This window comes from Xenopus tropicalis, chromosome 3, assembly GCF_000004195.4.
Source record: "Xenopus tropicalis strain Nigerian chromosome 3, UCB_Xtro_10.0, whole genome shotgun sequence".
NCBI lineage: Eukaryota > Metazoa > Chordata > Amphibia > Anura > Pipidae > Xenopus > Xenopus tropicalis.
In genome coordinates, this window is record NC_030679.2 from 122,201,714 (window position 1) to 122,345,892 (window position 144,179).

General features: G+C 40.8%; 1 protein-coding gene across 1 annotated transcript; it reads left to right on the forward strand.

The window, feature by feature from the left end:
* Positions 1-32,708: 32,708 nt before the first annotated feature.
* On the forward strand, positions 32,709-108,463 carry qrfprl2.2 (pyroglutamylated RFamide peptide receptor-like 2 gene 2[provisional]). Its single transcript, XM_002935306.5, has 6 exons — positions 32,709-33,640; positions 95,633-95,791; positions 105,704-105,765; positions 106,107-106,342; positions 106,694-106,791; positions 107,864-108,463. Exons 1-6 carry the CDS (start codon positions 33,298-33,300, stop codon positions 108,259-108,261), a joined length of 1,296 nt encoding a protein of 431 aa, XP_002935352.5. The 5' UTR covers positions 32,709-33,297; the 3' UTR covers positions 108,262-108,463.
* The last annotated feature ends 35,716 nt before the right edge of the window (positions 108,464-144,179 follow it).

The window sequence follows — 144,179 nt, forward strand, 5'->3', positions numbered from 1 at the left end:
ATATCTTTATTTATAAAGTGCTACTTATGTACGCAGCACTGTACAGTAGAATACATTAATACAAACAGGGGGTTAAAGATAATGGATAAATACAAAGTACAACAATAAATACAAATAAATACAAGGTACAGTTGCAATAAGAGTCAGAAACACAAGATGAAGGAGGTCCCTGCCCCGTAGAGCTTACAATCTTATCCCCATAGGTACTGATGAACAAAGCACTTTAGGCTTCATTTGCCTACATTGATGGCATGTGCTACATTTGTGGATACAACTTAGTTAGCAGGGCCCTTTCCCCAGGGGGCCCCAATAGGCCCTCAGACACTTGGCCCCTCTGAGTGTTGGGGCCTTGATAACAGCTACAATGGGGCCCTAATGCCCTGGCACACAGTCACACGCTTGATTTTCCCCAGCTACATCCCATTATGGCAAAGCCCTCAACTCTTCCAAACCCTGGCCAAGCCCCATCACCTTCACCTTGCATCTCTTTGGGCCACCCTTAGTCATGAAACCCTTGACTGGAGTAAGCCCTGAACACTACTGACAGTGTTCTGTCTGGCATTTCTCAATGATTTCAATTATGTGGTCATTTTTGTGCATACTACTATCCTTAGCAACTGTAAATGAGCCATACTGGTTCTTCTGCTTCAAGGCTGCGGCCTAAACATACCTGCTATTAAGTATACACTTCTTTTCCCTGCATTTATTGAAACGTTTATTTTGCCAGCTAACCAGAAAACTGATCTTTTCTCAGTGTAGGTACCCATGTGCACCTGCCCAAATGGTCCCATATATTGGATTTGAAATCCAATATCTGTCAGCGTATAGTTGTGCATACCAATAAATAGCAATTATATTGTTGCATTCAGCTGCATTATTATCCTTAGGGTTGCCACCTGTTCAGTATTTTACTGGCCTAGCCACTAGAAATGCGGCTTGATGCCAATGTTATTAATAGGGCAGAAGATACAAATATAGGAAGGCTGGTATATTTTTCCATAAGTGTGGCAACCCAAATTATCCTATATATTCTGATACAGTGGTAGATATTCATAGTTACCCAAGGCACACCAATAAAAGGGGGCCCAGCTACAGGAAGTGAGGCTAAGGTAGAAGGGAGCATGGGTGCTCAGGGCAGAGCTGAGCCATCTCCAGGGAGTGGATGTGTACAACATAGTGGATGTCACCAATATATTATGTGGCAAATTACAAGTCACACTACTGCCCACTATAGATACAACTAAATTCCTATTGTTTAATATAAAATAAAGAATTTTCATAGATTTTTGTAACAACTTTACAGTAGCCACAACACAAATACAACTTAATGCATAATATACATAATCACATCATTTCACTGGGCATGGCATGACATTTCACCCACCCCCATACCCTGCCTGCACCTATTTCATCCGGCTGCATTCTTCCTTCCCTCCATGCCCAAGAGCCAGGTTCTGACTGGCACCCAGGGATACTGGAAAAAATCCTTCTGTGTCCCAGAGTAACGCTACATGTGTGTGCATCGCCAGTCTCCTTTCCCCTGCTTGCTTGAGCACTTCCATTCCTGCCTGTGACAGATGGGCACTGGCCCCTACCAATTCAAACTGTGTCCACCTTTACATGCTAGAAGCTGTTTATGAGGAAACACTGGTAGAATCAATCCAGACTAGTAGATGCTGATTATGGGGGTCTTTAACATCCTATTCACTGGAACACCCCATGTATCACCATGCCTGGGGAGTGCTGGGGGGATTCTTAGGCAATTACTTATACACCCCACTACACACAAGCAAACATTCGCTATACAGCTATGTAACTATGTGTGATAGTTTACTCACACCTTTATTAATATACCCCTTAGTCATTTTTATTACTTATTTTTTTATTACTGTCATTATACTCAGGCAGCAGGTTTTCTTGAGGCTAGTGAATGACGTGTAATATGTACGTATGGAGGCGAAGGCTGGCGTAGGCCCTGCTCAGATGAGCTCTTTTCCGTGGAATGTCAGTTCACTTTTCCTGTTTCAGCTGGCTGGGGCAACAATAGTGCTCTCTGTATTGCTATTTATCACTCCTTAACCTTTTCAGCTGCATCGCTCAAGGCACCATCAAAGTGCTCTCCCTTCATGGTCCGGGCAGCCATACTGGGGGACAATGAGCATAATAGGGGTTATATACTTACCACAAATACAATTTCAGGCACAGTTGCCATGTTTTTTTTTTTACTCACAATGCAGTATTTCCCCCCCATAATTCCAGATAATTCCAAATAATTTTGGTCACTGGGAGAGGCGCCTGATGCAATTGCGGTCAATGAATTTGCACATCGATGCAGGGGAAATTTTTTGTTCTCATCAAAATGACATCTGTGCGCAATTCTTTAAGTGCAAGTGTTACGCGTTCATTGATGCACATTTGAGTTTGCAGCCATATTTTGCACCCAAAAATTGTTTCTCTCACCAGAGGTGTGAGTTAATAGATTGCACACCCTGGCTGGGACAAACAATTGTTTTTTTCTTTTTCTGCCTGCCCCCCCCCCAAGTGCTAGGCCGCTTGCATTGGGAAGGAGCTCCTGGTGAGGGCAGCCATGTTCAAAATAGTGCCACAGCTTTCACATTTATGCATGTGTATAACAAGCGTGTTGGAATATGCACATGTGTGCCACTAAAGATGGGACCCATACCCGGAGCACATAGTAGCATAGTGCTTGCAGAGCATCTTAAAAAAAAACTTGTGTTTCCCTCAACCAGAGTATGGGCTCCTCTCTGTACCTCCAGTGGAAAAAAACTATTTTTTGGTGACAGGTGCCCTTTAACATTAACTTTTACTATGATAAAGGACAGTCTGTAATTTGTCTCCTTTTAATTGTAATGCTTTTTAATTGAGCTTCTACAAATTAATAAAACCATAAGCCTTATTTACAAAAATGGGTCAAGGTTCAAAGTGCCATATTTTTGCTCTACCTTGCTCTTCTTGGTGAATTTGCTCAGGCACTAAAATGAGTCCACAATGGGGCACAGGTTGACTCCATTAAGAAAAGGATGCCAATGTGCTCCTATCATTGTAGGGAGGGCCAGTGCACCAATCCTGCCTGCTCTGATGAATAATGTGCTTATTGATGAAAGGGAACCCTGGAATTACCGCCAGGCCAAGGTTCCACTAACGGTTTGACTTTATAGCTTTTGTTGACTTTCACACTAATGGCATTATTAACACAGTTTGAAGGAAGTAACATCATGCCCGCTTTCAAAATGTTTGCCACAAAACTGCATTATGGTGAAAAATGCCCATTTGCATCTGAAAATTGCACTTTGCACCATTTTTTTTAAAATGTTTTAATAATAGATAGTTAGCAACCAACACAGCACAGTCCATATATATGTCTATATACCACAGTCTGTCTCTTTCCTCATCATATATGTATGTATACAATATATAAATATATATATATATATATATATATATATATATACACACACAGGTATAGGATCCCTTATCCAGAAATTTCCGAATTACGGAGAGGCCATCTCCCATAGACTCCATTATAAGCAAATAATTCTTATTCATGATTTCCTTTTTCTCTTTAATAATAAAACAACCTTGTACTTGATCACAACAAAGATATAATTAATCCTTATTGGAGGCATAACAATCCTGTTGGGTTTAAATGATGTTTAAATGATTTTTTAGTAGACTTAAAGTATGGAGATCCAAATTACAGAAAGATCCCTTATCCGGAAAGCCCCAGGTCCTATACCTGTGTGTGTGTGTATAATATATTTGTATGTATGTATATTTAGTAAAATCAGTTCTTTACCTATGAGAACATGGCCCTGAAGACAAAAGGTTGCCTGAATGAAACTGTATCAATGCTTCTATGCTGCCCCCTCTTGGATATTCATATTTATAACAGAAGCAAATATTGAGAAAGTGTCACAAATAAAGAGTAAAACAGTTTATAATTATACTGCTAAAACTGCTAAAAATACAGTGCTTCTGGGCAGGAGGTTGGCAAATGCAAAGTGAATATGTTATCTTATCTTAAAGTGATATCTTATGTTCCAAGTGTGGGTGCCAGTGTGGAGTTAAGCTGGCCATACACGTGGCGATCTGACGATGTTTCGTACTACCATCGGTCGCACGAAACATCGTAAGATCCGCCACACACAATTTAGGGCTGAATCGGCAGGTAAGGAGGTAGAAACAATAGGATTTCTACCTCCTTCTGCCGATTCAGCTCTGAAGGGAGAATTTTGGTCAGGCGCCTTCTATGGCGCCCGATCAAAATTTTCAAACTGGTCCGATTGGCGAGTCGTCCGATATCAGCAGCTTCCTGCGATATCGGTCGACTCGCCGACATGCCATACACGCACCGATTATCGTACGAAACGAGGTTTCGTACGATAATATCGGTGCGTGTATGGCCACCTTTAGTTACTGGCTGACATAAATATTACACTCCCCATCCCAAGCAGCCATACTCTGGACTACATCCTTCGGTATCTAACCAGCATTCAAGCAAGTTAATGGTCAAAGTGTGAGGGATTGTCAAAATTTGACAGCCTTATCTAGTAGAATTAAATCTAAAACAACTGGACTTTTCTGAGTTTTTTCTTGAAACGTTTCACCACTCATCCGAGTGGCTTCTTCAGTTCAAATGACTGGTAGGGAATTCCCCGTTATTTAAACTCTTGATAGTAGTAGAGTCACAGACATCCAATCACAATGGTTCCATTGAACTTGTTCAGTTAGGTGTTAGCTGAAACTGACAGGTGTAAGAAGGTATGATCCAATCACAATGGTATCAAGATTCTTTCTCACTCTCTCCTTCTTACACCTGTCAGTTTCAGCTAACACCTAACTGAACAAGTTCAATGGAACCATTGTGATTGGATGTCTGTGACTCTACTACCATCAAGAGTTTAAATACCGGGGAATTCCCTACCAGTCAATTGAACTGAAGAAGCCACTTGGATGAGTGGAGAAACGTTTTCAAGAAAAAAATCAGAAAAGTCCAGTTGTTTTAGACTTAATTCTACTAGATACTGTATATCATGACCTGGATGAATGAGAATCTTCATAGACATTTTGACAGCCTTCTTGAAATTGAAAGGAATAATGAATAAGAGCCCCAAAAGGCACAAAACACATTAGGCTTAATCCTTGTCCTAATAAATGAGTTTTTAACTTTAGTCTTACTTCTTTTGGCTCCTTACGGAGACCCCATCCGCGCCCAGCAGCAATTGTTTTTTTTCGGTGTCCCGCCGGTCCAGTTTGACCCTGTGGGCAAGGATTAATTGTATCTGTGAGTATATCTTGTTTAAGGAGAGAATTTCAGATCTTCTTGTAACAAAAAAGTCCATGTAAAGCTGCCCAGACGCAAGCCCTATATGGTAAACGCCGCCCTAACTGACAGTCTCTGATGGGCTGTACTTGTAGCTGATGCCCTGTAGTCAGAAATAAGGTTACTAGATTTCCAAAGTGAAATGCTGGGTCAAGAAGGGACTGCGGCAAACTGCCACTTTTTGACCACTCCCCTATTACCATACACCCACTTAATATTACAGCCACAAATTTTAATCTTAATATATTTCCCTGAAAAAGCTCCAAAATACTTCTATACATATTCCTTCCTCCAGAAATGCTGGCATAGAATTCTGGAGCACATGGAAGTCAGGAAGGGGGTCGTTAACAGAAGATCACTCCTTTCTTCTGTCCTGGTATAGCAAAGCTGGGGTGTGGCTCTTTTGCCAGTTTTCAAACACGGGGACACTTGCCGGGGTCAATTTTTCACAAGGAACGGGGTCAGTACCCCTAAAACAGGGACTGATGATAACCTTAATCAAAAACTCAGGTGATATATTGATGGCAGCTCACAAGAGGAGTAAGAGTACATAGTTAACATTTAATAACTATAAGCAGGCCGTTGGTGAAGCATGGGAAAAATAAGTTTCACACTGTTCAGCGTAAACTATAAAAAAGAAATGTTAGGGTTTAGCCAGAAATAGAAGCTGTAATTAGGAGAAAGCTATAATTAATTGCCTTAGGATGTTCCATATAATATAATTCCTGGATTACAATCTGACCATTGCACGTGGGAAGGAAGGAATCATTTATGAGCCTAATTATTTATGTTCTTAAAGGGGCCCTTTTTAATCATTAGTTTTAAGAACAGTGCATGTGCTAAGCATACTTTTTGTCTATTGTTTTAATTGGTAAGTGGCAATGTTTTTTGTTAATTCATGCAGTAAAGTCCAAACAAATTTTGGGTTAGTGGGGGGGGGGGTTCTCAGTGTATTTGTGATTTGTTTAGCAAGAACAGAAATAGGACATGACTTTACTTTTATTTTCAGACTTTGTCCTGTTTAGTGAAAGAGATAACTAAAAAGTACATATTTCTTATTTGAAACAATAGGCATAAAGTATGTTAAGTGAAAGCCCAATTAACTGAAGTAAATGTTAAAAAAAGAGGATGAATGACCAGGCATATTAGAATACCCAATTACTATCCAGGAGCTGACTCCAATTAGCTGTGTAACCCCTTTTTGGCTATGTTAGTTAAAGTGTCCAGCTAGGATAGAGCACAGGGTGCACATGACTCTCTTTCCACAGGTTGAGCCTTCGCAAAGTGTAAGCAGCTAAACAGAGGGTGTTATGCGACTACACCTCCCACTGCAACGTGTATGTGTAAAGTGCAATAATTAAGCAGGTGGATGCCAGGAGCTCTTGGAAACACCGGTTTATCCCTCTCATTCAGAGTATGGGCAGGGAAAAGACAACCAACAGAGTGACAGGAGGTATGTCCACCGGTTTATCCCTCTCTTGTAGAGTATGGGCAGGGTTAAGACTGGCCTAGTCCCTGGCACTACTGTGTCCCTAAGCTAAGGCAAGTAAGCCTGTAGGAGACTACTCATTTACTCTCCTCTCCTGGGTGGAGCAAGAAAGCTGCTCTTTCTAAATATACTCTGTCTCACACAATCTGTTCTTTCTTTACCTCTTTCACGGGGTCCCTGCTCATTGGCTTCGCTAAGGGTATTTGTCCCCTGGCCAGACTTTTTTCGGTTGCGAACGACCGATGACCGGGGAAGGCGGAAGTGCGGCGTGAATGCATATGTACGCATTTATGCAGCACTTCCGCATGCCCAGCTTGATCGCAGTCCACCAGGAATCCACAGGGGATCGACTGGTGGACCGTGATCAACATATGGCCACCCCTGCCTTAGGGCCTAACCCTCTGGGCCTTGTGGATCCCAGGCTTCCTGGAGACATCCACTTAGGTCAGATGCTGCAGGCCAAGAAGAAAGAACCACCCCTTTCCTAACATTATATTAAAGTGTGGTGGGGTGTGGTCTAGCCTTGGGCCAATGACAAGATATATGTTAATACCAAATAGATACATTCAGCCTTGCCTAGTGGCAAGGAGAAAGGAAAGGTAGGGTTTAAAGCCATAGGGCCACATTAACCTTATGGGTCCCTAGAGCTGTTTTGTCGCTGTAATTGCAATATAATTCCCAGCATCCCCTGGCAACCTCTGGCTGTAGTTCAGACACAGTTGTTGGCTGCGTGTTGGAGAGCCCTACTACAATACTGACACAGTCTTAGACTCATTTTCTCTACCAGTGGAGAAATGCCCAGACTTGGATGGCCTCCTGTTATTGACTATAATAGATATCTGCCTGACAGCACTAATACATGTGAATTTCAGCCAGTTCCCATACTGTTGTGGGAGTAGTAGGGCCCAGGATCGAGAGCCTTGTTTTCATTTTTTGAGGGACAGGTGGAAAATACAATAAGTCAAAAGTCATGCAATAGGTCAATACATCCAAACTATTTTCTTATATCATTTAAGCAGGACAGTTGCCACTCCCTAGCTCGCTTAAATGGAAAAATACATCTACACCATTATAATAAGCTATGCATTATACTTTTTAGTTCATTTATGCTGTTAATTTTGGACCATAATTAAAATGTAACCTATTTACCCCCATGTTTAGCCACTTTTACAAGCAGTTACACTTTGGGATATTTTGCGTTGTTAATGTGTGAGGTGGTTGGTGGAATTATACCTAGTTACAAACCTTCATACTTTTCAGAGTTGGCTTGGGAACTACATGAGACAGCACTAATCAGAATACAACAGACTCAAACACATGGAATAGGGGGCTCGGACAGTCACAGTCATCGGGGCTGCTGTATGGTTCCAGCAACCCCACCTCTGTGAAAAAGGAGAAAAGGCACAGTTTACATAGAAGATAACAGATTAGAATACAGTGGTGTTTTACAGGGCGTATCAGTTATCTATGTAACCTGTGTCATTTAGCCCTATTTTAATTTGAATAGCTGCCCCCATGGCTAGTAGTCTTTCTGAGGAAAACACACAACTTTTACCAGGGCAACACCACATTATATTTTAAATGTAATGACTTGCAGCTAGAGATGATCAGGAGCGCTGCTGTCATGAGACAATTTAAGGGAAAGCACCCACAAGTTACCAAAGGCAGGAAAATTTGCTCCTGGTAACTTTAAGAGCCGATCAGAATTTCATCTCTTCTAGTGCAGACAGCACAACTGCACTCTCTGTACTAGCAATGCAACCCCCCTGGACCCATACTGAAGCCTGGACAGCAGGCACAGGGGCGAGGGGGGCAGCATTGGAAAGCTTTTCATAGTGATCCTAATGCTGTAAAATTGTGGGGTGAATATAAGTGTAGATTATCCCATCAGTGGAAAATTATATGCAGTGGCTTAAAGGGGATGAAAAAGCTTAATAAAAAATTAATTTGTTGACAGTTGTGTCAACCTTGTCAACACTAACTATTACTGTGGTGGGAACCTCACCAAATATTGGTCATGTTGTAAATAAATCCTGGGGCTTATAACATAAGTCATATATTTATTTAAAAGATGTCATGAAGACTTTGTTTCCTCTCTTTTTAAAAATGTAGTCAACCTATATATATATGGGCTGTTCAAACACCTTGAGCAATGGACTGCATGCGTAGCTTGATATGATCCTTAGCCAAAAGGACTTTCCACCTAGCCCAGTTGCTATGTGAATAAATCACTGCGGGTATCCATGAGATTAACCATTTATTTACTTGTAATATTGGGGGAGATGCCATGCTACCGAGGTCATATGGGAAAAAGACATATTCACCATAGACTCCTTGGGCTATATTTTCATAACTAGAGTTTGTTTTTCTCCAATAAATAAATCTTACTAAAATATCTCTCAGAAATTTTTACCTATAGCATTTTCACTAGTCTAACTAACTAACTAACTAACTAACTAACTATTTCTGTCCATCACCCTGGTTTTAGAAAGGTTATGGTGAACCTCAACTATTGTTTACATTATTATATAAAGTCTATAAATGTAAGTTAGTCCAACCTGTTATGAAACAAAAACCACATGCAGGTATGTGAGAGGTCTGCTATAGCTGCTGAAGGGACTAATATGGTGGCATTGTGTGTATATGTATTAATGACCTTAGTGACCAGCCATCTGGCTCAGTACACTACATATATGTAGAATTACGTCTCTTTATAACACATTAATATACACAGTAGACTTTTTTGGCAAAAAAATAGATATTATACTAGAGAGCTGAAATATGGCAAAAGTGCCATAGGGGCATAGGTACAGGGGTTGCAGGATTTTACTGGGTCCATGGACCTCTATATATATACTTTTAAATCACTTTAATAAGTGGAAGTAAAAATGTAACATTTATTTATATAGACTACAAAAACATCTTGATAATATTGTTTCCACAAAGGACATACAGCTGCAGAGAGGAATTTTTACAGGAAGAACAGGAGAATTGTAGATAACCATCCAAGGAAAAGTTGCACTGGCTGATATAAGAGGAGACAAGACTAAACATACTATGGAACTGTGTTGATCTAGGGATTAGTTTGATTGTCATTTTGGAGAAGGTTTTTTTAACTACAGTTTGGACACTAATCCTCTGGCTCAATAAAAATGAAACAGTAATTATGTAAGTGAAGGGTTGAACTTGACTGACATTTAGTTTTTTATCCCAATGACTATGTTCATTAATGGGTTATACTAATGGCCAGGGCCAGTCAGGGCCAGAACTAGGGGAAGGCAGAAGAGGCACGCGCCTAGGGTGCAAGGTGGGTCGTTGGGGGGCATTAGGACCCTAGGCACATACCTCTGCTGCCTCTCCAGCCCTGTTAATCAGGATCAACAGTCAAGCAGCTGGCAGGGGGGAAGTTGCCAGCTGAAAAGGTGGAAGACTTGGGGAGAAGGGGATAGTTGCAAACAGAGAGGTAGTGAGTAGTGAACGTCAAGTAGGTGGGGGTGGGCACAAGGTGCAGTAAGTAAGTTATACGTAAAGAAGGAAATGTGAAATCACAGGGGTTGCTAAGTTGGGGCAGAGAATCCAAGGATTCTACCCTGGGCTGGTAGGAGCTAATTTTTTTTTTTAATTTAGAGTAACGTAGGCATATAGACAGAGAGCCCCTCTGCACTCATTATCAACATATATAGGGCATTAAGACATTCTGTGCATTAAGATACCAAACAATGTATTGTCCATATATTGCAATATATTCAAGCTGGCCAACTACATCACAGTCATCCATGGTCTGGCCAGTCCTACACTTACTTTTATTTGATTCATTAAGAATTCTACTGCTTCATTACACATTTTACATCAGGGACTGAGTTTTACTTGCAACTTGCTTGCTTTCAAGGTTAAAACTCCCACATGGCTACCCTTGCAGGTAAAATGCAGTCACTGTGTAAAATATTTAATGAAGTAGTAGAATTCTTTATGAATCAGATAAAAGTGAGTGTAGGACTGGCCAGACAGGAGATGACTTTGACATGGTTGGCCAGTTTGAATATATTGCAATATATGGACAAACAACCCCTGTTTTGCTTAAAGGGGAGGGCATTTCTTGGTAGCATAATGCACAGAATAAACCTATTTTCTCTGTGTGTTAATCTAACAATGACCTTACATTTGATTTTACATTTGTAAACCTGTAGAATAATTTATTGTTGTCTCTGAAATGTAAGTTTGCATTCAGGTCTTTGACATTAGTAGACTCTGCAGCTCACTGATACTGCTGTACAGGTTCCATCATGCCAAGGAGCAGCCAGTAATACCTACTTGCAAGAACCCTGCATTGACTTACAATGTTGTTACCTAGGTGCTCCCCAAGTACCAGAGATATGACTGACCAGGGCAGCAAACATCAACTTTAAAAAGTTCTCTGTCATGTTGATGACTGACCGTAATCTTGAATAACTTTTCTAACAAAAGAGAGTACTTCAGTATACCTGCCTGTGTATGTGATCGCCTTGCTCGGGTTTCTATACGGTGAAAGAAAAAAAAAACTCCTATTATCCGGGGAACACCAAAAGGTTGCCCTGTGCTTATTACTAATGTGAGAACCAGGACGAGCAGCTTTTCCAACTAAACAAAGTAATCATTTCTTTTTGTCCCGCCCTTCATAATAAGGCCCCCCTTGAAATAAAATCCTATGAGAACCCTTTTGATGAAGATAATACAGTGCCTTTCCCTATTCAAGTGGGGCTCTCTCAACCACAAGAAAGGCAAGCACCTTCTTTTAACAAACTGCGCCTGGTGTCAAGTTCTCGTCCCATCTTTCTTCTCCGCAACTCGGTTTTCATTAGCGGGGCATCTGATTTCATACCCAGGACCTGGCATAAATAAAGATATCTAAGGTGTATCTCAGTGGCGTCTGTTCTTCATTCCTGCATAGTGCCACTTATGAAAGGTTGACATTTCTTATCATTGTTTATTTCACAAGACCAGCATTCTTTGCAAAGTTGTGTTTCCCACACAAAGCACGCTGTATTTGTAGCATTAGTTCCTGCGTTCTGCGTGCGCAGGGGAAGTGGTGGCCTAACTCTTGTTGGGGTGAAAGTTTTATACAACATTGTGTCCTTATTTCCAGGTTTTATTTTTATTGTAAATGTGTTTTTTTCCTAATTCATGTTCCAAATGCAATTCACGGTGCATTTTTTGACACCATGGCTTTCTTTCTTTTCTTTCTTTCTTTCTTAGGATGACTCTAACCTAGGTCCAGGCTGGGATACAAAATAGGTCATGGCATTTCAAGTACACAGAACCCCAAACAGCCCCTCACCAGCCCAATAAATAGTGACTGTGTATGGCATCTTACAGCAGCCTCTCTGGCATTTGCTAAAAACCACAGATTGCCAGTCCATTCTTGCTCTATGCCAGTCATACCCTGTTTTTGAATGTTTACATTTTCTTTACTAAGGGTGATGTTTGGAGTGAACTTATTTGCTGTAATAGATATGGGATCTGTTATCGGTAAACCCGTTATCAAGAAAACTCATAATTACCATAAGGCCATCTCTAATAGATTTGATTTCAATCAAATAATTAAATATTCTACAAATTATTTCCATATTCTCTGTAATAATAAAATTATTGTTTTGATTGTTTTTTATCCCAGTAAAGATCAAATTAATCCTTAATGGAGGCAAAACAACCAATTTCTAAAGTTGGGAACACACTGAGTTCTGTGTTTCCCATTTACTAGGCCTCTGGATTAAATCAGAATGCTGCTGGCCTGGGAATGTGCCATTATTCTTTTAGCGCTCAGTCTGCAAGTGGAAGATGCCGGTATTCTGTTCCCACCTTCTACCCTTCCCTTGCCACCAGCCCTCAAGTTACTCTAGATTCACACAGCAATTGAAATATACAGGAAATAATGATACCATTTAAGTATAATAGAGTTGACCTCAGTGTTCTGTTACCCAGAGGTGCATCTGTATGCATCTGGCTGAATTCGCTAGGACAGAGAGGGCTATTGTGCTTTCTGACCTAAAATAGACCAATTTCAGATATGAAAAATGATCAGTAAGCACATTAACTGATGACATTACTATATCCCATTTATAAAGATATATTTTATTTATACGTTATGTCTCTTGTGCATTATAAAGGCAAAAAGTAGTTACAGTATCCTACTACATACGCTAAAGAGTTAGAAATACACATTTACATTGGGTCACCAAAGCTAGGCCTGAAAATGTCGGGGGCAGCTTCATAAAAGTGTGAGATTAGAGGTCACTACAGAAAACCTTGCCCACTTTCTATTGATTCATGTGGGATTTTTAAAAGCCTATTTATTAAATGGTGAACTCTAACTTTTACCCATTTATAAATGTACTTCTAAAAATGCCATAGGAATGAATAGAAACTAGTGAGTTTTCTGTGGTGAGCTCTAATTTCACACTGCACCTTAGTGATAAAGTGCAAATAGCATATTATTCCAACCAAGGTAATTATTTTATGAAAAAATTATTTATTTAGTGAATGGATGCAATATGCTATATGCTCACACTGTTCTGTAGCACTAGCTTCTATTGATAGCACTGCTATGTCATAATGTATTTGGGTTTCATGACTTGGACAGCATCAAGGAGACAGCCCTGTGTTCGCCACACATTGTCCACCACACATTGTCCACCACACAAACCCATCTGGGAGAATCAAAATGAGAAACAGGTTTCAGACTAAAGAAAGCTATAGCTTTAATAAATAGATAAAAAATAAGTTTAAAAGAACATAGTCGTAAGTATTAATAACAATATAATTTCTCAATAAGTTTAAAGGACCGCCCAAGGGATGCTTGCTACAGTTACTCAAGTCTGTGTTTTTTGCATGTGACATTTCCTAAATAGCCTTTCTCATAGGCTTGCCCACCTGGTCACACATCGTTTGGTTTATAAAATGGAAACTGTCTTGTTCTGCTGATCCTCTTTTTTTAATGTAAAGTAATGATTTCATTTCAGCCATTTATCAGCACCTTTACCTGACACTTTATGGCACATCATGCCCTTGAAACAGAGCTTTCCTAATGGCAGTCTGAATAAGCATAAAGATAAAAGGCAACAGTCTTCCCTTTTAAAGGAGCTATCATGAGATTACACTGCCACCTAGTGTTCATATAAATAGTTTGGAAATTAGCTAGTGTGAAGGGGGAGTTCAAGTTGTACAGGTCAGACGTTTACTTCATTTTATAGACCTGTGAGCTTAAAAAGTTATATAGATAGAGCTTTGTTATTTACAGAGAAACATTGTATCTTACATTAAATCTCTGCCAAATGGTATATAGGGAAACATTGTAACATTGCTGACATTTAAAAAAAAAAAAGAGTTTTTAAAGTTTCATATCCAATAAAAAGAGTTTTTAAAGTTTCATATCCAATCTGTTTAGACACACTTGTTGTACCCCTGATCTGCCATAAACCCCACCCACTTTGGGATAAGTCCTACCATTAGGCACCTGCTTGCTGGGCCAGTTGGCAAGTTTGCAAGGTTGCATTCCACTTTAAACAAGAATCATTTCCTAGAACATGGCAGGGCATGGAGAGATGGAATTAAGTGCTCATTAAATGAAGTTGGTAATAGAGCAAACGATAAACTGCACCTACCATCTTCCATTTCAATAGTTACACATCACATTTAAAGAGCGGCTGATTTTGCTCAATACTGACAACTTCACCACCACTTTGAATAATTTCCCATGGTAATATCTTGTATGAAGGAATACATTATACTGCAAAATCCAAAAAATATGTCCTGTTTCATTAAGGTAGTGAACTCCACATTGACTCTCCTTTCAGAATCCATAAAGGCCAGAGCCTTCTTCTTTGCCGAGCAATCTGATACACTCCGCCTGGCTCTGTGCTCTGGGTGCCATGATCTTAGCGTGGAAATTATTATAGACAGTTATACAGTGTGCTACTATCTCACTATACAAATCGTTCCAGCCTTTCCATTCTTTCATCTGTTATTCCTAGTATTAAGTTGCACAGATAATTGGCACATAATGTAGCATTCTACAGAGTTTCATATTCTCGTGCCCAAGACATATCATTACAGCAGAATGTCACATATAGTGGCAAGCCTAGAGGGCATAGAAATTATCAGCAACCTCATACGCATGTGGTCAGAGAGTAAGCTAATGAAAAGGCATTATACCCCCAGTGGTGTAACAAGCAAGACAAGACTATTACAAAGCTATATATAGATATAATAACCCATTATTTTAATAACCACTATTCATAGATCATTTGAGTCAGTGTCCTCTAATGCATGGAAACCCAATTTGGATAAATCTAAAATATCAAATATGTAGGTATTTTTGGTCATAATCTCAGACAAAAAATCCTTATATCTGTATTTTTCCCATAAGGGAGCATGCTGATGCTGTGACCCCAGGGTGCATTTCCTTTCTGCCTTGCTGGCTGCATGTTTGAAAGGGGGAAAACACAAGACAACAAAGGATAATACCATGATATGGTAGAACCAGTGGTCATATCTAACTGGTTGCATTGTTTGGAGAGGCTAGCTTGCTTAGGGTGAAGACACACGGAGCTACTAGTAGCAGCTACTTGTCGTGGCTACTAAAATAGACAATGCTGATCATTTACTGATAATTGTCTCTACTTGTGTTTTAGTAGCAGCAATTCTCAGTATTGTCTATGGCAGGGGATTTTCTGGGGTTGAGTAGCTGTGAAAAAGTAGCTGCTACTAGTAGCTCTGTTTGTCTTCATCCTACAGTCTACTTCATTCTTTCCTTTAGGGGCAGGGCCTATCACTGTAGAAAAGTGACAGTTAGTTGACCCTTATGGGTATAGCAAACAAGCGTGGGTTAAAGGACATGGAAACCCCCCCCCCACAAAAAAAAATAAGTCAACAGCCTCTGTGAAAACTTTAAATACATGCCACTCCTGATATTCAATGGTTAATATTAAGGCTGCAGCATCCCCTTAATCATTTGGGATTCCTCCTCTAACTCCCTCAGCCCCCTCCCTTACGAATTGACTTTGGCTTTCTCAGTTAACTCTGCGCATGCTCGGTTCTTCTCAACTCAGGTTTCCATAGAAACACTGCTCTAGCTGTGCACTCTGCTTGAGAAACATGTTTTTTCTCCTAACCTTCTGTCCTGGGTTCTGTTTAAACATTGCAGGGCACAATCCAGCTTTACATAGTAACATAGTAACAAATGTAGAAATCCAAAAAATAGGAAAAAAGCTTCAGCAGATTTGCTGCAAAACATTTATTATGGGTAGTGGTAACACAACATGTTTTGGGTCAATACCCTTTGTGGTACACTTGATAAAGGGTATTGACCCGAAAACATGTTGTGTTACCACTACCCATAATAAATGTTTTGCAGCAAACCTGCTGAAGCTTTTTTCCTATTTTTTGGATTTCTACAATTGTAATTGGTTGCAGCACAGAGCAACAACTGTATTTTATACAAGGTTCACTGACAATTTTTACATTTTTTAACATAGTAACATAGTAAGTTAGGTTGAAAAAAGACGTACGTCCATCAGGTTCAACCATAATGCCTATATATAACCTGCCTAACTTCTAGTTGATCCAGAGGAAGGCAAAAAAACCCATCTGAAGCCTCTCTAATTTGCCACAGAGGGGAAAAAAATCCTTCCTGACTCCAAGATGGCAATCGGACCAGTCCCTGGATCAACTTGTACTAAGAGCTATCTCCCATAACCCTGTATTCCCTCACTTGTACTGAGAGCTATCTCCCATACCCCTGTATTCCCTCACTTGTACTGAGAGCTATCTCCCATACCCCTGTATTCCCTCACTTGTACTGAGAGCTATCTCCCATACCCCTGTATTCCCTCACTTGTACTGAGAGCTATCTCCCCTACCACAGTATTCCCTCACTTGTACTGAGAGCTATCTCCCATACCCCTGTATTCCCTCACTTGTACTGAGAGCTATCTCCCCTACCCCTGTATTCCCTCACTTGTACTGAGAGCTATCCCCCCTACCCCTGTATTCCCTCACTTGTACTGAGAGCTATCTCCCCTACCCCTGTATTCCCTCACTTGTACTGAGAGCTATCCCCCCTACCCCTGTATTCCCTCACTTGTACTGAGAGCTATCTCCCCTACCCCTGTATTCCCTCACTTGTACTGAGAGCTATCCCCCATACCCCTGTATTCCCTCACTTGTACTGAGAGCTATCTCCCATACCCCTGTATTCCCTCACTTGTACTGAGAGCTATCTCCCATACCCCTGTATTCCCTCACTTGTACTGAGAGCTATCTCCCCTACCCCTGTATTCCCTCACTTGTACTGAGAGCTATCTCCCATACCCCTGTATTCCCTCACTTGTACTGAGAGCTATCTCCCATACCCCTGTATTCCCTCACTTGTACTGAGAGCTATCTCCCATAACCCTGTATTCCCTCACTTGTACTGAGAGCTATCTCCCATAACCCTGTATTCTCTCACTTGTACTGAGAGCTATCTCCCATAACCCTGTATTCCCTCACTTGCTAAAAAGCCATCCAGCCCCTTCTTAAAGCTATATAATGTATCAGCCAGCACGACGAATATTTAAATGGAACCTCTCTTCTTCTAAACGGAGTGGGTGCCCTCGTGTCCGTTGGAAGGACCTACTGGTAAATAAAGCATTAGAAAGGTTATTATATGATCCCCTTATATATTTATACATAGTTATAATGTCACCTCTTAAGCGCCTCTTCTCCAGTGTAAACAGACCCAACTTGGCCAGTCTTTCTTCATAATTGAGACTTTCCATACCCTTTACCAGCTTAGTTGCCCTTCTCTGGACCCTCTCTAACTCAATAATGTCCCGTTTGAGCACTGGAGACCAAAACTGAACAGCATATTCTAGATAGGGCCTTACCAGCGCTCTGTAAAGGGGAAGAATAACACCCTAGATTAATCTACTGCTCCCCCCCTTTGTACGCGTGTGGGCGAGGGCAACCACATGCGCAGTGGCACCACACATGGAGCAGGGAGCACAGTTTCAAGCTACACCAGGGGTAAGCAATGCCGGATTAGGGGTAGGCAGAAGAGGTACTTGTCTAGCGCCCCCCCACCACCACTGTTTTGCCCTAGGCAGGTGCCTCTTCTCCCTATCCCTTGTTCTGGCCCTGCTTTGCAGGTTCACTGTACTGTTATTAATTTTCCATTTAGAACCCTCTGTTTTTGTATGCTCAAGTAAAACATAATTACTTGAGAAATGTGTATTCTGTCACAGCAGTAGAAGCTCAGCCAAAATAAGATGGAGCGCTAAATGAATAATTGTAATATCTGGCTGTGTGCGGCACATTAAGCCAACGCAACTCCAGAAGTCAAATGAATATCTCCTGTATCTTTTCTTTTTATACATTCCTGTGACAGCCTTGCAATATCAATTAACGGATAAATGTCACTGTCATTGGTATACTCTTCACCTTTAATCTGTGTCTTACTCCATTGCCACCTCTTCTCGACAGCTTTGAGTAAGATGATCTCTGCTTTTGAGCTCTCGCTGAGACCTTAGACTCGATCGTCAAGAAATAATGAGACAAGATATGGAAGCCATGCTCATTCTCCTGGAAACCACGCACTTTATCATACAGCCGCTAAGCAGTAAGGATATATGTATCAGAATGGGGCACAAAGGGTTAACGAAGAGCAGGATGACTAGCACTCACAGGAGTATAAATAAATAGAAAACAAATTATTGAAGAGATTGACATTTCAGACTTACACCATAGACCTTTATCAAGATGTCTCACACAACATACACCAGACATATAAATACTCCAGTGTGTTTAGGCGCCAAAGCAACGTCACTGTCACATCATAGCCTTCCCAAAAAAAAACAGAGAAAAGGTTAAACACACTGTGCAAGTGCTTAAAGATAAGTGCTAATAAAATGTAGAAATAAATCAGGAACAAAACTGAAACATTTGGTGCATGGTAAGAAATTACAGAAATAAAATTAAAAACCTCAATAACCTGATAGCATCTGGAACAGAACCTGTAGTAGGCAAGATAGAGCTGCAAAATAAGTTAAGCAACAATCCCAGTCATCAAATCGAGCAGCACCAAAGGTTCTTTCCAGTTAGCCGATAGGAAGCACAACAGCCGAAGCTCAGCGTGACTGGTCTGCAGGATGGGTTGCCATAGCAAAATAGCTAAAAACGCTGAAAATGTGTTGGTTGCTGGTATAAAAAGGCCACAAGACACCAGCTTCGCAGCCAGTCCATTTCAATGAGGTGAAGTGCTAACCCAATAATCCTGTACTGAGCCCCACAGCACACACACTCACATTAATATAATCATAGTAAGCACCCACATATTATTAAGCAATGAACCACCAATGTAAGGTAAGGGGAAGATGGCCCAAGAGAAATAAATATCCACATGAAAAAATGGAGCACTCATGGGACTTATGAATGAGTAAAAAAATTATTAGTTTGTCACTTGTCACTTAATTATGTAAATTGGTGTCCTGTGTTCAGTATATACAAGGTCATGACAAATATCACAAACATCACAGTATTGGCCCAAACAAGCTGAGGAGCTCTGGCACAGTATGTAGGGAAAGTATATTATATTTGAAACACCCCCTGGCACAGGCAGGGTAAACACCCTGGCACAATATATGGAGTGACTATACACAAGTTATAGCAGCCATTTAATTTAGTCATTCATTTTAGTCATAATAACCTGGACAAGATTGTGAGGTGTAGTTCAGTAACATCATCAGAATGGGGTCAGAGAAAGAAAAAAGGGGAGGAAAGGAATAAATAGTGAAGGGGGGGATGGGGAAGAGTATGGGGGAAAAAAATGGCCATCCATTTGCATTCTATCTGTAGGATACACTGACCTCTATTGCCCCCCCGGGTGAAGGCAGACATCAGCCAATAATAATACATCTCAGAGCAAATGGTGAGTGTCAGGGCACCCTGAAGACGGCTTGAGTGTAAGCTGAAATTTTGAACTAAACACCATTTTTTTGCTTCATACAAGCCCTGTGAGTGCAGTTTGTTTGTGCTTACTATATATAAATACTGTATATATATGTGTGTGTTCAGTATATGCTGAGAACAGGCTCCCCTGCTGCAGCATTATATACATTAGCTACTCACTTAGGGAATACAGGCATTTTGTTAAATATGTAAATGGCTTGGGAATGAATGGGAATGGACTTATTCTGTACGGTGGCTGTACATTTTATAGCTCACAGCTAATTTTCAGTGATGAGCGAATCTGTCCTGGTTCGCCATAAAATTTGTGAAACGGCAAGAAAATTTGCGAAACAGCGAAAAATTTGCAAAGCGCATTTGTCGTGCAATTTTTTTATCGCCGGCTTTTTTTGTCACCATCTTTTTTTTGTTGCCCACGCTTTTTTTTACGTGCCCGCGCCCTTTTTTGATGTGACCGCACCCTTTTTTACGTGACATGTGGAAGTTCTCGGTAAATCCATGCCTCGCGAAAAAATTCGCTCATCACTACTAATTTTTTCTGCAAGTCCCGGCATCCTATTGACAGTCTTTAACAAAACACAAAAGGAATATATTCCATAGACTTCTAATCTGTTTGTTTAGATGGTTTCCAACACATGTTTCTCTTCTCAACTGGTGGAGCCATTGTACATTACATTTGGATGCTGTATTATAATTACTATAGTGAACTACCTAATTGTTTTTATCTATAAAAGAGGCTTCTTCCCTATGCAGCTATGCCTGTGACATACCATTACTAATCTAGTAAAACAACTGGACTTTTCTGAGTTTTCTTGAAAACTTTTCAACACTCATCCAAGTGTCTTATTCATTTCCAAGGAGTGGTAAGAAATTCCCTGGCATTTGAAGAGAGTGACAGAGAGTAGTACAGTCACAAACATCCAATCACAATAAACTTAATCAGTTAGGTGTTGGCTGATACTCACAGATGGGTAAAAGTGTAATCCAGTTACAATGGTGCCATGATTCTCATTGAGGCAGGTGTTAATCTTTCAATGTACACGACTGGAAGTGTGAATTGTTGTGAAATTGCCGGGGTAAGGAAGCGGCATTGTAAATTGCTGACGAGTTGTTTCACAGGCCCCCTCCTCTGCTCAGGGATGGTTTTTCAGTCTGGCATAAATGGCCTCTTTCATGCCTCTTTCAAGCCATCTGTCTTCTTGGTCTGAGTCTTGTCCTGAGGAGTTAGCCCACCTATGTTGGGCCATTCTCTTACAGAGAGGTTGTTTTTTCTCCCCAATGTATAAGTCAGAGCACTCTTCACTACACTGGACAGCATAGACCACACTACTTTTCATGTGCTTTGGTGTAGGCTTTAGGGTGCACCAACTTCTGTCTCAGGATGTTACTGGGTTTGAAAAACACAGGAATGTGATGTTTGTTAAAAATTCTCCTAAGCTTGTCTGATGTTCCAGCAACATATGGGATGACTATGTTTCTTTACCTACTATATTCCTCCCCCTCTGTGTGTTGGTCTGGTCTTTTTGACTTTGATTTTGTTTTGATAAAAGCCCAGTCTGGGTATCCACAAGTTTTCAGAGCTTCTTTCAGATGTTTGTATTTCTTCTTTTTAGCTTCTGTCAAGAAAATTCAAAAAGTCCAGTTGTTTTAGACTTAATTCTTCTAGATACTGTCTATCATGACCTTGATGAATGAGAATCTTTAAAGACAAACCATTACTAACTGTATTAGCAGACCATGCTTCAAGTAATTGCACACCCTGCCCTCTGATAAATTAAGCCACGCCCAATTGTGACTTCAACACAACAAGAGTTAATTGCAAGGGTTATCGCTCTGCTCCAAATGTGCTACACGCAGGCCAGACGGCCACAACATCAGGAGAAAGATAGAAAAATTGCGGAGCACCAAAAAGAGCTGGATTGAAAAACAATCCTTTTATTAAATCATGTATAAAAATCCCACATGTACATGCATAGGATCTACGCTTAATGCGTTTCGTGACCTCATACCACCTCCTCAGACGCTAGACAGCACATAAATAACAAAGGCTAGGGCAGAACTGAATCCTCAGGTGGAGGCCTTCCCTTTCGAGTATGCCCCTGTGAGAGCAGTTTCCCCTTACAATTTCCATAAATCAATGATGAAAGTGGGATGTTAGCATGGAGCATATGAAGTAGATAATACGGGTCATTTACTTACCACCCCACGGCAGGCTAAGCACAGTTTCAAGCACAATTGCCATTTTTTCCCATGATTCCTTGATGCGATAGCTGGTTATGTGTTAAAAATTGACACAGTTGTGCTTGCACTGTGATGCAAATCTGATTCAAGTGCACTGAAAATTTCCTAAGTCTGGTTGCCATCATTTTCCTGTGTTTAACCTCAGAGTGACATGTGCAACCAATTTGTGCTACGCCCAGCATTAGACTGAGCCGCCGGGGGCCCACTAGGGCTGGGAAAAAACCCAGTGCGCCCCAGCGGCCCAGACCCAAACCTCCTTGGGCGCTCCTGCGATCCTTCAGTCTTCCTTCCCCGAGGCAACCTGGGTAATTTTCATTTAGCGCGCTTGGGGGAGGGGGTCGGAGGGTGTTGGGGGCCCCTGCAGGGGTGGGGTGTGAAGGTGGCGGGGGCCATTGGAGGGTGCAGGGGCCCCTGAGGCAGAATCCCCGGTGGGCCCTGCACCATATCATACTTGCATTTAATTAAATTGGCAATGTTGTGGTACTTTTTCATTTATGACAAAAATTTGTCTCTTTAGTAAATATGCTCCTTACTGAGAAAAAACTAACTGTTTCCAGCAAATTTGAGTTTAAACGGGCTCTTGTTTCCACAAATCCTCTTTAGTTTTCCCAAACAGGAAGTGCTCCAGCAGCCATTTTAGGAGCACTGGCACTCATTCTTGGAAAACAATAATGTGTTTAAGTTTCAATTGAAACTGGGTGAAAATGAAAACAATGATGGGATTAACTTCCCCTTGAAAGGTGTAAAATAGAAAACTATGAGGGAATTAAGTTCCTTCATAAATGTGTCAAGGACAAGCTGTCACTGACTGTTCTATCCCTCTACTATTCTAAGCCTCCATAGGACACTCAAAAGATCAAACGAGTCGAATTTTTTATTTAACATTAATAAATCACAAATTATGGGAGTAATTTTCAAAAACCTTGCGAGTTTTTACAGAAGTCAATTGGCGTTGTCCCAGGCAACGTTAAGCCATATTTTCAATCTGAGATATTTGTAAACTCAAAAATTCAAGATATTTGAGTTGTTTTTATTTAAACAAGTTTTCCTTATTAATAAATCAGTGAACATTCAATATTTAAAATATATTTGAAATGGTAGAGTGAACTATTTGAAATGGAGACGCTGTAATTTGATAATAAACGGTTCTACCGTTAATAAAGCTTTTAGAACTGTTTAAATCCGCTGTCTTGGAGTTCGATGAGTGCTTGCTGAATTGTTTGAGTTTCTGATAATAAAAACTTCACCATAAAAATCACAAGAATCTCTTTAACATTGAATGGAATGAGGGTTCATCTTGCAACACTGGTAATTTTGTTTATAAATGATTCCTTTAAGCAGTGGTATTGCCATCTAAATGCTACACTTATAAGAAGGGTAACTTTTGAAAAACACATGCTGTATAGTACTATAGAAGTAATCATATTGGGATCAAGAGTGCAGTCCAGCCGTTATGTCGTATTTAGGAAGGAAATGTGTTAACCCCTAAGATTTGGACACCAGAGTGGTAAGTGGGGTCACCTGGGCAACTTGCCCTTTACATCCAAGGGATTAGAGAAACTGATTCCTGGAGCTGCAGCAGTTTTGCTGGTTTATCCTTATCCAAGTACTGTATATATAAAATAGCTCTAAAAAACCGAGAAACAATATAAAACAGAAACAGTATGCTGCCTCTCTGCTAAATACCTGCTGAGATCAGATTTCTTCTAGGCTGAATATCTGACAAACATTTTATGCCTGACTGAACCTGACGCTGAAACTGTTGACAGCAATTATCTCTAAATAAACAGAGGAGCTTGTTTAGTCAGATCGCATTTGCTACTGTGGCAGTAATGTACTACAAATAGATGAGATTTATTAATAAGCTATTAATAATGAGATTGTATAAAATCAGCGCAATCTGGACTGGCACTGTGACTTTGCCTCCAACGTGCAAGAGTTTTCTTGTGTTGTGCCCTTCTGTTACATCTGTAATACAGACCTGTGCTGAGTATAAGCTCAATTGTTATTATTCTTCTTATTGTACAGCACTGCGGAATATGTTGGCGCTTTATAAATACATATCAATAATAATAATACAGACCTGTGCTGAGTATAAGCTCAATAAATAGGCCACATCGGTAATAAATAAATGGTCCCAGCTCATTGGTTTTTTAAAGTCATTGTCAAAGTAGGAGAAAGTATTTAAGAATAAGTAAGCCATTTATCATAAAAGACCCAAAAAAGACTCTATACAGCCCCCAGAATAACACACCTTTCTCCCTGCACTCAGTCTCATGCAGATTCTGTATCACAAACAGCTCAACTTCAGCTCTTTCAGCTACTTCCTAGTCTGGTGTGAAACTCTGCCCCTTTCCTTTGAGGAGCTCTCCTCTCTTTGTCTGCGAAGATGGTTGAAGAGGTGCCTACAGTGCATGCTTGCTGCCTCCACTTTGACCATCTTCACAGTCAGACAGTGAAGGAGAGCTCAGCAATAAAAGGGGGTGGAGCTTCATGCTAGACTGGGAAGTAGCTGAGAGAGCTGAACTTGAGCTGCTTATAACACAGAATTTACATGAGACTGAATGCAAGCGGAAAGGTATGTTATTCTGGGCACTATTTAGAGTCATTTTAGAATTTTACTTACTGTATTCTTTAAATCAGATACAGGTAAGGGATCTCTTATCCAGAAACCCGTTATCCAGAAAGCTCCGAATTACAGAAAGCCTGTCTCCCATAGACTCCATTTTAATCAAGTAATTCAGAATTTTAAAACTGATTTCCTTTTTCTTTGTAGAAATAAAACAGAACCTTGTAATTGATCCCAACTAAGATATAAATAATCCTTATTGGATACAAAACAATCCTATTGGGTTTAATTAATGTTTTATTGATTTCTTAGTAGACTTAAGGTATGAAGATCAAAATTACGTAAAGACCCCTTGGTATTACGGATACCCTTGACCTCAAGCATTCTGGATAACGGGTCTCATACCTGTACAATTAACTCTTTCTTAACTATAGGCCTGAGAAAGAGGCAGCAATGAAGAGAAGACATTATACCCCAGTACATGATGTCTCTCCATATAACTCCATGTGATAATTATTAAGATCACATATAAATAAGATCCAGAGCTGCCTGGCATGATCACAAGGGTATATTAATGCATGTCTTTGGATAATAGATTACTGTATTAGATTTATACCTAATATGATAAAGCTCAAATGCAGATTATCAAGGTTTTGTTGATGCATTTACAGTTTTGTAGGCCTCATTTACAGTCTTGGGTTGGGCCACCTAGGGTCAGACTGTACTGAGGGGACATTAGTGGGGTGGGGGACAGTCAAAAATATATTTGTGATATTCCTGAAATAATTTATTCGCAAATACCTGTATTTTTCATACCAGCTTGATAGCAATGACAGTCTTCATTTTTGCTTTTGTCTGCCATTTAAAATAATGAAAATATATTCAATGTGTATTTAGTTTTATATTTTTTTCATTATTCAACAAATAATCCCAAATTTTAATTCTTTGTTTAAGAAAATATTTATTGAACAGGAAAATGGGATTAAAAATACTGCATGTAGGAATGTATTAAAATAAAGAATGCAATTACTAATAGTCTGCCTGGTATCATTACTGCCTGTGTTTTTCTTATGAGAAGGAACTTAAGGACTTGCACCAGGGAAATGTGTTTAATTTAGTATATTTATACTTTGTTAAAGCATTTATATTGCATCCTGTACATGCAAAAAGAAATATAGAAATATGAGCTAGAACGCATGCATAAAGGTGAGTGACCCCACAGCTGTAAAGGGATCATTGTGAAATTGCACTAAAATAACTGCATAAAATCAAGTGCATGAAATATTTATAACATAGGTCTGGAAATAAAGGTTTTAAAGGGAAAATAAACCCCCTTTTAAAATGAGCTCATGCCATCGGGCTTAGGTAGAAAAGGTGCATAAATACTATATATATATGAATTTTAAATTAAATTAAAATCTAAATCCCAACCCCCCTTAGGCTCACAATGTAATGCAGGTGTCCCCAACCTTTTTAACCCGTGAGCCACAGTCAAATGTAAAAAGACTTGGAGAGCAACACAAGCACCATAAACGTTCATGGAGGTGCCAAATAAGGGCTGTGATTGGCTATTAGGGGCCTCTATGCACACTATCAGCTTACAGGGGGCTTTATTTGGTAGGAAATCACATTTTTATTCAACCAAAACTTGCCCCCAAGTCAGGAATTCAAAAATAACTCCCTGGTTTGGGGGCACTGAGAGCAACATCCAAGGGGTTGGTGAGCAACATGTTGCCCCTGAGCCACTGGTTGGGGATCACGGGTGTAATGCCATCCTGCCCTCACCTTGTTCTACTATAAAGGGATGGATTCTGTGAGTTGAAGTCCCTCTGCCTTCCACAGAATCAATGCATTACCTACAATGGAGAGCAGAAGTGCAGAAACTTGGCTTTTCTTGCTGCAGCTAAGTACTCCTAATTATAAGTAATGTAGGCTGTTGGAAATAGTGCATATAGTATCAGCACAATAAGCCCAAATGCACAACCTTACATTTGTCCAACGCGACTCTGACCTGCCATTTAGATGCCCACATCACCATTTGCAGGACTCCTCACAAGGATGATGCCCACTGCATGGAATCTATTGCCCCTCATGCTTCAATGTCATCAACGCAACACACAGACATTGCTTTCAAATCCTAAATCTTTAGTAATAGAAAAACAAGAAATGCCTCTTATTCAGAGACCAGAGCTATGCCACTTATAAATCTAGTGTCGTCAAAGGATGTACAATTGACAACTATTATGTGATACGTTCCTAGCTGCTGGGGGCTTTCAAGGTTATTGATTCACAGAGAAGTGCGATTGCCTTTTCAGGAAATGATTTGGCTCAGTTTAGGTTCAGGTCTATTATTTACCTTCCTCTGGATCAATAAGATCAGTGTAAGGGGGAACTTTATGGATTTGTGTATTTACCCAAGCTGACCTACTGTGTTATCATCAAACCTTTAATACTGCGACCTGCCCTGAAAGGTACAAAAATAAGAACGCGACCTCCCCCCTCCCACTGGGTCTATATTGAAAGGCTTTTTGAAAAGCAACACGAATAGCTGCCTGCGGCAATGCTTGGAAAAGATCAAATGCAGAAAATATGATAATAATTTCATCTTTTCTCCGCTGTTTTGACCAATATAAAAAAATAACTTGAAGCTCAAGTAATAGAAAGGGTTGGCCAAAAGAAAGAAATGATAATGAAGGGGTTGGAGTAAAATAACAATTGGTTTGAACAAAAGTGTTGACATCGAATGTGCAGGACCAATTTACTTTACATATGTCCTGTATTAATTTTTATAGCTTTTTAATTATTTGCCTCATTCTTTCCAACTTACAAATGAGGGTTACTGCCCCTAACAGCCAAAAAACTATTGATCCGTGAGCCTACAGTTTTATTGTTATTGTTACTTTTTGTTATTTTTTTATCTATTCAGATCCTTTCCTATTCATATACCAGTCTCTTATTCAAACCACTCCCTGGTTGCTAAGGTAATTTGGACCCTAGCAACCTGAAGCTGCTGAAGCTCCAAACCGGAGTGCTGCTGAACAAACAGTGAAAAAATTTAAAAATTACAAATAATAAAAAATGATGACCAACTGCAAATTACCACAGAATATTACTTTCTACATCAGACTAACTGTTAATTCAAAGGCGAGCAACCCCTTTGAAGGAGCATTATATTTAATACTTGTACCCTTAAGTAAAATAAAGCTATTCTATTTTTATTCTATTGTCATTGTTGGGTAAAGGTGAGCAATCATTTTTCTGTGTTTGAAAATGTGGCCACTGATGGTGGGGGACAGATTTTATTTGCATGTGTGTATGAGGTTAGCCCAAGGGAGCTCCCAAAGAAGTGAATAAATAGAGAAAGATAAAAACGATATCTGAGACAGAACAGCCATGCTAAAACAGTGACCTGAACATGTATAAGAGAATTACGTATATAAATTTTACTTGGATATAGTATATAGGTAATATAGTTACATTGATCATAGATACATTGGATTGAAAAAAGACCATTAAGTTCAACCCTTCAACTGTAGGTATAGGATCTCTTGATAGATAGTACTTTATAATTGCATAGTATTAGGGATTACTTGACTGAGATTCTAGCTTCTATCTGACATTGATGCCAAATTTTCAGGATACATGCTGAATTTTGAAATTAAATAAATTTCCATTCATAGTGAATTTTCTCAAGCTAAGCACAAAAATGGGTGCATAATTTTATCTATTAGAATGCTGTACGCAAAACGACTTCCTAATTGTGCACAGTCTAATTGCTTAATTGTTTGTATACACGTGAGAGCGTTTTCATATTCCGCTCGCAGCTGCACTCATGGTGCATGAATATTGCCAGAGAAAGGAGGAATACCTACTGGGTAAGGCTATTACGGAAGGCCAAGAAGGGGAAAGTGCTGCACAGTATGTGCTAGGTACAGTATGGGTGCCAAGGCTCACAGCATGCAAATAAGTCACTTTAAGACACTGCATTACAGTACATTTTCTGTTCAACGTTTGCCTCCCTCTGATTGCAATTTTTTAATAGAAAACCTTTAATAGAGATTGCAAAAAACAAAAGACTGACTACAACCATTAAAGTTACTATTTTGAGCTGTAAATTGTGTAAAGCAATCACTGTTGAAGATCCCAAAGGTATATTTATGACCCTGAGAGCAGCAGAAAGCTTTTTGTTCATCAGTTGTTATTGTATAAAATATACATTTATAGCTTAGATACCAGATCTTCTGCAGTTTACCTGCAATGTTCTGAACAGCTTCATCTTGGAATAAAGTGGAATAAAGAAAAGGTAAGATGGTAAGAACCATCTGTATTCTTTCTAATCTTCTTTTGGTGGTACCTAGTGAAAATTTATTAAATCAGTGCTCATATGATAAAGTCATCATCTCAGTATAATAATTACATAGTAATATCAGATGCTCATGTGATGTATTGATGACAAAATGAATGGGTAGAATAAAGCTGTGATTCAAGGTGACTTTTCTCAATTATTCAATAGTTTGAAACTCAGAACAAGTGCGGCATAAGACGTCCTCATCAAGATGGAACCAACAGATACAAGAGTTTCCCTGGTTACAGGATATAATGGGAAAACCTGATAAACAATATTCACTGACCGATAAGCAAGCCAATGTCTAGGTGCAGTAAGTCTGATTAACTGTGTGCATAAAGAACCTGCAGGCTTCCTGGAAGAAAGGAATCACTGGTGCTTTTCCATTATTTCAGTTCTGCAAAGCATTTTGCTTTGTATCTTCCCAAAGGGTTTTAGGAGTAAGTGTTGGGAATTTCTCATTGTCAGGAAAACTGTAATGCCGGAAGTACATTTTATGCAAGTTTCAGGGACAGTTTATTAAGTTTTGAGATTTTAAAAATTTGTTATTGCAAGAAAAAAAATTGCATCACACAATTGCTTGTATATTTCAGGTAAAACTCAAGTGGGTTTACTCATTGTGGTCGGTCAGAAGCTAATTGCACTGTTCCATTGATTTCAGCATTGACTACTATAGCATCTTGCCAGAGTTTAGGTGGAATTATTTGAATTTTTCATTTTTTTTTTTACAAAAAACATTAATTAACTTTGTGACAGTGATTTTGTTGCCTGCAAAGTCAAGAAGCAAATTCATGGTATGTTATTAGACATTGGTGGAACCAATCCTTTTTCTGGGCAGTCACCACTAATTGGTTCACCCAAAGGATAGCTTTGGTGAAATGACAGAACGGTAAGGATACGTCTGTCACATTCAACTTTATAAAGTGAATTGCCTATAGAGGTACACCTTTTTGGGAGTTAGTTTTACCCAGATAAGTAACAAACTGTAAGGCTAATAACCCAGAGAGAGATTAGTCACCCATGATAAATCTATGCTACTGTGAGTGACTTACAGTAGCTCTCAAAAATGCCTTTCTATTGGCAACATTGGAAAGTCATACACATTGCGCAAAGTTCCTCCTGCAGCCGACTTTACGCAACTGTGGAAAGACTAGACCTTTCTACCAGTGATTCCCTTTATTGCCAGTGGAAAGGCTTTTCAGGGAGATTAGTCCTGCAGTAGCAAAGATTTATTGCAGGCGACTTATCTCCCCATGGGAGCGTGTTACTTATCTGAGACCCCCTAAAGGGCTTTTGGGTAAAACTAACACCCCAAAAGGTTGTACCTCTACAGGCGATTCACTTTATAAAGTTGAATGTGACTCTCACCAGTGGCCTAACTACCATTCAGCAGATTCCACGGTCATTGGGGACTAGGGGGGGCCTGGATCATGGGCTCTGCTATATGGTAGTTCACCAACTATGTCCAAATTCCAACATACTGCCCACCTGTTTGCTTGTTTGCAGTGGAAGGTGGCACGTGATGCACAGAAGGGTTGGAGGTTTTGACTCAAGTAAAAAATTTTCCACAAAACAGCTCATTCACCACGTGTATAGCAGATTTAATTAAGTCCCAAACCAAAAAGGTAATAAGTGGCTACAAGCATACGTAACTACTGTACTGTACATACAACTCTTCTGTACAGCACACACACACAAAGGTAATTTTAAAAATCACTGTTTCTAATTTCAATTGAAAATTATGGTATAATAAACTAGACATCTCATTTATAAAATGTAATCTAGAAAGAGGACAGATACACAAGCATGCTGTGCATAAAAATGTAATGACTGTTTTTATCTCTCAAGGAGAGTAATTGGTAGATAAGTGCTATATTATGTAGTACTCTATGTGCCTTTTAATATATTACTCTAAATGTACTTCTGCCTGCATCTGGCTGCTCTAGAAGCGCCTGCAATGTGTAAATCCTGGGCCATTAAAACTAGATTTCTCACTGCACAGCTGATTTTTTTCAAGGTTGTGAAAGGTGTGAAGATCCACAGTCAAAATACTGCTGTAACCCCTGTAACATCTACAGACAGCTGAATATTTAGGATAAGAAAGTCATGTGGCCCCTCTAAATGCCCCACCACCTGTAGGAGGGTTCCCTACATTGGGGCCAATAGGGCCTACATGTGATTTCTATGGGGTTAATGTGCAAATACTGCTGAAGCTTTTGTCATTGACTCTCAGCACATATTGCATGGGATTATGTGGATTTTTGCTATGTCATTGCCCATATCCAATTTATTATTTTATAGTTTTCTGAGCTCAGCATGAGTCTCCCAGACACTGAGATTCCACTGGGGTTTTGAGTGTGCACATTACTAGTTTTCCACTACATGCAGAGATTTTCTATTAACGTACATCATCATCCTGAGAAACAGCTCATCAAGGTTACAATATGTATTTGTGGGCTTCTGGGGGGGGGGGGGATATACAGGGAGAGGTACACCTAGACCTCCTAGGGAGATTAATCACAGCAAAACAGTAACAGGGTCATCACAAGTGGGGAAAACAGAATACAGTTCAATATATGGCCCTTCAGATTTTATTAACATATGCCTTCTTAAACCCTCTGACGGCTTTTGGCAGAACCTGCCTAATTGGTCCAAAATACCCAATATAAAATAGTGAAAGCTCCTGCTAAACAAATGGCAAGCCAAGTTATAGTATATAGTTTACAGAAACATGTACAAAAGGCTGTGTAGGAAAACGCAGATGGACAGAGATCCCATCGTCTTCAGGCTTCAGCACCATGGACAGAAGACTTAACATAACTCTGGACACCCTTAGCCAACTGCTGAAGGACACAACATGACCAGGCTCCAGTTCATTGCTGCCTATGGCCTCAAACCTTTAATCTATATCCCAGAGCTGTCACTCAGTGCCAAGGCCATCTTCCTGGTCTTGTACATCATCACTTTATCATGGCTGTTTGGCACAGTCTGGTGGTTTATATCATTATAGGAAAGAAGACCATGATGACAGTCACCAGGATCTCATTTGCTCAATGGCTTGTGCAGATGGACGGTACATTATACTGTACAGAATCAGGGAAGAATGAAGTACAGTATGCGGTGTATGAACAGGGGCAGAAACAGTCCAGTAGGTGGTAGAGAAACACTGATCAGTACAACTTACAGAGCAATATAGTGGGTACTGTGTAATGAAATGTAAAGTACAGCATGAGAAATATGGGCAGGTACAGTAAAGTAATACTGAGAGATATGGGCAGTGTGTAGGTAATTATTTCATGCCGGTCTTTCTGTTTCCAGTCACATTCTGTTCTTTATTCTATAGAATATAGACCATTACCCTTTAAAATCTTGTGGCTGGGCTACAGTTTTTGGGAATAGCATGCAGTTGTTCTGTATGCATGTTCCAAGACATATTTCCATATTTCCGTGACAAAGCTTGCCTGTTCATCCCATCTGCTTCTCCTCAATTTAGTTTTTTCCCCAAAGCAGAAACATAAATACATAAAAAGAATCTACCAGCTGCTAGTCCTGTTCTGAGTCACTGATACAACTTTCGTTCTCTGACTTCCAAACAGTGGACATGTTGTGCCTAAATTCACAGACCCTATAGAAGCAACATTTTCTTTTACTTAGTCTGCCCTCAAGGAGACAGCTCTAGTTTTCCAGCTTGACGTGTGGTCTCAGTTCTGCAGCTTGGAGAGTAGGTGCATATCTTAAAAATTACCTTTTATCTTCCTCATTACATGCACATGCCGGGCTGCCTCCTGTTGTGAGCACACACAAATCTATAGAACATCTTGGAACTGTGCTCTTAAAAGGCAGAGCCTGCCTGTCATATCGCTGGAATCCACATGCCCTGCCAGCAAATAGCATTCCTTTGTGTCGTCTTGTGTAAGCAGCAGTGCAGCGAGCAGGCAGTTATTCAGGCAGCACTTTTATAGCACAGCTGAGGCTACACTGCCCTCTGTGTTGTTAGCCAGGCAGACAGGGGAGGGAACAGTAGTTTCACAACAAGAGCAGGAGAGATTCTCTTCTTGTTTCTACACAGATGCCTCATTGGAAGAAGAAAAGTAGAACCCTTCAGAATGCAAGGAGAAAGCCAGCAAAGTTTGTGGGGTAAAAGTTTCCTCCTGGAGAACCCTATGGGGGCCATGGGTTATTACAGATTCAATCATTTTTGCAGTGTTTTATTTCAGTACTTAAACTTTCATATGCTTCCAAGTCGTTCTGTCCTCTGGGTCTACTTGTCTAGTCATCCTGGTTGGGGAGCTGCTGTGTGAGAGATCTTATTGTCTTCAAACTTCAGCACCATGGACAGAAGACTCAACATAACTCCGGAAACCCTAAGCCAACTGCTGAAGGAGCACAACATGACCAGGCTCCAGTTCATTGCTGCCTATGGCCTCAAACCTTTAGTCTATATCCCTGAGCTGCCCCTCAGTGCCAAGGCCATCTTCCTGGTCTTGTACATCATCATTTTTATCCTGGCTCTTTTTGGCAACAGTCTGGTGGTTTATATCATTATTAGAAAGAAGGCCATGAGGACAGTCACCAACATCTTCATCTGCTCAATGGCTTGCAGTGACTTGCTTGTAACTTTCTTCTGTATCCCTTTCACTCTGCTGCAGAACATCTCTTCGGAGTGGCTGGGAGGTAAGCAGACTTTATGCATACATTTACAGAGTACATCTGCCTGTCTATGTAACTGATTTCCTTGCAATGGCAGTCCCATTGTTGTCCTTCATCCTATGGGCATGTTAAAAACCATAACTGGTTTTTAAACTCCTCTTCATGGCCACTTACTGTAAGTGCTAATACAAAGGCAGCTCCTGCTTCTTTTATGCAAATGATAACTTCTGAAACAACCATACATTACTTTTAAATGTATATTATGTCCTCACATTATTTGGTGTGTTGCTGCCCCTATTATTATGTGTGTTTGTATATGTAATGCTAGAAGTATTGGGTTGTAATCACCAAAATAAAAGGTATCTGTTTCCTTAACAATTGTGGTTTAGAGCAGAATCTAGACATTTCACAGATGTTATTGTGTGTAAGTGAGCAGACGCCCACACTGCCCTTGGTTGCAACTCTTTATATGTATGATGCCAGACAGGCAAGTCTAGGAGTATTGTGTCTGCCTGGCCATGTGTGAGCCATGCTGCTGGAAAAGCACATTGAATAATACATGCAGTACTGAAAGTTACCCTTAATGAGTACACTTAGTACAACCTGCCTTCCACTGGTAACCTGTTTATATAGTAATATTTACATCTATAATGTACAAAGAACTGACTGGCTGCCCTGACATCTACTAGTTCATCGTCTCCACTTGCTTACACTGAGCTCTTCTGCAGCTCTCGCTTAGTAACCCCCGAGATTTCCTGGGCACATTTATTATTTGTTAGACACCATTGTTTCTTAAGCTTGGGTCCCTAGATGTTTCTGAACTGCAACTCCCAGAATCATCCAACATATTATTAAGGTAAAAAAGAAACTGGTCTCTACTAACACTCCATAGCCTGTCTGACCCTGAAATCTACTTTGCACCATATAGTGAATGTTTACATACATATAATGAACTGAATATGCGATAGAGACCTGATCTATGCTGTAAGCTCCACTGGGGCAAGGAGTGATTCAACGTGTGAATGATGAATTTTCTGTGCTGCAGAAATGTGTCAGTGCTATATATATATATATATATATATATATATATATATATATATATATATAAATGATAAAGACTATAAGTATATATAATGTGGGGAGGGGATGATACATAATGATAGATACAGAACAATAACTCTTTAGGGTAAATCTTGTTACCTCCAGTGTCCCCTCTGTCTCTGCAATGACAGGAAGGCTTACGTAGGGAAAGATAGCTCTATATTACTTAGAAATTCTTCACCAGCGTAAAGGATAACTATATGCCCCTCTGCTAGGTGCATTTAAGTTAGGAATTAGGTTTGGATATATGTATAATAACTGTGCAAATTGAGCATGTAAGGTATGCTTCTAAATGTGTGGGCTTAATAGGAAACAATTGCTCCTAATTGGTTATTTTTCTAGGCTGGTGAACTTTCCCTTTCAGACAAGACAACTCACACTTGTACTGGCATTTGGACAGCTTTGCCCAGGGACCCACAGGTGTTATGTATTCAGGGATTGTACAGTTATAGATGATGAATAGTGATACGCACAAACAGGGCTAACCCAAACAATTTTGTGAGCATGTTATATGCCTCTGCTCATCTCATTTATACCTCTTTGTATCAGTAAAGTGCAACTAAATGTGTGTCCTGTTGCTTTGTAGTGTTGGGGACCAGAGTTCGATTCTGACCCGGAGTTTGCATGTTCGGCCCATGTTTGTGTGGGTTTTTTCTGGTCCTCACCCACACTCCAAACACATACCTGTAGGTTAATGGCTACTCATGAAATTGACCCTGGTATGCTAAAATGTAATAAGGAACTTAGATTGTATGCTCCATTGGGACAGTGATAATATTGATAATGGATAATCTCTGTAAAGCTCTGGCACATAATGAAATGATAGTAAGTACTTATTTACCTCTAGAGTTTGCTTGTTTCTTGGGGCTGATGTGTTTCCCCACCATTGGTCTCAGTGAAACATGTGCATATTTCCCCCCCGGGGTACAATAGCTGGCACTTGGCTACAAACACCAGTGTGTGAAGGGGTGGGGGCACTATGGCAATAAATAGCACTCAGTAGGATATGCTTTCAGCAGTGGAGATAGAATTAACACATTAATAGGCAACTGCAGACACTCATGGTCCTTTGGCTGTAACTGAGATGCTCAGTTAATATATCAAAGATTTATTGAGTAGCGATTTGAAGTCATTAAAACATTAAATTTGCAGACATATGTTTGGCCAATACAAAGCTATAGGATTATATATGTCTGTAGCCTTCTAGTAACAGATATTGGGTCCATTCTGTTTGTACCTTTGGGTTGGCTCACTTCCTGCATATGAAGTGTCATAGACAACTGGGTCTGGGGAAGCCAGAAGAAAGAATGGTCTAATATTTCCTAATAATAAATGACCAATTATGCTAAACACACTCATAGCTAATTTAAAAATTCATGGAGTGTTACTAATTGGACCAAACGGTAAAAAACATGCACTAGAAATGATCAGATTAAGTCCATACCCCATGCATCATAAAGAACTAAAATCTATTCTAGGTATAAATGTGTTCTAAACATTTTATGTTATATATGTTTATTGCAGTTTGTGTTCTGACTGTATTACCCCATGGTTCCATAATTGCGCCCTTCAGTTTTACTGTACAATCTCGTGGGGCATGTAACCAAGAATGAAAGGGAACATCTCTCCTCCCGTGCTTATACTTATATTAAGCCAGCCAGCCAGGCACTTTACAGTCCCAGATAAGGTGCTACTCCTGTGGTGGCCACTTATGTCTGTGCATGAATCGGGTCCTCGCTCATTCAGTCCGTCTTCTGAACAGTTCCATTCAATTACGGTTGTGTAAGGGATCCTTCAGAAATAATTAGGCACATAGAGTCTATCCTGGCTGCCTGACAGTATATAAAACAATGTCATATCTCTGGTCACCGCAGGTATTGAAGCTATGCCAACAAAATGACATTGCCATTATCTCCCAATCAGAGATCTGCCCCTTTGCATACTACCTACTGCTGAATTTCTATTAACCTTTCTTCTACCAGCGACAGTGACAATCCTTCCCTCTTAATGCTGAGTCTCCTGACCGGCTTATTCTATTGAATCTAATTATATTCCTCATTTACCCACTGACCTGCTTTTCTCTTCTTTCTATCCCTCATGCACTCAGATATACATTCCTCATTATGCAGATACATGGAATGCACACATTATGTACAGAGAGCTGCTAAATAGATAGATGTAAACTGGCACTCTTAAGTATGGGTAGGAGAATTAGTATATAATCAGCATTCAGTAAGCCTCTTAGATGAGCCACATTACTTAAATTTGGTTTCATGGGCAACAGCCAAAATATGACAAGCCAGGATCAGCTGGTCCATTCGCTCTTTTTTTTGCTTCGCGCAGCTGAGTTTTGAAAGCTCAGAGCTGGGATTGGTTCTTCAGTGTAAATTTAAACCATTTACAGTGCTTCTTCAGGGAGATATTAGGCTAATCACACAAATCATTAAATTGTCCTGGAACACGGGCCTCTGGGAGGAGAGCGGCTGCATGCTGAGTTTCCATCATTTAATGGCCTTGTTTATTTTTTACTACTGTCTGAATTTCTAATAGAGTTGAGTAGTGCTTGGAACTGAGCAATTACTTCTGGTACTTGGGATTGGTCAGACTCTTTGCAGATAATTCATGGAAATCTTTACCAACCAGCAATGTTATTCCTAAAATTAAAGGGGGACATTTTAGCAGCCTGGGCGGCATTTGCCAGAATCCACAGATTTCCAGTGTGGGCCTGGGTGTGCATTATGTTTATCCACAGAATAGAGTGCATTGTGCCTATTGATCCTGGGGAAGCCTGGAGTGGGAGTAGGTTGAGAGATCCCAAAGCAGGTTGCATCAACGGGTGAATGAATGGTATTCAGTGCATATTCCAGAAGTGACACAACCTTTACTCTGAAAATGCTGGACACAATTTGCACCTGGTTTGCATCAAAGTGCAAGCAGTAGCTGCAACTTTGTGCTCGGCCTTAATAACACTGGAGTTCTGGGGAAAAAAGCTGCTTTGTGGGTAAAAATGGTGAATTGCATCCAAAATTACACTTTGCACATAGCACTTGCAGTCATACAGTACATTTTTGTAACCTTTTTGTAATGGTGCCTATAGTAGCAGTGAGTTTGCGGTGTAAATTGGTCATGCTGGGCCCCCCTCCAGAAAAAGCTTTTGAAAGTGTACGACACAGAAAGGGGGAGGCTAAGGTATAGCAGGCCACGTGGTTTGGGCACCCTGCTGCCTGGGCCCCCCGTGACTGTGGGGTCATATAGATATATATATATATAGACTGTCTGGGTGCTAGGAGCTGCATTCAAGTTGGACATGCCTGTTATTTAAATAGCTATTTTTGTGGCCAGGGTTCCAGACTTTCCTTATAGTCACAGTCTAACCTCACTTATAATTCTTTCCTGTACTCTGTGATATAAAGTACAGAATAACTGAAAGGGTGGGGAATAATTGCATGGCCCCTGTGCATATAACCATAACAGTAATGTCAACTAACCCCAAGTTATCAGGGAGATAATGATCCAGCCCTGGAATTTCTACTCCAAAATCCTTTGTAGCTCAAAATGGTATCATAAAACAAGGACTCAAAATTGCCTGGATCATTATCACCCTCATGACTAGGGGTTAGTCACATTCTCTGCCATTATAATAAACAAATGGGATAACATGATGCATTAACTGCTTGGCCTGAAGTCATATTCAGCCAATTAGCATCTTTTGTTCCTTTAGATGGAGCCACATCCCATAAGTTTAATAGCTAAAGATAGACGCTTGCCTAATTGCCAGCCAGTGAGTGGCTCACATGTCAGTCACAGCTGTGATATTGCTAGCCATGGCTTGGCGCCACAGATACTGAGAGCCTTGTATGCAAGATCTTGAGTGCCAAGAATGTAAATCCTTTGTATAAATCTTTTCTTTCAGTTGTGGAATGCTGCATCAATTCAGAAACAACAACTGTGCTTAGCAAATAAATGAGCTTGCACTCCTTTCTGAAAATACCTCTATTTCATAACAATTTAGATGCAGTTTATCTTTGCTATTTGAATACAGGGATGGGACCTGTTATCCAGAATGCTCGGTATAGTCATAACAATCATATCTTTCACATAACAGTATATACATTAATGGCATATAAGTAAGATGCTGCTTTCCATTTCTTACTTAATACAGGTATAGGATCTACTATCTGGAATACTTGGTAACTGGGGTTTTCTGGATAAAGGATCTTTCTATAATTTGTATCTCCATTCTTTAAAGGGATGTCTTTAAAGGGATGATTTTTTTGCTATACCTTAAATAACTCACTCTAGTATTTAAACATTTATTCTTGAACCAATAAATGTATTTTTAGCTGTAATATTGGTGTGTAGGTGCCATCTCAGTGCATTGTGCCTGAGTCTGAGCTTTCAGAAGGAGCCAGTGCTACACATTAGAACTGCTTTCAGGTAACCTATTGTTTCTCCTACTCCCATGTAACTGGAGGAGTCCCAAGCCGGACTTGGATTTCTTACTATTGAGTACTATACTGATACCTACTGGGAGCTGCTATCTTGCTCCCTTCTCATTGTTCTGCTGATTGGCTGCTGGGAGGGGGCAATATTTGCAGCTCAGCAGTAAATTGTGACTGAAGTTTATCCAACAGTATTCCTTTAAGTCTATTAAGAATACATTTAAACATTAATTAATCTCAATCAGATTGTTTTGCCTTCAGTTAGGGTTAATTATATCTTAGTTGGGATCAAGTACAAGGTACTGATTTATTATTACAGAGAAAAAATAAATCATTTTTAAAAATTTGAATTATTTGGTTAAATTTGGAGCTTCACGGATAACAGGTTTCCAAATAATCAAACCCATACCTGTAATAGGTCTGAGGACAGCAGATACATATTCCCCCCAAATCTCACTGTACTTGACCTTTAGTCAGGACTTGTATGTAGTACAGCAAATTGCCTCAGGCTGAGCCCCCCTGCCACTGCTCCAAGACCGCAGCCCCACCTTTTGTTCTAAAGCGTTACAATTTCATACATTAGTTGCAGGTACCCGAAACCCATTAACTAATCAATAATTGTAACAATTACTGTCTAACAGACTTTATTTAAGCTTTACAGGGGGGAGTGTTATGAAAAATGAAATTAATTGTGCTACAGACTGTGCACTATGTAAGGGTTTTAATTATGGGCAGAAAAGCTACTGCTACTGCTAAAAATACAACGCGCAGCACGGGGTGGGAGTACGGCTGTTTCATAATATGATGTGGCCAGCAGCCCGTGCTAGAGAGCATCGTAAATCCTCCTGACGCAGCACTGAAACTGAAAATCAGTGCCAAGTTTTAAAATGAAAATGCCTATGAGAAAATGAAAAAAAACCCCAACAATTGTGATCATAACTGCACCCTACCACCAAAGCACCCCAAACGGTAGCTTTGGACAAAATAAAACATAACTTGTATTGATAGGCAAGATAGAATGTCTGAAAATGGGAAACCACATCAGTTAATAGAGCTTCTCCAGTAGAATCCTGCATTGAAGTCTATTTCTCAAAAACACAGACAGATTTCTTTATATTTAATTTTTAAATTTCACATGGCGATATTTTTCATTTCCCAGGGTGCCACAGCTATGTGACTGATAAACTTCAGTCACACTTTACTGATGCGCTGCAAGTTGAAGTGATATCCCTCCCCAGAAGCCAATCAGCAGAACAATGGAAAGGCAGCAAGATAGCATCCCAGTAGGTATCAGAATAGCACTAGTAATCACAATAGTAAGAAATCCAAGTCAGGCTTGGGACTCCTCCAGTTACATGGGAGTAGGAGAAATAATAGGTTACATGAAAGCAGTTCTGATGTGTAGCGCTGGCTCCTTCTGAAAGCTCAGACTCACACATTTAGACTTTATGGGACATTGATGCTAGATTAGAGCTACAGTAACTGTAGCAAGAATCATGACAACACATTAATTGTTTCAGGCTTCCTTGTCTAGGGGGATGGAACAAAAACACATTTTTTTTTTTAGAACTTTGATGCATATTGGCCTCCATATGGGTCTACAGTCTTTCATACAACTTTATACCACTTAGTGCTCATTTACTAGTCTTTAGAGCACACCCATTAATGCTCATTTAATAGCACTTTCACCCCCTGGGGTTGTAGCACTCTGTATGGATCACTAGATTGGAAACTGGTTCTCTATGGAGAGAGCAGAGTCAGGAGCCCAGTGTCAGGGCCCCAATGCATGCTGCGCCTCCTTCCATTCCCTAACTTGCATATCCAAATGAAGCACAAGCAGTTTGGGGTAGGTAGGGGGAGAGAGGTTAGGACGCCTACATGCCTCCCCCCCACCCATTTTAAATTTAGTGTGGCCTAACGCAGGTCACACTAATTTCACACAGCAGTCTGCAGGTCTCTGTGCTCTGAAATGGAGTGCAGAAGCCTGTGGCTATTCACCCAAGTGGGGACTACAGAGTAGCTCAATTGTGGCCTTTTTGGCACTTTACACACCACTTGGGGCATTTTAAATGGCCCTTAATAATTTATTAAATATATGGGAACCCCCTGGTAACCCCCAGGAACCAGCTGGTACAACTATGTCTCGCTCTAGCATGTGTCAACTCCTTGAAGGTCCCTCATTAGACAAAGTTATAGGTCACCCATATTAATTATCGTTGTACAATGTCTAATTATTCCCTCCCCCTGTTCCTCTGTTAGCTATTCTCAGTAGAAAAACTGCCCGGGTTTGACTTTCCTTTTGGATCAGGGACCACATGGGCTTATTGATGTGGTCCTTACGACAAGGGCTCCTATTCCCGTAGTTTGGTGACCTTGCCAAAGTAGCGGATCTTATAGTGTATAGCCACCCTACCACATACACATATATATCCTTCAGACATGAAAAAAACCTCAGTACCCCCCGGGCACATATAAAGTGCTCATAAATGCATTTTATTTATCTACTGTTTGAAGCTACAGTGATGGCTAAGGGTAATTGGAGCTGCATGTCCTAGTTGCTTAGGGGCAGAAGCTTGATGCCCTTGATTTTGCTGCTTTACCACGCTATTCTTACTGCTTTCTTTATTCAGTAATACAACTTGGTGTCCTCACGTGCCTCTCAGCTATAACAATGAGCTGTCTATAATGCAATGAGGTGATTTATTTGTTTAGGGCACATGATTCATCTATTGAAGCTAAGGTCAAATGAGTTTTCCTCTAGAAAATAAATAGGGAATGTGTTACTCTGTAAGACTTGTATCCAATATCATTATGTGCATGCTAGCAGGGTGAAGGGAAGCCATTTACTTTGCGTGTGTTTGTTGCACCTCACTTCTTTTTTCCATTTAACTTCATTAAAGGGGTAGAAAAGGGGGTTGTAATCCCAAATAGATCATTTTTCATAATAAAAAAATGTAAGCAAATGTAATTTAAAGCCCCTTTTCAATATACATTAATTTCAAAAGTGCAGAGCTTTTACAATAAATATAAACCATCAAAAGAAATGAACGTGGGATTGCTCAGAGCACTTTCCTAACCATTAAACTGCTAATATTATGAATTCCGAACCACACCGCCACCACCAGCCAGCCGGCTATAAATTAATTCACTGAAGAAAGGAATGTCTTTTAAAATAAAATAAAATAATGAAACAAAATTAATCTAAATTGCAAAAGTGCTTAGAAGAAGGCGGTGAGCAATTTTACATTAAGTTTTGAGGTTTTACATTGCTATTGAAAGTAGCATCCCTCTGTCCTTTGATCACTGCTGGTTCTTACTACATGTACAATTATAGAGATAGTTTTCCTCTAGCCAAGACTCCATACCCCACAATGCCTTGCACGCTTCTATAATGCTCCTATTCGGGTCTCTAGTAAGGATATTGCTCTTATTCTTCATAGCCAAAAATAATATACATATTTGAATGGGAGCTGGCTACTGTAAATATGTTTCATAGCTAAGTTAATCATTTTTTTCCATAACTTTTTAAACTCTTTAAAGGAGAAGGAAAGGTAAAAACTAAGTAAGCTTTATCAGAAAGGTCTATGTAAATACAGCCATAAGCACTCACAGAAACGCTGCACTGACTCTCTGTCAAAAGAAACAGGATTTGTTGTCTCTTTGTTTTCCTGTGCCAGAGACACACAGCTCTCTCCTCTCTCCAGGCAGATTTTGCTCAGGCGCCTTCTATGGTGTCCGATCGAAATCTTTTAACCGGCCCAATCGGCGAGTCGACTGCAGCCTCCTGCGATATCGGTCGACTCACCGACTTGCCATACACGCACCGAATATCGTACGAAATGAGGTTTCGTACGATATTATCGGTGCGTGTATGGCCAGCTTTAGTTCAGCAGCTCTCCAGTCTGGAATTTCAGCAGCTATCTGGTTGCTAGGGTCTTGTTTATCTTAGCAATCAGGCAGCGGTTTGAATAAGAGACTGGACTATAAATAGGAGAGGAACTGAATAGAAAGATAAGGGATAAAAAGGAACAATAGTCATAAAGTTGTAAGCTCACAGTAATAGCTTTTTGGCTGCCGGAGTCCGTGACCCCCATTTGAACGCTGTAAAGATGTAGAAGAGGAAAGAAAATAATTCAAAAACTACAACAAATAATGAATCAAGATCAATTGCAGAGTAGGACATTTTATTACACACTAAAAGTTGCCTGAAAGGTGAACCACCCCTTTAAAGCATCAATTTGCCCTTAGTAGAACTAGTTTAACTTGCAGTAAATCTGGAACTCACATATGCCGCAGGAGAAAACAGTACAGAAAAATATCAACTAGTAATTGTTAGATAGATGTATTATTGCAATAATAGTTGCCCTTAAACATTTAATATACAGTATACTTGTACAACAGCATCTTGTCAACCGAAGAATATGATTTCTATACCTATTAATTATTGCACCCGATAACAGATCCTATAGGGGAAAGGGTCAGTTTGCTGCCTCCCATAAGGAGCATATCCAGTTCAGTCATGTCCTACTTTCTATGGCATTTAAGCCACTTTTATAGGACACATTCTCCTGGGCATCATGGTAAATGACTTTAGTAAATCTCTTCTAACATGGTTGCAATTCGCCTATGTCGTACCTTCCAGCAAATTTTATATTTTTGTGACATTATCATGAATGATGCATTGTGTGCTTAATAGTTTAGTCCTTATGGGCATGGTTAAACTGCTTTTAAACATTTTTTTTCACATATTATTGCAATTGACATAAAATCAGTAGATGGTGGCGCATTGATGTGTTTGTATAGAGCTGCAGAGACTTCATTCGTGTCAGTTTATCTGCATGTTCCTTATAGTATTCATCTTTAGAGACAGTTTCCTCTCTGCAGAAATAGCTTTGTTGTGCCTGACAGTGCAGATACTGAGGGTCACTGAGTAGGGCACAGCCCGAGGCTCGGAGCTCCAGGGTCCTGATGATGAGTTGGTGCCTCAAGCGCCTCAACTGATCTATCTATATCTACATCTGTAAATCTATAGATACACATTTATCAATTCATTAAAAATTAATTGGAAAAAAAATAAATATCTGGAGCTTCTCATAATCCCCTGTTGTAGTGTGACCAAGGGCTACTGGATGACCTGAATGTAGGGACTTTTTACCTTGCTTCTTGCCCTGTGTTCATCTCTGCTCATCTCATGTAAAGGACACCTATGTAATGATACTTTATTCCTCGTTTTAGATTAAAAAAAAAAAATTAAGGCCATGTTTTTAATATGCCCAAGCCATCCCCAGTTATAACTGGCCATACCCTGAATTCACTAGAAGCTACCATATAGAAACTAGCTCTACTTAATTCAAATGTACTTTTCAGGACTGTACAACCAAAACAAGATCTGTTGAGAGGTGGGCACAGTCTAAAGCTGGGTATAAACTATTAGATCCACCAGTCTGGGGAGGTTGCCAAAAGTGGATCTTTGCCTGATTTGGCCACCAACACTCTGGGTCTTTGCTTAATAGATATCTGTCTCTGGGTATCCTGTTCAATAGATTCTAAATAGGCAGGCCATAAGGAGGGCCCCATATAAGAGCCAATAATTAGTTTAGAGTCATCAACTCGTGGCACGTGAGCTTACATATTTTGGCCAAACTGTGGTACTAACACCTCATTTTTTGTAAAAATTATTTTTAAAGGCAAACTAAGCGCTGACAAACTTTCTTTCTCTTTGTGTATATTTAATGGCTTTTTATCGTTTATAGCAGCTTGTCAACTCCAGATTGTGGGTTAGACCGAGCGCTGGCACAATAGTGTGTTTCTAGCAGCTGGTCAACACTACAGCGTGGGTTAGACCGAGCGCTGGCGATTTCTTTCTGTGTTTTGTGTACAAATTGTAGCCAAATTTTGCTTCTAGCTGCTATGTAGCCTTTAAACCAATGAATCACTTTCATGTGTGTGTTAATGAGCTGGGGCTTAAAAGCTCCCTGCTTTCCCACTAGAGCCTTTTTGAGCTAAAGGTAGGTGCAATAGGTGTTACTACTCAGTCACATTGTTTTCTGGGGGACTTTATTTTAATTGCATCACAGACTCAAAGTCATTAGACAGTGTAGGACTCACGTACAGTGAGGGGCCTTGACGTGGCACGTGAGCTTACATATTTTGGCCAAAGTGTGGTACTAACACCTCATTTTTTGTAAAAATTATTTTTAAAGGCAAACTAAGCGCTGGCAAACTTTCTTTCTCTTTGTGTATATTTAATGGCTTTTTATCGTTTATAGCAGCTGGTCAACTCCAGATTGTGGGTTGGACCGAGCGCTGGCACAATAGTGTGTTTCTAGCAGCTGGTCAACACTACAGCGTGGGTTAGACCGAGCGCTGGCGATTTCTTTCTGTGTTTTATCAACTTTTATAAGCCCACCTTAAGCCAGTAGTCAGCAGGGACCTCTATACCACATAACATAGTTACAGTGATTGTTATTTTTCAGTTATCCAACTATGGTTCAATTAATACCTAATGCCTAATACCTAATACCTAATAATGGCATCAAACAAGTATGTACCCCAAATCTAATTCCACAGAGAAAGTTATCCATTCCCAATTATAACTGGCCTGACTCAATAAAAATAAGCTCTATCTAACTTAAAGTTACTTTTTAGGACTATCCCAACAAAACAGGATCTAATGCTGGGTATAAACTGTAAGATCTGCTAGTCTGGCAACATTGCTTAACCAGAGGATCTTTACCTGATTTGGTCACCAACACTCTTGGCCTTTTTTCAATAAATATCTCTCTCTAATTATCCTGCTAAATAGATTCTGGACAGGCCATCAGGAGGCCCCCGTATACCAATCAGTATTCTGCCTACTTAGGCTTGAGTCATCAACTTTTATCAGGGATACCGCATAGCAAATTTATAGATATTATAAAAAAATAACTTATGAGTCATCCTACCATGGTTCCAAAAATACCTAGGGCATCAAACAAGAATGTACCCCAAATCTCACCCCGGCTGGCATTCAGAGTGGTATTGCCAATTAGTCCTGGGATTTTAACTACAGTGACTGACCTGATTTCAAGTCTATTACCTGTACTTTTCCTGGACAAAACAAATAACTGGTTGCTTTCTAAGGGGAATTTCTATATTTGTGTATTGAACATGTATGCTTTTATCTGCTTTGAAAAATAATTATATTGTGGCTTCTGAAACATCAGCAATTAGAGATTTAAACACTTTTAAGGCCACTGACACATGGGGAGATTAGTTGCCCCGCGATTAATCTCTTCTAACGGTGGCAACTAACCTCCGAATTCGGACAAAGTTTCCTCTCAAGGTGACTTTGGGCGACTTTAGAAAGTGAAGTAAAACGAAGCGACATATACCGTACGTCTTCCTACCGGTAGGAAAGCAGTAATAGCAGTAGCCACTGCTAGAGAAGATTAGTCGTGGGGTGACTAATCTCCGCGTGTGTTACTGGCCTAAAGCTGGTGGTCAATTTGACCTTAATTTACAAAATGACCTTTCCATGGTGTAGAAAAAAATATGCTTTTAACTTGGCATCACCCAAACAGACCCAACTTTTTAATGATCAAATGATGCTATTTATGCATAATATTAACAAGAGGGAAATTAATTTATTATGATGAATTAATTTTAAATAGGTGCGATGAGATGGGTGTGCTATATGCATGAAAATGGGAATTCATTGAGTACTGTACTAGCTGCTTCAAGACAACAACATTTCTTCTAGAGCTGGAAAAGAAAAAGTGGGAACAAATTACAGCTTGTTTGGATACTGTATTTGCTTAGAAATCATTAGAATCTGTCTGCCCATTGTGTTTGCTCTGTGTGCATTTCAGCTGCAATCCCATATTGGTCTGTAGGGCAATACACACAGATAGAGTATTTAGCAGGCATCTGGATTGGATGTTGCACCTGCTGTACTGGAAATGTCTCCAAACACAGCTGCCAAGTTACTAAAGGCTTTTCTGTTGCATATGAATGCAGCATAGCAAACCTGTCTTCATTATGAGTGTAATAAAGGAGAACAAAGCTTTGGCGCAAGTACGCCTACAACTGCAGAGAGATGCCGTGCCATTCCCTTTGTACAGCAGCCAAGCATCCATATGGAACCAACTGATACCCCCTTCTAGATCCAGCTATAATCAGCCCCATCTTCATTGCTGGCAAAGTTCCTGCTCAGTGTGGTGCCTTAAGGCACGAGTGCTAAACAGAACCTTTGTCTGATGTCAAGCGAGCATCGTAGGTGGATCAAAGAAATCAAATAATCATACAAAGATGCTTGCAGAAAATAATTTATAATAATTCATTCTAATAATTAATTAATTTGATCCATGTCAGATTGTCCAGACCCAATAGTGCAGATGAGTCAGTAAACATAGTAAGGATGTATTAATGCTTTAAAGAGAACAACTGAGCTAAAATCTGGTAGTGGAGCAGCAGGATCACTGGGGAAAGGGGGAATGTGCAATACGGGGAGCGCTTAGATTGCATTACGGTTATTACTTATAGTAAAGAATTATGCTCTCCTGAACGCACAAGAAAAATTGGCACACACACACAAAACCTTCAATCACAGCTTATTGTGCACTATAATAAGGAACTGAATGAGAGAAAGCAGAATCTTTATGCCCAAAGATGAGTCCTCTCTTAGAAGATGACTTGTGCATACCGCCCAACTTGTATTTTAACAGCTCAGCCCACAGTCCCAGATTCTCATTTTACTTTGATCTTCTGCACTGAATGCCAAAAAGATACAAAGTTTCCCATACTTAACTAGATCAGTAGCTTTTGGCAAAGAGCCCAGAATACTCAACACCTCCACTTAGATACAATTGTAACTAATAAACTTAAAGGGCAGTTTCAGCTTTTTTAACAAAACTGTAATAACACATAAAACAAGACCCCGAAACCCCCAGAAATGTGTTCAAACATTAAATAACCTGCCAAATGTTGTAAAATGGGGGTGTGGTAACAAAATGATTATATATATATATATATATATATATATATATATATATATATATATATATATATATATTTTAATACCATGGTCCCTAAATTTTGCAGAGTTAGTCACTGTGTAACTGCAGTTTATGTTTATAAGAAGTGGGCGGAGCTACCAACTGTCAATCAGATGTCACTCATTGACTTTTTATTATTATTATTATTATTAGTAGTAGTAGTAGTAGTAGTAGTATTAATAATACTACTAATACAAATTATACTACTACTACTAATAAAAATTATAATAATAAAAACATTGCACTAAGAGGTCACCTGACTCACACATAACATGGGGCAGTTCCCGCTCTCTTGTGCTTCTATTCCAGGTAAATGCTTCAACATCCCATACTCTCTATGTAGTAGAAGGGGCACATCCAATTTTTGGGTTTATAACCAAATTTATTCTTACAACACTAGAACATAAGGTGTTGACATAATATAGAAGAATTCTTGGGTCTGGATTAGTAATGAGCGATTTGTTTCGCCAGGCATGGATTTGCAGCGAATTTCCGCATTTTGGAAAATTTGCAATCCAAAAATGTGTTGCGTTTCAAAAAAAGTTGCAGCCACGTCAAATTGGGCATGGTCGCGTCAAAAAAGACACACGCAACAAAAAAGTTGCATAACAAACAAATTTTCCTGTAGTTCGTGATTTTTTTGGCAAATCGAAACGGGGCAGATTTGTTTATCACGATACGGATCGAAGGTTAAAAGGCAACAGTGGATAATGTTATATTACACATTCTGCCATGAAGACAATGCGGGCAATTCGCAAAAATGTTGGTAAAAGAAAATGTTATAAAAAATTATTCACAGACCAATTTTCCATCATTGTTCTGCCTCTACTGACTGTTTTCAAAAAAATGTCGCTTAAAAGTGGGTGTGACTATTGTGTATGACCTTTTTAAAAATTAGTCGTATCCATGCCATTTTTACTGACAATTTTTATTCCAAAATGTCTCTGCCATAACAAAAAAAAAATTGTTGATAGATTAATCTGTATAAAAATACATTTTTTGGCGCACAAACGACATTTTCACAGCACAATAACGACTATTTTTTGCAGTACATTCGTCAATTTTTAAAATTTGACGACATTAGGACGAAGCCGTAAAAATATAAGATACCGTCTGTGAATTTGTCATGTCTATGACATTTTTACTATTTACCGACTGACACTTTGAGAACTGTGACTTACTGACACTTTTGTGAATTCCCCAAATGTGTATAACAGAGAGGTTTTCTGACATCTATAACTGTAAATCTGCGGTTCTGTTCTGTAGTCATGTTCAGCTGGTATGGCCCTGGTGACAGGAGAAATATAGGATACCTGCGCAACAAGATTTCCAATGAATTCATATTAGGGCTTTGTGAGTCATTAGTTATACACTGCAGTTTTTATGAAGAGGAGTAAGTGTGGTGATTGGCTACATTCATTACATAGGTGTGTTCTCAAACAGGCTCATCCAATTATTCATCATTCTGTTTCACTAAACATGATGTTCCAGTGTCTGACTTCCTCTCTCAGAAAAAGCCTTAATTCCCAGGCCAGGCCAGAGTCTGCACATTTCTCTTCTCTCTCCCCTCTCCTGCTCCCCCTTCTACTAGAATGCTAAAAACTCCTCCTTCCTCTCCGCTCCCTTAGGAATGTGTGATCTAAGCTATAACGGCTAGAGCTGCAGGAAGGAAGCTACTTAAAATGGCAGCTTCTAAAGCTGTTTATTCAGGTATGGTAATGATTTCTGCAGGATAAATATATTGTTCTAGGTGACACTAATGTTACATAGTTACATAGTTACATAGTTACATAGGGTTGAAAAAAGACCAGTGTCCATCAAGTTCAACCCATCCAAGTAAACCCAGCACACTTAACCCACACCTACCAATCTATACACTCACATACATACACTATATATACAACCACTAGTACTAACTGTAGATATTAGTATCACAATAGCCTTGGATATTCTGATTGATCAAGAACTCATCCAGGCCCCTCTTAAAGGCATTAACAGAATCTGCCATTACCACATCACTAGGAAGCGCATTCCATAACCTCACTGCCCTCACCGTGAAAAACCACCTACGCTGCTTCAAATGGAAGCTCCTTTCCTCTAATCTAAAGGGGTGACCTCTGGTGCGCTGATTGTGGCAAATCTTCTGGCAGTAAAATGCCAAAATGACTTTCCTTCTCCTTTAAAAGCTATCCACGCTTATTATATATAGGCGCCATTATTAGGCTGTGTAAGAGCTTGTACTGATAAATGTTTTTTCTGTGCTTCCCTGGCGTGGCGTCCTCCTGCGTTCCACCTGTGTTCGGCACTTACATGCACCTGTGTTAGTATAGCCCCATAAGTAAGAATGGGGTGCATTTCCTCCTGTTCAGTGGAACGCAAGGGAACCCCACTGCAGGGGAGCAAAGGAAAAATGATCAGTACGAACCATTAGCCTGGCTTGCCTTTTTTTAAATAAGACAAGAATTCACTAATTACCCCCCATGGCTAAGATGTAAGAGGCACAATAATGAAAAGGTATATGATCCCCAAGCAGTATTTTGAGCTCACTAATAATAGCAACAGCCTACTGCACAAATCTAGGCTTGTTACCAATAAGCTTTAGACTATTGCTAAATTCCCCTGTTAGACCCAGCAGCTGACTTTCAGACATGAAAAACCCTGCATTGATCCCCTGCTAAGTGCTTTTAAGTTTAATGAGGCAGCTACAATACATGGCTAATAATTATACAGTATAGCCAGGGTTGTCAAGCTCACGCACCTTCTGCTGCTGTGAACTCCAATATCTAACACCCCCCTAGCAGCTTGTGAATATTAAGGGATGCTGTGGCTTTCAGTTGCCAATTCCACAAGGCAAATACTCTGGCATCTTCTCATCATTTTCTCCATACTGTGAGCTGTTTGACTGATTTTCTGGTTCTGTGGCCCAGAGCACCAATTTTACCCAGGGCGCCTCCACATCTGGTTATCTAAAGCTCAGATAGCTTTGTTTCTTACAGAACAACACTAAACAATGCATTTTAGGCTGCCCAGTTTATATTTCTGTATAAGCAGAGATAAATTCCTTTGCAGCTGTTTTTGATTTTCATAGCTATGGGGAAAAATAAGGGAAAATATTATCTGTTTGCAACACAGACATGGCCATACAGTGTTGCCACACAGACATATCCATACAGTGTTGCCACACAGACATATCCATACAGTGTTGCCACACTGACATGGCCATACAGTGTTGCCACACAGACATATCCATACAGTGTTGCCACACAGACATATCCATACAGTGTTGCCACACAGACATGGCCATACAGTGTTGCCACACAGACATATCCATACAGTGTTGCCACACAGACATATCCATACAGTGTTGCCACACAGACATATCCATACAGTGTTGCCACACAGACATATCCATACAGTGTTGCCACACAGACATATCCATGCAGTGTTGCCACACAGACATGGCCATACAGTGTTGCCACACAGACATGGCCACACAGTGTTGCCACACAGACATATCCATACAGTGTTGCCACACAGACATGGCCATACAGTGTTGCCACACAGACATGGCCATACAGTGGATGATACTCTGCACTGAATTATCCATATGGTCAGGCAGTAAGGTTGAAATAGGCTACATTGCTGGACTAGATCTGGGCATGTATGGGCAGCTTTAAACAGGGAAACACACAGCCGGAGGAAGTATTATGGATTCTGATTTTATAAAAAATGATGGAAAAATCAACTAACAGTCCCATATTTGGACTTTAGCAGAGTGCCAGTGCTCTCATTGCCAAGCTGTTGTTCTGTTGGTGCCCAAGGCCCAGTGCCCAGTCACCCTGGCTTCTGGTTCCTTACAAACACCCCATCCCTGGGTGGTTTGTAGGTTGTGAACTGCTTTAAATGTGAGAGTCATTAGTTTGAATTTTATCCTGGATGGTAGGGGAAGCCAGTGCAGGGATTGGCAGAGTGGCACGGCAGAGGAGGAGCGGTTGGAGAGGTGTATGAGCCTGGCAGCAGTATTCACTATGGAGAGTTACAGTAGTCCAGGCGAGATATGATGAGAGAGTAAATAAGAATTTTGACAGCATCTTGAGTGATAAATGATCATATTTTGGAAATATTCCTTAGGTGAAAGTGAAATGATTTGATAAGTGACTGGATATGAGGAGTGAAGGACAGGGCAGCATTAAGTCCAAATTCTGAAACTGACTCCCAGACTTACTGTATTCTGGGTCTCATCCAGGTTATTAGAAACAGAATGCTCTAAAAGCATGCCTTAAAAAGAATGCAATGCCCAATTAAAATAAACAAAGCAATTACAGTCTAATGAAGAATAATACATTCTGAAATAAGAATTTTTATTCGTATTTGTGCTACTTTTTTCCCATTTATGACTTTTATTAAATTCCACCATTAGAATTTAAAATTAATGCTGTAATTATTTTCAGCTATTATATGTATATAAAGCTAATACTTCATATTATTATAGTTGAACATTTCTTTGTATTCAAGTGGAATGAATAACCCACATTAAATATCGTACATGACCCTAGGGTTAATATCATATGATGGGCTTTGATTCTCACTACTTTTGGCTGAAGTCATAAATCTCAGCACCAGACAGAAGTGTCTCCCTGCCGCCTTCAGGGGAAGCTCCTCAAGTCAACTTGTGAGGTAAATTATCAGCCCAAAACACTCACTGATGATAATTGCTGGGTTCTGAGGTGAGTGCCCTCTCACAGCAAGGAGCGGGAACTATGGCCACTGCTACAGACAGCAATCAAAATGGCCTGTGTGCTATTAGCTTCAGCTGTAATGGAAAGTGCCTACTGGCAGCTAAATGGAAATGGTATTGACCTGTTATGGATCTGTAAAAATAACAGGTTTTGCTTGGCTTTTCCTGCCGAGTAGAAAAATGAAGAAAAAGACATTTCTAAAATATACTCTATTCAGAATGTATTGCTATGTAAATCTACACAATCATGCCACCACTTTCATGCAAACTTGGCCACACAGGGTGCTGCTTCTGTAGCGCTGTTGGATGAGTGATCCAAACTGATCCCAATAAGAGAAATAATTGCTAAGTCTCTTTACCCACAGGTGTCCATAAGCAATTTTGACAGTGTGGGGGGGGGGGTAGTTTTATATGATCCGCCTCACATGTGTTAACTGATATCATTCTGCCATGTAGGTCTGTACCCACAGGGACAGAGATGAACTCTGTACACAAGAAAAATAGATCAGAACATGTTATAAAGGATAAGTAAACCTTTAAAATAAGTTGATGTTAAACTGATGCTACTCTAAGCACTTTTGCAATTTGCATTCATTATTTTATTTCCATTCCAAGATGTTAAGGGTTAAAAGTACTGTTAATAGGAAAGCATTTGTTACAGTAGCGCCACCTGTTCGTCACTTTCCGAGCATGAAGTAGTGAAGGAGGTTGTCAGGAGAAAGCCAGAGGGCTGAAATAATGAATGTAAATTTCAAAAGTGATAAGAACATCATCAACTTATTTTAAAGGTTTACTTATCCTTTAATCAGGGTTCCATGTTGGTTTTTGCAGTCCCACAGCACCAAATGAGATCAATGATTACATGTCTCGTTGTGTGATGGAATAAAAAAAACTGTACTGCATGGCAAATACACTTATACCCATGGGGAAAGAACCTTCCATGCACATAAACGTGGTGTCCACTTCCTGTGCATTTCATTTGACCTGGAAAAAACGCGAAGTTATTTATTGCCTCAGTTTTTGATTCTATTATTTCTCTATTCTTATATATCCCTAAGCCTGCAGCTTTCAAACAAAAACTCTGGGGAAATCCTTTTTCTTTCAAGTAAATAATGTTTGTCCTTCATGTACAATGGCAAGTCCATTAATGGCATCGCTGTGGGGATTTAAGGAGCAGCAAATTATATTATACCACGTAATTACATTATACTACCCAGTTACAGGTATGGGACCTGTTATCTAGAATGCTCGGAACCCAGGGTTTTCTGGATAAGGGGTCTTCCCTTAATTTGGATCCCCATACCTTAAGTCTGCTTAAAAATCATTGAAATATTGAATAAACCCAATAGGATTGTGTATAAATGAAGATTAAATTAATTATATGTTAAAGGAGAAGGAAAGCCTAAGTCACTTGGGGGTGGCAAAATGTTAGGCACCCCAAGTGACTTTAATCGCTTACCCTGTACCCCGGGCTGGTGCCCCTGTTAGGAGAAAACTGCACCAGCCCGGGGTACCTGTAGCGCTTCCTCCCTCCGCGTTGGCGCACTGCACATGCACATTGGAGTGAACAGTGGAACTTAAACAACAAAGTCGGCTTTTCACTCTAATGCACATGTGCCGGCCCACGGATTTCGCTGCAGAAGAAACGCGTAAGGAGGAAGCGCTCGCTGCCGGTACCCCGGGTTGGTGCAGTTTTCTCCTAAAAGGACACCAGCCCGGGGTACAAGGTAAGCGATTAAAGTCACCTGGGGGTGCCTAACATTTTGGCACCCCTAAGTGAATTGGGATCAAGTACAAGGTGCTGGTTTATTGTTACAGAGAAAAAGGAAATCATTTTTAAAAATGATTTGCTTATAATGGAGTCTATGAGAGATGACCTTCCCATAATACAGAACTTTCTAGATAACGGGTGTCCGGATAACGGATACCATAGCTGTACAGTGTTTTTAAGGCAGAATTTGTGTAGGGATTCTTTTGTCATTTTGTCAGTAGAGCAGGGGAACTTGCTTCTCTTATGGTAAGGGATTCCATGGTCAAATGTAACTCTATGGCGTCACGGCAGAATGAAGAGAGACAGCTTGCATGCATCATAAGAAATATGAATATGCTTTCTTTCCTGTTATTTATACAGCACCAACACATTTCTGCAGTGCTTTACAGAGTTCAGACATCATACCCTGACCCAGTGGAGCTTACAATCTTTTTTTCTGTTTTTGTCCCATTCACTATGGTCAGTCAAAAGCCAATTAACCTGCCTGTATGCTTTTGGGACCCCAGTACAGCAAGGCAGAAGTGCTACTCACCAAGCCACCGCGCTGCCTTCGTGCTGCATTCTCTGTACAAAATAAACTATGCTGTTTTGTTTTAAAAAGCATACAATCAGTGAATAGGGTTATTATCACATTAAAAAAATATAATCCACATTTATGAAGCACAATCTATTACATAAAGATCTCAACCATTCCCCCCATAGCAATCAATCAGATGATTGCTTTTATTATTGCTGCCACAGAAGAGTCATCAAAATTAATTGCTGACTGGTTGCTATGGGTTACTAGACTGAGCAGAAGAACACTATGTTACTGTATAAAACTGTGTTAGTGGTAACTTGGTAAAACTTGACCAGTTCTTGTAACCCAGGGCAACCAAACAGATATCGGCTTTTACATTATAACTGCACGATGATAGAAAGCTGCTAGTCTGGCACAGATTTAACCAGTGCTATTACACACATTGAGGAAATGCGATAAAAGGTGCAAAGTTTGCAATAGGTCAGGTTAGTGATAGCAACCAATAGTAGGTTGCATTTACTGCTCAACTGACTAAAAGTCATCCATACCATCTCTCAGGAGCTCTCAGGCATACAGACATTATGATTAAATTATATACACCCCTATGAACTCTCCTTTAATCGAGTCCATTGTTAAATGACGCCAACTATGTTTATTACCCAGCACTAACTCAAAGGAAGTTTTTTTGAATGATCGCGTCCCTTAAATTGTAGATTTAAAACCAGGAAAATTCTGAAACCCAGCCAATATGGTCATTAGTTTCACTCTATAAATGGAAAAAAGCAAAAAAAATGACATGTGAACTGATGTTTTTAAGTAAGCGTCCAGCACTTTGAATGCAAACGTATGGAAAAGAAGCTGGAATGTTATTGATATGGTCTCTTGTACGTGCTGTGTGTGTAGCTACACAATGTTGGGTGTCATTTCTTCCTTTCTTTGAAGTAACAGAAAAGTAGAGAGATGAAGGAGGTGGCTGGTTACTTTTCTGTAATGAATGGATGGCTTGTTGGTGCTCTGGGAAGTGGCTTATTTAGTGCTTTTGCACATACAGGAGAGGAGAAGCGCGGGATTTTCATGCTGTCTTTGAAGAATGTTTCCATTTACTGAATTATTATTTGGATAAAAGAACATGTTTTCCTAACAATACTGTCTCTTGAAAATGTGATTTCCACAGACTGGTAGGAGGGGGATGCATTGCTATATCCTATATCCTGCTGGGAATGGGCACTATTTAGGAAGAGGGATTATATATAAACATTGCTATGTTATTGGGCTGGGGTGTATTTTCTACAAAATATTTTAATTGCATTTACCACCAAGACCTGTGTTGAACTATTGTGTATACAGGTATGGGATTTATTGTGTATACAGGTATGGGATTTATTGTGTATTCAGGTATGGGATTTATTGTGTATACCGGTATTGGATTTATTGTGTATACGGTTATGGGATTTATTGTGTATACGGGTATGGGAGTTATTGTGTATACAGGTATGGGATTTATTGTGTATACAGGTATGGGATTTATTGTGTATACGGTTATGGGATTTATTGTGTATACAGGTATGGGATTTATTGTGTATACAGGTATGGGATTTATTGTGTATACAGGTATGGGATTTATTGTGTATACAGGTATGGGATTTATTGTGTATACAGGTATGGGAGTTATTGTGTAAACAGGTATTGGATTTATTGTGTATACGGGTATGGGATTTATTGTGTATACAGGTATGGAATTTATTGTGTATACGGGTATGGGATTTATTGTGTATAAAGGTATGGGATTTATTGTGTATACAGGTATGGACTTTATTAAAGCTTGGGGCCGGAGCTTTTCTGACTACATTGTCTTTCCATTATAGGGAGCTCAATGACTTAAGGCAATTAAATATATTTAACCATGAAAAGCCCAGTAGGGTTTTTTTGCCATCAAAGTCTTTTAATTTTTGCAGAAATAGCAAGCAAACTGTGATAATAAAAGGATAGTAAAAGGAGTATATACCCCATGCCTGAGAAACATGTTCTGAGAAAATGATGAACTGATGAACTGATATACAGCATTTCATAAAAGTACTCTTCAGTTTGGAATTTCACACCTTATCTGGTTGCTAGAGTCCAAATTACCTTAGCAACCAGGCATTGGTTTGAATGTGAGACAGATAGAGATAGATTTATAGGACCTAAACAAAAGGAAAAGTAATGAAAAGTAACACTAACAATAAAATTGTAGCCTCACAGAGCAATTGTTTTTTGGCTGCCGGGGTCAGTGACCCCATTTGAAAGTTGGAAAGATTCAGAAGAAGAAGGCAAATAATTTAAAAATGAAAAAAAAAAAAAAAATAATGAAGACCAATTGAAAAGTTGCTTAGAATTAACTGAAAGGTGAAACACCCCTTTAAGGATTTAGGATCAAGTACAAGCTACTGTTTTATTATTAGAGATAAAAAAGGAAATTATCTTTAAAAATTAGAATTATTTGCTTATAGTGGAGTCTACTGGAGATGGCCTTCCCCTAATTTGAAGATTTGTGCATAATGGGTTGCCAGATAACGGATCCCATACCTGTAAAAGGAAAAACAAGAAGAGTATGGCTTCTCCTCCATTGACAACAGACCTCAACCTCATCAAACATCTTTTAAAACATATGACAATTAAAAAAGCCAAAACATGGAACATCACAAGACACTCTCCGAGTTTTGTCATGGAATGGAGGCCAAGTACCAACAGTGAATGAGGCAAAAGCTGGATATACCAACTATTAAGGCATTCTGACCGTCACTAACTGCTAACAGCATTCTGTTGCTTTATATGATTGAAAAGATGACAAAACACAAAAATAAACACAATTGTTGGAATTGTTTGGGGCTGGGAGGGAAGATGAGGGTATGGCCTGTGTGAACAATAGATGGCTGGGAGGCCCCATAGCTCCTTCTCTGGAATCCCTGTGTATAATATATATTATAATAATATACAGGAGTGGGTTATGGACTCCCAGAGTTTTAGCCAAAAACGTTCAGATCTATTAGATTTAAATTCATTTATGGATATATGCTAGAATATTCCCTCAGTATGGGTAGGATTTACCAGCTGTCTATTTGCTTAAAGTTCTACCCAGAGTTGGAAGTACATTTCTTGTTCTTGAATACGGTTGGCTTTGAGCACAAACACTTGTCACGTCTCTGCGTGGCACCTGTCAGTGAAATCTGAATTGCGAGCGCGGTTATGCACCTCCATGTATATCGGCTCTCTCATATTTATGCAGTGCCATGCGATTCTTCTTTGCAGAAGACGTGGGGCGCCCAAATGAGATACTTTTCAACAAGTGAAGAAACCTTCCCATGTTGTAATTTAGAATTCATTCCAAACCCCTGGGTGTTGTTTATGTGATAAAGATGAAGAAGAAAATGTTTCAGAGACGTCTGGAAGACTCTGACCCTGAGACACAACAGGGCAATTCTCTCTGCGCCTCTGTTACTAAATGCCAGTAATGGGATGGGTGCACTGCAGCATGATAATGAGAAAATAATACATTTGTGCCATTTGTTTCAGTGGAACTAGGGGAGAATCTGCATTACAGATCCTATGTCCCTTTTCTGTATATAAATAGAATGTTTTGTTTGGATGGAATGAAGTACCAAAGAAGGGCATGGCATCTTTTTCCTTACCTGTCATAAAGGTGACAACTTAGATCAGATCTTATTTACAGGGTTCCAGTCCCTTGAACAGGGTGCAGCTTGCTTCTGAAATGGGCAGGGACACATGTGCTTTCTACAGGGATCTATACGGATTGCAAATGTGCGATTACATTGTTATCCTACCACAGCACAATATACTGTATAGGTGAGGCGGATCGAGTGGGTCATCCACAGCACTCCTTTACTATAGATTGCACATCATTCAGTAAGTCAGCAGCTCTAGATCACACAAGGTAAACTGAGCCTATGTGACTATTATCCCTGCTGTCTTTACCTGAGCACAAGTGCACACACCTTTAGCAGGGGCAGACTAGGTAAATGTAGAGTGCACATTTTCTTCCCAGAGGCTATTATCCCCACTGTTATGATAAGCACCATCTCTCCCTACTATACCTGCTATCCCACAGCCACAGTCCCTTCCCAGAGGCTATTATCCCTCTGCTACTATAGGCACCATCTCTCCCTACTATACCTGCTATCCCACAGCCACAGTCCCTTCCCAGAGGCTATTATCCCTCTGCTACTATAGGCACCATCTCTCCCTACTATACCTGCTATCCCACAGCCACAGTCCCTTCCCAGAGGCTATTATCCCACTGCTACTATAGGCACCATCTCTCCCTACTATACCTGCTATCAAACAGCCACAGTCCCTTCCCAGAGGCTATTATCCCACTGCTACTATAGGCACCATCTCTCCCTACTATACCTGTTATCCCACAGCCACAGTCCCTTCCCAGAGGCTATTATCCCCCCACTGCTACTATAGGCACCATCTCTCCCTACTATACCTGCTATCCCACAGCCACAGTCCCTTCCCAGAGGCTATTATCCCCCCACTGCTACTATAGGCACCATCTCTCCCTACTATACCTGCTATCCCACAGCCACAGTCCCTTCCCAGAGGCTATTATCCCACTGCTACTATAGGCACCATCTCTCCCTACTATACCTGCTATCCCACAGCCACAGTACCTTCCCATAGGCTATTATCCCACTGCTACTATAGGCACCATCTCTCCCTACTATACCTGCTATCCCACAGCCACAGTCCCTTCCCAGAGGCTATTATCCCCCCACTGCTACTATAGGCACCATCTCTCCCTACTATACCTGCTATCCCACAGCCACAGTCCCTTCCCAGAGGCTATTATCCCCCCACTGCTAGTATAGGCACCATCTCTCCCTACTATACCTGCAATCCCACAGCCACAGTCCCTTCCCAGAGGCTATTATCCCCCCACTGGTACTATAGGCACCATCTCTCCCTACTATACCTGCTATCCCACAGCCCCAGTCCCTTCCCAGAGGCTATTATCCCCCCACCGCTACTATAGGCACCATCTCTCCCTACTATACCTGCTATCCCACAGCCACAGTCCCTTCCCAGAGGCTATTATCCCCCCTACTGCTACTATAGGCACCATCTCCTCCTACTATACCTGCTATCCCACAGCCACAGTCCCTTCCCAGAGGCTATTATCCCCCCACTGCTACTATAGGCACCATCTCTCCCTACTATACCTGCTATCCCACAGCCACAGTCCCTTCCCAGAGGCTATTATCCCACTGCTACTATAGGCACCATCTCTCCCTACTATACCTGCTATCCCACAGCCACAGTCCCTTCCCAGAGCCTATTATCCCCCCACTGCTACTATAGGCACCATCTCTCCCTACTATACCTGCTATCCCACAGCCACAGTCCCTTCCCAGAGGCTATTATCCCACTGCTACTATAGGCACCATCTCTCCCTACTATACCTGCTATCCCACAGCCACAGTCCCTTCCCAGAGGCTATTATCCCACTGCTACTATAGGCACCATCTCTCCCTACTATACCTGCTATCCCACAGCCACAGTCCCTTCCCAGAGGCTATTATCCCCACTGCTACTATAGGCACCATCTCTCCCTACTCCTCCCTCACATTTACTTCTCCAGTGCATTGATTGGTAGTCACTTAGACACTGCTGTTGCACTCCTGGGCCAGGTGACTGTCACTCAGAAATGAACATGTTTCCATGGAAAAAATTCCTGACCAATGAGTGCACATGGATTCAAGCAATTGTTTAAATGGAGAGGCATTTGCAAGCATTTTGCTGCTTGACTGCCAAGATAGAAATTACAGAGGCAGAAAAACATTTGTAATCACCATCTGTTATTGACCTTAGGGCAGGAACACATACCTTTTTGAAAATCTAACTGTCCTTCATTATGATTCTTTTCTTATGATTCTTTTCCTGGGATGTGATATAGTTAATATAAACATTTGTATTTATATCCATATTTGTGAGAACACGATTAACGTAACTCTTCGCCATTCATACTTTTGAAATGTCACAACATAGATTATATTATATTGGCCTGAGTATGTACAGTATATACTAAATAATGTATTAAGCTAGTATATTTGCAAATATTTGTTACATGGAGTGTTTAGATGCAGTGAGGCCCAATCAGTTAAGCCTGACACCTATTTGTAAGATATATATTAATGTTTTCACACTGTAGCAAATTTCATTCTAATTTTTGCATATTGCTTCACCTGGTGTTGGATGGTAGAATTTGTAGTCTTGCATGAGATGAAGCAAAAAAAGGTGCCTCTTCACTTCAACCACCTGGCTAAAGTCTTGGTGTAGGAAGGAAGGGTTTGGGTTCCTAGAGCACTGGGCTGACTTTTCCTTGGGGTACAATCTATACAGCCCTGACGGATTGCACCTCAATGGAAGGGGGTCTGCTGTGCTAGGGGAGAGAATGGTTAAGAGGTTGGAGGAGTGTTTAAACTAGACAAGGGGGGGGTGGGTGAGCTAGAATTCCATGGGAGAATTAGTGTAGACGGGGTAGGGGGACTAGCAAAGGGTTGTGGGGGAGGAGTGGGGGGGGCATATAGTTTATCAGATAAGGAGCTTCCGTTACAAGGAAAGCAGTCTCATAATTGCCTTAGCTCTAATTCTCCCTTAGCTAATGTAAACATCAGAGGGAGAAGTAATAATCTCCGCTGCATGCTGGCTAATGCGCGTAGCTTGTCGGGTAAATTAGGGGAGCTGCAAGCTATTGCATGTATTGAAAATTATGATTTAATAGGTATCACTGAGACCTGGTGGGATGATAAATGCGACTGGGCTGTGAATTTAAATGGGTATACGCTTTTTAGGAGGGACAGAGAGATTAAAAAGGGTGGAGGGGTTTGTCTTTACGTAAAGTCAGACTTAAAGCCATGTAATAAAGACATTACCAATGAAAACGTCGAATCTCTTTGGGTAGAAATTTCAGTAGGGCTGAAGGTCACAAAGAAAATGATCATTGGTGTATGTTATAAACCACCCCGTATAGATGAGGGGGATGAGGCCCAGCTATTGTTGCAAATGGAGGAGGCTTCAAAACTGGGTCAAGTTGTTGTTATGGGGGACTTTAATTATCCGGACATTGACTGGAGTAATGGGGTGGCTAAGTCAGAAAAAGCTAGTAGGTTTGTAAATATGCTAAATGACAACTTTTTATTTCAGGCAGTTCAAGAACCCACTAGGAATGACGCTATTTTGGACCTGGTGATTTCTAATAATAATGAACTTATCTCTAACATTTGTGTGGGTGAGCATTTGGGGAACAGTGATCACAACATGGTCTCCTTTGAGATAATGCTGCAGAGACAGCGCTATAAGGGAGTAACTAAAACACTCAATTTTAGACGTGCAGACTTTGCCAGTATAAGGGCATCTCTGCAATGTGTCAACTGGGAAAGGCTTTTCATGGGGTTAGACACAGAAGGAAAATGGAACATCTTTAAAACATTGCTTTGTAGGTATACACAACAGTATATCCCCCTAGTAAGCAAGGAGAGGCATCGCAAAGCAAAACCTTTATGGCTGAATAAAAGTGTTATTGTCGAGGTTGGTAAGAAAAAACGTGCTTTTAGGGCATTCAAGTTAGCTGGGACAGCGGAAACTTTCATCAGGTACAAGGAAGCAAATAAAGCATGCAAAAAAGCTATCAGGCAAGCTAAAATAGAGATGGAAAGGGATATTGCAGCTAGGAGTAAAAAGAATCCTAAATTATTTTTTAATTATGTGAATAGTAAAAAAATGAAGCAAGAAGGGGTGGGAACTTTATTATCACGGGGGGGTACGTTGGTTGATGAAAACGGGGAAAAAGCTGAAATTTTGAACTCTTATTTTTCATCTGTCTATACATCTGAGGAGCCAGATAATGAAGGCTTCCCTTGTAATATGCCCAGTTCTAGTAATTTAGCTACTGACGCATGGGTCACTCGGGAGGAAATTCAAAAGAGACTTGAACATGTAAAGGTAAACAAAGGTCCAGGGCCGGATGGGATTCATCCCAGGGTATTAAATGAGCTGAGCGCTGTGATTGCCAAACCTCTTCACTTAATTTTTCAGGATTCATTGAGGTCTGGCATGGTGCCAAGAGACTGGCGGATTGCTAATGTGGTGCCGTTATTTAAAAAGGGATCCCGTTCTCAGCCTGAAAACTATAGGCCTGTTAGTCTGACATCAGTAGTAGGAAAACTTTTGGAAGGGGTAATAAGGGATAGGGTACTTGAATACACTGCAGTTCACAATACTATTAGTTTGTGCCAGCATGGTTTTATGCGTAACAGATCTTGCCAGACTAATTTAGTTGCCTTTTATGAGGAGGTGAGCAGGAACCTTGATGCTGGAATGGCAGTTGATGTCATCTACTTGGACTTTGCTAAAGCGTTTGATACAGTACCTCACAGAAGGTTAATGATCAAATTAAGGAATATTGGCCTAGAACATAATATTTGTAATTGGATAGAGAACTGGCTGAAGGATAGAGTACAAAGAGTGGTTGTAAATGGAACATTTTCTAATTGGACCAGTGTGGTTAGTGGAGTACCGCAGGGGTCAGTCCTTGGGCCTTTGCTGTTTAACTTGTTTATTAATGACCTGGAGGTGGGCATAGACAGTATTGTTTCTATTTTTGCTGATGACACTAAATTGTGCAAAACTATAAGTTCCATGCAGGATGCTGCCGCTTTGCAGAGCGATTTGACAAAATTAGATAACTGGGCAGCAAACTGGAAAATGAGGTTCAATGTTGATAAGTGCAAAGTTATGCACTTTGGTAGAAATAATATAAACGCAAACTATCTACTGAATGGTAGTGTGTTGGGGGTATCCTTAATGGAGAAGGATCTAGGGGTTTTTGTTGATAACAAGTTGTCTAATTCCAGGCAGTGTCATTCTGTGGCTACTAAAGCAAATAAAGTGCTGTCTTGTATAAAAAAGGGCATTGACTCAAGGGATGAGAACATAATTTTGCCCCTTTATAGGTCCCTGGTAAGGCCTCACCTTGAGTATGCAGTGCAGTTTTGGGCTCCAGTCCTTAAGAAGGATATTAATGAGCTGGAGAGAGTGCAGAGACGTGCAACTAAACTGGTTAAGGGGATGGAAGATTTAAACTATGAGGTTAGACTGTCGAGGTTGGGGTTGTTTTCTCTGGAAAAGAGGCGCTTGCGAGGGGACATGATTACTCTGTACAACTACATTAGAGGGGATTATAGGCAGTTGGGGGATGTTCTTTTTTCCCATAAAAACAATCAACGCACCAGAGGTCACCCCTTTAGATTAGAGGAAAGGAGTTTCCATTTGAAGCAGCGTAGGTGGTTTTTCACGGTGAGGGCAGTGAGGTTATGGAATGCCCTTCCTAGTGATGTGGTAATGGCAGATTCTGTTAATGCCTTTAAGAGGGGCCTGGATGAGTTCTTGATCAATCAGAATATCCAAGGCTATTGTGATACTAATATCTACAGTTAGTACTAGTGGTTGTATTTATAGTTTATGTATGTGAGTGTATAGATTGGTAGGTGTGGGTTAGGTGTGCTGGGTTTACTTGGATGGGTTGAACTTGATGGACACAGGTCTTTTTTCAACCCTATGTAACTATGTAACTATGTAACTATGTAACCTGTAATATTACAATGAAGTCCATTCCTGAAGGGCCACTGTAATCCAGTATCCACTGTGCTCTGACACACTCAGGACAGGGAAGTATCCACAGAAGACACTGCCTGAATTTATCAAATTAAAGTCATGTATAAACAAACTCTCCAGCATTAACATTATGGTTAAATGGGTGTTGAAAGGTCATCTATAAGGTTGATTGTTTGGTATAGGAAACAATGAACCATTAACATGAAGACTGCTATCTTGGAAATATGGTTGTTAGTAGAAAAGTTTTGTTGGCAGACTGAAAATGTAGGTTAAATTATCAGTTGGGAGCTGGTCCGGAATATTATCCTTTGCTTCTGTTGTTGTATCCGTATTCCCAGATTGACCATACAGGACCAGATATCAATTGTTCATGCCAAAATTTCCCAAACTAAGCAATATTTTTAAAGTTGTTCAACCACCAAAATTGCAGATATCCATAGGGATGTCTCTTCCAATGGACAATAACCATAAGAACTTGTATCTAATGACAATAGCTGTGCATCTATGGCCATACAATGGTTAAACACAACAGAAACATTACTTCAGTGAATTCCAAGGGTTGGATGTATAACACTGCAGGCTATTAAACAGCACTCATACTGTGCAATCTCACAAAAACATCATGTTTCCCCCAATAATAGCTCACGGCATCAATGCTATATTTTACTCACAGTAAATCCCCTAGAGCTTTCCATTGTTAGCCATTCTTTGTATTTCAATTAGACCAGTCTATCACATTCAGCTGGGAGTGAATATATTTGGCGGTCACTTCTGTTAGAACGCAATTTATTCATTGTATATCCAGTTCGATAGGAAATATTATCTCACGTCAGTAAGCTCCCCTTCACTTCTGGGGATGCAAGCTCTTCAGCTTATGAACGGATATCAGTTAATATTAGTTCATAAGCTGAACTATTGTTGTTTCTTGGTTCCGTCTTGGTATTTGGTGAGTATCTAAAGCTGGGTACTGATTGATGATCTCATTGTTGGAATGGACCAAAGTATGTCTCTGTTTGTTAAGGGGAATTTCAGAGTCTGACTGTAGGCCTGAACTTGCCAATTTAGCTTATCAAGTGTTCCCACACCGCCCAGTAAACAACACATTTAGCCACATGGCGTAACAGATTTGCCCTTCTGTACTCAAATTATGTATATGTAAGGTTTTGGTCCCCTCCTTATCTAAGATAGGCAGTTGCCTTTTGTGAAATTCCAAAGATCTTTTCTCATTCATGTTGGTCCGTGACCTGACTCAATCCTCTAGATGCTGTATGTCAGTACAGAGAGGCCCTATTGTACATGTGCTGTTGGTGCTATAGTTGTACAAGTGTAGTAAAGTTTGTAGTAAAGACATTTGAACTTTGGGTCTGAGTAAAATATTTAAACCAAGTACAGTACAAAAGATCAAAATGATAGCCACATAGAAAGCTCCCCATTATTAGGCAGAAGACTGGTGTTCGACTAAGCCTCTTGTTAATGGACAAATACCAAATAAAAGGGGGCGATATAATGCAGTTGTCAAAGAGGGATACTCTGGGGAAACAGTGGGGTCTGGACAAATAACCATCTCTATTCCATGGGAATCAACTTCTGCCATTTATTCAGGGAAATTGCAGTTTATATAAATAAACACACTCCCCGTCAGCTTGGAACTCTGTTTCCTTGAAAGCAATGTCTGCTATTTATTTAAGGGATTTGCAGTTTCCACAAAAGGCATTGACTTGCAGGATACAAGCCCTTAACACTGGATCATCTGCAAAGGCCGAGGTGTTGAAAAGATTCCCACAAACATATGGAGTCCAGATTATCACACCAAGATCAATATAATTTACTATATAGGCAACAAAAGCAATAATGACATCTAGGGTCCAAAACTGGATCGCACTTTGTTTTGTCAAAGTTTCTGATGTTTCAGAGATTTCAAGTATCTCAAATACACTAAGCTGACTCTTTAGAGAGCATCTGTAGTTGGACAGCAAATACTGAGCAGCAACACTGAACATCTGCAATATATACTGTATATATATATATAGTTCAACTGTTGCAGATTTCTCCTACTTTGCATTCTTGGCGCTCACTGTTAAGAACTTAAGAAACTTAAGTACTCTCTAAATGTACTATATACATCTTTTTAATCTTTGTTACTTTACAAGGTATTTTTTTGTCAACATGTACCCAGAGAAATTACAAACATTCAAGCTTTTAATGAAAAAAGTGATGATTTGTTTTGCGTATATATAAATATATATATATATAATGTTCCTAGGCTAAATGATGCAAATTATGAGTCTATTACAGAAGCCTGGGAACTGTTGCACAATGAATTAGTCTGGCAATATGTAAGCAAAAAGTCTGCAAGCACATACATTCCCAGGCAATGCACTCAGCCGTCCTAGCAACCAAAGGACCCATTTATATAATCAAGAATGGCTGGAAAATTGCCTGAACGTCCTAATGATGCAATTATGTTCCTCTGTCTAAATTGCATATGAAAATCAAATAAACAAGTGCTTCAAATCTGAGAAAGTTAAAGGGGGGCACATGTGCCCGTAGCCATTGTGAAAAAGACTTTTAGGTGCCCTCTGCCATAGATTAATGGAATCTCGGTTACCCTAAGGTTTTGGGCACAGCTGAGTTTGATCCTTTACTGGGCTTGGCCATATTAATCTATTGTAAAAATTATATAACATTTCCATTTGGCAAATTTACAGCTGATTTTTTTATTAGTTGAATACTTTCCCAGTATAAAATCAGCACTAAAAACAATTGTCAGCTGTGTGGGACAAATGAAATGATAGAATGCGGCTGACAGCATGCTATCATAGTAACCTAACAGAAAACTACACTATACATAATCCAAAAAGGCTATATTTCCTCATATCATAATTGCTTTAGTACTGGGATGCAATTCCTTTTAATTTACCTTTTTTCATGTATATTCTATGCAGAAGCAGAATAAAGCCTTTGAAGACTGTATTCCCTCCTCAACCCTCCCATAAGTACCAGACCTCCTGCTGGCATCGTAGATGTTTAAACATGAATTCTGTGTGATAGATTAATAGACCCAGAACAGCAGAGGGGCATCAACACATGGCAGGCTTAGTATTCCAGCATAACAAGATATCAAGCTGAATTTCTTCTTAACTAGCACCCAATGGACTAATAACAGAGAGAAGCCTAATGGAACTTGCATTATAGAGAATAAATCTGACAACATTTATAGAGGTTTTAATCTGAGTTATTTCTAGGTGCACAGGCAAATCTTTTCTCACATAAAAAAAAGAAAATGGCCCAGAAGGAAAACTGCCCCAATGCAAATCCCATGTGGCTATGTTGCTTCATGGATGAACCATAAAGGGTGCAATTTTCCAGAGATTGGGGTTTTTTTTAACATGAGACAAGGTGAGAAATTTCCCAGGAGGATGGAAAATAGCAGCCCCTGGTAACTTTATGAGCTAAATTTCCATTTTGTTATCTAGAAGTTCAGCTGTTTTAGTGCAGAGGGTGCAATTGCAAGTCAGTTTAGACACAAGATCTCAATAAATTATATTATAATTGGCCCTAGATGTACGCAGGAGGAGTGTGAAAACTCTCCCACAGCACCAAGCTAGCGCCTGAAGGTAATAACAAAATTGCACTGCCTCTAACAGCCTCCAAGAAGGGACGGTGGTTATGGGATAGTGTGTATAGCAGGGGGGTCCAACAGGAAGTCCTTTAGCTTCAACTTTCACCATCCACCAATTGTCTGTGGTTGCTGTGGACTTAGTTGGAGGCGGCAGGTTGGACATCCCCGATATATATCAAGACAGGATGGCAACAGTAACAATAAAATAGCAGGGCCCCAAACAGAGTTGCTTGCCCTGAGCCCTGACACCAATAGTTGCACTCCGGTTGTTTTGAAAAATGTGAATCTTTACTCAAGTGCCAAAGGCAACGTTTCGGGCTTCACTCCAGCCCTTTATCAAGCCCTTCATTTTTGTATTTATCTGCCCAGCAGTGGGTACAGCGTGCACCTGGGGCTGCAAGAAGCTTTTTTCCACTGTGTAAGCACATGTTAACTGATTCTGACACCAATAGTCATAACTAGAGCAGAACATGGCAAGGGCATTTTTTCCCCTCTATTTCATTGTTTTACTTCTTTCACTATCAGGTACAATAATCAGTAGCCAGATGCCGCATCTACTCAAGCTTTGCGCAAAGAATGAATATCCCTCTCCTTTCAGAGCAAAGAGGAATGAAACACAGAACAAAATGTCCAACCGCTAATATAATAAATGGCACAAAGATAGACCAATCAAATGTTTGCTTTCAAACAGGGGACCACCCTATGCCCCCTCCTGAGTTGTTAAGAGTTAGTAAACAATTGGGAAACATTTCACCTTATTACCCCTGTCGTTGGTACTTGTGGGTATGCACTGACACTGCACCACCAATGAATGGGGGAAACAATCTCTTCTGCGCTGATATTGTCTGTCAGACCTGGGAAAGTTGACATTGTGGTGTATAGATCCATGAGAACCTGAGATGCCTGCTGCTCATTATATTCCAACTGTTTTGACTGAGGTACAACTCACAATATCTTGGGGTGGCCACTGACCAAGAATGCTGGGAGTTGATAACAAGTGGATGGCCACAGGTTTAACACCCTTAGCTTGCCACCGTAGGGTCTTTAATTGTAACCCATTGCACTCCAATGCATCCCAGGTTGCTTCTGAAATATACTGATTGGCCTTCCTATCTGTTTGTGTACCAAGCATATGTAATTAATTGCCGTGACATTTACAAATCAGACTTGTATGACGGGTCTTTTATACCTGCATTATCAGCGGCTTGAATGGATGTGCTGTAACTATGGTGATTTCAAGAAACTTAAATGCAATGAGAAGTAAGAGTTCTCTCTTTTGCTTTTTAGCACCCAAAACAACATAACTGATAAACAACAGCCCAGAGCATTGCTGTTTTAAGCATCATTAAGTAGACTGATATACAGTAGCTAGGAGATTTTGAAATACCAAATTTCATGAAAAAAGTCAGTAGCGCTTTATACAACAAATACTGATGATAGAAGAGTCAGCAGAACTACACAGTCTACAGAACTCAGACCCATGCGCTTCATTAAAAACGAAATATTCCTACTGGCAGAACCAGCTTATACACAATCATGTGACCAGGCAGTGGCCCACTTCCTGTATGAAAAGGTACAATGCACCAAATATGAGGCTGCTGCTGCCTGGCATAGGGGCCCTGCACTGTTATTGGGAGAGGGGCTGAGAAATAGCAATAGCGGGGGGTCTGTTATAGGGACCTGGGGCCCTTGCCCTGCTTGAAAGGAAAGCCTGAAGGGGGAGAGCAATGATCCCTATAGGGAACTTGATTGTGTTTTGGAAGGGCCACTGAGTAACAAAACAGTAGTGAGTTGCGTGATGCTGATATTTGTTTTTTCTTTGTTCTGTATCATGATGAGCTATAGTTTCCATTACTGGAGACACAATCTAAATGAAATTATATTTCTCCTCAGACAGAAGCAGGTTGTTATGCTTGGGGGGAATGTGGCACCGGAGGGAATGGAGAAGGCAACTGGACTTTTATTTGGAGAGAATTTGATATTGGCTGCACATGAGAAACAGGCCAAGAGGAATGGCCTTCCCTGGCTTTATGGCTTTCCACTGATAATTGTATTCTGGATTTCTACAACCTTCTAATTCAACCCCAAGCATCATATGAATTGCATCACTGGATTTATATTATGGCTACTGTGCCACCATCCATCTGAGTATAATCCCTTTACACAAATACCATTCATTCACCCCCGCTCCGTGTTTCCTTAAGGATATTGAGACAGTAATACCTGGAATTCCTCCCACCTGCTGTGAATGCATAAGCTGTATTTTGGAATTAAATAGCACATCAAACCTGAAAAGCAATAATAGTTTCACATTATTTCAGTGCTGAGAAAAGTCCCCTTTTGGGACCATCACGGAGACGGCTTAAATTGACCTTTACCTAAGTCCAAATTGGGTCGATCTGATCATTTGTCCTTGGGCCAACCATGCAGACGTATTGTGAGAGCACCACGTTGCAGCCTGCGGCAATCACTGCGTTGAAAGCAATCAGAAGAAAGCGTTTTTACGTGAACACCTGAAAGGACTGTCTTTCAAAGTGCAAATAGCCATAGGCTGCAAGGGGAAAAAAGAAGCTGGTGTTTGTTTATTCAAAAGATCATAGAGGTGTCCTAAGCTGATAAGCAAACATGGGACTTCCACTTCATAGAAATTATTTCTACTTATTTCTAGATTTGCTCATCCTTCCCCCAATATTCCCAGCTTGGGGAGGTGATATTGTGCTATTGCGATCGTTTGGCCTAGGGCCTCAATAAGCAATGCTGATGCCGCCCCCAATCTGACGAAAAATCAAGCCTGTCCAATCGACATCTGGCCAATTTGTTGCCAGATATTGGTCAGGGAGGCCTGTCAGAGTGCCCCATACACAGGCAGATAAGTTTCCGAGTTGGTCTTAAGGACCCGAATCTGGCCCTTGTATGGCCACCTTAACTGTTATGCCATTTTTAATACAGTGCTACTGGTCCTAATACTAACAAATTTATATTCAGAACAGTTAATTAGTTACTTTCAAAGCAAAAGCCCTTGTGCCTTATGAGAGACACAGCATGTCAGCAGCAGCAGATTGTGCTTAATTAAAAGCTAATCTGAAGCAAACACACAATAGTTACTAATGCAGTCATATAAAACCCATGCTAGATCAACCCTGTCCATCAGCCTTGTCCATCTGCCAACCCTGTCCATCTGTCTACTGCAAAAGCAATCAATATCCTAGGAAATAATGCCCCTATTACTTTAATACAAGCCATGTACTGTATCTCCTGAAATCTGAATGATGGGGGTGCAATATGTCAGATTCCTATAACTCAGGTGACATCACTAAGCACCAGAATAAAATATAGAAATGAATACTTTTTAAAATATTATCTTTACAAAAGATGCTGAGTGGTTGAATTGGTAATAGTTGCTGTCGACCTTGCTAAATGACTCATTAAGGCTGTGTATAGGCTTTTGACATAATACAAAAGAGAGTTTTTATTTCCTTTTTATATACTTTTGACTCATCCCTTTATTATATTTTCCAGAATGTTTGGAGGTTTAACATTATGCCCTGAGTGCTGCCATGTGTGGGAGAAATAATTGGTACAGAATATGCTGTATACTGATTAACAGTTTTATGGTTTCATGGATCCTGTCCTGGCCCCAGTGTCGGACTGGCCCACCAGGATACCAGGAAAACTCCCGGCAGGCCCAGGTGTCAGTGGGCCCTCCTGCTCCTGACCATTTGGCCTGCTTCATGGTCATTCCCTATTTCTGAATGGGAACAAAGAGGAGAGATAGAAGAATAGATACTAGCATGTAAATAAAAGAGACTAGGAGAATAAAGGTTGAGGAAAGGAGGAAAAATAGTTTGGAAAGCCTATGGTCTAAGGTTTTCTGGTGAGCCCTGGGGTCCCAGTCCGACACTGCCTGGCCCCATGGTCAGGCCCGGATTTGTGGCGAGGCCACAAAGGCCTGGGCCTAGGGCGGCACAAACACAGGGGCTACATGCCACCCTGCCGCAGGCAAATTTTCAAATTTTGCCCCCATACGGAGCAATGGGGACATCTTCCCACTGCTCCGTATGGGATTTTTAAGTTTGGTACTTGTGTGTGCGCGTTGAGTTAATTTAGAAATAAATTAAAGAAGAGCTTACACTCCTCCATGCATATCACCTAAAAACTCCTTTCTAGTGCTTTGTTGGATGTTAAAAAAAATCCCTACAGACCCACAATATCCTGTAAACACCAACAGGACATGACATTAGCGATTGACTTAAATGCAATCAATGGTAAAGTCGCTATAGGTCAAAAGTCATGGGATTTCTGGGCCTTTTGAGCTGTGGGATTAACAAGAAATATTCAAGAAGTCGATTAAAGCAGTTTCCAAGTGAACGTGTTCATTCAAGAGACCCTCGGCTGCCGCTTTTATAGAAAAACACACTCAAAGCAAAAATGTATTTGTAAATGCAGAGGGTCCACAAATAAAATAAAAGGGGGGGGATCCAGTTATGATGGAACTGTGTTTAAGCATACAAACCAAATAAATGCCTTAATGGATTCAAGTAAAATTGGCCTTTTTTTCTTTTTCAGGGAAGATTCCTTATAAAATGGAACTCTGACATTAAATAAAGGGGCGATGTTTTATTCATTGGCTGAAATGGCAATTCAGGGACTGTTATGCAGGGGACAGGAAAGTGAATCATTTCCATCCACACATTTTGACTGATTCAAAAATAACCTTCTTCTGTGACATCTGAACAGACTTCAAATTGTCTCAAGGAAGAACACAGAAAAGAAACTTGTTGCAAATGAGAATGGAATTAATGTTTAAGATTCTGAAATGAAAATCATTTGGTTGAATATGGTCTGTGTGTATTAATATGAGCCATGGTAAATGCGGAACATACTGACATTAGAAATGATATTAACACTAGGGGATATATTTATCATGCTGTGTAAAAAGTAGAGTAAATCATTACAGGTGCTGTTGCTCATAGCAGCCAATCAGATGCTTTGCTTTGGTTTTCTAACTGTTGAAATCTAATTGCTGATTGGTTGCCCTGGGCAACATCACCGGTAATGCTTCACTCCACTTTTTACACAGCATGATAAATATACCCCTTAGGGCGCAGATATAGAGGTAACTATGAACTATGATGAGAGGTAACAGTACAAATAGGAGTTACATGAATTGTAAAGCTAAATGTAAATGCAATAAAATTTGCTAAAAAAACAAGGTCAAACTGTTGCCTTACTACTAGGGTTGCCACCTGTCAAGTTTTAATCCGGACAGCCCAGTTTTTGAAGGGGCTTTCTGGGTCAAAACTGCCTGCCCGGTTTTCCAAATAAGGAAATCTGGACAGGACACCCCCCTGACTTAAGTGGTGATTGGCCAATCACTGATCGCCATGTCATTGTCCTGCCTTGTGATGTCATGGTTTCGCCATGTTTTCACTAGTCCCCCCCAGTGCAAACTGCTAAAAGGTGGCAACCCTATGGGTTTGTAAACTGTAAGAGTTACAGAAATACAAAGAGTGGGGTTCCCTGGCTATCTTTATGCAGTGGCACTACAAAGCTATATGTATAAATTCATTATTACCACAATTTACAGTGGGCATTTGGAAAGATGGTAAAATCAGGAGTCTGCCCTACCCTCTTGCTTTGGCGGGGGCTTACATTCCCAACCAGGGCTAAGCATAAACTAGGCGGCTCTAGATATCCCATATTTATTTATATTTATGTTCTCAGCCTTACAACCCAAGGAGTGGGAAGCCGAGGGGGCAGGGTGTTGTGTCTCTCTTCCAAAATCAATTCATTTCCCACTTAGACACTTCAGGTAGCTGCTCTCCAGTTGTGCATCACACCGGTTTCTTTAATATGTATGCAGATATTTGCATGGGGTTGCAGTAAAAAGGAAGAATATGTTTACACCATAGAACTTTTCTTCTTATCATCTTGTGGTAATGACACCTTACATGAAGGAGTAAGTACAGGTCGCTTCTGGCCTGATAGGTACAGTACTTGAAGACAGGAGTGAAACAGCCCAAGGATATAGCAAAGGGAACTACTGAAAAAAACCAATGGGCTGTGACCCACATTTGGCAAACCTAGCCGGGTAATATGAAGCATCATCAGAATATCTCTTCATTGATGATTTTTAATTAGTAAAGCAATTTATGACAAAAGCAGGCCTGCTGGAAAACATGCTGAGTATTCAGCTCCCGGACAGGCAGCATGTGGTCCATCCCAAACACCATTTCTGGAACATCAGAAGGGAGATAAAAAGCATAGAAGTAGTCATTTGATGAGCCTACAGGAAGAAATTAAGTCAGGATCTCCTCCAACCAAATTAAAATTCCTGCCCTGGCAGCTGTCAAAAAAAGCAGGTTCTGCATTTGCAATGCCTTTGTAGTTGATGGCACGCCATTATTCAACAGAGCCAATGGCTGCTTTGCAGATATACTTTGGGGAGGTGGGAGATACTGCTGCAACAGCATGCACAATATCCAAGGCCAATATCCAAGGCCACTGTGATGTGCAAAGTACTGCTTGGGTAATTAGGGGGTGTCCTGCAGGCATATTAGGGGTTCTGCCATGTAGTAATGGTGGAAGCTGGCAGTGATGCAGTTTTGTGTAGGAATAGTTCAAACTGTGCCATGTACTTCTAGGTCAGTAAAGGATACAGTGCACTCCCAACAGAAGTAAAGGGAACAGAAAACTCTGCTTGATATTTAATTCTGATTATTGGGAGGTAAAAAGCTTTCCTTCTCTGACTTTCCAATGCACTATATTTTCTGTAACGCTGGCCCTCAGCATAGAAAGGGCACTACTTACCAACAATACTGAGCACTGGAATGGAATCAATTATAAAGAGCAACAATCAAAATATTTGGATGGCTAATTTTGGCTGACTTGTGTTTTTGTTAATAACTTTGAATTAAAGTAATTTGCAAGTTTAAAATGATTCGAAACATTAACCGTCTTCATAAAATCCATAAAATCCCTTGAAGCATCATAGTAAAATGAAGAACAGGCACCAGAGTAATGAATAACTGGCATCCTCCAGTCAGTTTTAAACAACATATTGGTGGAAACCTAATAAAAGTCACACATTTTGCCCCAGGTTTAGTAACCCATCAGCAAGTAAGGTTAAGGTGGCCATACACAGTAAGGTTAGTACTTTGGCAAGGTCGCCACACGAGCTGAAATCTGCTTTTTTATGGCCACCTTTACTGTGAATGACAAGACCTGGTGCAAACTTTGCAACTTATGGCTAAACTCCGTGGGAGATTTTGATCAATATTTATGGGTGAGATTATATCTGATCTTGTCATGCAACAGTACTTAACAGCAGGCAGCGAGATTATGTAGGAGCCTACAAAATCTCATAACCCTAAGATGTAATGTAAAGTTGGATGGAAGGTTTTGTTTCTGTAGCTACATCCAGCAATCGATAATTCAAAGGGAAAAAAGGCGCTCCGGCTGAATCTGACTTTATTGAGTCAGATGCTGACACTTCAGTCCCATTATATTTTGACTCAATCGACTACATCCGACCTGTCAGATACATTCTGTCCATCCGAGAAAAGCGCTCATAGAGCTTAAGTGAAGTTGTTCTGGGGCAACAGGATTGCTTTGTGTAAATCAATAAACAGCAGAACGGTTCTAGGCAAACCTTTAGCCCTTCAGCCCTATCATTCTGTATCTTATATATGTAGGTGGTTTTACACATTTTCTTGCTTTCCTTTTAGCTGACAACCGAGGGATCATTTACAAAGTGTAGGGCAGAGTGTAAATGGCAAGAAATGGTCACAAACTGCCATCGTTTTTGCACACTTGCACCCTGCCTTGCACTTTTCTGAATAGCCATGGGAATCTGTCCCCCAAAATGGACTTGAATAAAGTGATGCCTGTGTTTAGAATTATTATCTGGAATTATTAATATTGGATCACTCTAGGTCAGTGGTTCTCAACCTTCCTAATGCCACGACCCTTTAATACAATCCAAATATAGAGGAGAGCACCAAAAAACACAACATGTTTCGGGCAGTGTGACGCCCTTTATCAAGGGCGTCACACTGCCCGAAACATGTTGTGTTTTTTGGTCTGAAATAAATAGCATTTTAGCAGAATTCTGCTTTATGGTGCTCTCCTCTATATTTGGATTGTATTGAATGGCTCAGCGGTGTGCCTTGCGAGGATTGATGCATCAAGCCTGATCTAAGGGCTGTGCGGTTGAATACCTATTTGTTGACCCTTTAATACAGTTTCTCATGTTGTGGTGACCCCCAACCATACAGGATCGGTGTCTTAGGCGACCCCTGTGAAAGGGTCCCCCCCCCAAAGGGGTCCCGACCCACAGGTTGAGAACCACTGCCCTAGGTAAAGATGGGTTTTAGCCCTGCCCAGAGGAAGTAGGATTGCCACCTGGCTAGTATTTTATTTACCAGGCCAGTAAATGATTAAAAGAAATATCATAGAAATACCTGAAAAGTCAGCAGTACTAATAGCAGGGCTGATAAGGAATGCTGTGGGCAGCCAGCATGAGATAAAAGTAAGGCCCTGAACCCTCAAAGACAGGAAGAATTGGGCAGAGCTGGGGGAATAAAAAATGATGTAAAAAGAGGTAAAAAGGGCTAAAAGAAAAAAATGGCAGGATGACAAGTTAGGCAAGACTAACATTAAGACCAGGGCCATTTCTGGGACCCAAGCCACCCTGAGGCGGCCTTCTAGATGCAGCCTGCATTTACCATACCACTCTTAGAAATTCAGGGTTGGAGTGGGTCAGGGGGTGCTGCATCACAAACATGCTCTCATGTATCATTTGTACAGGGCCCAGTTTCTGTTTCAGTTTATACACAATTATGTTCATATTTGCCCAAAATAATTATAGCTTTAAAAAGATTCATCTTTAAGGCTACATTATTGAGAGTTTCCATGTATCATGCCTAGTGATGAGCACATTTTTTCGCCAGGCATGGATTCGCAGTGAATTTCCACATTTTGCCATTGGTGAATTGTTTAGCGAAACTTCCATGAAAATTTGCAGAGGGGAAAATTTGGTCGCGCATGAAATTGGGCGTGGTCGCGTCAAAATATAGATGCGGGTGACAAAAAAATAGCCGCGGGTGACAAAAAACACACAGGTGACAAAAAAACGTGCGACAAATGCTTTCCGCAAATTTTTCGCTGTTTCGAGAATTTTCTTGCCGTTTCGCGAATTTTATGATGAAGCGAAACAGGACAGATTTGCTCATCACTAATCATGCCTGGCTGCTCTGTAAGGGGGACTTCAAGCAGTAGATATGTATAAGCAGCAGTTTATTGTATACAGTCTGAGTGTATACAGCAAAGCAGCACCCCAGGGCTCTTTTTATGCAAAGAAAAATTACCACCCAGAAATACGACTTTCTCTAAATCCACACAATGCAGGAGCCTAGAGAGGTCAGCCTCATTTCAAAGGAAAAGAATAAATAGAAGTGCAGTTTTGGCTCACTCAGCAGTATTTCCACTTAAATATGATTACAGTCATTTACTGCTGCACTAGTTTCCTCTCAGCTCATTCTCTCTTGTTTTTTTTATTCTGTAGAAGGATCTTAAATGGAACTTGCAATCTTAAATTAAAGCTATTATTGGTGTCTGAAAACGTATCATTCTTAGCAAAGCAATGTAGGTCTGGGGAAAATTATAAACCTAAGTTCTGAAACAATTTGAGGCAGATAAGAGCTTGCATAGCAGAGTATTCCAGTGACCCCAGGTTTATATGTACAATATACTGTATATACTCGAGTATAAGCCTAGTTTTTCAGCACCCAAAATGTGCGACTCGGCTTATACTCGAGTCGGGTGCCATGGGTCCCTCCAGACTAGCACCCTCTGTCCTTTGTGTATAATTAGACCACCCGCAACCAGACCCTCCATTGCCCTGGCCCGCTCCCAAATTCATCTTCATCTACCATCCTCACCTGTCCCATTCTCAATAGACATTGCACTTCATATTCTATATGAACTATACAGTATATAGTTTTGAAGGATTTTAACTCTTTGTGATTTAGCTTGGTTGCTGATTGAGCTAAGGGGGTAGTACTCTTAAGGTATCATCATTGATACCATATTGTTTTTGTTGACCCTCTTCTCCACTAGAGCTAGTTTACTGTAATAAATATTTAAAAACACATACCCCACTCATTTAATGTAATTTTATTGGTATTTATTTTGATTATTGAAACTTAGCAGTAGCTGCTGCATTTCCCACCCTAGGCTTATATTCGAGTCAATAAGTTTTTCCAGTTTTCTTAGGTAAAATTTGGTACCTCGGCTTATATTCGGATCGGCTTATACTCCAGTATATACGGTAGGTAGGACATGATCTGGATAGCAATGGCCACCCTGCAGATTCTGTGTGTGGAATGTTGGAGGGGTCATTAATTATGTGCAGGGCAGGATGCAAAGTTCAAAGAGAGATGTTGGCGTCCAGACGCAAGTGCTTTAAAAATGAGCATTTAGGGACGTGCTTTTGTGCCCCTTACTGCTCTTGCACTTGCATCTGGGGTCAAAGTAAATGACTGGCTGGAAGTTGTGCTGCAGTAACACTCGGCTGTAAGTTGGATGCTAGGAGTTGCAGCTCAGCGGTATCTCTATGGCCTCAGGTTGGACATCCCTGATTCTAGGCGCATGCCATCAGTTTTCTGTGTATCAATCTGAGGGAGAAATGGGGAATGTTTAGCGCACATTGCAATTTATATGTCATAAAAAGAAAAAAACCCTTTAGCTCTAGATAGAACGTCAAAATAATATATTGTGGCCACAAAGCTCGCAGAAGAATGGTCCCTTATATTTATCCCTTGATCTGTAATAGTGTTATTTCAATAACAAAGGAGAAGAATACAGGGGAGTGATGGAAGGCAGAACATGGATACAGAAAGATGAAAAGGAAAATGAACACGATTATAAAACTGTGCCGCACTTTAACTAAGAATAAAGGGTCTAATGATAGGGGTCTCCGTCACTGCTCCTCGTGGTCATCTGCTGAGGAAGGTCAAGATGAAGCAGTTGAAGCAGTGTAGCTGGAGATGAGGACATTAATAGACATTTGGTTCACTCAGTAACAATTAATATGACAATAAAAGGGGTTTCAGGAAAGAGGTGCCTGTTAAGTGAATTATTACACGATGTGAATGAGTCAGATCTAGTGCTAATATTGATATGGAAACAGCACAAAAAAAAAAAAAAACACCCATTGGGAATGGTGTATATTGGCTACTTAACTCTGTATGTGCAGTTGATGGGTGGGAACAGTACAAGATTCTAGGGCTTACTTGGTATAAAGACTGGATTATTTATAACATTTGTTTGCTGTTGTCTTGAATTACAATGAACAATGGAGGTAGCACCTGATTTTTAGTGGAACATTTAAATATGAAATCATTTTATAAATATATATATATTGCACAATATTGGGTGATAGTGGTAGGATGAAAGCCTCCTTTTGACATCTGGAAGGCAGTCTCCTTTGCCTCTGCGTTGCTTAGCAATGTGACTCTCAGAATCACACAATAAAAGGTCCATAGGGAGATCTAGAAGACCATAAGGGTGCCGTCTTCCATGGCAGATAAGCAGACAAACCTTAGGAAAGAATGTGTAGAGTGAGAAGTACCTGTTTTCCTGCTGCCCATTTTCTTTTACTTTTCTTTCTTTTTTTTAAAGAGAATTTAGGCCATCAATTTTCTAATGCAGCAGAATACTCTAATTCCTTTATCTATCTTAGGTGGCAGCTGATGCCCAAGGTAGCTGAGTTAATCACTGAAAGCCTGGCTTGCATATACAAGATATGAGTCAGTGTTGCATGTACTTGTGTTTCTACAGCAGAAGAATTTGGAAATTACCGTCTCTAAGTGCATTTAGAAATAATCAAACAGTGTAATGCGAGCAGAATTCCTGCTAATGAGCTTCACAAAATCCCTCTGAAGTTAACCCATGGTGCTGAGTAGAATGAGTAGAATATAATGAGCAATGCTGTTAAAGTATTTCCTTTGCCTTAACCCTGGAACCTCTATTCCTATTTATGTTGGGCTTTCTTTGGTTTCCACTTGCAGCCATCAAACTGGTTCTGCAAAGGCCTGATAGACTGGACATAGAATTTACTTTGGTATTCCAGCCAAGAGGGTCTTTACATTCCCCCAAGCTCAAAGTGATGGATGCACCTATAGGCCAATGGTACATGGTACATACCATCATTCCCGATAGCAGTGAACCTAAAGAGGTCAAATGAACATGCATGGAAAGGGGATATGTGGAGTTTGGTTATAAAAGACACCAGTGTGTCTTTTATAACCAAGCTGTCCATGGGTAGTAGAGGAGGCTTTATGCTCCTCTACTACCCATGGACATCTCTACTACTTCAGAAGTGATGGCCAGTCTTCTCTCAAATTTACAGCCGAACTCTGCAACTGTACATATTTCCCCCACAACTATGTATTTGCTCAAGGAAAAAGTTTCTTAACAATAACCACAACAACAAAAAACAAAAACTGTAGTACTGTGTTTATGGCCCATTTAGAAGAAAATTTCCTGGCTTCCTGCAACACCAGACCGTTGACCTATTTACAGTATATAGATGACATACTTATAATATGGACAGCATCAGAAAAGGAACTATTGACATTCCACCAAAGATTCAACCAATTTCATCCCACGATTAACCTTACCCTCAACCACTCCTCTTCACACATCAATTTCCTGGATACCACTATCTACATCAAGAATGGAATCATACAGACATCCCTATACCAAAAACCAACAGGCAGTCCAGCATATCTTAGGTGGGACAGTTTCCATCCACATCACATTAAAAAATCAATTGTTTTTAGCCAGGCTCTTAGATACAACTGGATTTGCTCAAATCCTGATGAAAGAAATAAACATCTCCATTCCTTACGGAAAACTTTTGTTAATCAGGGCTACCATCCACAGGTTATTGATGATCAGATCCACAGAGCAACTCAAATACCCAGAGACACACTCTTGGATTACAAACAAAAAATAGAAATCAACAGGGTACCAATTGTAGTCACCTACAACCCACAGCTGAACATTATAAGAAAAATAGCCAGGGACCTGCAGCCCATGCTCCATACAGATACCAGACTAAAGGAGATATTCCCTGAACTACCCCTTCTGTCCTATAGACAACCACCCAGTCTGAGGAAAATGATTGTTAGAAGTGCTCTTCCCCAAACAACTAAAGCAGGGACATTTCCCTGCAACAGCAAAAGATGTGAGACTTGCAAATACATCCTGTGCAAAGATCAAATTGCAATACCGAATACACAAAAAGTCTACACCAATCAGGACTGCTATTCATGTGCTTCCTCCAATGTTGTGTACTTGATCATATGTACTAAGTGCCCTACAGGAGGAATGTACATTGGAGAAACAGGGCAAAAACTGCGCACAAGGATGAACCATCACAGACATAAGATCAAAACCAAAGCATGTGATACACCAGTGGGACAACACTTCTGCAATCAGGAGCACAGGCTTCAGGACATGAAGGTGTTAATTCTAAAAGGGAACTTTGGATCTGAACGAGAAAGGAAGATCTATGAATTCAAATGTATGGAGTTATTTAACACAGTAAGACAGGGCCTTAATTTGGGGTCAGGTTTCATGTCACACTATCTGATCTGACTGAATCCAGACCCCTGGACTATTTACAACCCACCCTAATAAACCTTAATTACTTTCACTATCTTCACAAGTTATCTCTATCTATCTGTAACTTCCTAATTTATTGCTTGTAAACACTTCTCTTTGATCTATCAGTATAAATGTTGTGCCATTTCAGTTCTCATTTGTATTTTGCCTGATGAAGGGGCCTTAGAGCTCCGAAAGCTTGCAATGTATTTTTATTGTTAGCCAATATAGGTATCATTTCTACAATACTCTTGTATTTGTGTTTTTTTATTATTATTCACAACAACAAATGAATAGTAACTACCTATTGTTTACAGGTTCACCCAAACTGAAGTTGAAAGTGCTCAACTGCTAAAAGTACTAGATACAAAAATAAGAATATAAAACCTTAAAGTACAGAAAAAGAAATAAAAGGTCATGTAACAACAGTCAAGGGCTATCTGTGACAATATAGAGAAAGAAAAAAACCAAATGGTCAGTGTTTACTAGGAAAACATGCATAAAATGGTGGACTTTGGAAGTAAAGTCACACGTTATCGCAGATGAATGGTAGGCCCCATGTTCTCGAAGGCCATGGTCAAATGCTTGTTTTGCCCATTCATTGAAATTCCTTTGCGATTATGGCATAGTATAATGGCATAGATAATGGCATAGTGGTTCACCAGAACTCACATTAATATAAATTAACCTACTTAGGTACATGGGTATTTTCCTTTACCCATGGGGTGATTTTAAAGCCTATTTGTGTACTAGTTTAGTCAATCAGTGCTTTAATACAGAGAATTATAAGGGTAGGAGTAGATGGAAAGGTTCCCAGTATTTTGCTTCCTGCAAACTCCTGCTTGGTGGGAGCTCACAAAAATGCTCAATTCAGCACCTAAATGTAACCACTCCTTGTGCAATAGACATGGTGCAATAGACATGGTGCAATAGACATGGTGCAATAGACAAGGTGCTTGTCATTAACAAGTGGCTACAGGAGGACAGGGGTGTTGTAAATACCACTGTTTTTTACTGGACACAACAGTATTAGCCTATAGGGTAAAAGGTCAAGGTACCTACACAATTGATGCAGAGTGATCCATAATATTTAATAGTGCAATACAGAAAACCAATAATATACAGGGACTTCACAATGTTATACTGAATAACCACAAGCATTGATTTAATGTTTTCGGGCAGATAGGGGATGCAAAAACCAAATGGACCAGTGGGTTTTTATCAGTCATCAAACGGAACTTTACCCAAGAGCAAAGCAACTATTAGACGGCAGGCAATGGTGCCTATGAAATCCAAGTTTAAGCTGTCCCTTTTTGTCGGTAAAGCTGTCGTTTCAGAAAGAAATTTCAGAATTGATCGCGGCCGCACACTGAGATTACCCTTGGCTTCCAAGACCAATAAAGATTTGTTTGGTTGCCTTTTGTGTTTCCCTTCTTTATTGTCGAATAGCTGCTTTTTTTAAACTATTGATTCTTAAAAACGTCATGGAAACTCATGGAAGGAACTCAATGACATTAAATATGTATGATTCGAAGTAGAAAGTATAAGGGGCAACTGTGGCGTTTTTTTAGCATTGTCTCATGTGTGTCTTCCTTTTCCATTACCTTTAGACTAAGCCCAAAGGGTGACATTGTTATTATGTGTACGCCACTAACTAAGTTCTGTACATGGCTCCCCTGCCAATACTAACACATAGCAAGATATTTTTTTTAGTAAATCTATGCTTTAAACTAAATGTTCCTGCATTCAGTTGAAGGAAATAGAAGAGAGACCCTCTCAGGAGTCTGGAAGGTTAATTTGTTATATTCATGTTACCTATGGAAGAGTGGCTGTTGCTGCTCTTGGTTATGCCCCTCACTTGCACTTCCGTGGCTGTGCATATAGAAAGAAAGGCCAGATTACCTATGATCTCTGCAGGTGGCGTTATAAGCTTTTTATTAGGGTCTATGATCTGCATGACATTTTTGTGTTAGCTGCATATATGCATATCATTAATGATAGTTTGTTGAAATGATCAGAGAGACTCAAATGTTTTATCCAAATGGATGCTAACCCCATGCTTGAGTTTAATCCCTATAGCATAAATACCCTTACATCTGTGTAAAGATGAATATTAATTTCCTTGTCTTCAGAAGCAATAAATGGATTACTGGCGTTACATGCATTAATTAGATTGTCCTTGACAGATATTTTAATGTGTTAGAGCTGCTGCTTGATGTGCAGTTCCATCTATCATTCTCAGTGGCAGTGGTGCAAATGTAGGATACAGTGCTGGTAAAGTCCAGGCGGCCATTAGGCATTGTTACAGCTAGTGATGTAGCGAACATCGCCGAAAATGTTCGCGAACCCGTTCGCGGACTTTCGCCAAAACTCGCGAATATTCGCGAACTTTGCGAACCCCATAGACTTCAATGGGAAGGCGAACTTTAAAACCTAGAAAAGCCATTTCTGGCCAGAAAACTGACTTTAAAGTTGTTTAAAGGTTGCCACGACCTGGGCAGTGGCATGCAGGAGGGGGATCAAGCAAAAATTTCTCTGAGAAATACTTTGTAAAAAAAACGCAAAAAAAACGCAAAAAAAAAAAACCGCCAAAAAATAACGCAAAAAAAAAAAAACCCGCAAGCTATTCCTATGTATATGCATAGGCGATAAAACGCGGCGGAAAAACGCGGCGGAAAAACCAAGGTGAAAAAAAAAACGCGGCGAACCCAAAGTGGCGAACATCGGCAAAAATCCGCGAATTAGTTCGCCGCGAACAGTTCGCTACATCTCTAGTTTCAGCACCAGTATTCAGAATTCAGTGTCAGTATTGTGGTCTAGGGATGTAGCGAACCTAAAAAAAAAAAGTTCGCGAACTTACGCCAAAACCCGCGAATATTCGCAAACTTTGCGAACCCCATAGACTTCAAACCCATTTCTGGCCAGAAAACTGATTGTAAAGTTGTTTAAAGGGTGCCATGACCTGGACAGTGGCATGCAGGAGGGGGATCAAGGGCAAAAACTTCTCTGAAAAATACTTTGTTGGCACAGCGTTGCGCAAAAAACGCAAGCTATTCTAGCGAAAATACGCGGCTTTTTTGCTATGTCGCGCTAAACACCATGAAAACGGGATTTGCGGAAAAACGCCATGTGTGACTTGTGCGGCGTATTGTACAATACTTTTGCGACGATAAAAAACGCGTCGGAAAACGCCGCGCGAACCCAAACTGCGAACATACGCTGAAAGTTCGCGAACATACGCGTTCGCAAACACCTGATGTTCACGCGAATTTGTTCGCCGGCGAACAGTTCGCTACATCTCTATTGTGGTCTGGTCAGCAAATATTGAATCGTTTCCCCCATGACCAAGAAAATGATCTGCTTCATATTATAATATTTAAATGGTCAACCTCAAGGCAAGGAAGCCAAGGACGTGGGGTGCCGTGTCTCCATATTCTATAACTGTAATGAGAATATGAGTGAGCCTCTAATATCAGTGGTCTTGTCTGAGCTTCAGTTCAGTTTTAAAATTATAATACTTCATATACATATATATATAGTTTATGTATGAATACAGTATGTATATCTACTAAAGCAAAAAAGGGAAAGTTGTGCTCACCACTAAATTCTAAATTCTAAACATTTAGGTGGTGGTGCAATGAGGTAAAATGGTGCAGTTGATTAGCTTGAATATATATGGACAAACAATCCCTGTTTTGTTTAAAGGGGAGGCCATTTTGTTTAATGCACAGAGGGCCTGATTCACTAAAGTCCGAAATAAGGAGTGCTATTTATAGCATGCGTTAAAAATCTTATCACTTCTTATTTTTCGCTCGATTCACTAAAAGGACACTTGTCATAATTAAGAAGCGATGTTCTTGGCGTTATTTATCTTGCGACGACATATTTTCAAGCAACGTGCTGCGTAATATGTTGTGCACTGCGTAATATATTGCTTGAAAATATGTCGTCGCAAGATAAATAACGCCAAGAACATCGCTTCTTAATTATGACAAGTGTCCTTTTAGCGAATCGAGCGAAAAATAAGAAGTGATAAGATTTTTAACGCATGCTATAAATAGCACTCCTTATTTCGGACTTTAGTGAATCGGGCCCTCTGAGTGTCCTAAATGGATTCTGTCAGGATTTTTATGATGTACTTTTTATTTCTTAATTACACGTTTTACATTGCAGATAATTCACTCTACCATTTAAAATTTTATTCTTGAACCAACAAATTATTATTTTAATTTTTATGATTATTATTATTATTAACATATTCCGCAGCGCTGTACAATAAGTGGGTTACATACAGAGTAACATATAAAGCAATCAATAACCGATACAAGAGGTGAAGAGGGCCCTGCCCAAAAGAGCTTACAATCTACAAGGAGAAAGGGTTGAGACACAAGGTGTGGGAATGGGCATGACCAGAGTTGTGAGAGGTGGGGCACAGGGTATTGCTAAACTAGATTAGGGTAAGCCTCTCTAAATAAATGTGTTTTTAGAGATTTCTTGAAGGCAGAGAGATTGGTAGAAAGTCTGACAGTTTGTGGGAGCGAATTCCAGAGAAGGGGCACAGCCCTTGCAAAGCCTTGAATGCGAGTGTGTGAGGAGGGAATGAGAGAGGAGTTGAGAAGCAGGTCAGTAGAGGAGCGTAACAGGCAGGTTGGTTGGTATCTAGAGATAAGTTCAGAGATGTAGGGTGGGGCAGAGTTATGAACTGCTTTGACTGTGAGAGTTATTAGTTTGAATTTTATCCTGGATGGCTGGGGAAGCCAGTGCAGGGATTGGCAGAGTGGCATGGCAGAGGAGGAGCGGTTGGAGAGGTGTATGAGCCTGGCAGCAGTATTCATTATGTATTTTTTTAGTGCATTGTGCCTGAGTCAGCGTTACACAATAAAACTATTTTATTGTGGAGGAGTCGTGACTTTTTTTTACTATTGAGTGCTATTCTCATATTTACCACTAGGTAAATATGGGAGCATTTTTTAGAAATGCAGGTGTCAGGGAGCCGCTATCTTGCTCCCTTCCCATTGTAATTATTGGCCGGCATGTCGGTCTGAGTTATGTTAATTCTTTCTTGTGAAGTTTTTAATAAAAACACATAAAAACCCTTCCCATTGTTCTGCTGTTCGGCTGCAGGGAGAGGGGGATACCACAACGACTTGCAGCTCAGCAGTAAAGTGCGACTGAAGTTTATCGGAGCATGTTGCATGGTTGAGGGGACCATAGAAACTAAGAATATGGCTAGTCCCCTGTCAAATCTCCAAATTAAATATAAAAAAATCTGTTTGTTCTTTTAAAAAACAGATTTCAATGCAGGATTCTGGTTCCACCAGTGCAACATAGCCATTCATGGTGATATAGAGGATGCTTTAATTTCCAGTCTAAATAAAGATTTCTCACTGGTTGAAAAGGGAATGAAATGATTTTCCTCGGTACAGATAAACTTGCCTCTATGTTGTTAAAGAATCAAATACAGAATTACCATTACCCACAGCGTCCAGTATGACCTTTGGAATGTCCATTTCATCCTGCATAAGGGTAGGTTTGTAGCACTTTCAACTATGTACAAAGAGAGCTGCTTAAAATGGCAAAACTATTCATTCTATTTTTCTATTTAAAAAAAAAAGGCAAAACAAAAGCAGGAAATACATAATGCATTTTATAATGAATAATTGATACAGGCGTAAGCTCCATAAAGCTATTTCTCTTTTTAAATGAAGTGGAGTTAAAGATTCATATTAATCCATTTTGTTTCTCTTGGTGCGACTGGGACCTACAGTTTGAATACAGCGCCTTCCTTTGTCATTTTATCATCGTCTCTAACTCACAGGAGTAAAGAAATGCTTAATTATCCATGAAGGAAAATAAAAATTACATTTTTGTTTCCCTTAGTTTTCCTGGTTCTAGAAATTGGGCTACAGCAGGCATGTTGCTTTGTTTTCTCCCAAACTAAAATAGCTGAAAATTCCCCCAACTGCTGGCAAAGGCATTTGTGTGATAAATGTCAGAATGTACAATTTCATGCCTAAAAAATAATTTTGGGAACACTGACAGCCTATAGTGACGGATCTAAAAAATACACCCATAACTCACAAGACGACTGCTTAAAACCTCCTTTAGAAGAAACTTGTATCTGTCTTCTGTCTCTACTAAGCTATCAGATGAGGTTCTATTACATGCCAATGGTATACCTGGGACAGGGAATTCCCTAGATAGGGATACATTTTTAACACAATCTTGTCTGAAAATCAATATCTCTCCTCAGAATGGCCCATCTATCCTTGAAAATATCTTTAATGTAGTTGTAATCTCATTTAAGTCCAGTAAAGAATACTTGCTATGGGTTCTGTGGGAATTCTGCAGCCAGTTTTAGTGTAGGGTGGAGGTGGCTTTTGCCCTTGGTTTCCTGCATCCCACAGGCAATAGGTGACAATGTTGATAAAAGCTCAAATAAAACATAAGACTCTATTTGCAAAGCTTCAAATTTGAAAAATTGTTGATTTAGGAAACTGAAACTTTTTTCCAAGTTTGCAGAGGAATAATGAGCTAACCCCCCCAACTGAAAAAAAAGAGGCCCCTCCATGTGGTGTGATTATAAACTGCACCCCCAGCCACTTGAACCACCCCAAAACTCAATTGTTTTTAGTGGATGAACATACACAGGCAGTAAGGAGGATGCATGTTGGATCATGGAGTTAGAGAGTCTTTACCAGGTCCAGGTCCCTTCTTCTCCAAGCCCTACCAGTCACGGTGACTGCTGTGTGCAAGTTATGTCACTAGGACTTTCCTATCCAGTGTATTCATGTATTTGGTTGTTGCAGGAGTTTCATAACTCACCTAAATTCTGATGACAAGGGGACTTCTCAACTGACCCTTCACCTTGAGCCAACCCACTGAACCCCCTTGTTACATACCTTAATTAGACACCAGGAGATAAAGATGGGGTAAAATGGCCACAGCATTTATATATATTTATTAAATAAATAGGACCTTGCCAGCTTAACCCAAGACAATATTCTAAAGTTAGAGATCACTACTATCGCTGCTATTTTATTGCTGAAGACTTGAAATTTACTTCCATAGTTGTTATTTGAGATCAGCACTATGTCATTATATCCACCACTGGGTATTAGGCTGCCTCTACCTACAGAGAGGTTGGCCCCAAACTCTGCTACCAACAGGAGCTGCATCACCAACCATGAGAGAAGTTTAGCAGCCCTGCTGCCGGTCCTGAGTCTGCAGTGCCTCGATGATAGGAAATCCAAGCAGGCTGTCACCTAGCACAAGCAGTAGTAGCCTCTGTATCTATCAATCCATCGTGCAGTAAAAGGAGAGAACCTCCATTCTACCACTGCTAAAATGACTCTGGCAAGGTCCTACCGCTGCTGTGACAAATTATCATATATCCACTGTTTTGATCCAGAGGAATGCAAAAACCCAACCTGAAGCCTAAGCTAATTATGCCTCAATTCCTCAAATTCCCCATGGCGATTGCAATCATTCCCTGGATCAAGAAATCATACTTAGCTTGAGTTAATACAATGCATTCAGGAAAACATCCACATTCAGTTATTAATAGATAATATGATGACATAGAAAACTCCTGAAAACACCTGAGATTTTTGCAAAATATGGAATGGTGTCAAGCCAAGCTGGTCCGACGGGTAATGTCACCCACAAGCACCTCGCACTAGGCTGGAGGCTTAACCTGGAGATGGGACAGGAAGCACAGCAGTGGAGAGAGGCTGGAAGGCCGAACAGCGAAGTACCAGAGGAGTAAACAGAAGGGTAGTCAAACGGATCCGGGTCAAGGGCAGGCAGCAGAGGTTCAAGACGAGGTAACAGGCGTAGGGTCAAATTCGCAGAAAAGTTCAGAAGTAACAAACGCTAGGCACACCGAAATGATAACCGAGCACTGATGGGCTGTTGCAAGGGCTATTTAAGGTGTCCCGCGACGTGACGCGGCGTCATGACGCCGGCGCGCGTGCGTAACGACGCGGGCGTCAAATCGCGCGCACGTTGCGTTAGTCGCGGGCGTCAAATCGCGCGCGCGTCGCGCACGCCGCTTGCGTGAGTGCGTCAAACACGGCGCCGTTGCGCGCCGGGACGCAAGGCGGCTCGTGAGCTCCCGCCGTACGCTAGGACCCGGGACTCGGCGCTGGTGAGTAACCTTACATGGCCCCCCTCCTAGGAGCGGTCTCCGGACGCGAACTCTAGCTTTAGGAACATCTTTCCGGTGAAACTCTTTTAAGAGTTTAGGTGCATGGATGTTACAAGCTGGCTCCCAGGAATTTTCTTCTGGACCGTAACCTCTCCATTTGACTAAATACTGGCGTTGTTTCCCTCTTAGTCTGTGGTCAAGGATTCTCTCGACTTCAAATTCCTCCTGGCCGTCAACCTGGATGGGTGAGGGTGGAATGGGAACTCGCCCAACAAAAGGGTTAACAGTCACAGGTTTCAATAAGGCAGAGTGAAAAACTGAATGAATACGCCAGGAGTCAGGGAGTCTTAACTGGAAAGCTACAGGATTTACCTGTTTGGTAATTTGAAAAGGCCCAAGGAAGCGATGACCAAGCTTTCGTGTAGGACAAGACAATTTAAGGTTTGCTGATGAAAGCCACACCTTGTCACCCACCTTGAACTCGGGATCTTTACGTCTCCTTTTATCCGCATACGTCTTGAAGTTCTGCTGAGCTTTCTTAATAGATTCTTCAAGAAACTTATAATTCTCCTTTAAAAACAATAGACGATCCTTCACAGCAGGAACAGAAATTTCTTTGAGAGAAGAAGGAAAAATAGCAGGATGCATCCCGTAGTTGGCAAAAAAAGGAGATTGCTGGATGGAGTTGTGAAAATTATTGTTATAGGCAAACTCTGCAAGAGGTAATAAGGAAACCCAATCATCTTGTTGATAAGAGGTAAAGCATCTTAGATATTGCTCCAGGGTTTGATTGGTCCTCTCAGTCTGTCCGTTGGATTGAGGATGAAAAGCGGAGGAGAGAGACACCTTGATTTGTAATGCTCTGCATAACGATCTCCAGAACTGTGAAGTAAATTGGGTTCCTCTATCAGAAACAACATCGTCAGGAACCCCGTGTAATCTTACGACCTCTTTTATAAAGTATTCAGCGGTGGAAGCGGCAGAAGGGAGTTTAGGGAGTGGTATGAAGTGGGCCATCTTAGTTAATCGATCCACTATAACAAAAATGGCAGTTTGTCCGGAAGACGGAGGTAGGTCTGAAATGAAATCCATAGAGATGGAACCCCATGGTCTAGAGGGAACTGGAAGCGGAAGAAGGAAGCCTAAAGGCTTGGTACGGGAGTCCTTGGACCTAGCACAGACATCACAGGACCTGGTATAATTGACACAATCAGTAGTCATTTTCGGCCACCAAAAAAGTCTTTTGGCTAATATAATTGTCTTTTTAATACCAGGGTGGCCAGCTAACTTAGAGTCATGTATGGTACGAAGGACTTCCAGGCGCAGGCTTTCGGGTACGAAGATCTTGTCTTTAAAAAAGAAAAGTCCATCTCTAGACGTTAGCTCCCAACCAGAGGGAGTGGAAACTGAAGCTTGTTTAATTTGGTCCATCAAGGAGCACTGGATGGACAAAAAATTTTGTGGCAAAAGAACAGTCTCTGGTAAGGTAGGAGTGACTTCTTGAGGAGAGTGGATCCTGGACAGGGCGTCTGCTTTAACATTCTTAGAGCCGGGACGGTAGGTTAGATGAAAGTTAAATCTCATAAAGAAAAGCGCCCAACGAGCTTGACGAGGTTTAAGTCTCTTAGCGACACGAAGGTATTCTAAGTTTTTATGATCAGTATAGATCAGGATAGGGTTAGAACCTCCTTCCAAGAGGTATCGCCACTCTTCTAAAGCAAGTTTGATGGCTAAGAGTTCTCTATCTGCCACGTCATAATTCTGTTCAGATTTGTTCATCTTTCGGGAAAAATAGGCCACTGGATGGAGAGCGCCGGATGTGGAAATCCTCTGGGAAAGTACAGCTCCAACTGCAGATTCGGAGGCATCCACTTCTAAAACAAAAGGTTTTGTAGGGTCAGGGTGTTGAAGAATAGGCGCTGTGGTAAAAAGAGTTTTTAAAGTTTCAAAAGCTGTCTGAGCTTGGGAAGTCCAAACGAACTTGGAATTTAAACTGGTTAGCTGAGTGAGGGGAAGAATGATCTGTGAAAATCCCTTAATAAATTTCCTGTAGAAATTTGCAAAACCGATGAAACGTTGGACATCTTTTCTGGAGGCAGGGACTGGCCAGTTCAGGATGGCTGAGACCTTACTTTGGTCCATTTGGACTCCATTGGCAGAGATGATAAAGCCTAAAAATTCAATAGAGGTTTTATCGAACTCACATTTTTCAAATTTGACGAATAGTTGGTGTGAACGGAGTCGAGAAAATATTTTCTTCATATGGAGTCGGTGTTCAGCCAGGGATTTGGAAAAAATTAGGATGTCGTCTAAGTAAATAATAACGAAAATGTCCAAATAATCTCTGAAGACATCATTGACAAAATGTTGAAAAGTTGCAGGTGCGTTACATAGGCCGAAAGGCATGACCAGGTATTCGAAATGTCCATATCTGGTACGAAACGCAGTCTTCCATTCATCCCCCTCCCTTATTCTGACCAAATTGTAGGCCCCCCTAAGGTCGAGCTTTGAGAAGATTGTTGCCTCTCTAAGTCGTTGAAAAAGTTCTGGGATTAAGGGCAAAGGATACCGGTTCTTAACAGTTATGTTATTCAGATTGCGGTAATCAATGCAAGGTCTTAGAGTGTGATCCTTCTTTTCCACAAAGAAAATCCCTGCTCCGGCTGGGGAAGTTGAAGTACGAATGAAGCCTTTGGTTAGGTTCTCTTCCAGATAGTCACGTAGCACCTTTAGTTCAGGTTCCGCTAGTGGGTAGATGCGCCCGAAAGGTATTTGTGATCCCGGAAGAAGGTCAATAGGGCAATCGTACTTCCGATGTGGAGGCAATGAATCGGCTCCTTTCTTATCAAATACGTCGAGGAAGTCGTAATACTCAGAGGGTAAACCAGGAAATCTTTCAAACGGTTTTTCAAAAGCTACACAGCACAATTTCTGACAAGCAGAAGGGGGAGACGAAAGGCAATTGGTACGGCAAAAATGAGACGAAAATGTAATCTTGCCTCTTTCCCATTCCACTATAGGGTTGTGTTTGCGTAGCCAGGGTAGGCCGATAATAATAGGCGACAGAGGAGAAGCCACCACATCAAAACTTAGCATTTCAGAGTGGATTTTATTCATACACACACGTAGGGGAATGGACTCTTTTAGAATGGGACCAGAACTAATTGGTGAACCATCAGCAACTCTGGTAAGGAGAGGAAGTGACTTGGTCAGTAGGGGAATCTTGTGACAGTCCGCAACTTTAGAGTCCAAAAAACAACCGCTAGCTCCGGAGTCCAGGATGGCCGGAAGCACCAGGACCTTGTCTTCCCACTGTAGAGAGAGAGAAAAAGTGAGCAGTGGGGAAAAATGAAGCTTGGGTACGGTGGTACTTAGTGAAGGGACCTTACGAGGAGGAGAGGGACGAGTTGGGCACGTGCTGAGTAGGTGACCAGATAGTCCACAGTAAAGGCACAGGTTGAGTCTCCTACGCCGAATACGTTCCTCGGAGGACAGTGAAGGTCGAAGTGAGCCCAACTGCATGGGTTCCGGCTCAGGGGAAGTGGTGACTTCAGGATCAACCCGAATCGGAGGGGAAGCTTTAGGCAATACCCAGGAAGCGGGGAATGAGCTAGCTTTCTCCAGCCTTCTCTCTCTAAGGCGTTGATCAATTTGAATGGATAACTGGATGAGCTCCTCCAAGGAGTCAGGCACTCCTACCCTTGCCAGTTCGTCCTTAAGAGTAGCGGAAAGACCAAGGCGGAATTGATGTTTGAGAGCCGCTTGGTTCCAGTCTGTATCTGCCGCAAATTTTCGAAAGTTCATAGTGAAGTCCTCTACAGGACGGGTACCCTGTCGAAGGTTTCTCAAGGCAGCTTCGGCTGTAGCTACACGATGAGGATCATCATACAGCACCGCCATGGCTTGAAAGAACGCGTCCACTGTGAGGAGGCATGCATTTTGTTGCTCCATCAACCGGAAAGCCCACGACTGCGGTTGTCCCCGTAAGAGAGACATGACCACTCCCACCTTAACTTGTTCAGTAGAGTAGGTCTGTGGTTGGAGCATAAACAAAAGTTTGCAGGCATTCACAAAGGTTCTAAAGGTGCTGCGATCTCCAGAAAACTTGTCAGGGAGTGGGATCTTGGGCTCAGGAGCCGGTAAACTGGCTGTGGCACCCACCAAAGGTGGAGGTGAGGCCATGGGAGCAGGAGGCGGGGCAGGATACTGGATAGCCTGTAGCTGTTCCTGTACTTCATTGTAGTCCGCTCGGAGTTCTCTCACAGCATGAGCGAGGGCTGCAATCTGTTGCGTGAGGGCCGTAAGAGGAGATGCATCTTCCTCTTGATCCATGGCTCGGTTATACTGTCAAGCCAAGCTGGTCCGACGGGTAATGTCACCCACAAGCACCTCGCACTAGGCTGGAGGCTTAACCTGGAGATGGGACAGGAAGCACAGCAGTGGAGAGAGGCTGGAAGGCCGAACAGCGAAGTACCAGAGGAGTAAACAGAAGGGTAGTCAAACGGATCCGGGTCAAGGGCAGGCAGCAGAGGTTCAAGACGAGGTAACAGGCGTAGGGTCAAATTCGCAGAAAAGTTCAGAAGTAACAAACGCTAGGCACACCGAAATGATAACCGAGCACTGATGGGCTGTTGCAAGGGCTATTTAAGGTGTCCCGCGACGTGACGCGGCGTCATGACGCCGGCGCGCGTGCGTAACGACGCGGGCGTCAAATCGCGCGCACGTTGCGTTAGTCGCGCGCGCGTAATGGCGCGGGCGTCAAATCGCGCGCGCGGCGCGCACGCCGCGCACGCCGCTTGCGTGAGTGCGTCAAACACGGCGCCGTTGCGCGCCGGGACGCAAGGCGGCTCGTGCGCTCCCGCCGTACGCTAGGACCCGGGACTCGGCGCTGGTGAGTAACCTTACAGAATGGTGATCCAAAAAAAGAAAGATCCTTTTTCTAGGTCCCAAGCATTCCAGATAATAGATACCTTACCTGTATATATTATAGGGGGCCTATAACTGCTAACCTAGCATCTGATAATGGGAAAGGTTCTGGGATATGAGGAAAATCACTTCATAATCATGTAGATTCCTGCTTTTATACAGGGCTGACTCTCTAATAAAGCACAGTGATTCAGAAATACAGCCCTAGGTCTAAGGAAAACCATTGGTGTATCCAACAAGAATTCCTTTTGTTCCTAATTTTACCCTAATTAATCTCTCTGAGCATGGAAAACTGTGCTTCATTGCAGGCAGATATTTCTCCAGCAATTCCCAACAAGTCAAAAATGACTTTTATTTTTCTTACAGGTCGGTTTGTTTGTAAAATGGTCCCTTTCATTCAGACCACTGCAGTGGTGGCCAGCACTCTAACTATGACCTGCATCGCAGTTGAGCGGTACCAAGGCATCGTACATCCGCTAAAAATGAAGAGGCAATACACCAACATCAGGGCCTACAAGATGCTAGGTAAGGCCGCTTATTCTAAGCATTCCTGCACTGAGTCTGTGAAAATTGAAAGTTTCAATGCAAATATGAGACCTTAACCTTGTAGTTTCTAACCTTATACTTTATTTACTATTAAATTCTGGTTTGAAGGTGTTAGTTTTTACGGAATGAAACACACATCTCACTTCAGTCTGTGCTTAGGGTCAAACAATCTCTTGATCCTATTGATCCACAAACCAATAAATTCCCAGTAAGTTATCATTTAAACCAGGAGTATTTCTAGTCATTTGAATAGGTCAAGGCAATTTAATCATGTTGAGGTTGGCACTTACATTTAAATGGAATTAATGTTGTTTAAAAATATCCAGCAGGTTCCTACAGAGTCAGTATTTGCAAGGGGGATTATGGCTCCCCTGTTATTTGCTAACAGCCAAGTCCTGGTGATACATTTACACTACCTACTGAACTCACCTTAATGTCATATGGGGAGGACTTGCCATATGCCTTTCAAATCTAGAATACAAATGCAAAAAAACATGGTATGTAACCTATTCAGGATAACTGGTTATGAACTGCCCCCCTACTGTTTAGGTGCATATTTATTGCTATAACAGTCCCCGCTGTTTGTTTGGCAGATCTCCCATAGACCACAGTCAAAACATCAATTCTGTAATGTGAAAACACTGTTGGCAAGTTTACTTTTAACTCTCTTCTCCTTCTATAATATGACATATTCTGACATTAAAGATCCAAGTGCATAATAAAGTCATAACCCCATGTATATCATACACAGACATTCCAATTAGAATTGGAGAAACAGCTCATTACACATTGTTAGAAATCCATGAGAGCTGACTTCTCTGTTGGCCAGGGTGTCCGTGTTGTGTATGTTATCCAGCAACAAATCATAACCACTGTAGGGAAGTGAAAATGTACAGGGCTTGTAAGGAAAAGTGCCTATAAATAATGAATGTTCCTTCAGGTGTTTTGCATTATACATAGATTTCCTATTCATTCTCTGGAATTCTGGGTCTAGATCCCCTCTGCTGAGGATTCCATGGAACCCCCTGAAAGAACTGGCCTTAATGATGCAAATGTTTGCTGTGACCACTGTAACCTGAAACACTTAATATTCTCCTATCTGTGTCTAGTAAAGATTGATATAAATAAAAGAATAGTGCATGTTGTTGGTAAAGTCCACCCAAACATGTTCCAAATTTTTCTGTAATTATGTTTTCTGACTTGGATAATTGTTTCAATGAATTTTTGTTGCTGTTGCATGTAAACATGCAGATAATGTAGAAACCTACAAATAATATAGTGTTTTATATTTAAGGCCCTACTACATAGTAACATAGTAACATAGTAAGTTAGGTTGAAAAAAGACATACGTCCATTACGTTCAACCATAATGCCTATATATAACCTGCCTAACTACTAGTTGATCCAGAGGAAGGCAAAAACCCCATCTGAAACCTCTCTAATTTGCCGCAGAGGGGAAAAAATTCCTTCCTGACTCCAAGATGGCAACCGAACCAGTACCTGGATCAACTAGTACTAAGAGCTATCTCCCATACCCCTGTATTCCCTCACTTGTACTGAGAGCTATCTCCCATACCCCTGTATTCCCTCACTTGTACTGAGAGCTATCTCCCATACCCCTGTATTCCCTCACTTGTACTGAGAGCTATCTCCCATACCCCTGTATTCCCTCACTTGTACTGAGAGCTATCTCCCATACCCCTGTATTCCCTCACTTGTACTGAGAGCTATCTCCCCATCCCCTGTATTCCCTCACTTGTACTGAGAGCTATCTCCCATACCCCTGTATTCCCTCACTTGTACTGAGAGCTATCTCCCCTACCCCTGTATTCCCTCACTTGTACTGAGAGCTATCTCCCATACCCCTGTATTCCCTCACTTGTACTGAGAGCTATCTCCCATACCCCTGTATTCCCTCACTTGTACTGAGAGCTATCTCCCCTACCCCTGTATTCCTCACTTGTACTGAGAGCTATCCCCCCTACCCCTGTATTCCCTCACTTGTACTGAGAGCTATCTCCCCTACCCCTGTATTCCCTCACTTGTACTGAGAGCTATCTCCCCTACCCCTGTATTCCCTCACTTGTACTGAGAGCTATCTCCCTACCCCTGTATTCCCTCACTTGTACTAAGAGCTATCTCCCATACCCCTGTATTCCCTCACTTGTACTGAGAGCTATCTCCCATACCCCTGTATTCCCTCACTTGTACTGAGAGCTATCTCCCATACCCCTGTATTCCCTCACTTGTACTAAGAGCTATCTCCCATAACCCTGTATTCCCTCACTTGTACTGAGAGCTATCTCCCATACCCCTGTATTCCCTCACTTGTACTGAGAGCTATCTCCCCTACCCCTGTATTCCCTCACTTGTACTGAGAGCTATCTCCCATACCCCTGTATTCCCTCACTTGTACTGAGAGCTATCTCCCCTACCCCTGTATTCCCTCACTTGTACTGAGAGCTATCTCCCCTACCCCTGTATTCCCTCACTTGTACTGAGAGCTATCTCCCATACCCCTGTATTTCCTCACTTGTACTGAGAGCTATCTCCCATAACCCTGTATTCCCTCACTTGTACTGAGAGCTATCTCCCCTACCCCTGTATTCCCTCACTTGTACTGAGAGCTATCTCCCCTACCCCTGTATTCCCTCACTTGTACTGAGAGCTATCTCCCCTACCCCTGTATTCCCTCACTTGTACTGAGAGCTATCTCCCATAACCCTGTATTCCCTCACTTGTACTGAGAGCTATCCCCCATACCCCTGTATTCCCTCACTTGTACTGAGAGCTATCCCCCATACCCCTGTATTCCCTCACTTGTACTAAGAGCTATCTCCCATAACCCTGTATTCCCTCATTTGTTAAAAAGCCACCCAACTCCTTCTTAAAGTTATATAGTGTATCAGCCAGTATGATGGATTCAGGGAGGGAATTCCACAACTTCACAGCTTTCACAGTAAAAAATCCTTTCCAAATATTTAAAGGAAACTCCCTTCTTCTAAACGGAGTGGGTGCCCTCGTGTCTGTTGGAAGGACCTACTGGTAAATAAAACATTAGAAAGGTTATTATATGATCCCCTTATATACTATTGTAACTTCTTCACCTATTGGGGTTTGACCTGGACATGGACAGCCCAGTTTTCTAATATGACATCAATGATGTAATATCCCCCCCCTGATGTCACCCACACTCCCACTCTACGTCACCACCCTGTCCCCAATGTCACCCCAGCCCTGCTGTACTTCAGTGAGAGAAAAGATGGCAACTCTAATAACACTACCACTTCTGCAAGCTCTCTAGCTAAGAGTGCTCCAGTTTAGTTAATGCATTCCTTACAGGGTTTGTTCACCAGTAAATTAACTTTTAGTATAATGTAGAGAGTAGAGACAACTCTTCTTCATTTTTTTATTATTCATGGTTTTTGAATTATATAGTTTTTTTGTTCAGCAGCAAATTTTATGAGCAATCTGGTTGCTGGTGTTCAATTTACAAGCAGGCAGTGGTTTAGACAGAGAGAGAGAGACAGGAACATGAATAGAGGAGGGCCTAAATAGAAATATAAGGGATAAAAGGTAACAATAGCAATTTTTGTCATTGTTGTCTCATAGAGCAATAATTGTATGGCTGCCAGGGTCAGTGGCCCCCACTTGAAACCTTGAATAGGAATAGGGCATTTTATAACATAATAAAAGCTGAAGCTGGAATACAATACGACACCCACTCTCAGTCTGAGATGCTTCTGAGCAGATGAATTAGAATAAAATATAGCAACGGGTTTGTATTAGCGGTTACACTGTCAGTGGTTGGCTCTGATCTGCGCAACACTTTGCCACCTAAACAAACGTAGCGGCACAGATCAAAGAGCCGAAACATATAGTTCTTGGTACCAGGACCAGTGTCTCCTTATGTGGGTGCTGCTGAGTCTATATGGAAGGGCACTTAAAGGGTAAAGCGTTCCAAACAAAGCATAAGAAGGAATGAAGAAGCAGAACAGCATCCCAGTAAGAATTCCAACGCACTTAAATTGGAAGTTAAAATGTTGTGCCGTGTAAGTGTAATTATTCAGCAAATTCAGTTAGTGTAAGTGAGTTTCAGTGGATTACGGGATGATAGGCAGTGAACCCTGCAAGGAGATAACACAGTTACTGCTGCCTCCTGCACAAACTCTGCGGGGCTAAGAGGTTTAGCAAATGTAATTGAGCCCCATTTGTTACATATGCACAGATAATGGGAGGGGAAAAAGAGTCTGGCCCACTTTCACTAAACGCTGCACTTTCTCCTTAGGTTTAAATCGCAGGGGGCTTATTTTAGAACCAAGAGCTACTGTATGTGCGCCAAACTGTACCCAATAGCAATAGTGTGCTGTGTAGTTACAGACAGGGCTGCCATGCCAACATGCCAAATGAAAGAGTTTCATCTCAGTTTTCTAACAATATAAAGTAGTCGCAACTATGCTCAGTAATCTAACAAATTAACAGCACTAGATACTAATTAATTATGCCAATAGAGGATTTTGTACCACACCAGCTCTTCACAGATCCTACAGTAGAGGTACATAGTAATACTACATGAAGTACAAAAGAGGTACATACAGTAGTAGTAATACATGTAGTACAAAAGAGGTACATAGTAGTACTACACACAGTACAAAGAGGTACATAGTAGTACTACACACAGTACAAAAGAGGTACATAGTAGTACTACACACAGTACAAAGAGGTACATAGTAGTACTACACACAGTACAAAAGAGGTACATAGTAGTACTACACGCAGTACAAAAGAGGTACATAGTAGTACTACACACAGTACAAAAGAGATACATAGTAGTACTACACGCAGTACAAAAGAGGTACATAGTAGTACTACACGCAGTACAAAAGAGGTACATAGTAGTACTACACGCAGTACAAAAGAGGTACATAGTAGTACTACACGTAGTACAAAAGAGGTACATAGTAATACTACACGCAGTACAAAAGAGGTACATAGTAGTACTACACGCAGTACAAAAGAGGTACATAGTAGTACTACACGCAGTACAAAAGAGGTACATAGTAGTACTACACGCAGTACAAAAAAGGTACATAGTAGTACTACACGCAGTACAAAAGAGGTACATAGTAGTACTACACACAGTACAATTAAGGTCACCGCTTGGGGGGCACAGTGCAATGCCTTGAGTGGGCCTCAGGGACGGAACTAGGGGTAGGCAGAAGAGGCACCTGCCTAGGGCGCAATGGCGGGGGGCACCAGGCAGGTAACTCTTCTGTCACCTACCGCCATCAGTTTCATACCCTTTCCACCGACTATGCAGCGGTCCCTGTAACCCCCCCCCTCCGCCCTGTGTGCGTGCATGCACCGGTGCGCACGGGGCCGGGGGGAGGAGGTGTTGGCAGTGAGCAGGCCAAGCCGACCAGGTTTCCCAGGGCTGGCCAGTTATGGTTAGATTTGGAGAGAATTTGTTCTTATAGAGCAGGGGTGGGCAAACTTTTTGGCTCACGGGCCACATTTACTTACCCCCGGGCCGGACCGGGCCAGGGCGGGCAGGGCCAGGCCAGCGTTACGCCCCCTTCGTCTCTTTAATTCTGGCCCGCCAATGACACCAAGTCTCGCGTGATGAGACTTGGCGGCGGCGGCGGCAGCGAGCCGGATTAAAAAGGCCAAGGGGCCGGATGTGGCCCGCGGGCCGTAGTTTGCCCACCCCTGTTATAGAGCAGTGATCCCCAATCAGTGGCTCGTGAGCAAAATGTTGCTCCCCACCCCCTTGGATGTTGCTCCCAGTGCCCCCTGACTTGGGGGCAAGTTTTGGCTGAATTAAAACAAGATTTCCTACCAAATAAAGCCCCTGTAAGCTGATAGTGTGCATAGAGGCTGCCTAATAGCCAATCACAGCCCTTATTTGGCACCTCCATGAAAGTTTAGGATGCTTGTGTTGCTCTCCAAGTCTTTTTACATTTTACTGTGGCTCACGAGTAAAAAAGGTTGGGGACCCCTGTTATAGAGCATATATGCATTAAAGCAGTTTGGGATTTAAATCTTGTTAGTTATCCTAGATTTTCTTGGAACTATGGCACAATGGCTGTTACTGGCTGTGTAACCTTGTAATTATCAAAGAGAGTTGATGACCAAATGACGGACCTAAAGGTGAATTAAATAACCATAGATGGTGTACAGAGATACACTTCCTAGCACATGTGATATAGTTACAAGCAAATATACAGCCTGAGTATTCTACCAGGGAGTGTTCTTTCGGCTCTAGCAATCATAAAGGAAACCTCGCTTGAGTGAAGGAACCCAAGAGGGGTTTTGGGGGGGAAAAAAACCTTGTCAAAATGTTTCCTTTTTAAGAAAGCCCACTTAGGGAAAAATACCTCAACTAAACAAGGTTTTTTCCCCCAAAACCATATTCTTGAGCAATCATAAATCGGCCTCCTAGTCTTGAATTGGTGTGCACTATCTGACTTCCAAGGCAATAGATGTAAGGTCTCCACAGCATTTACTGAAGGCATAATGTGTTACTGTTATCACTGGAATAGGGTCTAACTATGTTAATACCTGGGTGCTAGCGGTCAGACGTGCTGTGGCAGAAGGTAATTAGTTATTTATATGCTAGGTCTTGTATGGAGTGTATATGCATCCCATTCTTCAAGACCATTACAGGCTGTGGCTAATGTCTTTAAGTGAGGGCAGACTAGTGTCAGGTATCTAGATTAATAACAATATGCAGTGCTCACTACAGTATAACATGCAGAGTAGGGGAGCTCCTAAGGTAGAATCCAGAGCTAATGAACAGGCAATTGTAATACCATGCTGTATGTCAGTAGTAAAGCTGGGCCAAGTTGTATTGGTACTCAAGTCCCAATTTTGGGCCAATGTCCCCACCTGCCCGCTTGTTGCAAATTAGAACACTTTCCCACCCACTCAATCATTTGCCTGCTGCCTCATTGTTCAAGTGCTCTACAGCTGGCCCAATGGAATAATGTATGACAAATAAGGGGAAAAATATTTAAGGCAAAATAATGGACAATATGGGACAGCTGGAATGGAGAGTATACCTGTGGGCCAGTGTGGCCAGGGATAGAATGAACAATAGGCAGGGACAGGTAACCTGTGTCCATGCTAGTTATAACAACAAAAAAATTGATAGGGGAAACAGAAAACCTGCCAGAGAAAGGGCACTAGGGGCCAAAATCTAAGAAGAGAAGGTAAGAGGCAGGGTTGTCAACAGAGGTCCCTATGTATCATACATGCAATAATTACTTGTCCAAATTCTGTTCTTATGACAGAATAGGGGTCATTTATCAAATGCAGAGCAGGGTCCAAAGAGCAAAAAAATGGACACTATGCCATGTTTTCTGCAGTTTGCCTACAAATGGCACACAAATTACAGCAGGTCCCTGTGCTACATAAATGCTGCAATCTGCATTGCCAGTATGAATACAGTGCTGCCTGAGTACAGCAGTATTGAGTTCATAAGGGGCTGGCGGAAGGAGGTCATCTACAACAGTTGATAAATTCACCCCCTAAATCATAGGACTGCACACGCTGTGTGATTTCATACTGATTACAGGTTATGTCTAAGGTAGAAACCATGTGCATTTTGTGTTAGTTATGACTTGTGTGCGTGCTCCCTATTTGTGTCAGCCACTAAAACCTCTCCAGTCATTTCATCAAGATCCTTTCAGTGTTCTCCCATCCTGCACTGCCCCCAGTAACATATTCAGCAATGAAAGGTCTGGCTTCTTAGAAACAGACTAGTGAATGGGGGTCAGAGACGTTTTATATTAATAATCAATAAATTCTAAGGCTAGAAATGCTGTACGCTGTGTGGCTAAATGTACTTTATGAGCCCAGAGGTGCAATAGCTCTATAACTACTGACAAGCTGATGTTGTCCAACAATGCACATTTAAGCATTTTTATGCCCCAAATCAGGTGGATTCCATAAATGACAGATAAAATGGCCATGATTTGTTGCCTCATGTGCCATAGAGCTTAGAAGAGCTTTTCATAGTGAGATTTGTTTAAAGGGATTGTTCACCTTTAAATTAAGTAGTATGATGTTGACAGTGATATTGTAAAATAATTTGCAATTGGTCTTTATTTTTTTAATTATTTGTGGCTTTAGCCTTTTTATTGAGCAGCTTTCCAGTTTGGAATTTCAGAAGCTTTGGTTGCTGGGGTCCTAATTACTCTAGCAACCAGGCAGGGGTTTGAATGAGAAACTTAAATATGAATAGGTAGGAGAGGGCCTGAACAGAAAGATAAGTAATAAAAAGTAATAATAACCCTAAAATAGTAGCAGGATCGGACTGGGCCGTCAGGCCACCGGGAAAAAAACCCGGCAGCCTAGGCACGATCGCTGATGGCGCTCCACCTGTGTCCCGCCCCTAATATGCTGAAAGTACGCAAGCTCAGGGGAGGACGTCGGGCAGGTGGCAGGGGCCCCTATAGGGGGTTAGGGGGCGTGGCCTCCTGTGGGGGGTGTGGGGGATGTGGTGGGGGCACCATGGGGGGTGTGGGGGATGTGGTGGGGGCACCATGGGCGGTGTGGGGGATGTGGCGGGGGCACCATGGGGGGTGTGGGGGATGTGGCGGGGGCACCATGGGGGGTGTGGGGGATGTGGCGGGGGCACCATGGGGGTGAGGGGCTGCAGCCCCAGTGGGCCCTGCACCTCCCAGTCCGACCCTGAATTGTAGCCCCAGAGAGCAATAGTTTTTTGGTTTCTTGGGTCAGTGACCCTCATAGCTTGGAAGAGTTAGAAGAAGAAGGTAAATGATTCAAATACAATAAAAAATAAAAAAATGTAGACCAGTTTAAAAGCTGCTAAGAATTGTTCATTCTATAACCACATAACAACCCCTTTAGCTAGAATCAGTATTTATAACGTTTTATATACAGAAGCTCGCTCTGTCCTGGCAATGTTACACACACATCCCACAGCTTTCTATATCCCTTCCATCTTCATTTAAGGGGAGAAGTACAAAGAAATCAAAGCAATGTTGGTTTAATACCCTGGCGACATCCCAAGGCTGTGTGGGTATTTGTAAAGGATATGTTGTCTGATTCTTTCTTTATTGAACTTGTGATGCTTTAACAACATTGTACTTTTCCTCTACATTGTTATAATAGAAAACGTAAAATTATAGTATTCCTTCAAAGGGAAAATAAGCAAGATTTTTGAAAGAAACATTCCTATTTGGAATAAACTACATAACTATAGATAAGTTTGTAAGAAAAAAAACATTAGGCTCAACCTTTAATCCAAGGAAATCCTGCCTAACTGCCAGCTGAAAACACTTTCCTGGCTCCAAAAGGGCAGTTAGACAATTCCCTGGATCAGCATTATACTGTGAGTGTTCCACTCAGCATCCTTGAATTTTCAGATTTGCTAACAAGGCATTCGGCCCTTTTGTGCTTTATAAATCTGCCAGTAGAACTGCTCCAGCGAGAGAAATCCCCAGAATTCCACTGCGACAATAAAAGGAAACGGATTTGTCACGTATGAAAAAGTAAAAACGACTTCACCCTAGACTTTCAACGGCAGGGCGCCTAATATAGAGAATATATTTAACTACCCAAAACACTATTATAATTAAGCAGTAGCAATCCTTTGACCTGTACTAATTGTTCCATTGTGGTAAAGAAGCTCTATGGACCAATCTCCGACTTCTCCGTTTGATAACAATTGCACTTAATTAAACGCACTTAATTAAAACACTTCATTTTCTGACATCTTCAAGTACAAAGCATAAGTGCAAAACCATATTTTTAATAATAACCATATCTACTGTTTAGCCTTCTTACTCCATTCTGCCAAAGTCTTATAATGAAAATAATTGCACTATACTGGTAACAGAACTAGCGTATCCCTCTCTCTTTTAGGATGCGTTTGGTCAGTGGCCATTGTTGTAGGATCTCCAATGCTTCATGTCCAGACATTAGAGGTAATCAGTTTGTTTTTTTCCAATATAATTTATAGATTTCTGTAAGGATTAAGGGTTAACCTTTTCTCACCAAACCATGAGGAGGAGGATTCTTACTGTAATACCAAGGGACCTACACACACCCTTAGTAAGGAAATGCTGACATCAGTACTGTCACCCAGTAGACTCATTTACTCAAGCCTTACAAATATCCCAATTATGTCTAGTTTCCTACAACATTATTATATGCCTTGAGCCTACTCTACTCCATAGTCTCGTTCTACCTCTATTTACTATGTGAGACCTTATTCCTGTCCGTATCTGTCTATAAAACATACATACAATGCTTGTGCCTTTCCCAGGTAAAGTACGACCTGCTGTACAATTTGTACCACGTGTGCTGCCTGGAATCATGGAGTGACGTTGAGCTGCGCAGGGCTTATGCCATTTTCATCCTGGTGGCCCTCTTCCTTGTCCCTCTTGCCGCCATGCTGCTGCTCTATACTCGCATTGGCTATGAGCTGTGGATCAAAAAACGTGTTGGGGACTGTTCTGTACTAAACACATTGAGTCGTAATGAGATGGCCAAAATCACCAGGTAATTAAAGCTGCATTATGAAATCAAAGAGGAATGAAGGTGAAGGAAACACTAATTAAAATGCTGTTACCCTTTTATGAAAATGGAGGGCTTGTGTACTAATGCTAGGGGCAACCTGTGGGCATTCTAAAGTCCCATATGGGTTCATCTCTACACCCACCTCAATTAGCAAATATTTTTCTTATGCAAAACTTTCTTTATTTGTTAAAATGCCACATGATCAAAGCCTCCCAATCAATTCACGGAAAATGTTATTTGCTTTTGTGTTTGGTTTGTGCCTGTTAAGCGGAGATATGTTTGGTTCTCAGAAAATTGCTTTAGTCCAATTAAGCCTGTGCCGATTCTTTGCAGGAAGAAGAAGCGAGCTGTGATGATGATGGTCATTGTTGTGCTCTTCTTCACAGCCTGCTGGGCACCGTTTCATGTTGTTCACATCCTTTTTGAATACAGTAAGTTCTCCCCAGGGACTAAGGTAATAAATAATCCCTGAAGCTAAAATTGGAGCCGTGTCCTTGCGATATTCACAATAAATACATGTGACTCTTGTTTTATAGCAACCTGGTGGCCATTTCCCCTAGAGCTAATCACATCCTAAGAAAGGGTAACTGGTTATGCCAATGCTAATGTTCTAGGGTCCCAGCTCCTGCACTCCTCTTTGATTATGTATTTCCCCCTATTATGCCTCACCCTGACATGAAAAAAGCTTCATGCATTATATTGTAAAATATTGGTTGCAGTGAGCTAATAAATCTAATTATTTATCTCTAGAGCAGGGGTGGGCAAACTTTTTGGCTCACGGGCCACATTTACTTACCCCCGGGCCGGACCGGGCTAGGGCGGGCAGGGCCAGGCCAGCGTTACATCTCTTTAATTCCGGCCCGCCAATGACACCAAGTCTCGCGTGATGAGACTTGGTGTCGTCAGCGGGCCGGATTAAAAAGGCCAAGGGGCCGGATGTGGCCCGCGGGCCGTAGTTTGCCCACCCCTGCTCTAGAGACTAGTAAAGTCTATTCTAAGTCATTTAATCAGCCTTACAATGAATGTGAGGAAATCCAGTCAGACCAAAGCAATACCCCTCTCTATAGATCAGGGGTCCCTTATCTTTTTAATCTGTGAGCAGCATGCAAATGTAAAAAAATTTGGAGAGCACAAACATGCAAAAATTCCCTGAAAAGGACCATCACAGTGCAATGCATTGTGGGTTATGTAGTTCCTGCATGCTGTCTGTAAGCTGTGGAGAAGTTGTTACAATTTATAACTACAATGTTTTAGTCCCTCCTCCACTTCCAGGATTTCAAATGATGCAGATAGAAACTGTTTTGCAGCTGGATTTCAGCATATACTGTAAAAATTGTATTTATTCATACTTTTTGAAAGAACGGAAGACAAAGTTCCCCTTTAAACGATCAAAGTCCAATTAGTGCAAACTGGAAAAGTTGGTCTACTAGAGTCATATCCCTATTTAAGCCAATAATTGTTCTTATCCTGCTATTAACACTCACAATGTCTTGCTGCCTGCAGATAACCTAGAGGACGAGTATGATGATGTGACGGTGAAAATGATTGTGGCCATCGTACAGGCGGTTGGATTTTTTAATTCCTTCAACAATCCTGTGGTCTACACTTTCATGAATGAAAACTTTAAGAAGAGTTTGGTGGCCATCCTCTTCTGCCACTTCCGAGCCCAGGAACCAGTGGAGCCAGCAGACAAAAGGGACAGCCAGCAGTCAGAAAGACCCAAGGGAGGAACCACCATGTTCTTTGCCCGGAGAGATGGACGCAGTGGCCAAAGCCACCTTAGCGCAGAGAACTTAGAGCTCAGACTATGTGAGCAATTTCCAGCTGCCCGACTTGAGTCTGTTGCATACCCTCTAGTGAATGCACACAAAGACTTACTTCCAAACGGCCAGTCTGCATAAAGGGCTTTCTGCTGGGTAAATCTCTACTTATGGCACATGGAATGCAATATACAGAATGCAAAAAAACTGAATATTGTTACTGAGACAAATCTAAATGAACAGAAATGAAAAGGAGCCATAAACCAATTTAATCAGAAGCTAAGCCGCTAAAGCTGAACTGATTTGTAGATGAATATTAATGCTGGGAAACCAGCTCTTAGATTAAAGGAACAGTAACACCAAAAAATGAAAGTGTATAAAAATAATTAATATTTTATGTACTATTGCCCTGCACTGGTAAAAGTTGTGTGTTTGCTTCATAAACACTACTACAGTTTATATAAATACCCTGCTGTGTAGCCATGGGGGCAGCCATTTAAATTGAAAAAAGGAGAAAAGGCACAGGTTACTAAGCAGATAACAGATAAGTAGCATAGATTCCCATTGTATTCTACACAGTTATCTGTTATCTTCTTATGTAACCTGTGCCTTTTCTCCCTTTTTCAATTTAAATGGCTGCCCCATGGCTACACAACAGCTATTTCTATTAACTACAGTAGTCTTTCTGAAGCAAACACACAACTTTTACCAGTGCAGGGCAACAGTACATTACATTTTAATTATTTTAAAACATTTTTATTTTTTAGTGTTACTGTTCCTTTAAAGGGCAGAGCATTCTGTCCCCAGGTACCCAGTGACAGACTGAATTCCTTGATGAACATGAAATATCATATTGCTGTTTTAAGCAAAGAGAGAGAAGTCATTTGTCTATGGCACATATTTCCTGAGCAACTGCAGGGGGGAGCAATCATTTCACATCTAAGGAACCATTTTTTCCAGTTTTGCAAGGCTGTACCTGACATTCCAAGTAGTATATTTCTGGTACAGAGATTCTGCAGAGTGTTAACCTGATTGGAACTCTGTTAGAGTTATTGAGAAAGTACTGCAATGTTACATGCAAAGGTCTCTCATTAAAATCCATAGAGGGGTTTTTATAAGGAAGATGACCTTTCCCAAATGGGCCCAGAGAATGAGCACCAGAGTCCTAGTAAAAATGGGAAATGGCCTTCCCAAGGCTACTAAAACATTGCAGAGATATCACATATAACAATTCTCAGACTGTAATATGAGGTTGAGGGATATCCAATAAAATCAATAGTTTTTTGTCTCAGCAAAGGAAGGGGGCTCATTCTAATACCCTACAGCTGCATGTAGCCTGGGGTAATAGGTCTTGCACCTGAGCATCCTAGATACAGAATGTTTACCATTCTGTGCCCATTTCTTTCCGTTGCACTTGGAGAAGATCATACAAACCCAAAATCCACCCAGAAACACACAAATTCTCCCGCTGCAAGCTGGTGGGGCACTTTACCCATTTTACTTGAGCATTACTATTAAGACAGGTTCATGGTTCATGGTACATGCAAACACACAGCATGCTGGGTAAAAACACAAATCTATGGGGATATCATCTATGGGAAAACATGGTGATTGCACGTTCATGGCAGCCACAATACTGCACAAACCATTTGTGAATTCAGTAGAGTGTAGTGGTTGTGTTCTGATTTGCTGCCCCCCAAGAAAACACATCAGGAGATATTGTGATCCTCTATTTCATATCTCATGTCACAGCTCAGTTCTGAGGTGTCACGCTGCATCCTGGGAAGCGCAAAGTGGAAAATAGAATTGTGAAAGAAACGGCAAATTGGTTGGCACTGGAATGATGTTATTGGATAGCATTTGTTAGCCTACTGCACTTATGCTTTGGTAATTCTTATATAAACGTTGATGCCCAGTGGGATTATATTCTCCAATTAGTCTTCCCTTTTTAGCTTGTTTTCACCCTAATCATCATTATATGTACCATTCCTTGCATCAGTAGGGCTCATTCCTTGCATCAGTAGGGCTCATTCCTTGCATCAGTAGGGCTCATTCCTTGCATCAGTAGGGCTCATTCCTTGCATCAGTAGGGCTCATTCCTTGCATCAGTAGGGCTCATTCCTTGCATCAGTAGGGCTCATTCCTTGCATCAGTAGGGCTCCATTCCTTGCATCAGTAGGGCTCCATTCCTTGCATCAGTAGGGCTCATTCCTTGTATCAGTAGGGCTCATTCCTTGCATCAGTAGGGCTCATTCCTTGCATCAGTAGGGCTCATTCCTTGCACCAGTAGGGCTCCATTCCTTGCATCAGTAGGGCTCATTCCTTGCATCAGTAGGGCTTCATTCCTTGAATCAGTAGGGCTCATTCCTTGCATCAGTAGGGCTCCATTCCTTGCATCAGTAGGGCTCATTCCTTGCATCAGTAGGGCTCCATTCCTTGCATCAGTAGGGCTCATTCCTTGCATCAGTAGGGCTCCATTTCTTGCATCAGTAGGGCTCATTCCTTGCATCAGTAGGGCTCCATTCCTTGCATCAGTAGGGCTCCATTCCTTGCATCAGTAGGGCTCCATTCCTTGCATCAGTAGGGCTCATTCCTTGCATCAGTAGGGCTCCATTCCTTGCATCAGTAGGGCTCCATTCCTTGCATCAGTAGGGCTCCATTCCTTGCATCAGTAGGGCTCATTCCTTGCATCAGTAGGGCTCCATTCCTTGCATCAGTAGGGCTCCATTCCTTGCATCAGTAGGGCTCATTCCTTGCATCAGTAGGGCTCATTCCTTGCATCAGTAGGGCTCATTCCTTGCATCAGTAGGGCTCCATTCCTTGCATCAGTAGGGCTCCATTCCTTGCATCAGTAGGGCTCATTCCTTGCATCAGTAGGGCTCATTCCTTGCATCAGTAGGGCTCATTCCTTGCATCAGTAGGGCTCATTCCTTGCATCAGTAGGGCTCCATTCCTTGCATCAGTAGGGCTCCATTCCTTGCATCAGTAGGGCTCCATTCCTTGCATCAGTAGGGCTCCATTCCTTGCATCAGTAGGGCTCCATTCCTTGCATCAGTAGGGCTCCATTCCTTGCATCAGTAGGGCTCCATTCCTTGCATCAGTAGGGCTCATTCCTTGCATCAGTAGGGCTCATTCCTTGCATCAGTAGGGCTCATTCCTTGCATCAGTAGGGCTCATTCCTTCATCCTGTATCTTTCTTTCTAGTGATGCAGCTTGCATACTGGGTAAGGGCAGTCTTTGTATGCAGTGGATTTGTCCCCTCTTGGCCTATTATCCATGTGGCGGCTGAGATTTGCCAGGAAAGATAAAAAAAAAATCCAAAGCATAAATATAGTTAGGTTATATATTGTACGTGTAAGTAATGGAATACAGTGTTAGTGCATAAGGCACAGTCATCAAAGGAAAGTAGCAGCACAAATACTTCATATATATTTATATGGAAATGACATTTGACCCCTCTAACATAAATCCCCTCTTAATGATTAAAGAATTGTATTCCAAATATTGAAGCTTATGTGCTATGCAAACTCAGCTGTACAGCCCTACAGGACCCTGCATGGCTTCCTCTGCTGCTACTGATAAGTATATTCATATAAAAGGCATTAATGGTTCGGAAGCAAACACACATTTTTACATGCTCAGGGTAAAAATATTTAATATTTAAATGTATCTGAATGCCATTCATTTGTTGGTGTTTCTGGCCTTTTAATCTCAGGTAGAAAGAACTATGTAAGCATCGAGCATCAGTGTGAGCAGGGAGAATGGGGAAAACGTCGAGCAGAGTAGACAGTAATCAGGTAATTTTCAAAGGGCGATATGCAAGCAAATAGTGCACATAGTGTGCTTTATGCAACGTTTCAGTGTGTGAGATTTCTATAAACCACAACTCTTACTCTGCCTTGTACTGAACCGCAATATTCTCTTTCCTCTTCCCGTCATTGCTTCTCACAGATCTTCCATCAGTCCTTTCCTTAAAACAAACCAAACAGGGTTGTCAGCCAATAGCTGTAGAAATCATTTGGGGAGGGCAGAATTTCATGGGCAGCCTTGGCAAAGCAGCATCCGGGGAAATCTGCTTATTTTGCTTATAGTCTGCATAGGGAAATCCATTTATCTAAGTTTATGGACTTTTACTAGTACAGTGTTACAGTATTCCACTAAGTCCAGTTTTTGAGAACATATATAGGATAATTTATTCAATAGCATGAAGTTTGCTCAGGTCTTGTCGTCAATAGCAGCCAATCAGGTAATTGTTTCCAAACCGCCAACTAGTAAATGCAGCCTAGGGGCTACTAGACATGGAACAATTGGACAATAAGTGTAGCATTAGTAGAAATAGTAACAATATCAGCTCTGGGGGCTCTCCAGAGACTGTTGGCTCAACAGTCAGGCTTTATCGGCAACAGAAGAGATTATTTTAAGAGATTAGCATTAGGAGTGCAGAAGGTTTATTTGTAAATGCCCCAGGCGCATTTACCCAGCACTTGAGTCTGGGCCATTGCTGCGCTCTGCACCTAGTGCATTAAAAAATCTGGAGCAAGGTGCAGAGCTTAGAGGCCATAAACAATGACCCCATGCAGTGTGCAAAGTGCAAAAAAAGGCCACAATGCGAGGCATTATGTGAATAGCTGCAGGCCGCTGCACTTTGTTTCAGGTAGGTGTCCTTCCCTCCCGCTCCCTAATATTGTTCATTCATTTGCTTGTGCAAGTTAAGGGGCAGAAGTAAGGTGCCACATTGGGGCCCTGTACTTATCGCCTGCCCAAATGCAAATGGTAAGGATAGGACTTGGCTATGTCTCCTGATGCTGCTCTCTCCACAGAGCATAGAGAGTAGAGAAAGCATCAACCCCAGGGGGCACAATTTCTGTTAAATAAGCCCTTGGGGGTGCTAGGATGCTCCTCTTACTGCCCTGGAGCTGTAAATGTGCCCTCATATCACTTGTGTGCCCTGTACTTACCGCCTGCCATAGACTGATATGCAAGTTAGGGGTGGGAGAGGGAATGCTAAAGTATCTATTCCTTCTGTCTCTCATGGGGACAGTGCTGTCAAACATTGGGAAGCCTCAGTCTCTTACGCTCTATTCTGTAGTGCAAAGACCTGCACCTATGGGTGGTCATGGCAGGCAGGGTGCCAAGAGTAAAAGGTGTGGCAGCTTGCACTTGTTTGTGCTTTGCACCCTGCCCAGCCCCTCATATTTTATATTTTGTGGGACCAGCAAAATTTGTCCGGAAAGATCCCATTCTGGTTTTGTGATTAAAATCCATGTCAAAAATATTCTTTTGGTAATGCACGAAGAGTGTCTATGGGTGTCAAAAGTCAAAAGGAGTTTGCAAGGAAACTATGTATATGCATTAGACCAAGCGTTCATGCAAAATAAATGGTGAAGCTCTGTTGTTGTCCTCATTTGTAAATGAAAGTCATGCATCGTGGACACAGGAATAATCCATTACAAAGAGATAATAAAGGTGGGATTTTTTTCTTCATTGTGTAAAAAGCCGCCTCATTCTCCCAAGACGACACCTCTTTTTCTCAGCAACAGATTTGCATTAAATACATACAGTATATACAATTACATAGCTTTATAAATACACTTGACCTTACATGGCATACTGAGGGTTTCAAATGGCAATATTTGCTGTACTTTAGTACACACCTTCTAATTAAGCCCCTTGTTTTATTTATGGGTTCCAAATTAAAGAAATCATTTGATTAATTAGCTTTGGAGGCGTTCCTTTTTAAACCTGAGTGGTAGAACCTTATGGTGAATGTATGTATGTATATCTTTATTTATAAAGCGCTACTTATGTACGCAGCACTGTACAGTAGAATACATTAATACAAACAGGGGGTTAAAGATAATGGATAAATACAAAGTACAACAATAAATACAAATAACTACAAGGTACAGTTGCAATAAGAGTCAGAAACACAAGAGGAAGGAGGTCCCTGCCCCGTAGAGCTTACAATCTATATGGGAGGGGTAACTAACAGACACAAATGGGCAAATATAAGTGCTGTAGGTCACAGTGGGTGACACTACAATATAAGTGCCAGTTCCCAGATCAGGTGCTGGGTGAGTGCTCCAAAAAGTAGTCTTTAAGTTTAGAGGTAGTCTTTAAGTTTAGAATAAAAGACTTTACCTACTTGACCCTTTTGGGTTGCAAGGCCATCAAATTATTTCAGGTTTCTGATATGTTATCCAGAAACCCGTTATCCAGGAAAGCTCCAAATTATAGGCCAACTCACACACATTTTAATCAACTGACATTTTTAAAAATGATTCCCTTTCTCTCTGTAATAATAAAACAGTACCTGTACTTGATCCCAACTAAGATATAATTACCCCTTATTGGGGGCAGAACAGCCCTATTGGGTTTATTTAATGGTTAATTGAATCCCTTTTCTCTGTAATAATAAAACAGTACCTGTACTTGATCCCAACTAAGATATAATTACTCCTTATTGGGGGCAGAACAGCCCTATTGGGTTTATTTAATGCTTAAATGATTCCCTTTTCTCTGTAATAATAAAACAGTACCTGTACTTGATTCCAACTAAGATATAATGAACCCTTATTAGATGCAAAACAATCCTATTGGGTTTAATTAAGTTTGAAATGATTTCTAAGTAGATTTAAAGTATGGAGATCCAAATAACAGAAAGACCACTTATCCAGAAAACACAAGGTCCCGACCCAAGCATTCTGGATAACAGGTCCCATACCTGTACTTAATAGTGGAACCTCACATCAAACATCATTCATAAAGAATCAATACACATAAGTCTATGAAGATTCTCATTCATCAAGGTCATGATATACAGTATCTAGAAGAATTAAGTCTAAAACAACTGGACTTTTCTGAGTTTTTTCCTTGAAAATGTTTCACCACTCATCCGAGTGGCTTCTTCAGTTCAGAACTGAAGAAGCCACTCGGATGAGTGGTGAAACGTTTTCAAGAAAAACTCAGAAAAGTCCAGTTGTTTTAGACTTAATTCTTCTAGATACTGTAATACACATAAGGAGGCATAAATATAAATATAGTTTACTTGGTGTACACCATATACTATGTTTATACCTGGGTGCCACAGCAACAAGAGCTTATAAAAACAAAGCAGGCTGCTGCACGTTCAGGATTTGAATATATATATATATATATATATATATAAAACACACCCGCTTTAAGGGGTTTATTTGTTCAGCCTACTGTAGTACCAAATTCACAAGCTAATTAGTAATCATTTTTATGCTTTTCATGAACAGTTTAAGCTTTTTTTTTCATACAATTGAAATAATTATTATTGACTGTGCAATATGGTTGAACTCAAACGGCGCACAGAAGTACAGTACAATGTGAGGCACAGACACAAAAGGGGCATCTCAGGTAAACACAAGGCAAAGAATAGAATTCTAGGGCACAGACTGATTATTGCCAGTTTATACTGAACAAAGAAGAATGCTAGAAATGCACAGTATTATAGAGTCTCGGGCACAGATGAACCAGACAATGAAACTGTTAGGTACAAAGAGGAATCTAGTGCAAAGGAAAAACACAGACTTATAACTTGCAGTGGAATCACAGGGTACATGGGAGGATAATCTGAGAGGGTGAGAGGAATACACTGGTGTCAGGCACAGAAAGAACATGTAAGAAGAGCTACAGACACAGAGAAAGGTTGTATCCAGCTTATACAGAACACAATAGAATCTCACACTCAGATACACAAAAAGAAATCTCTGTCACAGGCAGGTACCTTGCGCTCTCCCAGTACAGCAATTCATCCAGCTGCATATTCTGCACTGTGAATTTATGGCTATGTGCCCAGCCACAGATTCAGATTTATGAGAGAAATGGAAGCACCAAGTAATCCTAGTGAAATATTAACATTTAGTGCAAAAATCGTGCAAAACCTATTGAGCACATTGAGCTGTGATCCATAAGGTGACCCATAACATAACTTTAGTTTAATATTTAAACTACAGCTAGAACTTGCTTCCCCAGCACTCAGCAAAACGTATTGTGCTACAGGTAGTGGACAAAACCCATTTTTTATTTGCAGCTACAAAAACACTTTGCAATTCATATCTATCCTCTATATCAGTGATCCCATAATTTGTCTTCTATCCTGCATAATATTTGGGTATCCTCAGAGCTGGATCAGCAGTAGCACCAAGGGGTCAGTCAGAGATACAGGTCCTGGTTCAGGCCACACAATAAAGGAGCACGCAGGTACCAATGTTACAACTACCCAACCCTACTAGCCAGGGCTAGTTCTCACTTTAATTACCTTTCATAAAGGTCATATTTATTACTGGGTGAAAAGATGGAGATATAGAATTTTTTTTCACCCTGTGATTCTTGTAGTTAATTGGACAAGGGAAGGCAATTCAATGATTAAAAAAAGCAAATACTCCATAGGAACATTATTTGTAAAGGAGAGGATTCTTGAAAGTAATTAAGAACTAATAGCTTGGGGGTTAGCAGTACTGAGACACTCATTAACTCAGTATTAACCAAAGGAACTGATTGATTCACTAAACCATTGATTTGGCATCAAACTGTCACGTCAGCATCTTACCCTGAGTGGTACTTAATCACTGGTCTGCAGGGCTTCTTGGATTATGGGCTATCAAGGGCTCTGTCAACAATAATTTTCCTGAAAGCTGCCAGTTAATATTTATTTATCCATGTCAATTAACTCTCTTTTCAGTGTAAAGGTTCACCTTTAATAATATCAGGATTGCTTCCAGCCACAGATTTACAGGAACATCTTTCCCAAGATACAATGGTTCCTTCAGTGAGACAGCACAGTGTCATTTATAAGAAGCACTACATTGCTCATCTACACCCAATGCATAGGAAGGAATATCAAAGGAACATCACTGTTGTAGTCAGAAATGGTTTTGGCCTTGGCTTGTGGTTTTAGGACAGTGGTTGGTTCCTGTAATGAAATCCTACAATGTCTGAATAAGACCAACATGAGTGTAACCTGTGTTGAAAACTGCTATCACATTTGGGCCATAAATCTGGGCAGGATTTTAAATCAAGTCCCCCAGCAAACAATGTAGTAGTAAGACCATGGGGCACATTTACTAACCCACGAACGGGCTGAATGCGTCCGATTGCGTTTTTTTCGTAATGATCGGTATTTTGCGATTTTTTCGGAAATTATCGCGACTTTTTCGTTACCAATACGATTTTTGCGAAAAAACACGAGTTTTTCGAAGCCATTCCGAAAGTTGCGCAAAATCTGGCGATTTTTTCGTAGCGTTAAAACTTGCGCGAAGAGTCGCGATTTTTTCGTAGAGTTAAAACTTGCGCGAAACGTCGCGCCTTTTAAGTTTTAACGCTACGAAAAAGGCGCGACTTTTCGCGCAAGTTTTAACGCTACGGAAAATCCCCAGATTTTGCGCAACTTTCGGAATGGCTACGAAAAACTCACGTTTTTTCACGCAAGTCGTAATGGCTACGAAAAACTCGCGTTTTTTTGCGCAAATCGTATTGGTAACGAAAAAGTCGCGATAATTTCCGAAAAGTCGTAAAGGCGCCGAAAAAAATCGCAAAAAATACAAAAAAGTCGCAAAATGTTCGTTTTCCAATCAGAATTTTTCCAATTCGGATTCGAATTCGTGTCTTAGTAAATCAGCCCCCATGAGTAGTAAGACCATGAGTAGTAAGACCATGTTGCACCTACCCTGAGCTCAGAGGCTCTAGTGAGAAAGCAAAGAGCTTTTAAGCGCCAGCTTATTAACATACAGCTTAAAGTAGTTCCTTAGTTTAAAGGCTACATAGCAGCTAGAAGCAATATTTGGCTACAATTTGTACACAAAACACAGTTAAAGATCGCCAGCACTCGGTCTAACCCACGCTGTAGTGTTGACAAGCTGCTAGAAATGATAAAAAGCCATTATTTGTACACAAAAAGAGAAATATTACCGGGTTAGATTGAGCGCTGGCGACCTTTTTCCAGGGTTTTAAATCACCATTGACATAAAGGATTGCTTGATACAAAGCTATGAAAACATTGCTGGAAGAAACAACATGCAACATTAATGGAGAGGAGGGAGAATTAATTTATTACTTGAATATTCTGCTTTCATATGGCTGGAGGGGCGGCACAGACACACAGCGCTAACAGGCAACCTGCAGCCATGAGCCCTAAAGATTTAATGGGCCACATTCAGTTTAATGAAGTTTCTAGGGAAATCTAGAATTAAACATAATCTGACCAGTTATGTTTTCTGGATAAGGGGTCTTTCTGTTATTTGGATCTCCATAATTTAAGTCAGCTAAAAAGAATTTAAACATTAAATATATCCAATAGGATTGTTTTGCCACCAATATGGATTCATGCAGCTTAGTAACCATCAAGCACTTGCACCCCTGCTAACAGGTGGAGTCCATACTCAGGAACAAGCTACAGTACCCCTGGGCCTATTGTGACACATTAGCTATTGGGGGCCCAGGGCAAGTGCCTTTTCCTAAAACAAGAGGGGGCATTAACAACTGCATGTAAGTGTGCAAAGTGCAATTTGCAATGTTTTTTTTCTCCATAAGTACACCTTCTAGCTGCCAGAAGATCCAGGGTTCCATGAAGACTGGATAGACGCAGCGGCACTGAGCGCAACTATGCAAGGAGCACCACAATTGTGCCTTTTATCCTGGGGCTGCAGCTCTGGGTGCTGTTGTTAATGAGCAGTCATGTCTGGATTCTGTAAGATAGCATTGCAGTTATCAGATCTGTGTAAGGATTAATATAGAATGTATTAGCTGCCCAGAAGAGAGCCATTTAATAAAACAACTCTCTGGGGGAATATGTTATGATAAGTAACGAGGAATGAGCGCGGCTTCTCTTGGACAAGCACATGACTGATCAGCGTGCGCTCAGATTGAGATGTGTGTACTGCCAGGGGGTCCGAACACAATCTTTGGGAACATTAATTCACGCCTTTCATCCTTATACACATATGATTTCATTTTATATTGCGTTTGATACACCATGAACAGAAATACAAAAATATCATCAGTTTGTCATATAGGTATTAAAGGACCAGTAACCCAACAATGACAATTATTCATCTCTATAATTGCTAACTGGAATCAGTAAAGTTTTCCAGTAATCAGAAATGCTAATAATTAATAAGCACGATCACTGTCAGTTTTGCTGCATTTAGACATCTTGTATCTGCTGCCTAAATAAAGCCCTGTCTGTTCTATTGTTTTCAATGGAATCATAACTAATCTCTGCCCAAAAGTTCTGCAAAAGTACATTTTGATACTGAAATGTTGTCCAGACAATAAATTTGATGACGGCTACAAAATTGTATATATAGATCCTGAAAAGCACTACATATATCTATAGAACCTCTGCCATGTGCAACTGCTAGTCACTGTACCTTAATGTTGGTTGCACTTTTACTAGCAGTCTGCACCTTACCCCACCGTTGTAAATGACTTCTTGCAGGTACATGTTCCAATGACTTACTGGGGGTCATTTATAATAGTAGCAACCCAATGCTGCAGGCTTTTTTGTGGAGAGACTTGCAATCACCCCATGTTATTGGCCGTGCTGTATTCATTACGGTTGGGAGGTACATAGGAGTCCCTCCTCCTGCCCCCTGCCCATCCCCATTCAGACACAAGTGCCCAGGGTCTCAGCAAATGACCCCCACTGTGAACGTTAGACTTGGTTAGATGCAAATGTTTCCTTTGTTATACTGGCTTTATCATTACGTGACTGGTAACTTTCATAAAAGTAGTAAAGCACGTAGCAGACTGGCAGTGTTGGGTTTGCTGTACAGCTAGGCTATGGCTGAGTGGAGGCCAATCAGGCATATATTCTGCATACTGTACAAGCTTACTTCATTAAACATTCAGCTGCAATGTTCCCAGTTAGACAGGCAATAGAAAAGTAATAGCTCAACACAAGCAAGAAATACTAATTTATATATGTGCATTGCCAGTCAAGCCTGAAATCCTGGCTATGGCTGTATTCAGTGTAATTGTTCTTCTCCTTCTTTAACCTGTTCTGGATATTTATTAATACTAACACTTTTGCTGACACCCATGCACTTGCTCCAAGGCAGCAAATTAAAGTAACCTACAATAGTGGTATAATCTGCTAGAGCAGGGATCCCCAACCTTTTATACCATATTTAAATGCAAAAAGAGTTGGGGAGTAAAACAAGCAAGAAAAAAGTTCTTGGAGGTGCCAATAAGAGCAATAATTGGCTATTTGGCAGCCTACAGGCAGGGCCGGAACTAGGGGTAGGCAGAAGAGGCACCTGCCAAGGGTGGGTGGGGGCGCTAGGCAGGTACCTCTGCTGCCACCCTCAGTCCGGGATCCCTGCATGGCATCTGCACTCCCTCCTCTATGGTGGTGTCCCTGCGCGTGCACGCTTGCAACCAGCCGACTTGGCCTGCCTATGCCTACAGAAGGCTCTGTTTGGCAGTATACATAGCTTTTATGCAACCAAAACTTGCCTCCAAGCCAGGAGTTCAAAAACAAGCACCTGCTTTGAGGCCACTGGGAGCAACATCCAAGGGGGTGGAGAGCAACATGTTGCTTACAAGCAACAGTAAACATATTCAATAATTTAAATTATTTTTCCCTAATACAGGACAAATGGTGAATAGTGGCTCATTGGACCATATTACTTTCCCATTACTCAGCTGTCTATGTTTTGAGCTGCTCTTACAGAGTTATGTTCCTTTGTGAAGTGGCCTTGGATAGAGGCAGTTTGCAAACTCAGCTCGGCCATGAATGCACAGTGTGTGAATCTAACGGTGCACAGTTACTGCTGAGACTGCGAGACACAGAGGTGCAGAATTAATCAACACCTTTGTCCCAGTCTGGAGCAATATCCCAGCTCACACAGGACAAGACTTGCATTTATACATTCCATGAAGGACTGAAGCTGCTCTGAAGGCAAAGAGTGGTCCGACCCTTTAGGTTCTTGACATTTATAGTTAGGTATTTATGTTATTTTTGCCAAATCTATAAAAGATTTATTTAACAGCCCCAAATTATAATTGCTGCTCTGGGACTGGAGCACAGCAGGCAGTTTCTTACATTTATGCATGTTTTACATGGTAAGGTATGTAAAAAGCAATGCATCAAAAGCACAAATATGATGCCCTGTGTAACAGTGTGTTTAGGAAACGCAGCTGTCTTTCCTAAAAATGTGTGGCAAAGTGTACAATTGGGGAGTGTGATGTGGACTGCAGGGGCATTCCTAGTGCAAATAGGCTTAATTCCTCTCAGTCGGCTAATTAAGAGGCAGCTGAGAGAGGAGCTGCCCGGAGAGATAAAAACAGTCTCAAACCTGGGGGTCAGTGTGAAGGGGTCACTGAGAGTGGAAGGTCTCACAGAGCAGGGCACGGGGCAGGAAGGCTGCCTGCCTGTGCGAGGAACTCCCAGAGGGGCTGGGGGTGCTGCCTTCCACTGCAAGGAGAAGAGCGAGCTGTAACCGAGTGAAAGGTCTCTCAGAGCAGGTCACGGGGCAGGAAGGCTGCCTGCCTGTGTTTGGAACTCCCAGAGGGGCTGGGAGTGCTGCCTGCCACTGCAAGGAGAAGAGCGAGCTGTAACCGAGTGAAAGGTCTCTCAGAGCAGGGCACAGGGCAGGAAGGCTGCCTGCCTGTGTTTGGAACTCCCAGAGGGGCTGGGGGTGCTGCCTGCCACTGCAAGGAGAAGAGCGAGCTGTAACCGAGTGAAATGTCTCTCAGAGCAGGGCACGGGGCAGGAAGGCTGCCTGCCTGTGTTTGGAACTCCCAGAGGGGCTGGGAGTGCTGCCTGCCACTGCAAGGAGCAGAGGGAGCCGTGACCATGTGAATGAGTGCCGGAACAACAAGGCTTAGTGAGGAGCCAAAGTGTGCCAGAAGCTGGTATCCCAGGAGGGGAGAGACGGCCCAAGTAGCCCAAGTATGTGGATGTGTGAAAGTCACTGGGGATGGCAAGAAGTCCCGGAAAAAAGATTCTAGAGCAGGGGTGCCCAGACTTTGTCACCCTGTGATCTATTTTTGCCACCTGGCCTCCATCATGAGATCTACCACAGTTAAAAGTGCGACGTCTATCATTTGGCACAATAAGCAAGAAAAAGTATCAATTGATGTTTAACAAATACACATAGCAATATATAAATGCAGTGCTAAATTCAAGGATTGTAGTAATTTTTACTTCCCTTCTTCATGGCTCACTTTGTAGTCTGCATACAGAAACATATATAAAGTGGGAACAAATATATAAGGTGGCCTGGTGGGGACAATCTTCTATACTGGGATGAAACTACATAGTCAGATTGCTTGAGCAGCCACACTCAAAAGCTTCAATATGCTGGGGGGAAAAAAGAAGTGTTGGGATGTCCTCCCACTGCATTCCACCTCAAGGTCTACCAGGAACTTTAAAGTGATCTACTGGTAAACCACAATCTACCTTTTGGGCACCCCTGTTCTAGAGTGTGAGAGTTACCCTGGAAGGTAGAGCCCAGAGTGGGGACAAATCATGAATAAGTATAATATGTTGGGAGGAGTTTGGCAGAAGATGTGGTGTCCCTGTCTCTATGCTCCAGATCCTCTGCTACTCTGCCTAACACAGCTGATTTCCCCCAAAAAATTACGTGTACAGGCAGTCAGCATGTCACACAAGTTATTGTTGTAAATGTTAGGAGGAGAAAAACTTTGCTGCCACTATGACTTAAACATAATCAAATATGCCACTGAGAAGAGATCAAGTGGTTATAACTAGGGCCGTATTTATTTGTAGGCACCCAAGGGCCTGAGACTAGGGTGGAAGCATTAGGGGGCGGCCCTCGGGTGCAAACTGTAAATAATGTATGTATGCTAACACTAATGCTGTGTTTGTTATAAACTGCAATAAAAACTGTTCAAAAGAAGTGTAATTCATTCATTTAAACAATTTCTGAAACATCAAGTCCTACGACTTGGGTGACTGATTCAGGCATTGAGCCTCTTGTTTGCAGCTTTGGCCAGTCATGCAGATCCGCCCCTTTGTGACCAGTTTGACTAAGGGCGAAGACACATGGGGCAATTAGTTGCTGCAACTTTTTAGAAAGTTGGGACGACTAACAGTGCGATTAGTCGCAGGGACTCGCATATTAATCTAAGGTGGAAAATCGCAGCAACCACTCGCTGCAATCAAGTTTTTAAAAGTCGCAGCGACTAATCATGTGTCTTTGCCCTAAAACTGGCCATAACCTGAAGATTCACCCAACTTTTTTAACTAGTTTTGTCACCCACATTCTGGTATAAAAAAGACTGATCGAGCTTATGGACATGCATTGCATGAGGGCCGCATCAACGCACCAATGCAGTCAGGACAGGATTTTCACACATGCCTGATTAGGGGGGCCTCATACACCCCCAATAACAGTCTGACATGGTCGTGGAGAGCTAAGTTGGCAGCTTGTATGTATAAAAAGCTTTATTATTCAGGCAGAGATCCTCTTTTCCTCCAGCAGTAAATCCTATTCTCTGAATCAGTCGGTACTGATCAATACACCCACATTCTCATTCTTTTTGAGCAAAATTCCCTTGTCATAAAGTCTAGAAATATGAATTCCTGAACTTGATTCTTATTGATGATTTATTTTGATAACAAAACAGAGACATACCTGCTTCTTAACTAGTCATACCTTGCAGTATATCATGAATTCATTCATTAAATGAAAGATTTATTATCCGAAACTGAAACTCAATCTGGGCATTTAAAGTTTCATATAAAACTCTGTTTATAGCATTAAAGCTTGTGAATAGATAGCTGATTATATTGCCATTTTTCTTCTTCTCATTATTTATATAGCTTTCGGTTTATTTAAAGGGGAACTATCAGCAAATAAATTCCCCTTTTTAATAAAGTTTAATCATCTCTTTAAATTAATTTAAATGAGTAACCAGTCATATAATGGGGCCCATACATAGGAAAACATTACCTGATTATTGTATGAATACAAAACGATCCCCTCTTTTTATTATCTTTCTATTCAGACTACTAATTTGGACCCTAGTAATAACAAATAATAAAAAATAAAGACCAATTGCAAGTGACTTCAGAATATTGCTCTCTACGTAATTTTAAAGTTAACACAAAGGTGAACAACCCCTTTCATTTGGCTGTGTATGTGCCCCAGAGGCCCCTGTGTGGCACTATTGTTTGAGGCAGCCCCGTTGGGCCGTTTAGCCAAAGATCCTCTAGTTTGGAGCCCTGACCAGACATACAGAAATGTCCATTTATGACCAGTGTGATTAATACTTCTTATTGCTAACCATCAGCATCAGTAACCAAAAATATGTGGTGAAAAAAATAAACCTTTTCCGAAGTCCTTCTATTCTCTGAATCAGCCGGGCTTGATCAATGTGCCCATATTCCAGTTCTTTGTGAGCAAAATTCCCTTAGAAATATGAATTCTTAAACCATATTGTATGTATGTATATCTTTTGTATGTATATCTTTATTTATAAAGCACTACTTATGTACGCAGCGCTGTACAGTAGAATTCATTAATACAGACAGGGGGGTTAAAGATAATGGATAAATACAAAGTACAACAATAAATACAATAAATACAAGGTACAGTTGCAATAAGTCAGAAACACAAGATGAAGGAGGTCCCTGCCCCGTAGAGCTTACAATCTATATGGGAGGGTAACTTACAGACACAAATAGGCAAATATAAGTGCTATAGGTCACAGTGGGTGACATTACAGTATAAGTGCCAGTTTCCAGATCAGGTGCTGGGCAAGTGCTCCATAAGGTAGTCTTTAAGTTTAGTTTTAAAAAGACTGAGGGAGGATTCTCTCCGGAGGACATCAGGGAGGGAATTCCAAATATAAGGGGCAGCCAGGCAGAAGGATTTAAGGCGGGAAACAGCAGTAGTAGTGGGGGGCGCAACCAAACGGTTGCTCTGCGAGGAACGAAGGAGACGGCCAGGAACGTGCGGAGACACCAGGGAAGAGATGTAGTGAGGAGCAGAGGAATGGAGGGCTTTTGATAATTTATTTGGAAAACAAAACAGATACCAAGCAGTATATCATGAATTAATTCATTAAATGTAAGATTTATTATCCAAAACTGAAACTCTATTTTAGAATTTAAAGTTTCCCATAAAACTCTAGTCTGTTTATAGCTTTTATGTAATGAATAGACTATAAACTTTCTGATATCTTTCAGATTTCTTTAAGAAACTATGGACATAGAAATTTCTCTTTTGAAGGGGTTGTTCACCTTCAAATTAACTTTTAGAATAGTGCAGAGATTTATAGTCTAAGACTATTTGCAATTGGTCTCCTCTTTTTATTTATTTCTAATTTATTTGCTTTTTCAGTTATTTATATATTAGTTCAGCAGCTCTCCAGTTTGGAATTTCAGCAGCTATCTGGTATTTTTTATGGTCCAAATATCCCTAGAAACCAGGCAGTGGTTTTTAATGAGAGACTGGAATAAGATTAGGAGAGGGTCTGAATAGAGAGATAAGTAATAAAAAGTAACAATAACAATAGAATGGTAGCCTCACAGAGCAATAGTATCTGGCTACCGGGGTCAGGGACCCCCATTTGAAGCCTGGAAAGAGGCAGAAGAAGAAGTCAAATAATAGAAAATCTATAAGAAATTAAAGAAAAAGAAGAAAGTTGCTTGGAATAGGACATTCAATAACATACTAAAACCGGCTCGAAGAGGCTGCGAATATCAGTCGTCTCGTCAATCGGGCAGATTATAAGATTTTGATTGGGCGCCATTGAAGGCTAGAAACAGGCAGAATAGGAATGCTAATCATTCAACAACCTTACAAAATAAAGAATGAAGAGCAACTGAAAAATTGCATCGACTAGCTCCATCTATAATATACCTCTATTATTAAATAACATTTATATGTCACTCAAGTGCAGTAACCTAAAACTGAACTAGATCAATGCAAACCAATACTGACATGGTTGGGCCAGGTATCTAAATACACCCATACTCAGCATGCTGGGAAATAGTGGCAGCTAGTGCTAGAAGTAGAGATAAGAATGCTTGGAGTGCTCCTTAGATTAACCCCCTGTCTCCCTAAGCCCCATTACCTTACATGAAAACGTCTATTTGTAGACTTTTAATTATTATTGTTGACATGACAAGAATAATGGTGTGAAGCTATTCAGAGTATCTTCAATTGAACATGTCTGTGCCATTAACTCCGGTGGAACTGTCAGAATGACAGGGATATGTATTGTTTCATCAGGGAATCGCCATAATGCCTGCGCTGCTGGGGACAGTGATTTGCAGATTTCATTAGAAAATAACTAAAGGTCCAATCAAAGGTAGATTGTAAGAAGCCATTATCTGATTTTTGAATGAATGTCTCCTGTCAGTTCATCAAATAAAGGAAAAGTATTTAAATCAGGACTCGGGCTGCACCCCATAGCTTTATATTATGCATTTTTATTGCTGCTCTTTGATGGAAACTAGAAGATGCTGCCTCTCAAGTGGAAATTATTCGCCTCAACTTCTATGAAATAAAAGATGTTGATGTGTGTGCTGTCATGGAAAGTGAAAATATTCTTCTCATAAATGAGCAGTTATTGTCAGGAAATGTCGGGTTCTAGGTGATTTAAATAACTGATTTCAAACTTAGTAACAGTAGGAAGTCATTGAATGGATCTGTAACCCCTTTTTGGCTAGAATAGACCTTGTCCTGCTAGTGATAGGTTACAGCATGGGGACATTGGACTCGGATCGGCCTTTGCTATGTGGAAGATTATGTATGTATAGATAGTGTTGTTGTACTACACCTCCCACTGCCAGATGTATCATAGTGAGGATGCCAGAAGTTCTTTTGCAGCAAGCTGCAATGCAGGGAAATCAATGCTCACAAGGTAGATTGAATGGGAGGCATAAAAGGCACAATGGCAGCAAAAATCAGAAAGGCACACCACTCCAGAGGACCAGCTGGATTTAGTAGATTTATGTCCTTTGTGTTTTTTACCTTAAATGGCTCAAATCTCAACAGCCGACTTGATCAGGGAGAAGACCCTTGTCGCTACTACAGTCCCTTCACTAGGGCAGCAGAGCCTGTAAAGGAGAATACTCCCAGCTATCTCTCCTGGTTGGAGCAAAAAAGAGCTGCTCTTACTAAATAAAACTGTTTCACTTTACTGCTCTTACTATTCCTCATTCATGTGGTCCCTGCTCCCCAACTTAGACTAGAGATAGAGCTTCTCTAGGGCTAGATGCTTCTGGGCCATGTTGATCCCAGGCTCCTCGGAGCCACCTGGAACCAGAGAGGAACACTATATTATGGAGTGCAGGAAGTTGTCATAAGGCTTATGGCTAATAGCAAAATAGATACATGGGTGCCAGTAAGAGTGAAATAAGGAAGTGTAGGGTTTAAAGCTGTAGGGATTGTTAACCCTATAGGTCCCAACAGATCTTTGGTCAACCGAGAGCATTGCTTGCTGGAGTCCTAAAGATTGCTAAACTTATCAAAAACCAAAAACATATCTTCTTGACCATGAAGTAGTCAAGGAAGTTGTCAGAAGAAAGAAAGACAGCTAGTCTGGTGTTCTTTTGGTTGGGAAAAGCATTGTAAACCTGAGATAACTTTTTTCACATTGTCCTAACCAGCAGAACATCAAACCAACCCTCTTTATTTCTTCTGACAACTTCCTCGACTACTTCAAGGTTGGAAACTGACTCACAGGTGGCGCTGTTGCAACAAAATTCATTCAAATTATCCCCCCCCCCCAATTCAAAATGATACTTTTTGCCTATTGTTTTACTTATACAGAATCTGTGGTACAGGTATAGGACCCATTATCTAGAATGCTTGGGACCAAGGGGTCTTTCTGTAATTTGGATCTCCATACCTTAAGTCTACTAAAAAACAATAAAACATTAATTAAACCCAATAGGATTGTTTTTCCTCCAATAAGAATCAATTATACCTTAGTTGGTATTGAATACAAGATACTGTTTTATTATTACAGAGAAAAAGGAAATACATTTTAAAAATCTGAATTATTTCATTAAAATGGGGGCTTTCCATAATTCGGAGCTATCTGGATAGCGGATTTCCGGATAACGGATCCCATACCTGTATTTCTAATTCCTTGGCAGGGACAGGGAAATTAAAGCTAGCCCATGTTTGGTGTTTAAGAGGTGGATAATTAGCTTACTAGTGCCTAGATAATCTCAATGCATAATGAATGTCTGTTTATTGATGAGTCACAACAAAGGTTGATGGGAGGGGTTTGTTTATACAGAGCTCAGTATCTCTAGTTATGCAACTCAGCTAATTAATGGTAAGATAGCTTGTCAGAATGTGAAATAATGATTTATAATAACAATAACTAAAAGATTTTAACTGAATGCAAAGAATGTATTTTCAGCATACATTCTATTTATTTTGCTCATGATGAAAATACATTTTTATGGGTGCGTACTGGCCCTTTATATGAAGATAAACTCATTAGACAGAAGCTAATTTGTGAGGAGATAAATCCCTGAGATTAAAGCTTCATCTTGCAAAGGCAGGCATGTCAATGCACGGCGTGATTCTTTATCCTTGCTCAGTGTATAGAGAAGTCCCACACTGGTTTCTCCAAAATACTTTATGTCTCTGTCTCGGATCCTAATGAAACTCTCATCAACATAACGACTTGGCTCCCATATCATTCAGATGTCGAGTCTCATTTATAGGAAAGACGTAAAACTTTATTGCGGTAAGTTGTATTCTCAAGGTCTCGATTCTTCTCCTTCAGCATTCCTTTTTGTGTTAAGGGCTCCTGACACTTAGCTATTTACCTTCCAAACAGCCATCATTATTGGTAGGTCAGAAACCCATGGCTATTTGTTATGTCTAATGAAGATGCAATCGCATGTGGCTGACAGCAAACTCCATGCGGGTAATGCTAATATCATTCATTTTGGCTGTGCAATGCCAGGCCGCAGTGTAATCAGGAGAAGCAGGAGGTATTTTCCTTCTCAGTGTCCCAATCACAGTCATAGCATTTATTTTTTTCTTTCTTATCTTTTCTTTGTGCAAAAGTACTTAATAAATAGCTTGGAATCACATTGTATGAATTTTTAAGGAGAAGAGAGGAACAATGTACAAAGAGCTTTTTCTCATTCTGTCAGCTGGCTTGTTTTCCTGGCCATCCCCTCATAGTATCTCAAAAACCCCAGGGTATTCCCTCCTCCCGCCAGTTTGCCCCTATAAAGCCTCCTCCCCCTTCCTGCTCCGTGTCTTTTTCCTTCTGTCAGCAGTGCAGATTCCTACCGGATGGGTAGTTGTCTCTTCTCTCTCTCTTCCCTTCCGATGCCGCACCGCTCAGCCTCGAGTGTCTCCGTGCAGGGCCCCTTGGTGGCGGGGTTTTGGGTGCCTGGAGTTTCCCCCTTCCTAGCCCGGTATGTGCAACAGACATTGGGGGAGATTTACTAATCCACGAACGGTCCGAAGGCGTCCGAATTAGTTTTTTTGTAATGATTGGTATTTTTGCGACTTTTCCATCTCAACTTTTTCATATGTTCTGCGTCTTTTTCATCGCCGTCACAACTTTTTCGTATATTTTCCGCAACTTTTTCGTCGTCGTCGCGAAAAAATCAGATTGGTTTTTCCGCCGTTTGCAATCACTCAATACGAAAAAATCATGACGGTGACAAAAAAAGTTGCGCAAAATACGATAAAGTTACAGTGGCGACGAAAAAGTAGTGACAAATACGAAAAAGTCGCGACGGCGACGAAAAGACAGCAGAATTTTCATTTCCAATCCAAATTTTTCCCTTTCGGGATTCGTGGATTAGTAAATCTCCCCCTTAGCGACTGTTTAGCTGGTGCGCGTTGCCTAGGTTACTGCAGGTGATGACGTCATCATAGGCGCCGCTTATTACAGCGTCTCATGTGGCGCTCGCGGCTCTCCTGCCTCCTGTCCCTGTGCCGGCTGTGCGTTTGTGCCACCCTGCTTGAGGTAAAGTTATGTTTTAGTATCTGCCCTACTTTAACCACACCTCCCAACATTTGAAAACAAAAAAGAGGGACAAAATATTTTTCTGCACACAGCGCAGTAAGTAGAGCTTGTACAGTAGTACATAAAAGCACAGCAGCAACAGCGTTACTTTTGTGACCCACAGCAGCACCAGCACCCATCCTGTTCCTTCTGAAAAAAGCACCGAGATGACCCGAAGCGCCTGGAGGAGCCGGAAAGAGCTGAAGACAAACACGCAGGAAGAAGCCGTGAAGATCCAAACACAGCGGTGACGGAAGGAGCCGAGCAAACCCGAGAAGACCCAAAGACGAGTGGGGCACTTAAAGGCACCGCGGGACATTTTGGGGGGACAGCGAGACACTAGGGAAAAACTGGGACTGTCCCGCGTAAAGCGGAACAGTTGGGACCTATGCTTTAACAACCAAAGAGAGAGTGGGAGTTAAGCGAGTTTCCCTTGCTGTTTTGTTGCAGTATGTCGCTCACCCCTGAGAATCCTGATATTGCTGCTGAAGCCAGAGCCTGTTTAACCTGCTTTCAACCTGCTTTAAAGGGAAAGAAGTTTTGCAATGACTGTGTACTTGAATTCTTAAAACCTCCTTTGTCTGAACCAGTGCATGCAATTCTGATTAGTGTGATTAATTCTTCCCCCCCCCCCTATTATTATTGCTCCGGTACTTACCCTGAGGGTTTTTGAGATGCTATGAGGGAATGGCCAGGAAAAGAAAAAATTGTTTCATACTTACCGTAATTTTCTTTTCCTGGTCATCCCCTCATAGCATCTCCCCGACCCTTCTATGTTCTAACCATGTGTTTATATTCCAGAAACTTGTTACTAAGACACGGAGCAGGAAGGGGGAGGAGGATTTATAGGGGCAAACTGGTGTTTTTCCTTCTGTCATCACTGCGGGAGGAGGGAATACCCTGGGGTTTTTGAGATACTATGAGGGGATGGCCAGGAAAAGAAAATTACGGTAAGTATGAAACAATTTTCTCTTTTGAAAGAAATAAAACTGGGACTTAGTAAATATATCCCAAGGGTGTATCTTTATATATACAGGAAAATAATGCATGAAGAGGTGGGATTTACTTATTGACCAGTATATATTATTAATCCCTCCCCACTGTTTTCTGCTATCCCTTATCTTTTGCATGACCAAGGACCCCTGCCCTTGTGGGCCCCATTGACTCAGGCCCGATACCTACTGGGAAATGTGGGCACTCCCTCCATATATGCACAATGGGGTGGCTAGGGGTTTGCTTTTTTTGCAAATAAATATTCATTAAAGGGATTAATTCCCTGTAATCCTGAGTGCCATTTTGCTTTTTGCATTTCCACTGGTTTTGGGAGGGTGACGAGCCCTCCAGCAGTGTGCACCAGGTGTTCAATTTTGGAGAGCTAGGGTGTGCGGCAGGGGTCTCCCTTGTACGTGGCTAGGTCAGCAGGCTCAGTATGATGAAGGTTGTGACTGGGGAGAGGGAGGGCCCCATGGTGGAAGCCTCAGTGAGCCCCGGACACCCCAGTCCAACACTATGCATGGCACATTGTGAACCATATGGCAGGTTCCCACAGAATAACTGCAATGACAGGAAAGGCCTCTTAAAGAAAACATTACTTTTATTCAGCTGGCAAAAGTTGATGAAAAACAAAAGCAGTTTTCTTCCATAAACAATCAAATACAATACAAATACAATAAAACAGCTTTCTCCAGAAGGATAACACAAAATACAGAAGGCTACAGACTTCTAATCAGGTAGCAATGTGTATACAGGTACATAGACTTCTATGTGTTCAATTCATATACCTTGGTATAAGCTTTCCCTAGGGCTGCCACCAGTCCAGTTTTAGATTTTAGGAAAATCGCTGACTGCCATGTCATAGCACCACCCCCTGTGATGCCATGGCCCCGCCTTTTTCTTATCCCACAGCCCCGCCTCTTTTTCACCCCTCTCCCCCATGACATAACCTCTGCCCCATGCTTAGCTAAGAAAGCCTGCAGTAAATCTAACATCTATATACCAAACCCAGTTTGTGTATAAAAAGGCAAGTGTAGCTGTGACTGCAAGATATCTATTCTAACAGGGTTCACTGTGCTGTTAAATAGAGGTTTGGTCTGAAGAAATGGCCTCTTAGCAGATAGTACTAGATGTTCTGCTACAAGTACCAAAGCCCTTAAGATCTAGCAGCTTAATATATTTACATCTCAGTACCAATGTATAAGGGTAATTGCATTTAGGCAATTTATAAGCCCCAAAGGCTGCTCAGATTGTTCACAACCTGCAGGTGTGATTGTTTACATCGACAGAGAGCATGATATATCCTTTATAAATCCTGCATTTGTGTACTTATTGAGCTCTCCGTACTGCGTAAGCACAGGCTGCTGGGGTTTTGTCCAGTAAGATCGATGTTTGATCTACTAAGAAGGAAAGTGGCCCTTTCTCTTGCATTTAGCTGCATTTAGCATTGCCTGTAATGTATGCAGAAGATGAGTGGGATGGAGTTAGAGAAGGAGGGAGGCTTTAGCCTTGGGTAAGCAAGACTAAGATTGGGTTTTTCTAAAGACTGGCTCATAGCCAGTGATAAAACTGATACATTTCACTATTAAAAAGACCTTTAAATTTAAAAAGACATTTAAATCTCTTGGATGAGTACACCCAGCCCAGTTAGACAGACCTACAGCCCTAAACCAGAGCTCCACTGAACACTTATTACAGATACAAAGTGTCTGATCACAGCTGGCCTGATGGCAAACAATGATTCTGCTTAAAAACATCATTTTCACATTTATTGCATGTTGTAAGGGAACTATTCCAAAGCTTTGCCGGCCATTAGAACTGACCCTCTGAATCTCATTGCAGCGTGTCTTCTGTAGACCAATCAGCTTGTCTTGTGTACCCCATACTCAACGTCATGTCCTCACCCCATACTGCGTACCACAGTTTCTCCTTGCTGCAGAGATGGGGGGGGGGGTAGATATAATGGTGCCTGCAGTTTTGCGGAGTCTGACCCTAGTAACACTTATGTTATTGGGTAGATTGATAAACTGCAATTGTGCTTTCTGCAGTAGAAAAGCTGGATTTCTCTATTAAATATAATAATTTGGGCTCTTAAAGAGTAACAGAGGAGGTTTTTTGCCTTCCCTGGTAACCTGCCGCCAGTGTAAAAGTTTTCATCTTGTTCTCATCTTATAGCAAGAATGTCCCTGAGTCCTGAATGGCTGCTATAAGTGACAGTAAGTCTTTATTATAATAATAATAATTTATATTATTATATTTATACTGTGGGCTTTGTATATGTTAAATTATATTATACATGTTAACATAAAGCCCCACCCAATTAATTGAGATTTAGCCAATCACTGTTCACTGATCAGTAATGATTCATCACTTGTCCCAAATACAATTGCGAGGGCCAGTGTAATTGTCCCTCCATTCCTCTGCCCCTCACTACATCTCTTCCCTTGTGTCTCAGTATGTTTCCGGCCGACTCCTTCGTTCCTCGCAGAGCAATCGTTTGGTTGCGCCCCCCCACTACTACTGCTGTTTCCCACCTTAAACCTTTCTGCCTTGCTGCCCCTTACATTTGGAATGCCCTCCCTGATTTCCTCCTGAGAGAATCCTCCCCCAGTCTTTTTAAAACTAAGGTTAAAGACTACCTTTTGGAGCACTCACCCAGCACCTAATCTGGGAACTGGCACTTATATTGTAGTGTCACCCACTGTGACCTACAGCACTTATATTTGCCTATTTGTGTCTGTAAGTTACCCCTCCCATATAGATTGTAAGCTCTACGGGGCAGGGACCTCCTTCCTCTTGTGTCCTCGACTCTTAACTTATTGCTGCTGTATTTATCTGTAATTATTATTATACTTTGTATTTATCTATTATCTTAACACCCTGTTTGTATTAATGTTTTCTACTGTACAGCGCTGCGTACATAAGTAGCGCTTTATAAATAAAGATATACATACATACATACATACATACAATGTAGAATGGTTTTTAAATTTTCCTTAATCAATTCTCTATTAAAATGACCTCATATTACCTGATATCTTTTGTTAAACAATTAACAATTTATTACAGGAAATTGCATTACAGGTATATGTATATTGTTATTATATATATATCACAAAGTGGCCATAAGTAGCCAAAGTTAACAATTTTAATTACAAAAATAAAGTCCTACAAGTGTAAGGGCACCTGTTTCTCAGTCTGTGACATCATCCCGCCCGGCTACAGAGTGGGGAGGAACCCGATTGGCTGGATGCCCCAGTGCACTGTTGGGAGAAAGGTGTGTCTAGGTTTGGAGCAAAAAATCAGGGGTGGGCCCAGCAGCTTATAAAGGGAGCCCCTGTTGTTTTGCCAGCAGTTGAGGCAGAGTTTCAAGTGCTGGATCATTTAAATGAAGTACCTTTCCATCCACGGCAGATCCCTTCCTATATCTGTGCATAAATGCATATAGGAGAATATTTAAGGGGCAGTTTGGACATCACAGTAGAGATTAGTAGAAAAATAAACTACAAGAAAAGAGCAAATGACTAATATCTCCCAAATGGTTTTGGAAAACTACATTTAAAATGATAAAAGAGAAGCCTCTGGTTGCCCTTAGCAAATGACACCCAATTATGTGGCTACAATGGATTAATGGATTGGAACACGGCAGAATTTTATTATCTTTTCAGTAATCTTCCCTTGTAGTGTTACCAGTATATTTATTGCAATACACAAAATTACAACTTGAGAATTCCACTTGACTGAGAATAGAATATCATAATGTACGGCCCGTTCCCTTGGCTATTAAATACACAGTGCCATGGAATGTTATTAAGGATAAGGCAATGAAATGGAACTAGCAGTGACCCATCTTGTTTTTCACTTTTACACCGGCCGTAATACTTTATGATTACATTACTGATAGAAAGCCATTCTTTTTACCAAGCAGGCACTTTAATTGCGATCTTCTGTTATGTCTCGTTAAAAAAAGTTAAAAAAGAAATTAGGAAAAGGCTAATAGATGAGGATGGGAATGACAAATCAATATCAGCACTAATTACTGTAGTGTAAAATTGTCACATTGAGTAATTAGCATCTTCTAATGAATTCCGAGACTGTTGCTTCCATTCAGCATATTGAACACAGAACAAATATTTTGGAGCATATTTTATATATTTGTTAGTGTCGTTTATTTTCACCCTAAGCGGATTCCCAAAATGCCATCTACTCTACATAAGTTTTTCCTCCATGAATATGTTGGTTGTACTATGTGAGAGTTGGAAATCTGGGAGAAGTGTAATTGGTAGGGAATGTTATATTAACATGGGCAATATTGTGTTTTGTCATGTGTTTCTAGTTCTTATTTCCCAACTACCTTATGTCGTTGGTTATCTCAGGGACCTTGCCCTCCCCTGCCTAACTAAGGATGGTATGATCCCTTTCTCCTAGGGTTTGTGAAATGTAGTGAGCTCATTTCTAGGGCCCCATTGGAAAAAGGCAATCTATCTAACAGCATGAATTAGTACCAAATATATACATTTTTTTCACAGGAATAGCAATTTGTTGTACATATGTAGAATCTTACCCCCAAGATGGGTGAGTCCAGGTGCTCATGCCCCAGACCTTCAGCTTAGGGAGCCATACAGGAATACACAAAGGAAAAAACAGCAGGCAGGCATAAGAAGCAGCTAATAGTATAAAAAACAACAAATAGCCTTACGCGTTTCGTACCTAGGGGTTCTTAATCATAGGTTGCTTTACCATCAAAAGACACATACTATTTAAAGGTATAATGTCCCAGAGAATGGACCAATCACATTATACAAGTCGTTAGTCTAAATAGCCAGTTTGTGAAGGATCATTATAAGCCTATCATGTTACACATGAGCCTTTAAACCAATTGTAAAGGAATCACTATGGGCCAATCACCTTAAATAATTCATAACATTAAATTAAAGTTTTTATAGGATTAGAGGTATAATCTCTATATTAGAGGGAAATATCTACCATTAAGCTTAAATATCAGAAAATATAAATATGATTGTATAAGAAAATATCTTTTAAACATAACATGAATTAGTAGCTTGGATAGATGAGCCCAATAAGCTCTGACCATAGATATGGAAAGATATGAAATGATAACTCTACAAGGCTTCAACCAAAACTTTGTATTTTTATAAATCTGACTGCTGATCCCCTAATAAAAAAGAAGGGGTAATTTACAGACACCCCAGATGTCAGACAACTAAGGAGGGTGCAACACAAGGTGCAGAGCACTGGTACATGTGCAATTTAGGGGATGGGAAGCACCTAGGCGCCTCCCTGACTCACCCCTCATGAATACAGCACTGCCAAACGCGGGCAGCACAGTATTCTTGGGGAAGATGCAGGCTCCATTTTGGAGAACAGAAACTTGCAGTAATTCCTCTACATTGCGACTGTTTTTTTTTTATATTTACTGATATATATATATTCCAGTTAAAAATGTTTAAAAGACCACTTTATATGATATAAATCTGTTGGGTATGAATGAGTATTAATTCTTGGGGTAGTTTCCTTTAATAATAATATTTACAAAGAACATACAAAAAAGACAAATTTAAATGCGTGGGATAACCTATGCCAGCGATTAAGGTGTGACTGTCACACAAAAATATGTATATATCACCACAATCAATATCAACTAAGTGTTGTGAACAGCTCCTCCAGGGAGCAACACTGAATTTCAGAAAGCTGTGTGATTTACCCCCAAACAGTAAACTCCCAACACTGGCACTGGAGAAATGATAGGTTTAAACTTTTATTTGGGTTAGTTTAAAAATAATAAGAGGTCAAAATTGATTAAAAACAAGTGTATAGAAAACCAGCTCTCAAGTGGTTGAAACTTTACTGGGAAATAGACGAGGGCTCAGATATAGGAAGGGGGTTTTGCTCTTTTTAAATGGCACAGAAAGATTTGAAGCCATACGTGGTTCATGGTTAGCAGCACAGAATAACTCAGTGTAGTAACCACCATAGGTATTATAGGCAAAAGACTCGCAAGAATCATTCCATTTCCTGTCTCTACATTTGAAATATACAAAACTGAAATTAAAACCTCAAAACGAAAAGTTTTCTCCATTCCCGACTTCATGAAAAGATATCAAGGGTTTTTTTCTTTTCTAAGCATAATGGTTAAACCATCACACTGTAACTACCTATTATTATAACATTATAAAAATAATTGAAAAAAGTATAAAAGTAATTTCAGTAGCATTTTAATATTTCAGTTAGATTTTTATTTCCATATTAACAACCAGACCTTTGATTATACTAGAACATATTTCACTCACCCAAATGGACTACAAGAGCACTGCTGGTTGAGGTGTCCGTAGAAAAGATTGGGAATATATTTTGACAGTTTATAAATAGGTTCCTTAATTTAAATTATGGATTCGTTTATGAAACTAAATGGACATTAAAGAAGGTGAGAGAATAGACTTAATGAAGGACTGGTAACTGCAATACAGATATACAGAGTAATTCTAATGATTTATTTAGCACAAAGGCAAGATACGCAAGGGAAATATTAGTTGTGTTGGCATTATTTTCTAATTACACAGCAAACTATTCCCAGGAAGACAGAGGTCTAGAAGTTTCACAACACATAATTGTCTGGGTTAAATGCAATTATAAAGCAATTTATTGCCAGCAACTCACTTTAAACAGTGTTCAAAAAGATGGCAATAACTTCTTAATGGAGAAAATATCCTAGTGTGGTCTTGTGTAACATGGGTCCCGACAGCATGCTGGTGGGTCAAAACCTCCTCCAGTTATCATACTGTAAGTAAAAACCTTTGTCAGTAAGGAGATTATATTAGAACAAGAATGCAACAAAGGAAGACCGAAGGCCCCAAAGGGTACATTGTACAGGTATCGGACCCCTTATCCGGAAACTCGTTATCCAGAAAGCTCCGAATTATCATCTCCCATTATAATCAAATAATTCAGAATTTTAAAACTGATTTCCTTTTTCTCTGTAGAAATAAAACAGTACCTTGTAATTGATCCCAACTAAGATATTAATAATCCTTATTGGAGGCAAAACAATCCTATTGGGTTTAAGTAATGTTTTATTGATTTTTTAGTAGACTTAAGGTATTGAGATCCAAATTACGGAGAGACCCCTTGGTCCCGAGCATTCTGGATAATGGGTCCTATACCTGTATAGGAAAGGAATACTAGAGAGTAACAGAAGATGAGGTGCAACTCAGAGATTAATTAAAATCAAGTCTACTCCGGGAGGTAGATGGCTGAAATAATTGTGTTCCAGTTGTAGGAGATCAGAGAACCTTTTTCCCTGTTTTTCTGTCTGAGACATCATCCAGCCTGGTTACAGACTGAAGAGCAATCTGATTGGCTGGGAGCCCCAGTGCACGTTGGGAAAAGAGGAGGACCCAGGGAGAGCCTTGCTTTTTTAGCCAAACAGGGTGGCCAGTAAAGGTTATAAAGGAAACCCTGCTGCAGCACTGAGCCAGAGACAGACTCCAGAGTGAAGTCCCCTGTGTGAGGACAGGTAAGGATCATGAGCCTGCTACGTAGGAGAAACTGCCTTATCCAACAGTAGATTTACTTTGGAGCAGGCAGCACTACATTTCTGCTGTACAGTGCTGTGTACATAAGTAGAGCTGTATAAATTCAGATATACATACACACCTGGGGAACTTAAAGAGTTCTTGGGAAAGGGACATATTGCTAGGCGCTGAACTTAGTAATAGCTTTGTCCATCTGGAGTGGAGTATGGGACATTTAGAGACTGTGCTAGGATTTATAGAGATATCCCATATGTCCCTAGGCAGGGTTCATATTGCTTATAATTGTCTCTTGGATTTTCCTGTTTATTTCATCTTTCATAAAAGGTTATCTTGGTTACTGCAATTTGTGTGTAAATTATTGTCAGTGACCACTAGGTGGAGGCACTGGTAATTCCCAGTTCCCGGTATAAAGAGGTTCAGGGCTGCTAGATTTCCAAAACAAGTAACTGCCAAGAAATGAGAGTGTGATCCTATTCTGCAGGAGTGTGCCAAGAAAGGGTTACACAATAATATACAGTCTCTAGTCTGCCCTTTACTCAGAGGAATCTCCTGTGTACCAGTGTTAGCAAAGTTGCAGATTGCTGCTATGAAAGTGTTTAAAGGAGATGTACATTCAAGTAATAAAAAAGGTTTATTGTATCTGAAACAAAAGTGTCTGCAACAAAAAGTGGTTTGTAAATGTATTTGCTATTGAAAATGACTTTGTTCTGTCTTTTATTATATCTTACACTATAAATTTATTGCAACTAGGTAACTACTGCACTGTCAGGTCTAGGCTGAACAGCCCAGGGCTCCAACGAGACGGTAGATGGGGAAGCCCCAGAGAAATCTCATTGCTATTGAGAAATTGTCTCGTGAGGGTGCAGAGGCTGCTAAGAATACTAAGTGCAAAAGAGATTCCCCTGATTCCCACGTTGCCTGTGTAAGTAGGAGACTAATGTCTGGCACTTTGGGGAGGCCTGCTTGGGGGTCTGGGTCCAATGGAACTACATGCTGTACGGAGTCAATGTTACACTAGCAATCAAACTGACTTATATTAAACAAAACTAAGCAACATATGGGGGTGCCGCTTGCAAATTGTTCTGCTATTTACAGCAAACTAAAAGTTTCTTTTTAAGGTGAGGAACCCTGTAAGCATTATACATTTAAAGGGTCGCTGGTTTCTAGTCCGTTCCAGAATCAGTGCCTTCCTGTAGGTAATTTCACAACTCAAATTTGCACATCTAGGTGAGTGTTCACACCCCACAACAGGAATAGTTTCTTACTCAGATGAATTTTCACACCCTTAATATATAATAATAATAAGTGCAGCATGGTGGCTAAGTGGTTAGCACCTTTTCCTTGCAGTGCTAGGGACCTATGGTCAAGGAGTTAATAAGTTCCCATCATGCCGGTGCCTCTGGGTGCTCTGGTTTCCTACAACATACAGCAATATGCTGTTCACTTATTACAAGTGGGAATATGGCACTGCCTATGATTCAGAGGCAGCTGTTGCACATCATGAAAAAGCATCAGCTTCCTTCTTGTTATGAATGAAACTGCCTGTTTCACTGAAAAATTTGCAAAATGGAAGTTTTTGCCAAATGCATTGAAGCTAATTGGCATTTTTTGCTGCATTTTTCTCATGGCACGCGCATTTGAGTCGGTGAGCACTTTTATTTAATATTTTTTTTTCTCAAGCCAAATGCATTAAAGTCAATGGATGTTTTTCTTGCCCAATTCGTCCCACTCGTGAAAATGCAAATTTTGCTGCAAATCTACATCAGGTGAAAGAATTCCCTCAGCCTCAGTTTCTGCAATGAAGTCAACAGTTTGGTTTCTTTAAATGAATTGCCAGCAATGAGTAGTGATGAGCAAGTCTCCCGATAACATCTTGCTATGCCACTGCCAGCAAAGGTGATATTCCCACTGCTAGTAAATGGTGTACACCAGTTATACACCAGTTATACACCAGTTAGTAGGTTCACTACATATAAGTAGATAAAACCTGCTTAATTCAAGGATCAGCTTGCTGCTATGTTACTATTTTGTTTCTTAATCTCCACATAATTTACTTATGCTGTATAGCTCCTAGAGGCCAATATAGAATTGATTACATCTGATTGTATAACCAGTACCCCTTGCAATAAATATAAGCTTGAGCAACTTATAAGTCATGGGTGTTTCATGGTTGAGTCAAAGGTGCCCAGTGACTGGCTGATAACAGCCCTTTCCCCATCCTCAACACCCACCCCACCCACTGTTTTTGACATAACCATGGTAAAGCAGATACGGGATAGAAAACAATTGTAAAGGCTTTGCAGACTTTTGCCTCTGAAACCGATTGCTTAAAATGTATTTTGTTATTTTCAGACCCCTATCCCTCAAATTATAGCTCGGAGAACCCTGTCAGGCACTTCTGATTAATCTACACAATAACATGCCCAGATCCGCAGCAGAACTCTTGCTTTACGCTGCCATTAAGCTGGCTTTAGTTACGCACTGGGGAGAATACACTAAAGTATTTATAGTTCTCTTAACAAGGATATCTGAGACTTTCAGCCATGTGTTAGACAGCGGGGTACATCCCTACTTCTGCTCTGCCGTTTTAATCTGGCTTTTTGCTTTGATGGTGCCATTTGGGAAGAGTTCTTATTCTCACCCTCCTGAGAAGTGGTCAACTGGATAACAGATGGGCTACCTTGCACACATCCCTTTCATGCTGAGCCACCATTCAAGTGGCAATATATAGATATGGTCAGCATCGTCCTTCCCTGTACATAAATATATATGTATATATATATATGTTTCCTTTTTAATAAAATATCATTCTCTATGAATCAATTTAAATGCGGCATAGTTTTGAGAAACATTACCTGGAATACCAAGGACCTGGGGTATTGTGGATCACTACCTAGAGCTAAAAAAAAACTAAAATAAATATAAACATTAAGGCGGAACTATTATGAAAATGAAAAATTTATATAAGCTTTGTCTCAAAGAAATAAAAATATAATTAATCCAGTTAGTCCTCACTATCCCTCTCTCAGCAATCTGTCTCTCCTCAGGCAGCTCTGTGTTGGAGTCAGTTATTTTGAAAATCAGTCAGCTCTAATACATTGTTTAGACAAAGGGAACACCCGCTAATGTATCTGCTGTAGATGTCAATCAAAAATAGCCTGCGAATCCTGCATAAAGAGGTTGCTAAGTGGGGGTTACTGGAGAGTAGCTTCATTATTTCAGAAACAAAGTGCATTTAAAAAATGAACCTTTTTGGTATTTTTATTCTGGAGCTTTAGGTGCATTTATGATCATTAAACTCCCAGCAATAATGTGCATTATGTGAAACTAAGTGGTGCAACCCCCACCTACTTAAAGTTATACTGACACTAAAAAATGACTCTTCAAAACCTAAATGTACATAAAAAGTTGCCTATTTGTCATGTTGATTGTTTTTCGCTGATAGATTTGCTTTTGTAAGTAATTGTTACTTGGAGTTACCTGACTGTTTTGCCAACCTGACTGTCCCTTCTCAGCCTGTCAGTTTCTAATACTAATTGCCTCCTGCTGCAGTAATATGGCAGCCCCCTCATAAAGGAACATGGGGGATCAGATTGGTAATATTAAAGCATTGGGCAAATACCTTTATGGCAAAATTGTTAGGGTCATGCAAAGACAATGTTATGATGTAAATAAAATGTTTAATATCTGGTGTCAGTATCTCTTTAAGATGCACCCCTGCCTGAATCCCTTTCCTATAGGACTTGGAAGCTCACTTTACCAGTGAGGTGATTAAATATTGTTGCTCATAGGGCAAATGTGTGATAAACTGTAAATGGGGAAGTCAGCTGACTACAGAAAGGAAAGGGCTATGAACCCTTTCATTAAGCTAGCTATGGGTGGGCTAACTTTATCACTGTGTAATTGTAGAAGGCTGTGATGGAATATACCAGGCATAGCATTAAAGGAGAACTAAAGTTTAATAAAGAAATAAGATCAAAATGCGAAATATTTTGTTATTGCTGCTCCATTGGCGGATTTGCTAGGAATAGGCCATTCTATAACACACTAAGGGGCTGATTTACTTACCCACGAACGGGTCGAATGGAGTCCGATTGCGTTTTTTTCGTAATGATCGGTATTTTGCGATTTTTTCGTATGTTTTGCGATTTTTTCGGATTCTTTACGAATTTTTCGTTACCAATACGATTTTTGCGTAAAAACACGAGTTTTCCTATCCATTACGAAAGTTGCGTAATGGATACGAAAAACTCGCGTTTTTACGCAAAAATCGTATTGGTAACGAAAAATTCGTACAGAATCCGAAAAAATCGCAAAACATACGAAAAAGTCGCAAAATACCGATCATTACGAAAAAAACGCAATCGGACTCCATTCGACCCATTCGTACTGTAACTGAATGTCTTTATTATAGTGCACATTATGCTGTAATATTATTCAGCTGCACAAATACAATGGTCCCCGTTGCCCAACTTTTCCGATGATAAACTTCCTTCATTTTTCCTTTGTTGGCATGACAATTACTCAAGTCAGTTCTGGGCTATATAAAATCCACCACACATAAGACTTGGCGGAATGATGCAGCTTTTTTCCTCTGTAACGGGAGATGAGCTTCTTCCTCTCAGCGATAGTACAAGATGTTCCGGATATCATTTTTGTACTTGTCTATTAAAACAATGTGTAATGTAAAGAGTGATGGGGGGTGCAGCATAGAAAATTGCAATTAGGCCACAACTGCCAGCCTATTATTAAAGTTTGAGAGAACATACAACAAAGACCCAAATAAATTTGTTGTCATAGATATTCCTGCAGTGGGAAGATATTATAAAAAGGTTTTTATATAGTATGTTTTATCATCAATACCCCAGATGCTTTATCTCATATTTAGTAGCCTATTAAAGAATCTTACTAAACTGGAATATATATATCAGTAAATATTGCCCTTTTACATATTTTCCTAGGACCATTGCTATATTTAATAGTAGGAGAGGGGCCAGGGAGGGGGGACTATGGTACAGTAGACCCTGTAGTCTTGGACCCTCTGTTGCCCAGGCTCCCCGTGACCACAGGGTGTTTCTGTATACATAGTTACGCCACTGGGGTTAGGGTCGGGTATGGGTATATTTGGGTATATTTGTCAGACCACCCATAACTAATGCATATGTTCCCTTGGTTTGTTTTTGTGCACTGAGAATTGTATGATCCCAGGGTGCAGCCATTAGTACTTAAAATGGCAATTTTCTATTTAGAATTACCAAATGGCACATACTGCTAAAAAGGTATATTTTTATGAGAATGATTTATTTAGATGAAACAGGGTTTTACATATAAGCTGCTTCATGCAATATATTTTTATAGAGACCTACATTGTTTAGGGGTATAGTTTTCCTATAATGGAAACTGACCAAATATCGCACTAGAAAGGGAAACTTGGACCCAGAAAGTCTGAAAAGCAAGAGCCTAAAGATGCAACGTCCAAAGTAATGCAAATAATATGGTTCAGGCTTATTTATGATT

What these genes read in the sequence shown, in the direction of transcription:
- qrfprl2.2 (XM_002935306.5), top strand. Translation starts at nt 33,298, where the DNA reads ATGGACAGAAGACTCAACATAACTCCGGAAACCCTAAGCCAACTGCTG. An exon ending in TTCATGTCCAGACATTAGAG is followed by an intron (nt 105,766 to 106,106) that starts GTAATCAGTTTG and finishes TGCCTTTCCCAG; the next exon opens with GTAAAGTACGACCTGCTGTA. An exon ending in TCACATCCTTTTTGAATACA is followed by an intron (nt 106,792 to 107,863) that starts GTAAGTTCTCCC and finishes TGCTGCCTGCAG; the next exon opens with ATAACCTAGAGGACGAGTAT.